A 133,024-nucleotide genomic window follows, 5' to 3' on the forward strand; every position below is an offset into this window, starting at 1 on the left:
GGCATTCCCTGTGGAAGTGCCCCTCTTGGACGCACTCGTAACAAGTGTTAGCTGAGGGGGGGGCTTGTTTTTGCCACCACCTCCCCTTCTGCTGCAGGAGGATTTCCCGCCCACCCCCCATCTCCCAAGGGGGGATTTTCTCAAGGTCTCCCTGTTTTCCAGGCTTCTGCCTTTTCCTTGCTACTCGGTATACTCCTGCCTATTGGGTCCCAGGAGCATAGCCTGATGCCCTCCTTACCTTCTTTTCCGGGCCCTCTCTACCTCCTCACCCTTCCCCCTCCCTCCCCCCCCCATGTCCTCCACTGCTAAATAATCTTCCATTAATGTCACAGCTTCCGTGAGGATGGCAGGACGGTGTCACTTCACCCAGCGGCAAATATGTCAATTCCTAGGTCTGGCCGGGTACCATAGACGTTTCGTGCCCCAGTTCGCCAAAATAGCAGCACCCTTGATGTCTCTGACAAAGAATTCACGACCACAAAAGGTCCGGTGGTAAGAATCCTGCAAAGAGGCCTTCCAGGAACTTCAGAGACGTCTAACTCAGGCGCCCGTCCTCTCACAGCCGGACTTCAATAAACCTTTTGTGTTGCAGATGGACGCTTCTGAGATAGAGTTCAGCGCTGTTCTGTCCCAGGAAATGGACGGGGAAGAACACTCCATTTTGTATGTGAGCCAGAAACTTTTTGACTGAGAGAAGAGAGACTCTACAATTGAGAAGGAGGCGTTAGCAGTGAAGTGGGCAATCGAGACACTACAATATTACTTGTTGGGAACGCATTTTCGGTTGGTCACGGACCATTCCCCTCTTAAATGGCTGAACTCCATGAAGGACACAAACACCAGGATTATGCGCTGGTACCTCTCCTTATAGCCCTAAAGTTTTGACATGGCTCACCGCCCGGGTAAGGCGCCTGCAAATGCAGACTTCTTTTCTCGGGCCGGGAGGGGAGGAAAGGAGGAGATGCAGAGCGAATAAAGAAACTTAGAGACGGGTGTGTGTGACAGAGTGCAGATGCCCCGCCACTGGTCAGGCACTGTGGCGGGGAACCCCGGCCACCTAACCCCACCCCTACGCCCATGTGGCGCATGTTCGTGCCACATGCCGGCCATTTTAAATGCCAGCAGTGTGGCAGGAAGGGGTGGTGAAAGTTCACCTGGCCCGGAGCCCAGGAGCAGCGCGGGCGCGCAGAGGAACGCTCCTCCCCCTGTGAGATGGATAGCCAGGTGAGCCACCCCTCTGGGAGGGAGAGCGGCCATCACAACTGGGGAAAAGCAGCCATCGGCAGCCGGCCAGTCCGGCGACTCTTTGGCAATTGAAGCAGTCGGCGTCCCCAAGAATGACATCCTGGATCAGAGTACATAAGGGTGAGTGCAGGTGCAGCAGGAAGAGGCCCAGGGTGGGCATTAGCCCGAGTGATTGGAGGGCTGTGGCGAGGAACATCCCTCAGCCTTAAGGGTTTGACATCTAGACCCAGAGGGCCTTGGGCTGGGTCCTGGAGGTGAGGACAGGCCCACGTCCCCCTACCCGACTCCAGGTTCTGCCCAATGCTTGCTTGAACTGAAACAAGTTGTGCAGTTCTAAGCAGCAATAAACTTACTGAGGACACAGCTGCTCCTGAGGGCATCGGACTGGAAAGGGGAGCACTGGAGGGACACTCAGGGTGAACTGTAATCCCTGAGGGTTATAGATGGCACGAGGGGTGTGAAGCCTGAAGGGTCAGGACCGAATTAGGTACGCCCAGGGAAGGAGAGCGTTGGGCAAGAAGCACTGGCTTCTCTCGTCCCACGGACGTCCCTCCCACAGGCTAGAGCAAGAGGGCGGCACAACCCAGAAGGTCCCCCCCCCCCGACTCCCCACAGGGGTAGATAAAAGTGTCATTGCGGGCTGCCTCCAACAGGGTCACAGAGCTAAAATGAGGGAACCAGATAGAGAAACAAAGCAGAGAACCCCGGACAGTGCCCGCTGCTCCTCAAAGGTCTCGAGAGAGCCAGTGTCCGCTGCCGAATGCATGAATGGACACAGGAGCGGAAATAGGCCGCACAGTCGCAGCTCCCTCCCTCAGCCAACCTCTGCTTCCTGGTCTTGTAAACTGCCATCTTGGCCAGAGCCAGGAGGAGGTTGATGAGGAAGTCCCGCAACTTGATGGGGTGTGCATAAATTAATAAATGAGGGGAGAAGTGCAGCCAGAACCTCAACAAGAGGTTCTGGAGAAGCAGAAAGCGGGGCTATAACCTGGCGCACAAGATAAATGTGCACCAGGGTCTCTCTCACGCCACAGAAGGGGCAAGTGTCAGGAACAGGGGTGAACCGTGCCAAGTACATGCCCGTGCTCACAGCGCCATGGAGGATTCTCCAGCTGATGTCCCTGGCAGGTGGAACCAAGGTGGAGTAGAGACTGGCCCACCAAGGCTCCCAACCCTCTATTGATAGTAAGAGGTCCTGTCACTTGCTGTCTGGGCGGGATACAAAGGTGAGGAAGTGAAGACTGTGAAGCAGAGTGAGTACAGATGACTCTTTGCTGAGGTTTGAAAGGGGACCGGCTGCAACACATGGAGCCAGCTCGGATCATGAGGGGAGAGTGGTTGGGAAGGCTCACCAGGCCGGTGCTCACCCAAGCTCCAGCACATATTCCCACCAGTGAACAGCTTTCCCTTTCCTGAGTTTAAAAAAAAAAAGCCTAAATCCAGCATAATCAGGCAGGCACCTACGGTCAATTAGAATTTTCTCAAAGCTACAGGCAGATTAAACACCTGCAGCCAGTTAAGGCCTTTGAAAGGTCTCCCTGCCAGGCAAGGAAGGAAAAGCATGAAGGACAGGAAGGAGGAAGTGTTGTGTGAGTGGAGGACTGATGAGCAGGTACCAAAGGAAAGGTACTGGGAGGGACTGTTTGAGGAAGTGGCTCAGGCCAGGGAAAAAGCTTCCAGATTGAGAGTGGCAGTAACCCTGTCTGTTGCTACTGCATAGGGTCCGTGGGCCAGAATCTGGAGTCGTGGGCAGGCTCAGGTTCCCCCCAAATTCCCCACAACATCTTAATCTCTGTCTCAAGATGAGAGATTGGGGTAAAATCCCCTCTGGAGTCCCAAATTTATGAACTAGCCTGTGGTGAATAATTCAGCAGTCTGTGGCTCCGTCCTCAAGTAAAGAGAAAGATGCCATGTAGAGGGCCCCAGTGAACCTCTGATGCTAACACTATCTGCCCGTTGCATGAGCCCCATTGGGGAATAGCTGGAGCATTGCCACACCATCTTACAGGCTGCATATCCTGCTTAATACCTTGGATTATCATTTTCCCACTTGAGCTTTGTCATTAGCGTTAATTTTTCCCCCTGAAATATACACCGCATTAAAAACAGACCACCACCAGACAAATTGTCAGTAGTAGTATTTCTGGTGTCTTACAGTACTAAATTTATTAAGCAAGAAAATAATAAGTTCATATCAGACTGAAAGTGGTGGCATCACACAGTAAATTTACCAAATGTCTAGCATTTCTACAGTGCAAAGTGTCTTGCTGTCAAAAATTTAAAGGCAGTTGGAGGAAAAAGAGCAGAAACAGGTTTCACAGGAAAACAGCTTTGTTAGATTTGTTTACTCCATATATTTTTTATTTGTAATCTTTCATATCAAATATTCATTTCCAGATATGTCAACAAAAAACCCAGGAGTGATGGGAGTTTCCCCTGCCTCCCCAATACAATGGAATTATAATAGAGCAAAATATTAAGGGAAAGCATGACTTGTGAGGTACAGATAATAATCAGCCTACTTCTGACTTTAGAAGCACCCTGTGGGAGAGTAGATTAGGTTTTATTTGACTTTGACTTCAAGCAGGATATAAATCAGTCATCTGGCTTCATAGTTGTTCCATGGTGTCAGTGTTTCCCACCAAACTGATTTTTGTTTTACAAACTTCCTAAGACTTAATCACATACTTGTAAGGGAGGAGATTGCAACAGGGAAGAAAAGTAACTTGTCACACTGAAAATTTCAGTATTCCTGGAAACCACAGGACATTTTTTCAGAATAGCAATACAATAATTAAACTTTATTACTTGCTAAGAGAAAGGTGCAGGTGATCCTTTCATTTTTATTACCTATTTATAGACCATTACCATAGGGCCCAATCTGTTTGGCACAACTCAAATTGCCTTCAAGAAAACAAGCACATGGCATCCAAAGTTCCTTGCTTCAAATACACAATGAGCGGATGCCTATGGAACTCGATAAGGGACCTCGATAAGGCGGATGCCCATGGAACAGGGATGCAGGACCTTTCCAGCATGGCCTCCCTTCTTCTCCTAGATCTTCTGGAAACCCAGCAAATCTGATAGTCAGCGAGCTTGGGGTAGGGACAGGGAGCAGTAACTCTCTGTAGCATTCTCCTATTCTACTCTGTCTAATGGGGATAACGACTCTTACTTATCTACATATGGCCAAAAACATTTCAAATTCTGTATATTTTCCTGTATTTTTGCTGTTTGTGCTTCCCACTGTACACACAATCTTTGGCTGGCTCAACTTCTAGGCCAGTCCCTCAGTACAAATTAGAAAATCCTCAATTCTACTGTAAACTTTGATGGCTACTACTGGCCTCAGACTATTCTAGGACATAGGGACAACTTGTCCATACCCACCTTTTATGATGAGGCAAAATTGCCATAAGTGGTAAACTGAGGATTCCCTCTGTACAAGGGACATTTCCAGCAGTGTAGACTAGTGTGGGGTGTATAGTAGGACTGAGAGATAGGGGCAAGGGATATGGACTCCAGCATTTCCCAGCTACAAGAATAGTCCCATGCATGCAAAGTGGAGGTAAAACACTATCACCAGTGAAACTGAGTGGGGAATATTTATTTTAAAGAAATTTATACCCACTTCAGTCAATTGGCATGAAGAAGCAGCAGCGATAGGGAGGGAATGAGGATAGCATTCCTGGAGGCAGGAAAGCTGTTAATCTCTACTTGGGTATGGATAATTTTTTTTATACAAGGTGCAATTATAAGCAGAGAGAACACTGACAATAAAAATACTTTCCATACATATGGGTCCAGGTGGGGTAAGCCATTTGCAACATTAAAACTCAAATAGGAAAATGTTAAAAACTATTTTAAAGATGCAAGGGCTGCTTATTGAAGTCAACCTATTTCAACAAAAAGAAGTAACCGATCTTGGAGAATCAACTCCCAAGCGGGTTGAAATTCAATAATTTCTCTAGGGATGGATTATAGGAACTGCCTGACAGTGCTGGATTAAATAATGCTTAAAAGTTCTTCCAGAATGAAAGTGGAGCACACTTCATGGTAAGAACAATTGATCAAGGTAGGACTAGCAGATGGAGTGTTTCAACAAGGCAGGTGGAAAATTATATAAAAAAGACAAAAGAAGAATAAGGAATAAAAAAAAGATGGAAAGAGGGATCTGAAGAATATAAGATACATTAGCTCAGACCAATGGGCCATCTAGCCTGATATCTTGTCTTCTGACAATGGGCAATGCCAGGTGACCAAAAGGGAATGAACAGACTAGATAATCTATTGATCCAGCCCCTGTCACCCATTCTTAGCTTCTGGAAAACATGCTAGGGACATCCTCCCTGCCCAGCCTTTGTTGAGCCCCTATCTAGAACTTATCTAGAAGGTTCAAGAATAACGTGCTCATGAAAAAGAGGAGAACGAAGAGGCCCCTTAAGGAAGAAATATAATGATGTAGAAAATAATTGTATTCACGCACAATTATACACAAACCTTTATTATCAGAGCTTAGGTTTTATAGGTAGGGCTGTTAGCACCACATATTATTATGACTGACCCTGTTTTCAGTTGTTTAAAAGTTTAAGCATTTGACCTGAAATTTCCCATGGGAAGTGTCTGCATCAGGCTGATTTATTTATTGGAAAATGTAAGGCCAAAGGGTTCAGACATGCCCAAGAATGAGGCTAGGGAACAAAATATTTTTTGCCTCTGTTCAAGAAAAGGTCAAGATTTTTTTTTTAAACAGAGGCAGTACCCTCATGCTTTGGAAGCAGGACTTTGAAAATTAACAGGGGGCATCTTTGTGTCTAGGATGTGCCTTTAGTTGTTTCCATGAAAATCTGCCCAGATTTGATCAGTTTATAAGATTTTGAAAAACTGTAGTCGGCACATGCCCTCTAAAGTCGTCTTTGATTTTTAGCGTTTAAACTCTCCAAAGATTCTGTCCCCATTGAGCATGCTTCTTCTCCTCATAGTGTCTGCATGTGGCTGGACTGCGCATGTGCCACCCTCACAAAGTGACTGGGAGTTCAGTAGCTCAGGAGTTCCAGGGGATCAGAAGGACGTTCCCTGCAGTGACTGCTACAGGCAAGATCCAGAAACTGGCAGCAGGGAGCCTGTCTCTACTTATGACTCATAGTCACACCTCCCAACTTGTTGGCACTGCAGGTAGCATGAAGGAAGAACCAATCTGATTTGAATGCAGAGAGGACAAAAGATGGACTTGGGATAGAGAGAGAATTAGGTTGAGGGCATGGAGTATGGTGACATTGGAGGTGAATTGGGCAGAGAGTCTGGGACTAGTTGAATAATGGGGTTGGTAGCTGGTGAAGAGGCATGGATTAGGAATTTAAAGGTGGGAGGTTTGGACTGAGACCTAAGCAGGAGAGGATGGAAATTGGAGCCACAAGGGGGAGGGATGGTGGGGCTCATTGGACAAGGAGACTGAAAGCCAAGACTGAGGAACAGGCTGGGACATGTTTCGAACATTGGGATTGGTTAAGGAGCTGGCAGGGCAAGGAGGTGGGCTGGAATTAGATGACAAGGAGACTGGGACTAAGACCAATGTGGTGGGAATGGGAGTTAGGGGAGATGGATCTGACAGGAGCTAGGGCACAGGCTCTCCAATAAGTTTCTGGACTGCATTGGAGACAACTTTCTGTTTCAGAAGGTTGAAAAAGCTACCAGAGGAGAAGCTGTTCTGGATTTGGTTTTAACAAATAGGGAGGAACTAGTTGAGAACTTGAAAGTGGAAGACAGTATAGGGGACAGTGATCACGAAATAATAGAGTTCATGATCTTAAGGAAAGGTAGAAGGGAGACCAGCACAATTGAGGTAATGGATTTCAGGAAGGCAGATTTTGATAAGCTCAGAGAACTTGTAGGTAAGGTCCCATGGGAAGCAAGACTGAAGGGAAAAACAACTGAGGAGAGTTGGAAGTATTTCAAAGGGACGTTGTTAAGGGCCCAAAAGCAAACAATTCCGCTGTGTAGGAAAGATAGAAAATATGGCAAAAGACCAGCTTGGCTTAACAAGGAGATCTTGCATGATCTCAAAATAAAAAAGGAGTCCTATAAAAAATGGAAACTAGGACAAATAACAAAGGATGAATATAGGCAAGCATCACGGGAATGCAGGGGCAAGATTAGAAAGGCAAAGGCACAAAATGAGATCAAACTAGCTACAGGCATAAAGGGAAACAAGACGACCTTTTATAAATACATTAAAAGCAAGAGGAAGACCAAGGACAGGGTAGACCCACTACTTAGTGAGGAGGGAGAAGCAGTAACAGGAAACTTGGAAATGGCAGAGATGCTCAATGATTTCTTTGTTTCGGTCTTCACTGAGAAGTCTGGAGGTGTGCCTAACGTAGTGAATACAAGCAGGGAGAGGGTAAGTTTAGAAGATAGGATACACAAAGAACAAGTTAAAAATCACTTAGGAAACTTAGATGTCAGCAAGTCACCAGGTCCTGATGAAATGCATCCCAGGATACTCAAGGAGCTGATAGAGGAGGTATCTGAGCCTTTAGCTATGATCTTTGAAAAATCATGGCAGATAGGGGAGATTCCAGAAGACTGGAAAAGGGCAAATATTGTGCCCATCTATAAAAAGGGGAATAAGAACAACCCAGGAAACTACAGACCGGTCAGTTTAACGTCTGTCCCAGGGAAGATAATGGAGCAGGTAGTTAAGGAAATCATATGCAAACACTTGGAAGGTAATAAAGTGATAGGGAATAGCCAGCATGGGTTTGTGAAGAACAAGTCATGCCAAACTAATCTGATAGCTTTCTTTGATAGGATAACGAGCCTTGTGGATAAGGGAGAAGTGGTAGATGTCATATACCTAGACTTTCGGAAGGCATTTGATACGGTCTCGCATGATATTCTTATTGATAAACTAGGCAAATATAACTTAGATAGGGCCACGATAAGGTGGGTGCATAATTGGCTGGATAACCGTAGTCAGAGAGTTGTTGTTAACGGTTCTACAACCTGCTGGAAAGGGATAACCAGTGGAGTTCCTCAAGGGTCTGTTTTGGGACCCGTACTGTTCAATATCTTCATCAATTATGTAGATATTGGGATAGCGAGTACGCTTATTAAGTTTGCAGATGATACCAAACTGGGTGGGATTGCAACTTCTTTGGAGGATAGGGACATAATTCAAAATGACCTTAGCAAGTTAGAGAAATGGTCAGAGGTAAACAGGATGAGGTTTAATAAAGAGAAATGCAAAGTGCTCCACTTAGGAAGGAACAATCAGTTCCATACATACAAGATGGGAAGCGACTGTCTAGGAAGGAGCATGGCGGAAAGGGATCTAGGGGTCATAGTGGACCACAAGTTGAATATGAGTCAACAGTGTGATGCTGTTGCAAAAAAAGCAAATATGATTCTAGGTTGTATCAACAGGTGTGTTGTAAGCAAAACTCGTGAAGTCATTCTGCCGCTCTACGCTGCACTAGTTAGGCCTCAGCTGGAGTACTGTGTCCAGTTCTGGGTGCCACATTTCAAGAAAGATGTGGAGAAATTGGAAAGAATACAGAGAAGAGCGACAAGAATGATTAAAGGTTTAGAGAACATGACCTATGAAGCCAGGCTTCATGAACTGGGCTTGTTTAGTTTGGAAAAAAGAAGATTAAGGGGGGACATGATAGCAGTTTTCAAATATCTAAAAGGGTGTCACAAGGAAGAAGGAGAAAATTTGTTCCTCTTGGTTTCTGAGGACAGGACAAGGAGTAATGGGCTTAAAGTGCAGCAGGGGAGGTTTAGATTGGACATTAGGAAAAAATTCCTAACTGTCAGGGATGTCAAATATTGGAATAAATTGCCAAGGGAGGTGGTGGAATCTCCCTCTCTGGAGATATTTAAGAACAGGTTAGATAGACATCTGTCAGGGATGGTGTAGATGGAGCTTGGTCCTGCCTTGAGGGCGGGGGGCTGGACTCGATGACCTCTTGAGGTCCCTTCCAGTCCTATGATTCTATGATTCTATGATAAGGTACAGGGCTAGAATTGGGACTGACTTCTAAGAAACTGGGACAAGTAGCCAGGAAGGTGGGGAGACTGAGACAAGGAGTCAGTGGGTAGGAGGGGAGAGAGTGGGTGGAGAGAACTGGGACTGGATGGGCAGGAGGGGGAAACTGTGACCAGAGAGGCAAAACTCTAGAAATGAACATGGGGGGAGGAGAGAGAGAGACACGGAATAAAGGTGGGGACTGGGACTCAGACAGCTGGCCTGGAGGGAGAGACTCAGATTGGCTAGGACAAGAGAGTGGGACTTGGGTAAGGAGCCAGAGATTGGGAAAAGATAGGACTTGGATGGGGGCAGGGTGGAGGGGATTGGGCAACAAGATCAAGATTGGGAGGAAGAGGCACAGGAGTTTAGGCCCACTAAAGCACACTTCTTCCAGAGCTTGAAATGGAACTCAGGATTTTTTTATTTTATTTTTTATATATAAATAATCACCACACACGAGAGTGCATCTGTCTGTCTTCTGTGTGTCCATTTATTCAAAAACTCTTCCTAAACAATAAGAGCTAGGGCCACCAAATTTGGTATGCAGCATCCTCTTCTCCTAACGTAAAACAATGTCAGTGGTTTGTTGTGCCAGAACAACCGGAAGTCCCAGGAAAAAGACTATTTTCCATAACATGCAGAGGGAGGGGCTGCTGTTTGAAGCTGTAGTACATTGGTTAGATGATAAAGCCACTGGAGATGTTTAGCTTACATGGTGTTAATTGGCACCAGGTAAGCATGTTTAAGCACAGAGGTGGAAATGTGCGGACATGAAAAATGCAGCCTGCTAAGCATCGAAATGTATAAAAAAGTCAAGATGAACTTAAAATTTGTGTTACATTACACAGCATTGCTACAATAACAAGGAGTCTGCGGGCACTTAAAGACTAACAAATTTATCATGAGAAACAACTCACTTCCTCAGATGCTGAAAAGAAAAAAGGAAAATACAGAGATGGGAGTGTGACATCAGCGCTAATTAAATTAAGAGTGGATGTGGCTCATCTCCAACAGTGATGAGAAGGTGAGGGTACCTGAAAGGAAAATTATCTATTGTAATGTGAGAACCACTCCAGGTTTCTATTTAAACTTTTTTATTCAGAGTTTCAAATTTGCCCATGAATTCCAGCTCAGCAATTTCTCCTTACAGAATGGCAACTTGCAAGTCAGAAACTGTGTGTCCAGAGAGGTTAAAGTGCTCCCCAACTGGTTTTTTTGAATCCTGAGAACTGACATGTAAATTAACATCACAATTTTGTTAATTCCCTATGTCTAGTGCTGTCATGTAGTCTTTTCACATTGGAACAGTGTTTATGAAACAGCTGTTAAAGTTCATTACTAATGTACAGCAACCTGACCTAAAGGTATCTCTACGTACCCTAACACTGCAAATACAGCTGTGTTTTTTACAACTAGTTGTGACTAGAGCTAACTGAATTACTCCATTCTAAACACATTTGTTCATTTCTGTAAAATGTCATTTTTAACTACATTTTCATCAAAAAGCCCCAAACTAAAATGTTTTGGTTTTCAGGAGGTAGAAGCTTTCTCAGTTTTCAAATTTCAGAGTATTTTTAATGAAAATCATAAAACAATGTAACACTTCCAGTAAAAATTAAAACTTGTTTTGCTTACATCAGTATCTTTCTTGGAAACAGAATTGAGTTATATGAATGTACTTTTAAAAAACAACATGATCATGTGAAACCAGTGTGTGAATCCACATCTAATAAGCTTTCTAATCATGCTTATATCAATGTATGCTGCAAAAATAAGGGCAGCTATCTCATATTCCCTCATCACAGAGTAAAGTCCCTGGAGGACAGGCATATGGAATAACATCAACTGCTTGTGGGCCAATGTACTCTGGAGCATCACCCACAGGTACCCACCAGGCCCCTAAGGCAGGGGCTATCAGCTATACTGCAAAAATTTGGTGGACTGAACTTGTTACAGAAAGACACCACAGCCTAGCTTAGGCCACCAGCAATGGCAAAACAAGCATTAGGCATGTTGTATGAGGACACAAACCAAGTAAATGGTTTCAAACTCAGTTGAAAGTTACAGGACAGACAGGATTTTAATCTCCAGGACTTTTCTGATTGTTCACATTTCCAGGATATTATACCAGGTTAATGGGGCCTACCTGCACACCTAGCTTGGGGACTAACTTCATTATATTTGCTATTCCTGGAAGAAGCTCAGACCTTAAGAAGTAGAGATACTAGATTTAAAATACATTGACACAAGTTTGTTTGCAGTCTTGTCACAAACTTAAACAGGGAATTAAAAAAATATTGGCATGCAGTTGTGATGCAAGAATATTCAGTAATTATATATGCAGATTATAGTTAATGATTGGCTTTGTGTAACTTTCTTCTCTTTGTGACACTCCCATAAGCCTCAGAAGACAGCGAGGGGACTCTGTTCTCTCTGCAGGGGGAAAAAAAGGAAGAAGCCAGCTAGGGCTACCTTCATTTACATCAGTTAGAAGGTTTCTTACCAGGAATCCCACCTACTGAGGGTTTTTTTTGTTGGAGGGGGTGGATTTAGATGTTTTGTATAAATAATTGTCTATTATTAATACTGTTCTAATGAAAGGGCGTAGGAATTTGTGTTCTGGAGTGAATCTGTTAATAAGACTGGATTTTGGTTTGGCAACACAAATTTCAAGATTGATACAAAAGGGAGAAGGTTCTATCCTAGAGACTGGGGGATCTGTCCCAAGGGCCAGACTCAAAGGGTTCCATTTTGCTCAGACTTCTCCAGCTTGCAATTCTGTGAATATGCAGGAGTAGACTAATAGTGGCAGCAGCCATGCAGAGATGATGGCACAGTGAAGCCTGATAGGGTTAGCAGCAATGCCTAGATGATTATGCAATGACACAACAGATTATGGCAATCCTTAAATTGACTGTGCCCCACCTTTATTCATCAGACTAGTGGAAGCAGAGCTGATATCACAGAACTGGGCCAGGCAGCCTCCATGGTGTGGGACCTGGTAGAGTGTTTCTTTCTGAAATGGAGCAGTCTGGTAGAGATGAGTTACCCCTTAACTACTACTGAGTCTAACTGAACCTATGAGTGTGTTTTGCAGTGGGACTAAATTCTGAATCTCTGTAAACCAGACAATTATTATTGGGATCTGGGGTTCACCTAACTCCTGACGCCCTGATTTGATTTGTTTAGCTTTCTTAATTAAAGAGAAACAGATTTCTCATATCTTTTTATTGATTTTTCCCCCTTTTCTCTAAATAAAAACTACTTGTGGTTCCATGCCTCTAGGGACTCCAAATTATCACAAGTGGGAAAGAATTATTCTTACTACACTTAAAAAGGCAGAGCCGCAGTGGTCTGGGACTCAGCATGAGGCAGGACTGCGAGTCCCAGCTCATCCTGGGTCCCAGACCTACGCCCACTGTGACTCTGAAGTTGAAATGTAGTAGGAGCTGGGCTGTCTGCATGCCTGACTCTTACTGCATAAAACTTCAGGTGTCTACACTGGCCACTTATTCTGGAAAATCAGCCGCTTTTCCGGAATAACTTGCCAGCTGTCTACACTGGCCCCTTGAATTTCCGAAAAAGCACTGATGATCTACTGTAAAATCATCAGTGCTTTTCCGGAAAAACTATGCTGCTCCCGTTCGGGCAAAAGTCCTTTTCCGGAAAACTGTTCCGGAAAAGGGCCAGTGTAGACAGCACAGATTTCTTTTCCGCAAAAAAGCCCCGATCGCGAAAATGACGATCGGGGCTTTTTTGCGGAAAAGTGCGTCTACATTGGCACGGACGCTTTTCCGGAAAAAGTGCTTTTCCGGAAAAGCATCCTGCCAATGTAGACGCGCTTTTTCCAGAAATACTTATAACGGAAAACTGTTCTGTTTTAAGCATTTCCGGAAAAGGGTGCCAGTGTAGACGTAGCCCAGAGCTGCAGCAGTGCCCCTTATTGACTAATTGTGTACTCAATGCACGATTAGTCAGTTACCCACTTTGTAACATTCTAAGAAGGGAGTTAATGTTGATTCTAGCATTTAAGTTTGTAGGTTAGAAATTGAAACATCCAGTATTGTACCCCTGAACTGACAAACTAACTTTGGTAAATGGTGTTGGGGTTTTTAATGACAGCATTAGGTATTGGCTACTGCCAGAGGCAGGATATTGAACCAATGCTCTGATCCAGTAGGCATAAGACTGGTAATTACCATTTATTTTTAGTATAAATGTGTTTGATAGAAGGCCTCATGTCTGAAAAGGAGTAAAATGTCTATTTTTCAATTAATTACATTTGTTCATGCTTGGTTTCACTGAACACATTATATATAGGACATACAAATATATATAAGCAGGGCTCACCAAACCGCAGTGAGCCCCGCTCGCCAGCCACGCTGTCCGGCGATCTGCGCATGCGCAGATTGCCCGAACCTGGCTCTTCTGGGTTGCGATCTACTCGCCCTGGGTGAGTAGATTGCATTATTTGTCAAGCCCTGTATATAAGCATATTATGCTACATTATTGCACTCGGTGGTTCTAAACTACCTAAATCATACAGACTACAATGATGTGAGCTCCCTCTTGTGACAAAGTGGTACTATTGCAACTTTTTAAAGTAATCAAAGCCAGAAGAGTTGCAAAGAATCTTAGAATACTAAAAAGGGAAGGGACCTCAAGAGGTCATCAAGTCCATTCCCCTGCCCTCACAGCAGGACCAAGCACCATCTATCATCCCTGATCGAGGTCTACCTAACCTGCTCTTAAATATGTCCAGTGAGGGAGATTCTACAACCTCCTTAGGCAATTTATTTCAGTGTTTAAACATCCTGACAGGAAGTTTTTCTAATGTCCAACCTAAACCTCCCTGCTGCAATTTAAGCCCATTGCTTCTTACCCTATCATCAGAGGTCAAGGAGAATATTTTTTCTCCTTCCTCCTTGTAACACCCTTGTAGGTACTTGAAAACTGCTTTCATGTCCCCTATCCAGCTTCTCTTTTCTATTCAAGTGGCAATAATTCATTCTTTGGAGAGCAAAGAAACCACATCCCAATTAGTAGGAAATCAGTTAGTTCTGAATTAGTTCACTAAGAACATAAGAACGGCCATACTGGGTCAGACCAAAGGTCCATCTAGCCCAGTAGCCTGTCTGCTGACAGTGGCCAGCACCAGGTGCCCCAGAGAGGGTGGACCGAAGACAATGATCAAGTGATTTGTCTCCTGCCATCTTTCTCCAGCCTCTGACAAACAGAGGCCAGGGACACCATTTCTATCCCCTGGCTAATAGCCTTTTATGGACCTAACCTCCATGAAATTATCTAGCTTCTCTTTAAACTCTGTTATAGTCCTAGCCTTCACAGCCTCCTCTAGCAAGGAGTTCCACAGGTTGACTACACACTGTGTGAAGAACTTTCTTTTATTAGTTTTAAACCTGCTACCCATTAACTTCATTTGGTGTCCTCTAGTTCTTCTATTATGGGAACTAATAAATAACTTTTCTTTATTTGCCCTCTCCACACCACTCCTGATTTTATATACCTCTATCATCTCCCCCCTCAGTCTCCTCTTTTCTAATCTGAAAAGTCCCAGTCGTTTTAACCTCTCTTCATATGGGACCCGTTCCAAACCCCTAATCATTTTAATTGCCCTTTTCTGAACCCTTTCCAAGGCCAAAATATCTTTTTTTGAAGTGAGGAGACCACATCTATACACTGTATTCAAGATGTGGGCATACCATAGTTTTATACAGGGGCAGTAAGATATTCTGTGTCTTATTTTCTATCCCTTTCTTAATAATTCCTAGCATCCTATTTGCCTTTTGGACCACCACTGCACACTGTGTGGAAGTTTTCAGGGAACTATCCACAATAACTCCAAGATCTCTTTCCTGATTTGTCGTAGCCAAATTAGCCCCCATCATACTGTACGTATAGTTGGGGTTATTTTTCCCGATGTGCATTACTTTACACTTATCCACATTTGCCATTTTGTTGCCCAGTCACTCAGTTTGGTGAGATCTTTTTGGAGTCCCTCACAGTCTGATTCTGTCTTGACTATCCTAAACAGTTTGGTATCATCCGCAAACTTTACCAGCTCACTGCTTACCCCTTTCTCCAGATCATTTATGAATAAGTTGAGCAGGATTGGTCCCAGGACTGACCCTTGGGGGACACCACTAGTTACCCCTTTCCATTCTGAAAATTTACCATTTATTCCTACCCTTTGTTTCCTGTCTTTTAACCAGTTCTCAGTTCATGAAAGGACCTTCCCTCTTACCCCATGGCAATGTAATTTACACAAGAGCCTTTGGTTAGGGACCTTTGTCAAAGGCTTTTTGAAAATCTAAATATACTATATCTACTGGATCCCCCTTGTCTGCATGTTTGTTAACCCCTTCAAAGAACTCTAACAGATTAGTAAGACATGATTTCCTTTAACAGAAAACATGTTGACTTTTGTCCAACAAATTTTACTTCTACGTGCCTCACAATTTTATTCTTTACTATTGTTTCGACTAATTTGCCCGGTACTGAAGTTAGACTTACCAGTCTGTAATTGATAGGATTGCCTCTAGAGACCTTTTTAAATATTGGTGTCACGTTAGCTACCTTCCAGTCATTAGGTACGGAAGCCGATTTAAAGGATAGGTTACAAACCACAGATAATAGTTCAGCAATTTCCCATCTGAGTTCTTTTAGAGCCTTTGGATGAATGCCATCCGGTCCCGGAGATTTGTTGACATTAAGTTTTTCTATTTGTTCCAAAACCTCCTCTAATGACACTTCAGTTCAGGACAGTTTCTCAGATTCATCACCCACAAAGGATGGTGCAGATTTGGGAATCTCCCAAACAGTCTCAGCCATTAAGACTGAAGCAAAGAAATCATTTAGTTTCTCCGCAATGGCTTTATCGTCCTTGATTTCTCCTTTTATAGCTCGATCGTCTAGGGGACCCACAGGTTTTTTAGCAGGCTTCCTGCTTCTAATGTACCTAAAAAACATTTTGCTATTTCTTTTTGAGTTTTTGGCTAGCTGTTCCTCAAAATCTTGTTTTGCTTTTCTTATTACATTTTTACACTTGATTTGACAGTGTTTATGTTTCTTTCTATTTATTGCACTAGGATTGGACTTCCACTTCTTAAAAGATGCCTTTTTGTCTCTCAGGGTATGTCTACACTGCCACCCTAGTTCGAACTAGGGTGGCTAATGTAGGCAATCCAAGTTGCAAATGAAGCCCGGGATCTAAATATCCCAGGCTTCATTTGCATCTTGCTGGGTGCTGCCATTTTTAAATCCCCGTTAGTGTGGACTCCGTGCCCATGGCTAAATGCGGCACGGAGTAGGTAGTTCGAATTAGGCTTTCTAATTCGAACTACCGTTACACTTCGCTCCACCTCATTACACCTCGAGGAGTAACGGTAGTTCGAATTAGAGAGTCTAATTCGAACTACCTACTCCATGCCGCGTGTAGCCACGGGCACGGAGTCTTCACTAACAGGTATTTAAAAATGGCGGCGCCTGGCAAGATGCAAATGAAGCCCGGGATATTTAAATCCCGGGCTTCATTTGCAACTTCGATTGCCTACATTAGCCACCCTAGTTCGAAGTAGGGTGGCAGTGTAGACATACCCTCACTGCTTCTTTTACATGGTGGTTAAGCCATGGTGACTCGTTTTTAGGTCTCTTGCTATGCTTTTTAATTTAGGGTATACATTTAAGTTGGGCCTCTATTATGGTGTCTTTAAAAAGTTTCCATGCAGCTTGCAGGGGTTTGGCTCTAGTCACTGTGCCTTTTAATTTCTGTTTAACTAACCTCCTCATTTTTGTATAATCCCCCTTTTTGAAATTAAATGCCAGAGTTCTGGACTGCTGAGGTGTTCTTCCCACCACAGGAATGTTAAATGTTATTATATTATGGTCACTATTCCCAAGCGGTCCTGTAATGGTTATCTCCTGGACCTGATCCTGCGCTCCACTCAGGACTAAATCAAGAATTGCCACTCCCCTTGTGGGTTCCAGTACCAGCTGTTCCAAGAAGCAGTCATTTAATCCGCTGAGAAATTTTATCTCTGCTTCTCTTCCTGAGGTGACATGTATCCAGTCAATATGAGGATAATTAAAATCCCCCATTATTATAGAGTTCTTTATTTTGGCAGCCTCTCTAATCTCCCTCAGCATTTCAATGTCAGTATCACTGTCCTGGTCAGATGGTCGATAATATATCCCTACTGCTAATTTTTTATTATTGGAGCATGGAATTACTACCCATAGCGATTCTATTGAACATGTTGATTCATTTAATATTTGTATTTCATTTGATTCTACGTTATCTTTCACATACAGTGCCACTCCGCCACCCACACGGCCTGCTCTATCCTTCCGATATATTTTATATCTCGGTATGATTGTGTCCCATAGATTTTCTTTTGTGCCAGCCTTGGTGACTGCATTAAAACCATGTCACAAACCACATTAGGGGCCGTACCTGGCCTGACCCCTGGTTTGAGAACTGCTGGCTCAGAGTAAAGACATATGCATTCTTATGAAACAACCAAATTCTATCAAACAACACAAGGACATTGCCACATAGTATATAAAGGCATGATGCTATTTATAATGATGAAATAATTCTTTATGTTGCTAATATCGACTGATACTAGCAAATGCTACTGATACTATTCTGAATATATACAGTGCCAGAACTCATATGTACTTTAAATTGCAACAAGTACTGTACAGTACTAAACGCCTGATTGTTCTTATGGCCTTTCACTTTGTGTGCTCCTTTACACTTGTCATACAAGTGTGTACTCCAGCATACTTGCATGATATTTATATAATATACAATTTTCCATTGCTTTTTTCCTGCTGCAACACAAGGTATCCCTCATATTACACACATTCCTGCCAATGGACTTGCACAAAGAATGAAACTGACCTTCATTGTGTTTTGCTTCCCTCTCCCTCCCCATTAAGAAAATAGAAAGATGTATTATGAAAAATTCAGAGCCATTCAAAAATATTTGCATTTGATAATATCCAAAATAACTGAATGCTTTGGACCATGGATCTATTAACCTACCAGTATGTCAGGGACACAAGAAAGAACACCAGAAATTTTTGCAGGGAGGATGCATTGATATTGGATCCACCTGAGCAAATAAATTGTTCAGATCCTGAGAACAAAGAAATAAAGGGGTAGATTTAATACAAAAAAGAGAAAAATGAGAACAGGAAAGTGTAATATTACAAAAAAACAAGGCTGAAGACAGCTCAGAACACTGCAAATGTTACTCTGCAACAGGTTTAATCTACTCCTAGAAAGGTGATCCTTCCTAATGTCTGGCTCTCTTCCTGCAAGATTTAAAGAATTTATCACAACAAAAAACTAGTCTTTCCGAACTAAAGAACATCTAACCTAGTCTTGTGGAGCTTGGATTCATGGTTATAAATTGATATCGCAACATCATGGCAACTTGTCAATACATTCTAAAATCTAACAGGTTTAAGTGTTACTTCAAGTGACCAAAGATTTTAGCATCCCAATTTCTGAGATTATATGGCTTCTCAATTATGTTCATTCTATGACATTACAAATGTGCAAAATGAGGGTATTGTGGGACAAAAGACTTTGGTCAAAGATTAATTGAAACAGTTTGAGGCAGGTTTGTAGTCTTTTCCACGTGGACTAGTTCTCTGGTCAGAATTAATGAACTGTAGCACACATTTGAGAATATGCTCCATAATACAGTTAAATGGAGGATGAGTCTGATAACACAGATAATAGAATCATAGGACTGGAAGGGACCTCGAGAGGTCATCGAGTCCAGCCCCCCGTCCTCAAGGCAGGACCAAGCTCTGTCTACACCATCCCTGACAGATGTCTATCTAACCTGTTCTTAAATATCTCCAGAGAGGGAGATTCCACCACCTCCCTTGGCAATTTATTCCAATATTTGACCACCCGGACAGTTAGGAATTTTTTCGTAATGGCCAATCTAAACCTCCCTTGCTGCACTTTAAGCCCATTACTCCTTGTCCTGTCCTCAGAAACCAAGAGGAACAATTTTTCTCCTTCCTCCTTGTGACACCCTTTTAGATATTTGAAAACCACTATCATGTCCCCCCTTAATCTTCTTTTTTCCAAACTAAACAAGCCCAGTTCATGAAGCCTGGCTTCATAGGTCATGTTCTCTAGACCTTTAATCATTCTTGTCACTCTTCTCTGTACCCTTTCCAATTTCTCCACATCTTTCTTGAAATGTGGCACCCAGAACTGGACACAGTACTCCAGCTGAGGCCTAACTAGTGCAGAGTAGAGCGGCAGAATGACTTCACGAGTTTTGCTTACAACACACCTGTTGATACAACCTAGAATCATATTTGCTTTTTTTGCAACAGCATCACACTGTTGACTCATATTCAACTTGTGGCCCACTATGACCCCTAGATCCCTTTCCGCCATGCTCCTTCCTAGACAGTCGCTTCCCATCTTGTATGTATGGAACTGATTGTTCCTTCCTAAGTGGAGAACTTTGCATTTCTCTTTATTAAACCTCATCCTGTTTACCTCTGACCATTTCTCTAACTTGCTAAGGTCATTTTGAATTATGTCCCTATCCTCCAAAGAAGTTGCAACCCCATCCAGTTTGGTATCATCTGCAAACTTAATAAGCGTACTCTCTATCCCAATATCTACATCATTGATGAAGATATTGAACAGTACGGGTCCCAAAACAGACCTTTGCGGAACTCCACTTGTTATCCCTTTCCAGCAGGATTTAGCACCGTTAACAACAACTCTCTGACTACGGTTATCCAGCCAATTATGCACCCACCTTATCGTGGCCCTATCTAAGTTATATTTGCCTAGTTTATCAATAAGATAAAGATATAAGTAAAAAAGAAAACTAATGAAAAGAGTCTTTTAAAGTCCTTCTTTTGAGGGTCTGATACTTGGGTCTGGCCAGTGCTTTTTTTGTGTGTGTTTTTTTTAAAAAAAAAAAAAAAGTGCCGGTACTCCAGGGCTGTGTCTACATTGGCACCCCTTTCCGGAAAAGGGATGCTAATGAGATACTTCGGAATTGCAAATTCCGTGGGGGATTTAAATATCCCCCGCAGCATTTGCATGAACACGGCTGCCGCTTTTTTCCGGCTCGGGGTTTTGCTGGAGAAAAGCGCCACTCTAGACGTGATCTTGCGGAAAATAAACCCTTTCAAGTAGGAATAAGAGATCTTCCGGAAAAGGGTTTATTTTCCGCAAGATCGCGTCTAGACTGGTGCTTTTCTCCGGCAAAACCCCGAGCCGGAAAAAAGCGGCAGCCATGTTCATGCAAATGCCGCGTGGGATATTTAAATCCCCCGCGGAATTTGCAATTCCGAAGTATCTCATTAGCATCCCTTTTCCGGAAAGGGGTGCCAATGTAGACACAGCCCAGGGAAAAAGTTGTTGAGGGGGGTGAAAAAAAAAAAAAAAAAGCAAAGCCAGGTGGGGCCAGCATTGCCCTTTTAAGACAGGCAGACCCTTTAAGACACGTGGCCCAGCCAACTGTCAGACATTCGTGTACAAAGGTGCTGGTACATTCCATTCTTTCCAGGTAAGCTATAACTGGAGGTGCCAGTACTAAGTACCGGGCAGTACTGTTACAAAAAAAGCACTGAGTCTGGCCAGCCTGAGGACCATCTTTATAATGACTCACTCTGGAGCTGCTAAGTGCCAGAGTTCAATCCCCAGAATTAGAATTAGAGCAGCCTACATTATTCCAGGCTGTAGTAAATTCACAAGGAGGATTCAAGTATAATCCTCATCTGTCCAGTTAGGCCATCTTTAAATTAGATTTATGAGTATGGAATTGTGCAAAGAAGCGTTTACAGAGGCTAAGATCTGGCCTCTTGAGTGTCTTCTTTACACAGGATTAATCCTTGCAAAGGAGGATTTTGCCATGAATGCCCCCACTTTTTTGTGTTTTCTTGGCTGTGGCAGTGACATCTATTAAAGATGTTAATTGTAGTTTTAAATATATTTGACCTGACTCAGGAGCTATATATGCTTTCACTCTTTAAAGGTGTTAATTAGAATTCAAGTATGTATGAGCCATGTATGTAACTTATCACTTCTAAAGAACATAATTGTTTTTAAAGGTTACAACCATATATTTGACAATATTTTCCCCCAACAGAAAACAACTTCTAACCCTGCTGGCAACTTTGATATGATCATTAGAATATATTTAGTCTTACTAAAAAGTAGCCTACGCCTTGTGGATAGTAAAGAGGGCAGAATAACTTGTTAAAAGTTGGTAATTAAAAATTAATGCATAGAATGATTAACCAGAATTATTAAGAAGGGTAGCTCCTACCTTCCTTTTAGAAACTAAACTACACTGTTATTAAGAGATTTAATACCTTCCATAGAGGATAACAAAGAAATTGAAAATCTAAACGGTATTCCACATCTGATTAAAGCTTGTTTCACCATGTGTACTAACATGTTAGTGTTTTGGCACTTTTATTGCTTATCATTTGTTAAGCATTGAGACTCTGAGGATGCAAAACAGAAACAAACTTTATTTCAAGAGGCTTATGTACATTAGAGTTCCCACCAGTGTTGCCACTGAAGTGATATGATTTACCAGAGGAATGTTCAGTAATCTTTAGTAGAGAAGGAAACAAGGTGTTATTTCGAAAAATCAGATCTGTATGATTTTTCAGAAAAACTAAAAGCTACTAATGTTTTTTCTAGCTGTTTTTTTAACAGGGAAAGTTACAGCAAAAGTTGGTATTTCACTGAGGGTACATCTAGACTGCAAGCTTCTTTTGGAAGAAGCTTTTCCAGAAGAGATCTTCCGAAAAAACGTATTCCAAAAGACAGCATCCACACTGCCAAAGCGCATTGAAAAAGTGATCTTCTTTTTCGATAGCATCCATACTGAATGGATGCTAATCTCGCATTTAAGATGTGATTACTATGGATGGAGTAGCCACCAGAGCACCTGTGCTTTTTTCTCTTCTTCCGAAAAAACTCTCTCTTCCGCATCCACACACGCCTTTTTCTGAAAGAGGTCATTTGGGAAAGGCATTCTTCCTCATAGAATGAGGTTTACCAATGTTGGAAAAACTCCTGCGTTCTTTTGATTTTCTTTTGAAAGAACGCAATAGCAGTGTGGATGTAAGTAAAGTTTTTTGGAAAAACAGTTGTTTTTCCGGAAAAACCCTGCAGTCTAGACACACCCTGAGAGACTTAGTCCTTTGTCTTTTAGTTATTGTCCAGTGAATGCTATTGACTTGTACCTATTATCAGATTTATTTGGAATGCACGTTATCAGTGTCCCACATAATAAATAAATGATTTTTAAATATACCAGCTATTAAAGAATGGTTTGTATGACTGTACTACTTATTTACATTATTTGCTTAGTAAATCATGCATACTGTTATTTATGGAGTCAGTAATTTTAGGAAATGTTGATACATTTTTACAAGCCTCACTGTAGCACTTAAAATATCTGAACATATCAAACCATCACCCTGCTCTTTCTTAGCTATTATAAAGGAAGACCTTTTAAAAAATAACTGTAAATGGTCATGTTTATGTTAAAACTTTGAAAAATTAGTAAAAATATTTTTTTAAAAGCAAACCTGTAAACTTACATGTTTACAAAAGCAGATTTCTTCTTGTCACAGGCCCTTGAAAACAGCTGTTGCCTAGTGGAGTTGCTAGCAAGCCTCCACCAAACATTGACATGCTAACCTACTTTCAGGGTATTATTGTCATTTGCTACTTCAGTGTTTCCCAATTGGTGCTCTGCAGAACCCTGGGGTTCCGCGGAGCACAACGAGGGGTTCCGCGAGGAGCCGGTGCTCCCCCACCCCCTCTGAAAAAGAGAGAGAGAGAGCTGGTGTATAGTCAAAAAGTGAAACTTCTCAGTTTTTGTGGCTAGTCATGCTGCACCGGCCAGCAGAGGCATGGGCGGTGAGTTGTGTGCGTGTGATGGGCCGAGAGCGGCCCGCACTGAGGAGCCCGAAGGGGGACAGAGAGATGGGGGGTCCTCCGCCGCGACGCCCAGCTGGGGGGAGCCGGGGGCTCGGGAGGGGGCAGTGCCACCTCCAGGAAGCCCGGAGCCCCCGACGGGGACTCCCGGAGCCGGGAGTTCGAAGATACCTGCAGCCGCGGGCTGCCGCCAGACCCGGACCCTATGACGGAGAACGGACTCCTCCCGCGCCGAGCGGCCGAACCGGTAGGCCACGGGGACCCCACGGGGTCCGTATGGGGAAGGAAGCAGCCCGGGGCAGGGCCCTTTTGGCACCCGTGTGTGGGCGCGTTTTGGGAAGGCATCCCACGTCCACTGCACTGGGAGCAAGCGGACCCCTGTGCTTAGGGCCCCGGGCTGGGACCCGGTGGAGAGGGTGGGCCCGGGTCCCCCTCCTCCCTCCCTGCCATCGTCAGGGGTGAAAGTTGCTCCAACGCCGGCGAGGGGGAACCTCCAACGGAGACCGTGGGGAGAAGCCCCGCAGAAGGGGACAGGTGACCCCTGGGGTCGCAGCTCTCCCGGACTCGGCCAAGCGGGGTGATCACGCCCAAAGATGCCAATACCGACTAAACTCCGGGACCAACAGACCGAGGGCTGTCGACGGTGTTCGCTGAACCCCCCTCCCGCCCGGGAGGGGGTGATCGCACCCCCGAGGCGGTCACAGTGGGCTTGTGGTGCCCATGATCCCGCAATATTTGGAGCTGGAGCTGGAGCAGGTCCCGACCCCCCCCCCCCCCCACGCGCGTCCTCCCAGCCCGTCCCCAGAGCGTCTCTCCCCCGTCCCCGGACCCATCCCTGCCGTGCGCAACCTTCCCTGAGCTCCCCCTCACTGGCTGCTGCTGCCCTGCGCCGCAGGCTCAAGCCAGTGGGTGGAGAGACGCCCGGACATGACAGATCGTCACAGCCCGGGATTTTAAACTTGCTGGGCGCTGTGTTGCACCGCATGGCTGAGTTGCGGGTTCGGAGTCCGGAGACAGAGCACAGACTCCGGCCCCGCAAAGTGGAAGGCAGAAGGTATGGGGGAGGGAGGGGGAGGGGGAAGGGAAGGGGCTTGTGCAGACGGAAAGGGGAAGGGCTGGGAGAGGAAGGTGCTTGTGCGGAGGCGGAGGGGAAGGCACCAAAGGGACAGGGGTGGAGGAGAGACAAATAGCAGGGGGCCAAGCGCAGACAATGAGGAAAAGGGCAGGAGGAGAGGTGTCAGTGGGAGGGGGACAGGGTGATGCTGGGAGGGGAGAGGGTAAGGGCATTGGGGGCTAGAGGGGTGAGGGGAGGTGCTGGGAGAAGGCTTGAAAGAAGGGGTGGGCATGAGGAAGGCTGGGATGGAGCAAGTCATGTGAGAGGGCACAGGGGCATGAGGGGCAGAGGGTGGTGAGGGGTGGGCATCAGGGAAAAATGGAGCAAAGGGAGCAGGGGAAGTGAGGGAAGGGGGAGGCACCAGGAGGGTGCAGGGGTAAGAGAAGGTGCAGGTGCCAGGGGATTCTGGGCAGGCACCTGCCCAGTGGAGGGACCACCATCAGAGGAGAGACACAAGGCAGGTGTGTAGAGGGAGGTGTTTGATCATGTGAGCTACCCCTCCTCATCCCCTCTTCTGAGTGGGGCTACTGGAGAAGTGGGCACAGGGAGGAGAGAAGGGCTGGTGGAGGGAGGCAGGTTGCAGGAGGGCTGAGGACAGTGAGAAGAGCAGGAATCAGGACAGCAGAGGAGGGTGAGGAGTCAGGGCAGCAGAGGGAAAAAGTAGAGGTTTAAAAATATTTATTAATAACTTGGGTGGCACATCCAAACAATCCACATGAACTCAATACTGGTGCACAACACAAAATTCATTTTGCTCATGTGAGGAAACTCTTAGGCTATGTCTACACTGGTTGTTTCTTGTGCAAGAACACATCCACTCTTCCATGTGCGAGCTGTGCTTTTGCACAAGAGCATCTATGGCAGTGTGGACACTCTCTTGCCCAAGAAAGTGCCGATGGCCATTTTAGCCATAGGGCTTTCTTGCTCAAGAAATTCAGGTTGCCTGTCTACACTGGCCTCTTGCGCAAGAATAGTTGCTCAAAAGGGCTTATTCCTGAGTGGGAGCATCGTAGTTCTTGCGGAAGAAGCCCTGATTTCATACATGAGAACGTTAGTGTACTTGCGCAAGAACACACGGCCAGTGTAGACAGGCAGCAAATTTTTGCGCAAGAGCAGCCGCTTTGGCGCAAGATTGTGCCAGTGTAGACACAGCCAAGGGGAGGGAGGAAGGCAGGGGCAGGGAATCAGCACTGGCTCAGCATGTCTACATGGTTTGGGGGAAGGTGCAGAGAAATTGAGCTCAGCTGGGTTGCAGAGTGGGGAGGTCTGGGGGGCTGGGCTGTGGGGTGGGGTGTGTGTGTGTGTGTGTGTGTAGCTCAGAGCTCGGTTTGACTGCAGGCGGAGGGAGGTGCCGGGAACCGGGGCTAGACTCAAGGGGAGGGAGGGACAGGGCTCTTGGCTCAGCAGTTTTGTGGGGCTTGGAGGAAGTGCAGGGAAACGGGTCTCAGCTGTGCTGTGGGGGAGGCATGCAGGGAACCAGTACAGGGCTCAGCTGGGCTGAGGTGGATGGGGGAGGGCATACAGAACAGACGGGCAGCTCAGCTGGGCTGTGAGGGGCTGCAGGGAAATGGTGCTGCACTCCCTTGGATTGTGAGGGATGGTTTTGGGGGAAGTGCAGGGAACCAGCAGGGGTGGGCAGCTTAGTTCGGTTGCAGGGGATAGAGGTGCAAAGAAGCCTAGTGAGGAAGAAGGGGGGGGGACCAGGAGCCCTGAAATGACCTCCCCTGGTCCAAAAATTCCTCATCTGGGACCAGTCAGGTCTAGAGGGTGCCAGATCAGAGAGGTCCAACTCCTACCCAAGTCCCCTCCTCGCACCCTCCCTCGTAGCCAGACACCCTATATCCAGCCTGCTTCTGCACCCTACCTATCTGGTCTGCACCCTACCCAGACCTTGTCCCCTTCCGCCCCCCAGCTCCCTCCCAGATCCTGCACCCCATCCCCATCCCTATCCCGCTCCTTGGCAGCCCTGCCATCCACCCTAGCACAGCTCTGGCCCCAGCACCTTGCCTCACACCCCAGGACTCAGCACCACCCTGGCCCCGGCCCCAGCACCCTGCCATCCACGCTAGCACCCAGCAGCACCCTGTTCCTTGTCCCAGCACCCTGTCAGTCACCATAGTGCCCAGCAGGACCATGTCCCAGCACCTTGCCCCAGCACCCTGCCACCTGAGCCAGCATCCTTCCACCCAGCAGCACCCTCTCCCCAGCCCCAGCACACACTAGCACTCTGTCCTCTGTACACACTAGCACATTTGGGACCACATTAGTGAGGCTTGGGGGTTTTTGGAGGAGCTTTTTTTGTTTTTTTGCATCTCACTTGTGTGGCCCCAACTGACTTTTCTGTGGGTCAGTGACCTTTGACTCAAAACAGGTTCCTCACCCCTCTCATATATAAAGACAATGCTAAAACCTTTTGAGTTTGACATAATATTTTATTTAAAAATGAAGCCAGGCCAACGAGCCCCCAATTGGGACCAAACCCCCATTTCACTGCAGCATCATAACACTCCTACACCACCTGACCCCAAATCTGAGCCTATCATACACTGGAACCCCCTATCCTGAGCTTCTTACATCCCCACACTCCGGCATCCCCACATCCTCAGTCTTCTGCCACAACATTCCTCCACCATCCATACATCACAAATCTGTATCCTGAGCCCATCATACTCACAGCCTCCTTGCCCTGAGTCCCTCACATATCCAGCCCAAATTCCTGCACCCTCACATCCACAAGCCCTGGCTTGCTCAGCACCCCAAGCTTCCACTTGAACCCAACACTCCCCAGCCTAGAGCCCCCTCCCTGAGTCAACAGCCCCTTCTCCTGCATCCAAATTCCCTCCTAGAGCTTGTACTTCTCACCCCTTCCCACACCCAAATCCCTCATTCCCACCCCACACCTCACTCTCACTAGGTTGAGACAGGTATAAGGGCTGGGTATAGCAAGTGATGGAGAGGAGGGGAACAGAGCGGATGAGGCCTCACAGAAGGGAGATGGGGGGGGGGTCTTGGGGAAGGAATGTGAATTTCATGAATTGGTGGGTCCCTTTCTCCTCCCCCACCCTCCCCTTTTTTTTGCTTGACAAACCTAGGGGTTCCTTGAAATTTTGAAAAGCTGAAAAGGGTTCCTCAGCCAAATAAAATTGGGAAACACTGTGCTACTTCAGTCTCTCTGGTAATTCCCAGCCGTTAGAGTTGCACTGACTAATCATACAATAGTTTCACTATTTTGCTGCAAAGCAAAGGAGGACGACAGAAAATTGATCATTGCATTTACTTGTAAAATACTTCAATATATATCTTCATGAGAGGGACTTATATCTTTGGCCAGCACAACAGGGCCCTAGTTTTGACTGGAGCCTCTGGCCAACATCATCATATAAACATTTCATGATGATAACATTGTTAAATTGACAACCTATGCACCATGAATGTTTATTGGTATTATAATTTAGCAGATTTTTAAGACTGCATGTTTAGTGTGCTTCAGATCTACATTTTTTTATGAAAATAGCACATAGGCAGAAAGTCAAATTCACTCAGGGTCTGGATCAGCTTCTGTCAAGGCAGATGTTACTAGAGATTTTTGTGGAAGTGTGTGCACCAGGGGATAGCTTTCATGTTAATCACCCATGACTTTTCCTATAACAAGGGTCACCAAGTAGCCTGAATACATTTCTTCAGCAGTCCTTTCCTGCAGTCTCTATCAACCAGGTTCCAACTTCCTGTGGATCCCCCTCAGGGACACCGAGTTGAAATTTTCAAAGACATCTAGAGAGTTTAGTCATGCAAATCCCATTCCAATTAATGGGAACTGCACACTTAAATCCCATAGTGACTTTGAAAATCTGTCTAGGCCTAAATCTCTAGCTTTTGCAGTTGTAGAAAAAAAATTCCCAATTTTACCTAAATGAAAACTAATGCATTGGTATGTGCCAAAGTGTGCGGTGCAGAAATCATGAAGCAATAGCTATGAAAGACATGAAATGTTTCCATTAATCTCTGGGGGTTACTGTGAAGCCTAATGATAATTGTGAATGTCATAATGGATCAAAGCACATAAGAGGATTATACTATGAACAACTAAGTGATTTATTTTGAATAACGTTTCATATTTGCATCAAGAAGTTGGTGGAACTTGACTTGTGGCTGGAGTTTGAAAAAGTCCCATCCCTCCACCCTCATGCCGGACCCCTACTATTCTTAAAATACAGCATTTTACAAAACATATTCTGATCCTGCAAACACAAATTTGTCTAAATGTAAAGACAATAAGATTTCTTTGTGTGTAAAGATAAGCACCTATGTTGTTGAAACCTCAGTAGAGGAAAAACATACTTGCTTTTCTGCAGAGGAAGCAGTAAGAAAACCCAAGACAATCTGAATATCAGTTAAGTGAAATCAAACCAGTTCTTCATAGTATTTCACTGACTAATGGCAGTTCACCAAGGACAAGCATATGACTGGTAGATTTGGATGCCTACAATTATAAATCTCCATTCAGCTATGTTTAGAATCTGGTAATTCAATAACAGTTTATGTAAAAAGAAATTACGCATGTGTGTGATTTTTTTTGGGGGGGGGGGGTACATCCAAGAACATACACTGAAAATATCCATGGGTTTGTTCATTCTCTGTGTGTGTGTTTGTGTTGATTATAATGCAGTCAAGAACTTTATAGGTAAGAATATATTTTGTGATTTTTCTATTATAAACTGATGTCTTATTTTTACTAGCAGAAATACCCAGCGTCACCAGGAGAAAATATAGTAAAAGGTCAGTGGGCCCAATTGGGGCCCTGGAGGAACCAATTTTGAGATCTAACAAATCCAGTTATTAAAGTTAGAAAATCAGTAGTATCCGTTCAAAATTTTGTGTCTCTAGCTCTTACCATTTCGGAGATCTTTCCCCCCTTTGAGACTTTTGCTCCTGTGTAATTTGTAAATCTCAGGCTGATTAACCTTTATCTCATTTAAGATATCAAATAAATATTAGGATTCAGTCCTAATTAATTGATATTACATGTTTTCTAGTAGATAAGCATAAGGTCATTTGAATTATGATTGAAAATGTACTTTTCAACAGTATTCTCTTGATATTCTTATGCATGCAATGGTAGGTCTATTTAAAAAGATTCAAGTGTGTCTAGGCCCTAAAGAAAGGTGCCAGCTGCTATTTATGAAAATCTTTCTTCCAAAGGAAGGAGAGACAACTAGAGAAAGAAAGGAAAACGAGGCATTTATTATATATAATTAAATGGACTGCTTTGGCCACTAAAGATTGAAATACCTCTATACCTACATAGGAACTGTGACGCTACCCTCTCAGCTCTTCATGGAAAAGGACGAGGAGAGAGGCCATTCATGAATTCTAAAACTAACTCTATTCCCCACAAAACAGGAAAGGGCCAGGACAACCTCCCCTCTCACTCCTTTCTGCTCCAGGTCCCACCTTTTCCACCCCTACTCCACTCCCACCCCCAAATAATACAGCCCAGGCAACTACCAGGGCAGGGATCCCGCATTTTCTCCCCAGATGCCCAGGGACTCTGGTCCTGCTAGGGTTGCCAGGTGTCCGGTTTTGAACCGGACAGTCCAGAATTTGAGAGTTCTGTCCGTAAAAAAAATTAAGAAAATACCAGACACATAAAATGTCTGGTATCTTCTAATTAGGCTAGTTTTATTATTATTAGGAGTATCAGTACGTATTTGTGTACTTGCCCCCCCCCCATGTCTCCCGGCCAGCCTTGCTGCCCCTGACACTTTCCCGCACCAGACCCTGCTTTCCACAAGCCGGTTTCCCCCATACATACACATCCTCCCAGCCAGCCCCGCCCCCCCGGTCTGAGATCAAGTGTGTCCAGTATTGTTTTTTAAGCCACCTGATAACCCTAGGACCGGCCTGCTCCTGGACAACCCTTTGTCCCCCTGTGACAGAGTGTGTGGGCTTCACTGGGCCCTGCACCCCCAACCACAGCCAGACATGATTCTCATCTAATAAGCAGAACAGGTTCAGGGCTGGCCCAAGCCATTTTCCGTTAAAAGTATTTGCGGAAAATCATGCCAGTCTAGACGTAGCCCAGGGGCTCTCAAACTTGTGATACAGTGACCCCCCCTCTCCATTGCTGCAACCAGCCTCTCAGTTGTTTGCAATTTCCCTCTAAGTTGCTTGCAATCCCCGGGGGGGGAGGAGGTCAGGATCCACAGTGTGAGAACCGCTCACATACAGCATTAACAAAGTAAACAGCGAATGCAAAAACAGAGTGAACACACCCCCACTACTCACACCCCCTGCCTATGGCGCCTGGGGGCATGTGCACCCCCCCAGGTGTCACCCCTGTGTGGGATCACGGGCAGCTTGGAATAAACGTGGTCCAGCCTGGGGCTGCTCTAAGTTACCTCCGAAACCAGCCTGGTCCGGGGTGGAGGGAGCGTAGGTGCAGCCTCCCCACCTCTGCTGCATTATAGGTGAGGAAGGAGGCAATTTATTCTCCCCATTGCTTAGGTGACTATTGCAGGAGGCGTTGGGCTGGCCGTTGGGGAGAGCAGCGTCTGGGCCCCCGGCACTGGGGTAACCCCTCTACGTCCGTCCCCCTCAAGTCGTGCTTGGGGCTGCTGGGGGGGGCGAAAAGCGGGTCTCAGCTCCCTGAGCTGGGCCTGGCAAGGCGGAGAGGGAGCCGTTTTAATCCGTTGCACTGACTAGGCACGGGCGCGTGGGGAGAAGGCGCCTCCGTCCCCTCCCCCCATTCTACGTCACTAGGCCTCACGCCGCCGTCATCCCGCCGAATACGGCGGCTCGAGTCACGCGCTCCGACAGGGAGCGGTGCCTCTACCACGGACTTTCCCGCCGCCTACAGGCGGAAGGATCTCAGCCTCGGTCGGAGGACCGCGCGCGGTCACGGTCTGCGCATGCGCCGCGCGGAACGTGCTCGGCGGGGGAGTTGGTGAAAGAGCTCCTCCCCCCCTCAGGCGCGGCAGCGAACCGTGGCTCTGCTGGCTCCCGGTTGGCCTAGATTCAGGTGCTGAGCTTTTTGGCCCAGTCAGCCGGCGGGGGCATCACGGCCGCAGCGGTGAGTGAGAGGGGACGAGACGGGGGAGCGCGCTGCTGGTCGGCGCGGCGGCCGAGGGGGATTAGCTGCTGCGCAATAGGGCCCTGCCGGGACCTGGGAGAGCGGGCCGCTGGGGGGGGAGGGGGCGGCGGACGCTGTTGCCGTGTTTCGGGCTGCGTTGGGGTCAGGGGTGCTGGGGGCAGCGAACGGGGCTTGGGGCGCACTATGGAGATGGGGGCGGGGCGGCCCAAGGAGGGGCGCACTGGACGGACGGGAGGCGGGGCCCGGGCGAAGGAGGCGGGGTCGGGCCCAAGGAGGGACGTACTGGGAAGATGGGGGCAGGGCGCGGCGCGGCCGAAGGAGGGGCGCACTGGGGAGAAGGGGGCGGGGCGCGGCCGAAGGAGAGGTGAAGGGGGCGGGGCGCGGCCCAAGGAGGGGCGCACTGGGGAGAGGGGGGCGGGGCGCTAGAGCCCTAACCTGTAAAGTCAGGAACTGCCGCGATGCGGGGTAATTGGCCTTTAGCCCTTAATTCACTCTGAGCTCCAAAGCTGCTTCTGTTCCTGACGTCTGTCCGGTTCGCGTGGTGTCTGCCGGGGTTGTTTATAAACAGCGGCCCAGCTGCTGGGGTTATTCTAGTCACCTCCCCTGTGCCGGATGGGCTCTTTCAGACTGGTGTTTGGGACAAAATGCAGGACAATGTAGCACTTTAAAGACTAACAAGATGGTTTATTAGATGATGAGCTTTCGTGGGCCAGACCCACTTCCTCAGATCAAATAGTGGAAGAAAGTAGTCACAACCATATATACCAAAGGATACAATTTAAAAAAATGAACAAATATGAAAAGGACAAATCACATTGCAGAACAGAAGGGGGATGCGGGAGGGGGGGGGGGAAGGGGGAGGAAGGAAGGTAAGTGTCTGTGAATTGCTGATATTAAAGGTAGGGAGAGTGGGATGTTTGTGAGTTAATGGTATTACAGGTGATAATTGGGGAAACTGTCTTGGTAATGGGTGAGAAAGGACACTCTCTAAATGACTTAGCCACCTGCATTCTGCTACAAAGACCTTTTTACATCTGCACTTGAAAGGGAATCCTCTGAACTGTCATTCATGTTAAAATTTGACACTTGCCAACAAGGACTTAACAAGACTTTGAACTTTCTCACCCATTACCAAGACAGTTTCCCCAATTATCACCTGTAATACCATTAACTCACAAACATCCCACTCTCCCTACCTTTAATATCAGCAATTCACAGACACTTACCTTCCTTCCTCCCCCCCCTCCCCCCCTCCCCCTGCATCCCCCTTCTGTTCTGCAATGTGATTTGTCCTTTTCATATTTGTTCATTTTTTTTAATTGTATCCTTTGGTATATATGGTTGGGACTACTTTCTTCCACTATTTGATCTGAGGAAGTGGGTCTGGCCCATGAAAGCTCATCATCTAATAAACCATCTTGTTAGTCTTTAAAGTGCTACATTGTCCTGCATTTTGCTTCAACTACCCCAGACTAACACGGCTACATTTCTATCACTATTCTACATGCTGGTGTTTGGGAGTGAGAGAGATGAAAATGAAATATCCCATGGCCTATCTTCCATCAGACATCAAGTTCAGTGTCTAATACTGGATATCTCTTCTCAAGTGAGAGACTTGGCAGGGTCAGGTATATTGTAGAAGAGAGGTAATACTGAAATACAGCTGAAAGGAGCAAATGTTTCAGTGGTACTTTGTTAGGCATGACTGAGTTGATGTCACCTTTCAGTGTGTAGATGGAGCTGAACTGGGGCAGTGTCACCAAAGACTTCTTATAATTGTTGGTCTGTACAAACTGTAACCAAAGGAGAGTGTCAAGTTAAAAGGGTAGAATGTTTTAAGTTTGATACAATATGCTACTTAATTAGGGTGAAATGCTGCAGGAAAAACTGTAGAGAGCATCTTGATTTCTGTTATTCCATAAAGAATACGTTTATACTTTATAAGTTAAAATATTGAAAGGGGGACTTTTTAAAAGTGTTTCATTGGAACATTGAATAATTACAGAATAAGGGGATTAAAAAGCAGCTTTAACAAAAATTAAAAGGGGACTTCTTTTCAAACAGGAGTTTAACAAGATTTCTGAGTAACAGCTGTTTTAGTATTTGGAAAAACAATTCATAGTCATGGGTAAAAATACAGAACTCAATCACTAGCTTCATTTTTTTTTTCAATTATGTGGGCTAATGGGTGAGAACAATTTTTGTAAGTCTGGAGCCCATCTTCATATTTAAAGTAACTGTGTCATCCCTAGAGATGTAAGCAAGTAGTCCACTAACCGCTAAGCCTAGGTTAATCTAGTTGACTACTTGCATTTCCTCCTCTTCCCCCCCCCCCCCTCCCTTGCTCCATCTGTATGAAGCAGCAAGATGGGAGCAGGAGCCAGTGCTGGGGGGGGGAGCTGGCTTAAATGCTGCAGCAGCCTCCCCCATTCTTCTCACACTCACACACCCCCCACCCCCACTCCACTCCACCCCCCAGCAGTCTTCAAGGACTGCTGCCATCCCTTTATCAGAGACAGCAGGGAGCTGTTTTTTTAATTGGCTTCCCTTGCAGACCAGCTACTGCCTGGCACCCCGCGCTGCTCATTTTGTTAGTGAGGCAGTGGCAGGCGGTGGTGTCAGGAAACTCTCTGGGGATGGGGCTGGACTGCACTTGCTGCCAGTCCCGCTTCCCAGGGGCTATAGAATAGTTGACTAACTGCTACGAATTCAGATGGTTAGTCGACTGTTCTGTTATCCAATAGCTAACATCCCTAGTCATCACCTATACTCTGATATCATACATCAAAGGCAGGAGGAATGACAAACCATTTTTATGAGTTTTTTTACATTTAAATACTGTCCTGAAGCAAGTGTATTCCAGTTGTCAGTAGGGATGTAAAATCCCATTTAATTAGTTAACCGGTTTAATGTTAAGTTTAAATTTTTAAATGCAGGGGGATACTTTGGCCCAGCTGGAGTGCTACTGGGACCACTGCAGAAGGGGGCTGTCCCCTGCCTGTTGCAGGCCATGTGGGGCTGAAGCAGCCTCCCATCTGTGTGGGCAGGAGGCTGCTTCAGCCCGCAGTGGTTAACCATTAACATCCTGGCCTGGATTATGTTTGTCTTAAAAAATGTCTACCTCTGTCTTTCCTTTAGAATAATAGTACAGGCAGTCCCCGGGTTACGTACAAGATAGGGACTGTAGGTTTGTTCTTAAGTTGAATCTGTATGTAAGTCGGAACTGGCGTCCAGATTCAGCCACTGCTGAAACTGATCAGTTTCAACAGCGGCTAAATCTGGACGCCTGTTCTGACTTACATACAGATTCAACTTAAGAACCCCAGGCATCCCAATGTCAGCTGCTGCTGAAACTGATCAGCGGCTGATTCCAGGAAGCCCGGGATAGGGGCTTCCTGTAGTCAGCCACTGGTCAGTTTCAGCAGCGGCTGACTTGGGGACGCTCCTTGGCGTTACTGGACCAACCCATCAGCTCCCAAGCTGCTCTGCCCCAGGCGTCCTGATTCAGCCGCTGCTGAAACTGACCAGCAGTGGCTGAATCAGGATGCCTGGTGCAGAGCAGCTGGGGTGCTGCCGGGTTGGTCCAGTAGCGCCCAGAGCGGCGCTACGGGACCAACCGGCAGCGCCTCAGCTGCTGTACCACAGGCGTCCGGAGCAAAGCCGCGGAGCACGGGGGCAGCGGGACAGCCCAGACGCGCCGTGGCTGTCCTGCTGCCCTCGGGCTCCGTGGCTTTGCTCTGCTTTGCTCCCCGTCCCCCTGGTCTGCAGACCAGGGGGACGGGGAGCAAAGCAGAGCAAAGCCGTGGAGCATGCGGGCAGCCCAGACGCGTCTGGGCTGTCCGCTGCCCGTGTGTTCCGCTGCTTTGCTTCCTCTCCCTGGTCTGCTGGAGACCAGGGAGAGGGAGGGCCCGGTTTGTAACTACGGATCCGACATAAGTCTGATCCACGTAACTCGGGGACTGCCTGTAGTCCCATCTTAGCTGGTGATTATAATCGGTTTCCTGTTACTGCCTTGATTCTTATTTCTTTAAGCTTTGACTTTCCCTTAATTTAGGATTTAGGACCTAGTGGGGAAAAATTGCAGCTCCTGATGGAGCCGGGATGGAACCCGGAACCGCTCAGGTCAGCCACTCTCACGGCCAGGCTACTGTGAGCCGCATGTGCGCTCATGGCCCACGCCATTCCACTCACAGCGCCCAGTGCACTACGTCATATCCTGCACGTGTGGGCCAGGTTGCACACAGCGTCCCAGCCTGCACGTGCTAGCAGCTGCCTGCTGAGGGCTGGCGGTGGCTCTGGGACCTGGGCATAAAGTTAGTGGGGGAGGGGGATTGGGTTAGAGTGGGGAGGGGAGGTGCCTGGCTCTGGGGAAGGAGAGGGGAACAGGGTTGGTAGAGGGTGTGCGCACAGCTCACCGGCCACTCAGCATGCCAGCTGCTCAGCGCATGTGCCCCAGCACCTGGAGGGAGATGCATGGCTCTCGCAGCGGTGGTGGCTCCAGCACCTGAGAATTAGGTTAGACTGGAGGGGGGATTGGTGTAGAGGGGGGCCAGTGCCTGGCTCTGTGGGGATTGGGTTAGGGGTGTGCGTCCTTGGCTCTGGGGAAGGGGACTAGGTTGGGGGGGGGGGGAGGAGGAGAAATGGGGAGGGGAAGAGCATTCAGTGCGCTTCCTGAGATCCGGGATCCCCAGGTACTGGCCCCAGCTGTCTCTGTCCCCTCCTCGTGGCCAGACCCCCCCCCCATGAGCACCCTGTTCTAGCACCCTGTCCCCACCAGCACAGTTGGGTCCACATTAGTGAGGCTTGGAGGGGATTTGGAGCAGTTATTTTTTTAAGCATCTCACTTGTGTGGCCCCGACTGACTTTTCTGTGGATCAGTGACCCCTGACTCAAAACAGTTTCCCCGCCCCCTCCCCCATAAATAAAGACAATGCTGAAACATTTTGTGTTTGACATAATATTTTATTTAAAAATGAATCCTGGCCATCAAGCCCCAAATTGGGACGGAGCCCCTAACTGGCTGCAGCATCATAACACTCTTGCACCACCCTCCTCCCCCGGACCCAAACCTGAACCTATCATACACTGGAACCCCCTGTCCTGAGCCTCTCTCATCCCCAGTCTTCTGCCACAACACTCCTGTACCATCCATACAGTGCACTTAAAGGGCCAGTTTCCTTTGTGTTTGCTTTTTCCCGTGTCAGAAATGTGCTGGTTTCTACAGTTTTCTGGATGCTTAAGTTCCAGATATGTACAGTAAAACCTGTGCTATCTTCTGATTTCTATTTAGAACCCCAGAATATTTCAAATAGATCTATTATCTTTTTGTGGTGATGAGCAATGTTTTGTTATAAAGGATAGGCCACATTATTGTAACTTTTGCACCTTGAAAACTAACTAGCTTGTTAATCTTAGTTGTCTTGAAAGCATGCTAAATCAGACTTGTTGATGAAACCCAAGCATACATCATACATTTTAGCTATTTACAGCTATTTTAATTCAAATATGTACTTTGAGATGCATTTAGCTTAATAAGCCAGTTGAGTTGCACAAAATGCGTTCTTTTGTCTTGCTTTCAACTCTTATTCTGGTTGGATATTTCAAATCTTTCTCACTAGCCTAGGTCACTTTTTTACTTGCCCACATCACCAAGAGGAGGAACCAGGCTACAACACATCAGAAACTGTATAAAACCAGCATTGTTTTGTTCTGCAATTCTTTCCTTCAGAATACAAACATTCTCACAACATGTATTTTGTCTGCACTTGAATTTCTCAAATGTTACCATTCAGTACCAGGATCAAAAACTTCAAGGGGAAGTGTATGGATCTTCTGGCATAGTTATCTTATGCCAGCAAGTTTATGTAAGATGTGTAAGACTTTATCAGTTTGTGCAAAACCTATTGGGACATTGTGGATTGCAAGAGACATTTTATCAAAGCAATCATTGAACACCTGCCCCTTAGGTTTGTTCCCGTCAGCAACATACTTCTCTAGACCACTTCCCTCAGGCCTCTTTTGTGGTGTACCCCTTGGCCAACCTTGCATGGCTCTATATTCTTTCCCAATTTGTGGCTTCCGACACCACTCCAAGTTGCCTAAAGAATGTCTGTTTTAAAGAATGAGTATCTTTATGTAGTTTTTTCACAATCCTTGTTTCCTGTACTTGTTCAGTAGTTTGTGTAGCAATAGAAAGTTATTTGTGTGCTCTAACACCAATAGGATGTTAAGCTAAACAATAAGGCAAAACAGCTATCTGTACCCCGTACAAATACTTAATTATTCCCTTCAGTTTAGTGATGAGGTTGGTAGTATCAATTTTTATGTTAAGATTTGTGTGCAGTTGTCAGTTATAGTCAGATCTTGTAGCTCTTTAGCTCTTACAACATTTGGTTGGATTTACTTTAGACTTTCACTTCACATTGACTTCTCTGCATAAGTGGTTTACTACTTCAATTCCTTATACCTTTTGTTAAAGAAATGTAACAAATATGACTAATTAAAACTAAATGACTAAAGCCCTGCATGGATACAAAATTCCTAGATCGTTTTTGCACATGCAGATATGTGGATATATCCATGAAGTTGGGCTGACACAACAAAATTTGTTTTTGCTGTGCTGGGGGCTGCTATATTTCTCTGTATAAACGTCAATAGGAAAGAAAAAGGCTAATGAGGTGACTAGTTCCTTACTACCACACTCATTCTTATACAAGATGGAGACTCAGCATTAATTTTTGAACTTAAAATCTTTTTGTGGCATTTTTATCTAGACAGGAAGTAAAAGCGGACAGATGCTGGTGAATGCCCCATGGCCGCGGCTATCACAGTTCATTCACCCACTACCCACCGTAACTTGGAAGCTTTCTTTAGGTAAGAAAATTGAATGTCCTGTACAACTTACACAATTGGGCTTTTAGATCTAATTATATTGGTTCTATAGCTTTATAGTTATACAATATGCTCAGATATTTTATGTCATAGTTGCTTTGTTTTATTTGTGTAATTACTAATTAAAGTATTTACTGTCAGAGCTTTCTTGTATACTGTAACAGCTGATACCTTTCTGCAAGAATGTTAATGCATGTGCAGAACTATCAAAAGGGTACAGTCAACTTCAAAAAATCTTCTGTTAGGAATATCATGTAATGGTAGGATGTGCACGGGTAACACAAGATTACTGTAACCGAGACATCAAAGTTAAAAAAAAAAAAAAATTCGGAATGCTATCCACACAGATTCTGTCTTGTGTTTTGGCTTCTTAAAATCAGACAAGTACAGCTCCCCAACTCTGATATTCTTTCTTGTTTGAGCTGAGCAACATTTTGTTCCCCCTGCCAATGCATGGAAGTACGTACCCCTTTAGAGAGTTGCTTGGTCAAGGGGAATGTTGTATTTTTGTGGTGGTTTGATATGGCATTTAAAATGCTTGTAATAGTATAGCTGCTGCTAACAGGTCCCTTCTGAAAGAATAATTTGGCACCAGTTGAGAGCCATGCTCCTTGGAGTTCCCTGTTCTTTTGCAAAACTGCTGGATGAACATGTTGAGACTAGTCTTTCAGTAGTGCTCTTGGTTTAATTAAAATACTTTAAGAATTCTTTAAGAATTCTAATAAAGTCCCTCATGGACTTCTCAGACTTTGCAGGTCAGTTTGTCTTTGGTCAATGACTTTACAGGTCAATTCATCTTCTGGGACTCCTCCCTGCCTTCTGGTTAAGGAATCCTTTCACACACACAGGATGGCTCAGCAATGGTATGGATGTTCAAATACCTGAAAGGTGCTGATGTTAGACAGGAACTTCCACATTCTTTGGAGGTATGTGTGCATGTGCACCTCTGATTGAAGGCTGCCTTGATTATATCACTTGGAAATTAGACTGTAGTTAACTTCAGTAGTAGTCACATCCTATTTTTAAATAATAGTTTACAATATAGTGTCACAAATACAACTATTTTAATTAATACCAGAATAGAACAGAAGGTTCTGTGAATATTTATAAAAGAAAAAAAATTAGAGATCTATTTATCTGGAAACTGTACATGTTATATAGTCAACTTTTTTTCAGTTTGTGGTTCTGCATTTGGTATCACGTAACAGTGTGGTGCAACTTTGCAAGAGTTTTAAAATATTGCAGAAATATATCAAATGCCAAAACTATATCAGACTCAAAACAACTGATTGTTTACCCATATTTTGTTCGTTTTGCAGTCTGCATTTTATGTAGCATGTGTAAGCATTTACAAGGTACTTACTCCGTATTTTGGCCCCTCCCTAGCATTTGAGGTGTGGTCACAGTCATTGCGTTCTCATGATTCTCAGTTGCCAAGACCGTCCTTGGAGACCAATGGCAGCACCCACAGGTTAGACAAGCCTCTGTATGCTACCTCCTTATCTGTGCTGGGTACCAGATGTCCATTTCTGAGCAAATGACCCTTTATATTTAGAGAGTGCATGCACAGGTTTCATAGTTGTATCATTTAGATGATGTACAGATTTAAAATTTTAGCAGTGTTTAATAGTTGTGAAATTTTGAAGTGAATAATAAATAGCATTTATAAAGATTCACTAAAAATATTGCAAAGGGAAGCAATATTTGGAAAAGCTAGAATTAAGGTTACCAAATGTAACCTTAATTCATACACATACACCCCCTGCCCTTATATGACCATTGTAATGGATATGCGCAACATTTTTTCCACACATTCTTATGACAGAGTATTTGAGACTCCAGAGGGGAGTCTCTTGCACAGACTTGTTCCCATTTTCTTTCAATTATGACCTCTTTTGCCCTGTCTCTTCCCCACCCATGATTCCTAGTCCTATTTTCCTTACCTAGCAAACGCCAGTTTCCACTTCTGAGACTTCCTTTCCTAGTTTCTTTGTCTGGGCTTCCAGTATCTGTTAATCATTTACCGCCTGTGTTTCCTATCCCTGTGGTTTCTTTCCTCAGGCTCCACATCTAGTATGTCATGGCTCTCTTTTCCAGGCTACTTGTCCAGCTAGTTTCTCCAACACTTTCTCAGATTTTGTTCTTCCTCACATTGGTGCTCATCTAGTCATAATCTATTCCACCTAATTTTGCTGTTTTCCATCTGTATTTAAATTGAGATCTCCTCCATCTTACCTGAGCCTAGCAGTTATGTAGTTGAGATTGAGACCAACACTCAGGTCTGGTTTCCAGACTGGCATGCAGCATCTATGTGCTACAATTTCAGGCAAAGTCCTGCTCAGCTCCTGGTTGGGGTGTGTGATCAAAATCTTTGGAAAACTTAGCTGTGAAGTGCTAATAAGTCTGAACCATATGTATACTGCAGTTTGTCAAAGGTCGAACTTGGCCTAATTTGGACAGATTTTCATAGAAATATCAAGGTGTACCTTTGACTCCCTTCCAAATGAAAATCCTTCATGTGAAGGGTTTTAGTTGCTTATCAAAGAAGATGCCAGAAGTAACATGGGAAAGCATGTACTCTATTCCTTATTGTTAGAATAGCTGAGCTATTTCGGGTGACTGCATTTTTGTTTAAAAAAAAAAAAATTCAGCCAGAGGAAGACATGTGGCCTGGAAAAATTAATCCCAGGAAGTTTAAAGTTTGCATAGTTACAAAGAACCAAAAACAGAGTTTTATAATGGGAAGCTATCAAATTGCAGAGCCATTTAGTAAATATTTTAACAGGTAAATTGGTCAGACCCTTTTGTCAAAAACTGAATAATGAAGCAACACATTAAGGCTGTGTCTAGACTGGCAAGTTTTTTCCACAAAAGCACCTGCTTTTGTGGAAAAACTTGCTAGCTGTCTACACAGGCCGCTTGAATATCTGCAAGAACACTGACGATCTCATGTAAGAAATCAGTGCTTCTTGCGGAAATACTATGCTGTCTACACTGGCCCTTTTGCGCAAAAGCTTTTACGCAAAAGGACTTTTGCTCGAACAGGAGCAGATCAGATTTGTTTTGTGCAAAAAAGCCCCAATTGTGAAAATGGCGATCGGGGCTTTTTTGCGGAAAAGCGCGTCTAGATTGGCACAGACGCCTTTCCGCAAAAAGTGCTTTTGTGGAAAAGCGTCTGTGTCAATCTAGATGCTCTTTTCTGCAAGTGCTTTTAATGGAAAACTTTTCTGTTAAAAGCATTTGCGGAAAATCATGCCAGTCTTAGACGTAGCCTAAGGGTATATTAACATGAGCTAATATGCTGCTCTTATATTTTTTAAATTAGTAAACATCAAATTCTTGATTTAGTTTTGAAACTTGTCTGTTTGAACAGAATAATTTACCGTATATTCCGGCGTACAAGACGACTTTTTATGTTAAAAAACATCCCCCAAAAATCGGGGGTCGTCTTGTACGCCGGGTATACATCCCAGGCGCGCCTGGGATGCCCCCCCACCCGAGCCCCTCTGCGGCTTTGCAAAGCCTCGGGGGAAGCCAGCGGGAGGGCATCCCAGGCGCGCCTGGGATGCCCCCCCGCCGACTTCCCCTGAGGCTTTGCAAAGCTGCTGCGGCTTTGCTCCCGGTGCCTCTGGTCTGCTGGGGACCGTCTCCAGCAGACCAGGGACACGGGGAGCAAAGGAGGCGGAGGGGCGCTGGGGTATAAGATGAAACCCTATCTTTTAATTAAAAAATTAGGGGGTCGTCTTAAACACCCAGTCGCCCTATACGCCGGAAAATACAGTACAGTTTAATCAGTTAAAGACAAAACTTCAGTTATCTTCTAATGTATTATGGTTTAATCACCATTTCTTTTTAATGTGGTTTTCCTCTCCCTATTTCTGTGTGAAGATTACACAACAAAACTCAAGTACAGCAAAATTGACTAGATAAAGAGCAGAATATTTTTGTGTCTCAGTTACGGTAGTCTAGGTAGTGAAACAATAGATTTTCATACTACTTTTTTCCTATTCTTGGACCTGATTACCTTTCGAGGCGTGTATGTGGGGAAAATACTTCTGAAATAATCATATGCAGTGTCTTAGGAGCTTCATAACCTTCTGTGAATTGACTTGTGTTCTTCGTTTTTTGTTGTTTGTAAATATGATCATACTTCACCATAGTCTTTAAAGTGGATTTATTGCTGGAATAATTTCTCTGGTGAATAAAGTCATCTATCTACAAAATAGACAACAGGGATGCGGATCATAGTGAGCTAGCGTTCTAACTAGTTCTATGAATAGATGTCTTCTCCGCTGGCATTTCTCTGCATTGAACATATTTATTTCCTGTTCTTCCAAGTGATGTAAACCTACAGTCTCGTTCAATTCCTTACTAAGCCCTGCAAAATCAGGTCGCATTAGTAGTGGAAAGTGTCATCTTTCAATTTTCTTGAAAACTGTCATTTCATCTCAGAACATGGATTACTACAGCCAGATCTTTAGTTTCATCATTCTAGATTCCAGAAACTAATTCTGGCATTAAATGTGAAAGCTTTGCATAGCCTCTGCATTGGGGACAATACAGTTGCTATTTTTCTCAGTGGACGAGGATACCATAAAAACATCATTTCTGTGTCATAGTCTTAAAAATGGCTTCAGACTGGCAACAGAAGCATATTGGGAGCAAACTTAATTTTCAAACATCCTCAGTGTAACAAACTGCTTATAACAACATTGACCATATGTCCATCTAAGATTCTTCTTTTATGATGAAGCTCTATCAAATCTAAAGCCTATGTGCTCACTTTGTCTCTGACATCTGCCAAAGTGACTAAAAAGGATTCTAGTTATGATAGAGGCATGTGATCTTCTAAGGTTTAGAACAAACCACTGACTCATTTACAGCCACTTTCCTCAGGGATTGGGGTACCTGGCCCTGCCCACACACCACCCCCAGAATGTCTCCTGTAGGCGTTCTGAGGGTGGGGTGGTGTTGCCCCCAGCGCCTGCCCTCAGTACTCGAGGGTGGCTCAGGCCACGCTGCTGTGTTGCTTCCCAGTGCCCATTGGGCCTGGGAATCTGGATCCATGTGGCCTCCTACCTTCCTACTGCTTCCAGGGATGGGGAGGTTTGGGTTGGCTCAGCTCGGGCTGCACAGCTGCCTCCCTTCCTTCTGCTCCTGGGGATGTGGAGACATGTGCCGGCTCAGGCCATGCAGCTGCCTCTCTTCTGACTACTCTGGGACACGGGGAGGCTGTAGCCATGTGGCAGCCTCTTACTGCTGCTACGAAGGCTTGGACGAGCTGAAGCCATGGCTGCCTCCTTTCCTGCTGATTCTGGGGTTGGGGGCGCTCAGGCTGTATGGCCTCTTCCCTCTGATGCTCTGGGGATGCTGGGGCATGTGTGTGCTCTTCCCCTCCCCGTGGTTTGGGGTGCACACTGCTCCTCCTCCCCTCCCTGTGGTAGGGGCAGTGCCTCAGTGGAGCGGGCAAGGCTGTAAGTGGGGCTGGAGGCCTGCCTACTCCAGCTGCACCGACTCCCCATGTACACAACTTTACTACCCTTTCCCCTGGTTGCCTTCATAAAGGTGCAGCTGGAAGTCTAGGCATTCAACTCCTATTGGCTTGCCTCAACTACCTTCTGTGCCTTGGACAATTTCCCTCTTGGTCTCCAACCCATAGGGATATTAGTGGGACATAAGCAGATCATATCAGGATCCTGCAAGTTCCTGAAAAATATGAAAGTACAACAGTATTTCAAAAAGTAGTTGGATGTTTGAGAGAAATACTGGATTTAGTTTTGATACACCATTAATATATAGAAAGTGAAGGGTTACTGTCCATATTTTAATTGGTAAAAATTTCTTTTAAAGTTCCTGGACTAAAAAGACAAAGGGTTTGTTGGTGCCATGTTTGTTCCAGGATATTTGACAGACAAGGTGGGTTAGGTAATATCTTTTATTAGACCAGTTTATATTGTCCGGTAAAAGATTGCTTCTCTCACCAACAGAATATATTACCTCACCCACTTTGTATCTCAGAAATGGGTTTAGTTTTTTCAGAACTGACCTACAGATACACACAAAGTTAGGCTTTTCATCATTGAGATTAGTTGTCTCAAGCTTCTACAGCTGTGGTCACCAACCTGTCAATCATGATCGACTGGTCGATTGCGAAGCGTTCGGGCAACCCTACCTCCCATTTTTCCCCTACCCCCGAGAAGCCCCACTACCTACCTCTAGTTCCAGAAGTGCACGGGCTGCTCCCCTCCCACAGCTCTGTTGCATGCTGGGGGAGGAGGCATTGGCCCCGGAGGAGGAGTGCGGAGGCTTCCCTGTGCCACCAGCGCTGGAGGGGTGAGTTGAGCGCAGGGGTTTCCTTGTGCCATGGGAGTGGGGGTCGGCCCCGGGGTTTGGCTGGGCTGGGCCGTGCCGTGCTGCGGGAAGGGGGTTTGGCCCGCGGGGGTTGGCCATGCAGCAGGAGGGGGTTGGCCGCCTGCGCTGCGGGAGGGGGGTTTTGGCCCCAGGGCAGGTGCCCGCAGAGGTTGGCCGCGCTGCGGGAGGAGAGGGGATGGGCCAGGCCACGCTGTGGAAGGGGGGTTTGGCTCTAGGGCAGGCGCCCATGGGGGTTTGGCCCCGCCATGGGAGGGGGGGGTTGTCCCCGGGGTAGGCACGCGAGGGGGTTTCCCTGCCCCGCGGGGGGGGGGGGGGGAGGGAGAGGGAGTTGGGCCTGGCCCGGAGGAGGCATGTGCTGGCTTCCCTTTCGGGGGGGGGGGGGGGGGGAATCCTCGGAGGAGGCAGATGCAGGGGACTCTCTGCTACCACTGGCACCCTGTCCCCACTCCCCAGACCCTACTCCCCTGTGCCCAGCTACAGAACTCTGTCCCCATTCCCGTCCCCACTCCCCAAACTCTGTCCCACTGGCATCCTGTCCCCTGCTGCAGAACCCTGTCCTCTGCCCTCCCAGCACCCTGTTCCCTCTCCCCTGCTCCCAGCTGCAGAACTCTGACCCCACAAAATGCATAACTATAAATGCTTCATTTTAGATTTAAATAGCATGAATAAAAAACAGACCATTTATTTCATAACTATAAACACGTTATTTTAATTTTCTATATTGCATAATTTAAAAATAAACTGTTTATCAGAGTGTGTAAGTAAGGGCTGGGGATAGCAAGTGATGGACAGGAGGAGAATAGAGAGGGCGGGTCTTCAAGGAAGAGGCAGGGCGGTAGATCTTCGCCTGTTCTGAGATTTAAAAAGTGATCGTCAGTGTAAAAAGTTTGGAGACCACTGTTCTACAGTATTCTGTAAGTTGTGAAATATTGGGTGAGATTTGTTTAGTTTTCATGGACATTGTTTGTAGAGAAGAGTTGACATTCAGTCAGAACTCTCTTTCTGCAGCATACTGATAAACCCTCTAGAGATTGTATTCATGTCATCTTGGATTAATATACTTTGGTTTGTGTTCAGGTTTAATTTATACATTCCTGTGTGTATCTTAAATTATAATATGTACTGACGTCTGGCCCATAGAGTTCAACATGTAGAGTCTTACCAAATTCATGGTCCGTTTTGCTCCATTTTGAGGTTGTAAGATTTTAAGAATTGTAAATTTGATTTCAGTTGTTTACAATTACAACATTGTGAAATTTCAGAGTTAAAAGAGGTTTGACCCCAATAAAGGTGTTTTGGCAGGGAGAAGTAGCAGGGTTATTTTAGGAAGGTTGCAGTACTGCTACACTTCTGTGTTGCTTCTGGCAGGGCACTGCCTTTAGAGCTGGGTGCCTGGCTAATAGTTGCTGCTCTCCAGCTGCCCAGCTCTGAAGGCAGCATGGAAGTAAAGGATGGCAATATGGTGACCTACTTAAAATACCATACAAAAGCCGTGAGGTGTCCTGTGGCACCTTATAGACTAACTGAAGTGTTGGAGCATAAGCTTTCGTCGGCAAAGACCCACTTCGTCAGATGTGTGTAGTGGAAATTTCCAGAGGCAGGTATTAATATGCAGGGCAGAATCAGGCTAGAGATGAAGAGGTGGATCCAATCAGGGAAGATGAGGCCCACTTCTAGTAGCTAGCTGATCTGGAGGTGTGAATTCCAAGAGAGGAGAAGCTGCTTCTGTAGTTAGCTAGCCATTCACAGTCTTTGTTTAATCAAAGACTAAGGCTAGCTAACTACAAAAGCAGCTTCTCCTCTCTTGGAACTCACCCCTAGTATAGGAGCCAAGTGTCAGATAAATGTCTGTAGCCTAGGTAAATGTATAAATAAAGCATTAGAGTGTTCAACTTTCATCCATTATGTTTTGTCAACTGTGTAATATGAGTTCACATTTTAAAAAAGTGAAGTATTTGAAGAGCACTGAAATTTTAGGTTTAGGATACAAAATCTATACTGCAGGTTCATCTGCTTTGCTTGATCAGTGTCTTGCATTGCTTTTATGTGCAATAATATTGTAGGTATTTGTCTTGCCATAAAAAAGTATATGGATGAAAACAGATATTGAGAGCTTAATTTAATTAGTTTTACCTATACAAGTTGTTAGATGACGTGGGGGTGATCCTTCACAATGCAGTGGCACTTAATCTTATCTACACAGGAGAATTAATTCCAGTTAGCTGTTATGCTTAAAAGAAGCACATGGGATCTTTTTCAGGGCGATAAGGCAACATACCGTATTAACTGAGCATAGATAGATCAATAAATGCTTTATCATATGCATATGATACAGTACATGCATACTCCATCTTGTTACTAATAGTTGCTTCCCCTAACTGCACTGGCCAAGTGAGTTAGATGGGGAGGGAGTGGAGCCGGGCTTCTGCTGAACCAAATCGATGCTCGGATCTTGACAAGACAAAAACCCAGGGTCCCCCTGCAAGATGCCTCATATTTGTCCCTCTAATGCAGCCAGTTAGTCATCACCTACATATGCGGTGAGATATTTGTGGGACCTTTTTTAATGCTGCTTCAGAGGGTCCTTCCAAGGGCATGTACTTAATGCTCGACTCCCAAGGCCATCTATATGTCCAATTTTCTTTTCAATGAGCTCACTTCACAAGTCTTACTGTCCTTGGATCTGGCTCCCAACCCCTCTCCAGCCTTTCAACTGCTGCTAGAGGTACTCACCTTTCACACCCTCTCCATTCACACCTCATTAATTTCAACAGGGCAATCCATGAAAAGGGAGAGATCTATTATACTCCTAGAAAAATATTTTTCTTTACCTTAACTATTCCGAAGGCCTACAACATAAAGGGTTGATACAAAGTTTCTATGGAAAAGACTGGATACAAAGTTTCTCTTAATACAAGGGATTCTCTAAGAAGGCTTAACACAAAGATATATTAATAAAAGACCTATATATATATATATATATATAGGACTTACAAAATTTCTCTTAATACAAAGTTATATGAGAGCAATATGTGGTTACATGGAAATGTTAGAGATTTATCCATATAGCCAGGGCTTGCCAAGCAGCGGCAAGCCCTGCTTGCCAGCCGCGTGGTTCTGCGCATGCGCAGATCACTCTGCGCCGGCTCTTCCGGGATGGAATCTGCTCGCCATGGGTGACTAGATTACATTGTTTGTCAAGCCCTGCATATAGCTAAAGTGGATTGAGTAAGACGCACATTCATTCCATATTTTGACACTGTTATGGAGTTACCTTAGCTTGGTTTAGCTTAATTCATTGAACTACAGGCAGTCCCCGACTTACGCGGATCCGACTTATGTCGGATCCGCACTTACGAACGGGGCTTTCTCGCCCCGGAGGTCGAGGTGGCGGATTGCTACCTGCGAGCTCCGGGGCGAGAGAGCCCCGTTCGTAAGCTGCTCCGGTGCCCTTGGCCCTTTGCCAGATCAAAGCCTCAGAAGCGCAGGAACTGCCGCTGCTGCGGCTTCAGTCCCGGTGCCTGTGGTCTGCTAGGGACCGTCCCCAGCAGACCACAGGCACCGGGACCGAAGCCGCAGCTGCGGCGGAGTCCCGCCTCTGAGACTTTGCCAGAGCAAAGCCTCAGAGGCGCGGCACCCCGCTGCCGCTGCGGCTCTGCTCCCCGTGTCCCTGGTCTGCTGGGGGGGGGGGGCGCAGCTAGTGTGCGCCCCCCCACCCCAGCAGACCAGGCTTTTGTTTTGGACCCTGGGGCAGAGCAGCTGGGGCGCTGCCGATTGGTCCTGCAGCGCCACTCTGGGCACTACTGGACCAACCCGGCAGCACCCCAGCTGCTCTGCCCCAGGTCCTGATTCAGCTGCTGTTGGTCAGTTTCAGCAGTGGCTGAATCAGGACGCCTGGGGCAGAGCAGCTGGGGTGCTGCTGGGTTGGTCCAGTAGCGCCGAGGAGCGAGGAGCGGTGCTACTGGAGCAACCCAGCAGCACCCCAGCTGCTCTGCCCCAGGCATCCCCAAGTCAGCTGCTGCTGAAACTGACCAGCGCTGACTACAGGAAGCCCGAGGCAGAGTTGCTCTGCCCCAGGCTTCCTGGAATCAGCTGCTGATCAGTTTCAGCAGCAGCTGACTTGGGGACGCTTGGGGTTCTTGAGTTGAATCTGGTATGTAAGTCAGAACTGGCGGTCAGTTTCAGCAGCGGCTGAATCTGGACGCCAGTTCCGACTTACATACAGATTCAGCTTAAGAACAAACCTACAGTCCCTATCTTGTACGTAACCTGGGGACTGCCTGTAGTCATTTTAACACTAAACACTGTGGATACTCTTACTCAATGCAGTTTAACTAATCAACTGCACACCTTTAATTAATTTAAATTCACACCTTTAATTTGGATTAATTTTTGCCATAAGTGTCCATATGTAGGTAAGCCCTATTTTGCCATTTTGGCCGCGAAAATAAGACAAGTAGCATGATATTTCACACATCCATCACTTTGGGGGAAAAATACACATGATAGTGAGTCTTAAGAGACAGAAATATACTAAGAAATTACTGATGTACTGTCTAGTTTGAGCCTACTTACTAGCAAATCTTAGTCGGTTTATTTTCAGTTGAAACTTATGCATATGGTTATCTCGCTCGGTTGGTTGGTTGGTTGTTTTGTTTTTGTTTGAAGAAGCAATTGATAGTGTACTTCCATGAAGTACGATCACATGAAACTGCCGTTGGGTAGCTCATCTGGACCTAGAAAACTTGGTTTCATTAATTGTTGTGGAGCATACCATATGTATGGAAATGACAGTACATTATATCTAGTGCAGACATTTTGTATGGTAGTCAGATTTACTTAGGCTAGCGTGTTTTATCTGGTTTCCTGATCTTTTGTACTTTTTTTTTTTAGAGATCTACTGTACTTGAAAACGTACAGAAAGCAGTGTACCTTCATTACATCACACTGCTCTAGTACCTGAAATTGTTTGCTCTGAGAATGAAGAGAATCAGGCAGACTGTTAAAACTGAGAACCCGGTTCTCCAAACACCACAAAGGTCAAAAAAACTGAAGACTTGTTTCTATGGATCAGCATTTGACAAGTCTCACCTGCAAACATTGATGGACTGGGGAACCCTGCCCCTCCATGTAGTTTTACATATTTTTCAGTTCCTGCCTTTAGTTGATCGAGCACGGGCATCTTCTGTTTGCCGAAGATGGAATGAAGTTTTTCATATCCCTGACCTGTGGAGGAAGTTTGAATTTGAGCTTAACCAACCAGCTACTTCTTATTTAAAGTCTACTCACCCTGATCTCATTCAGCAAATTATCAAGAAACATGCTGATCATCTGCAGTATGTCAGCTTCAAGGTAAAGATAGTGGAGGCTTGTTTTGTCTTTTTACTTGACAATTGGGTTTGCATGTCTGTTAATTTTATTACATCTCTCTGTTCAAAAACTTTTTCTAAGAATAAATTGGTATGAATATTTCATTGAATGCATGGATGGTTGCTGCATCAAGCATCTTTGAATACCATATTTTTTCCCAGAAGGAAGCAGTTTCTAAAATTATGTACTTACTATACATGAATAGGATCTATGTCACGTGATTTTCATAGCCTGTTGTAGTTCATTTAGTGTTTTATTTCCAAAGAAACATTAATTTTGTACAGCACTGTTAAAATTGTGACATTAAATAGTAGTTCAGTGGTCACCAACCAGTAGATTCTGGTCTACTGGTAGATCTTGAAGCCTCTGAGAGGTGATCCTGACTGGTTTGGCCAAGAGGCCATCAAGTGTCAGCATTTCAGCTGTCCCTCCCCCCACTGCTGCACAGCTCCTGCCCTCTGCCTTGGAGCTGTCCCCTCACGAATCTCCTGCTTGCTGGGCAGGGGAGGGAGAAGAGGGTGCCGATGTTGGAGTGCCCCCCCCTTCCCCCCCTTCCCTACTCTGTATCCTATCTCCACAGAGCAGAAAGGGGATATAACAGGGCTTGGGATGGAGGGAGTTTGCTGGCTGCTTTTTGGGAATGGTGCAGGGCTGCCTTAGCCCTACTGTACCACCACCTAGGAGCCACCTGAGGTCCGTGAGGCCCAGCCGGAGTGAATGAAACCCTACCCTAGTTATGAACATCACCCCTAGGCCCTTGCCCTAGTACCCCTGTTTCCCAACACCCTCTCCGAGCCTGCTCCTAGATTCCCTCCTGCACCCCAACTGCCTGCTCCAAGGTCAACTTAGAGCCTCTCTCATACTCCAGATCCCTTAATCCAAGACCAGAGTCTGCACCCCAACCATCAGCCCCAGCCTGGTGAAAGTGAGCGGGGAGGGAGGGAGGATGGAATGAGCAAGGATGGGGCCTCGGAGAAGGAGCACAAAGATGGGGGATACGGGTATTTGGGTTTGAGGTAAATCTTCAGTTGCACTTAAATTCAAAAAGTGATCTCATGCTTAAAAAGGTTGAAGACCACTGTAGTAGTTTACCATATTGTATTGAAAAATTATAAAACCAGTATTGTCAGTGGAAGTATACTTTAAGACGGGGCTATTCAACTTTGGAAGCCCTGGCAACCACAGTGATATTCACAGGACATGCCAAGGGCTGAAACTTAAGCATGGTTGCATGAAAATATATGCAAATACACGAAACTGGCTCTCTTCACACTGACAGGCATGAATACAAAGATTAAGGCAAGATTACACAATATGCAGGCCCCATTTAAGTCTGTTCTGCTGATATTAATAAAATGCAATATATAGTGTACCAGATTTCTACTCCGATGACAGCCCAGGAATGTAACTACTAAAAATGTACATCAACAGAAGACTATTGTATTGGCTATTTTTTTTAATTGTTTTGTTTTAGCTCTCACCCGCGGGCTGCAAAGAAACGAGTTGCATGTTGAGTAGCCCTGCTGTAAGATTAGGATGAACATTGTTTACTGAGGTTTTTGTTATAGTGGCAATAAGTGCTGTCTAGATTAATCCTCAACTTTTATTTTGGTGATTTTTTTGTTTAGGTGATTGAGAAATATTAATATCTAAAACAGCACAATAATGTTTATACACATGGTAAAAGTTCATGGTCAGAATGCTGCTTTAATATAGTCTGCCCTTGATTCGGGTGTTAGACCATTCAGATGATGATCTTAATGTAGCTTGTCTTGGACACGTACCATGAAGAGTAGAGAATTTTTTCTGTTGGAAGACTGGTTTTAATTTGGGACTACAGTGTTGTAATCTGGTCCATTTAAATGGGTGGGTTTATAGTAAAAAATAGCACTTTAGTTTATTAACAGCACACAGGGAATGACTTTAACTCTCCCTATGGTGTTCACAAACTAAGGAACTCTGAAGGCAAATAAAGGAAATTAACAGCAGTTGCTAATAATGTCCTTCCTTTCTTGCCTTCAGAGTTCTTGTGATGCAGTTCTGTTAGCAGTCCACAGTTAACTTTTTAATTCGTTTAAGTACAAGTAGCTACTTCACTTAATAAAACTGATTTGCTCCTTAATATATTATCTGATTAGTGATCCAGATGACAATATGGAGGTCATATTTTATAGCTCTTGACAAAGGAAGGTATCACCCCCATTTTACAGATGTGGAAACTGAGATAAAGATGTAAAGAGGCTTGGGGAATCAGGTTCACTAGGTTGCACTGTGTGTACTCTGGATCATTTTTCTGGGTAACTTCTATTTATTTATCTTGTTTTTAGACCAAAATAGACTCTAAAAGTCTGACTGTATTTTCATACTTATCAAGTAGCATCAGATATAGAATTATGGTATACTAGGGGACTCTGCTCTCTGCTTGCTATGCTCGCCAATCCCCCTCTCCCTGGGGTAGTCAGCTCTGGCTCTCTCCCCCCCTACTGCTGCTGAAGAGGTCCAGTCTGAGGCCATGCTAGCCCTGGTGCTCTCTCCCATGAAGTACTTGGAGGGGAGGGCATGCTGCTGAGGGTGGAGGTAGGCAGCGGGACACACTGACATGATGACAGTGTCCTGCAGGAAATTGTTTTTATAGTGAGAGACATTAACTTGAAATTCAATACTAGACATGTGCAAATTGGGATGTTGAAAAGAAATGCAGAGATAAGACAAATCAAAGATGAGTGGATCACCGTAAGATGTTTAGTGTTATCAGGACTATCAGAACAGGATTATCAGAACAGGATAATTACACAGTGTAATAAGTATTGTAGGCAAGTACTTTTCATGAGAGTTTACTGCCTTCAAATTATTAACCACTTACAAGTAAGTTTCACGTTCTTTTCTTTATACCAACTTTTATTTGCTAAAGTGCTATCTTCTGCTTAAAAAACTGATGCTACTCTGTTTTGGCTATTAAAATATATATTTTATCAAGGTGTTGACTTTCTAAGAAGCAATACAAAGTGTTTTTTGGGTTTTAATTTTTTTTAAGGTTGATAGCAGTACTGAGTCTGCAGAAGCTGCCTGTGATATCCTTTCTCAATTGGTGAATTGTTCTATCAAGACATTAGGTTTGATTTCAACAGCGAAACCAAGCTTTATGAATGTCTCTAAGGTAATGTCTTATGGATTCTCAAATTTTACCTTGCTGTACAGTATAACAAATCATGATGCTTAGGTGTTAAATAAGCTATGTAGATCTTGAATTTAAAAAAGTAATTTTTATAAACCCAACCCTTTAAAGTACACAAATGCACAAGAGTTCTATTTCTTGCTAAACATTTATTTTCATAATTGTATTTTAAAGAATGACATGCATTTGACATCACCCTATTCTTAGAACTTTTTGCTCATCTGAGTTTTACAGAAGTCAGTCTATTATGTGTATATCCACAACTCTGATCATGTGACAACTTGATTATGATCTCAGTTGGGAAGGTAGGCATTTGCTTATGTCTAATACATTTCAGTGAGTGCTAAGGCATAGTGCTTAATAGGGATGTGTATGTGCATCCTGGCACACAGTTAAGTGATAAGCCCAGGCTCATCCCAGTGGGCACCAACCAGTCAATTGCAATCAGCCCTGACAGTCAATCTCTATGCAGTCACCAATGCTCCCCTGCAATGAGGCTCCCGTGTTGGCACTACAACCTCCCACCCCTCACAAAATTGGAGCCAGTGCTGGCTTCTTGAGTGGGAAGTCCCAAAGCTCTTGATCCAGCTTGTTAGGAAGTGTGCACTGTTCCTCCACTCCCCACAGTAGCTGGCATGATTCCTTATCCACCCTACCTTCCCCCATGCTCTGGGGAGGAGGATATAACATGATGGCAAAGGATCTGGACTTTGAGCATCTGACTTTCTTAAAGGAGCGGCACATGTGCTTCTTCCATCACTGCCTGTAGATCCTGCCCCAGAGATACTCGTTCCTGGAGACCCCCAGGTACCTGCCTAGCTACTCCTGCCCCCTCTCCCCTGCCCAGGCACCCACCAGCACCCTGCTCTTGCCCCCTTCCTCCTGGCCAGACACCAACCTCCAGTTTGTTCCTGTAGCGTACCTCCTACCCAGGTTCTGCACCCCCATTCCTATCCTGTACACTTAACCCCTCATTTTTGGCCCCACCCCAGAGCTAGGGGGGTCTGCAAAACCCTGGAACCCCTGAAGAGTTGATCTGGCCTGAGACCTTGAATCTAAGTCCTACCTACACTGCCCACCCCACATCAGCCTGGAGTGCCAGGGGAGTGAGGTGTCTCAGTAGGGGCTGTATCAGTGAGGGTTGGGTATTTGTTGCATCTCTCGTGTGGTCCCTGATTGATTTTTTTTTTTTTTTTTTTCCTGTGGGTCAGTGGCCCCTGACCCAAAAAAGGTTCCCCTCTCACACAAATAAAGACAATGTTGAAACCTTCTGTGTTTGCACATATTTTATTTAAAAATGAAGCCTGGCCAGCAAGCCCCCCAGTTGAAGCCAAGCACTCATCTGGCTGCAGCATCATAACACTCCTGCACCCCAACCCTGAGCCCATCACACACTTTAACCTCCTGCCCTGTCACATCCCTAAAGTCCTGCACCCCCCACATCCCCAATCTTGTCACAACACTCCTGTACCACCCACACACTGCAAACCTGTGCCCAAACTCCTGTCCCCCCCACATACCTGCAGCTTGCTCAGCACTCCAACCTTCCACCTGACCCCAACACTCTCTCCAGCCTGGAGCTCCCTCCCTGAGCCAGTATCTCCTCCTCCACCCTTCTGCACTCAAATTTTACCTCTTATCCCTTCCCACACCCAAATCCCTCATTCCCACCCCAGAGCCCGCACCTTCTGTCTCAGCTCAGTGAGAGTGAGTAAGGGCTGGGGACAGCAAGTGATGGAGAGGGTAGGACCCCAAGGAAGGGATGGGGTAGACCTTGGCTTGCCCTGACACTTAAAACGTGATCTTGGGTGTGTAAAGGTTGGAGTTCACTGGCTCATCAGTTAATGTGCAGGGTTACACACAGCCCAGACCATCTTCTCCCTCCTCCTCCGCACACTGCTGCCTCTATAGCATGAGGGGCAGGGGGGCCAGTATGTGCATGTAGCCTGCAAGGGCTCAGTTTCCACTCTATCAAATATTAATTCAGAGAATTTTCTGTTCTGGTCTTGCTGGAAAACAGAATATTTTTTAATTTGTTTTTTTTTATTTACTGGCAATCTGTAGCTAGCTCAAGCTCTTCATCGTGTACACTTTTATCATTGAAAAGAGGGGAAATGAGGAGGAGGGCAGAAATGCTTGTGTTAACTGTGTAAGCATTAAAATAACCCCTATGTTAAGAACAAGTATTTTATTATATAATTTCAGGGATTAAATACTTTTTTTAAAATATGCTAATTTCCCTCTTCAGCACATTTAACAAACTAATGATTCTGCTACGAGACAAAAGTTCACTCAGTTATGCTATGAATATAATAACATTTAATGTCCACTGAAGGATAACTTACACTCTCTTCTCTCTCCTCCCTCAATTTCTTTGAACAGGCTCATTTTGCATCAGCATTGACAGTAGTGTTTGTAAACTCCAAGTCACTATCATCCATCAGAATTGATGACACACCAGTTGATGATCCATCTTTAAAGGTTCTTGTTGCTAACAATAGTGATACTCTAAAACTATTAAAAATGAGTAGCTGTCCTCATGTGTCACCTGCTGGTGAGTAGTAAGTCGATTTAAAAAGGAGGGGGAATAGTAATGCAATAGTTACTGTTGAGGATGTATTTCTGTTAACCTGTTTTCATGTACTTTACATTTGGAATAAGTTATTCTTTCACTTAAAATATTTCATGCAAATTGTCAGCTCAAAGGTGGTACTACAACCTTCCACTTGACTATTTTCAGTTGTCTAGAGGGTGGAAAAATATCATCTTAATATCAAGGATTTTTTTAGAGCAAAGTGAAAGGAAAGCATCAGACTAGTACTGATATTCCTTTCATGTGACTTAAAATTTTTCTGATTTTATTCCTGTTTTGGGGATTCTTCAAAAAGCATTAGAATGCTTTTTTTTTATTTCTGTAAAGATGTAAATAAAATTTTAGATTTAAAGACTCTTGTGCAAGTAGTCCAATATGAGTGCAAGTACTTAATTACATATACTGTAGTAATGTCTCTTTCTGTAGCATAAATATAACGGACAGAGCTTTGTGATGTAATTTTACTTGAAATAATGAAGTTGTTTAAAATTCATGAACTGCTCATAGCTTGCACAGTTATTTTCTAAACTTTAAATTGTTTTTAATAAGGTAAGATGAACAGAAATACATGCTGTATAGTGTTTATTTAACAATTAAGACCCATAAAGCTGTACTTTTTCAACTCAAGTAATGTAGTACAAAAGAAACTAATACAAATTTGTTGTGGGAAATTAAATAATTTTCAATTTCCTGAATTGTGAGGTACTATTGTAAATGTTATATATTTATGTCTGGTCATCACAACTTTAACAGTGATAAACTTTGTGTGTTCTGAGTCTTAAAAAATCTTAATGATTTAAAGAAGTTTGTGAAGATTTTTTTTTCTACACAAATATGAAATGAGTCCAATTGTGTACTGAGGCTTTAGATGTCAGTTTAGTTGCAGTTTTCACAACGAAAATAAAGATGTATTCTTAAATTTTACTAGTTAAAGCTTCTGCAGACCAAATTTCCCTTCGGAAACAGATGCACAACTTCTCTTCAGCTCATGCCTTGTTAGTGCTAGTCTATATTCATTGCACTCAGTGGCTTTTTACAAGTGTAACTGAATGAACAGTTGGTAAGCTGTTCTCTTGATATAACAAATAGACCAGTGTTTCTCAAAGTGGTCTCTGAGAGAGCTGCTACCAAACTGCTGCTGTTTGTTTACTTACTAGCTCCGCAGCCACAGAGCCTTGCTGCTCCAATTAGTTACGGTTCGCCGTTTGCAGTCAAGAGGAGCCATGAGGCTCTGTGTCTGAGTAGCCAGTAAGTAAACCACAACAGTCCGGTATCTGCTCTCTCTGAGTGGGTCCATGGGCCACTTTGAGAAAACACTTGAAATACGCTATAGTTCAGTTCACTTTCTTACAGGTGTCTGGTATCCTAGGACTAAGGAGTAAAAAACACTGTGTGGAATAATCAGTAAAGTAAGCAAATATGAATGCACAAAAGTAGCAGAGCCATTGAATAGGAAAATTCCATATTTAGCCAATTTTCACTTCTCTTTAATCTCTTTATTTAAAAAAGTTTGTATAAAATATGAGAGCTTTTAGGGATGCCATCAAACATGAACTATTGTAAAGTTGATAGCTTTGGACCTTTTCACAACCTACAGAAATCATAGAATCCTAGGGCTGGAAAGAGACCTCTGTAGGTCGTTGAGTCCAGCCCCCTTCCCAGAGCAGGACCAGCGCTAACTAAATCATCGCAACCAGGATTTTTGTCAAGCCGGGACTTAAAAACCTCTAGGGATAGAGATTCAACCATCTCAGGTAATACGTTCCAATGCCTCCCCATCCTCTCGTGAATAGTTTTTCCTAATATCCAACCTAGACCTCTCCCACTGCAACTTGAGACCATTGCTCCTCGCTGTGCTATCCATCACTACTGAGAACAGCCTTTCTCCATCCTCTTTGGAACCTCCCTTCAGGAAGTTGAAGGCTGCTATCGGATATACCCTCTCCTTCTCTTCTGCAGACTAAGCCCAAATCCCTCAGTCTCTCCTTGTAGGTCATGTGCTCCAGCCCCCTAATCATTTTGGTTGCCCTCTGCTGGACCCCCTCTAATGCGTGCACATCCTTTCTATCGTGGGGTACCCAGAACTGGATGCAGTACTCCATATGTGGCCTCATCAATGCCGAATAAAGGGGAATAATAACTTCTCTAAATCTGCTGGAAATACTCTCTTAATGCACCCCATTATGCCATTAGCCTTCCTGGCTACAAGGGCACACTGTTGACTCATATTCAGCTTCTCATCCACTGTAATCCCCAGGTCCTTTTCTGCTGAACTGCTTCTTGGCCTGTCAGTCCCCAGCCTGTAACAATGCTTTGGATTCTTCCATCCCAAGTGCAGGACTGTGCACTTATCCTTGTTGATCCATATCAGATTTCTTTTGGCCCAATTCTCCTTTTTGTCTGTCACTCTGAACCCTATCCCTACCCTCCAATGGGTATCTACTTCTCCTCCTAGCTTAGTGTCATCCGCAAACTTGCTGAGGATGAAATCCCCTAGAACCGATCATTGGGGTGCTCTGTTTGAAATGGACCACCAGCCACACACAAGCTGCTGATCACTTTCCATTGAGTCTGACAATCTGGCCTGCTTTCCAGCTACCTTACAGTCCATTTATCCAATCCATACTTCCTTAACTAGCTGGCAAGAATATTGTGGGAGACAGTCTCAAAAGTATCGAGGTATATTACATCCACCGACTTCGCCATGTTCACAGAGCCTGTTACCTCCTCATAGAAGCTAATCAGGTTGGTCATGCCTGACTTGCCCTTGGTGAATCCATTTTGATTATTCCTGGTCACTTTTCCCTCTTCCAGGTGCTTCAAAATGGATTTTTTGAAGATCCCCTCTATGATTTTTCCAGGGACTGAGGTGAGGCTGACCGTTCTGTCGTTCCCTGGATTGTCCTTCTTCCCTTTTTTAAGGATGGACATACATATGCCTTTTTCCAATCAATTGGGACCTCTCCCAATCTCCGAGTTTTCAAAGATAATGGCCAAAGGCTGCAATGACATCTGCCAAGTCCTTCAGTATCCTCGGATACATGAAATCCAGACTAATAGATTTTTGTGTGTGTAGCTTTTCTAAAATCTATTAATATTACTACAACTTTTCTGGAAATATTAGATGTTCTGGATTATGGGTTTTCTTAAGAATAATACACAGCTTAGTGGCTTGAGAAACTTTTAATGAAAACACAATATATATTTGTATATTTAACTTTGTTAAAGAAATGTACATTATTTATGTATTTCAAATTTTTTGTCTTAGGAATTCTTTGTGTTGCTGATCAGTGTCATGGTCTTAGGGAACTGGCTTTGAATTATTACATACTAAGTGATGAACTGCTGCTGGCTCTTTCAAGTGAGAAACATGTGAACCTTGAACATCTTCGCATAGATGTTGTGAGTGAAAACCCTGGACAAACTGAATTTCATACTATTAAAAAGCAAAGTTGGGATGCACTTGTTAAGCACTCCCCCAAAGTCAATATTGTGATGTACTTCTTTTTATATGAAGAGGAATTTGATGCATTTTTCAGAGAAGAAACTCCTGTCACGCACCTTTACTTTGGTCGGGCAGTAAGCAAAGCCATGCTAGGTCGTATTGGAATGAACTGCCCCAGGTTGATTGAATTGGTGGTGTGCGCTAATGGTCTTCAGCCACTGGATGATGAACTCATTTGTATTGCTGAACGCTGTAAGAACCTAACAGCAATGGGCCTTGGTGAGTGTGAGGTTACCTGCAGAGGTTTTATTGAGTTTGTAAAAATGTGTGGAGGAAGGCTAACTGAGCTTTCTATTATGGAGGAAGTGCTAATTCCAGATAATGATTACAACCTGGATCAAATTCATTCAGAAGTCTCTAAACACCTTGGAAGATTGTGGTTCCCTGATATGATGCCTACATGGTAAACTGGTTAGATCAAGGTTTTTGCTTACTGTTCAAATAAGCAATTATAAAAAGTATCTCAACTACTTAAATGAACTGCATCTAGACAAAATGCTTCAGTAACAGTGCTAGAATTAAAATGGAAAATAGAATCTAGTATACTTAACAGTAGACACATTGAAAAGATGTCTGTGGGATAGAGGGCTTTTCTTTCTCCAACTAAATTAAGCCTGTTGGCTTCTGCTGAATTAAATTTGTTCCATTAAATACTTTTAGTACAAAGTTTTGCAGTTGTTCTAGACTTTCTGATGTGTTGTAAAGGAAGTCTAAAACTTGCCTGCTTGATAGGGAGTTAAATGGAACTTTTGAGTAAACTGTATTTGCAGTGTCTCTTTATCCAATTCACTAACTTTTTTTACACATAGAACAAATACTTTATATCATAGCTATTCTATTTCAGATTGCTGTTAATCTATTTTAATGTGCTTGTATGTGTTTAAATATTGCAAATTAAGGACTTATGCTGCAATAAAAAGCTTTTGATTTTAACTTGCACTCTGTACTCAATTTTCACTCTTAGTAAGTGAACGATAGTGTGTATAGTTCATTGTTTCTCTTCCTATGTACTGACTTACTTATCGGGGGGAGGGGGGAGAGGAGAAACCTTGTTAAAACTAATGTACCTAATAGTTCATGATGATTCAGTTCTTGGCCAAGCAGTGAAGCACTGTGGTAACTGTATATAGGAAATAGTAGCTCTGTCGTTTGGGAGACAGTATGCTATTGTGTTTAAGACCAGTTTCGTTGTGTTAAATGCTAAACTGCTGGGATTCTGGCCCATGCTCCCTTTATGAAGGATCTATTAAGATATGCCAGTATGGTGCTGGTTGTTTTCCTCTGACATATAGGGATTTCTCCGTGATACCAGCACAGAAATATGTAGTGGGGGGAGTATATAATTGGAATGCATCTCCTGCATCCAGTTATTTCCCCACGTGACAAAAAAAATTAAACTATCACAAGCCAAGGCCTCATTTAAGCTTTGGTAATTTGTGGGGCTGATCATTAAATAAGCAAGGATGGCCTGCCTGTGTAAGGACTGTAGGATTGAGGTGTTGCATGCCAGCTCTAAATAATACCTGTGATGAAGGCAATATTTCTTTTATTAGAAATGGGGCAAAAAGCTGTTGGTCCAAAGAAGAGTACATGTGTTTTTATTGATCAGCTTTTGTACATGTAAATTGTAGTGCACAGTGCCATCGTTTTGTGTCATTGCTTGTAGCAACAAATTGGAGATGTGTGCATTTTGTTGATCTGTGTTGGGTTTGTCACATTGAAATGAAAGCCAAGTAGAGTCACTTCCTTAGTTAATCTGACATCTCTATTGTACAATACAAAAGCTTTTCATTAGGTGTTTACTAGCTCCTCCATTCCTTTAACCAGAAGCGTGTGACTCTTCAAACCAAACATAAAATGAGAGATGATTAGATCAAACATATTGACTGTCTTTGAATTGATCAGTAGTGATTTTTTTTGCAAACTATACACGCAATTTTAGAAGACACTGTGTAATAGCACTTGTTAGCCAAGCAAGTTCATAAGTGGTACAGTAAACTTCCAATAATCCGGCACCTTTAGGACCCAGGGGGTGCCAGATTTTCAGATATGTCAAACTATCGAAGCGGGGGCTATGATGGGTCGGGGGTGAAGTGGGGGGATGCGCCCCTCGGTGCTGCAGGATCAACTCGGCAGCACCCCCAGCTGCTCTGCCCCAGACTTCCCCAAGTCAGCAGCTGCTGAAACTGACCAGCAGCTGACTTCGGGAAGCCGGGGACAGAGAAGCTCCAATTGTCTGGCTGCCTGGAGCACTTCCGGGTTCCAGATGATACTGGTCCATCAAGAGTGCTGGACCATTGGATGCCGGACCACTGGAGTTTTACTGTAATTTTATCTAAATTAGTTCCAAATATTATTGATAGGGATTTTTGAAATGTTTCAGCTGTAAATTTTAATAAATTGACCTAAACTGCCCACTGATTTAAAAATTTCTATATTTGTTTTAATGCAAGTAGTTTAAAGGGCAACATTTTAGAATAAGTGTAAGGTAAAGGCAAACACACATAGGAGTATAAATGGAAGGGACTCTTTAAAAAAAAATTGAGGGAGATTAATTGTAGGAGAAGACTGTTACTTTACTAACTCTAAAGAAACTGTTAGCTGAAATGTCAACCTGAGTACAGACTTATAAACAGGTTGTTACTTTTAAGGATTTTCCTCCTCTGTTCATTGTTGTTTGGGGACTAGAAAGAACTGACTTTGTCACAGTGGGGTTTTTAGTCATGTTTTGCTTCCTCCTTCACTTCTAGTACAGCAGCTGGGTTTGCCTCAAATTGTGATACTGAAAATATTTTAAAATGGAGGTTACTCAAACTTGAACCTTTTGATATTTTATGCAGCACAGAAGCACTTATGATTGCACGAATTTTTACTGAAAAGGACTGAGTTACTTACATATTTTTAAGTATTTTCATAACTCACCTGCTTTGGCCCCTCCTCTCCAAAAGTACCTGAAATAGCTCAAGACTTTGCTTTTCCCTAAAACTAAATATTAAACATTGTTTCAACTTTAGGCTGCTCTAAAGGGTTTGTAATTATTACTGTTTTGAATTCTGATTTCAAGGATATGTAACATGACACTGCTCACTGGCCTCAGTCTACTTGGTTAGTCACAACATTTTAAAATAAACATTAATATTAACAAAACTGATTAAGCAGTCTTTAAATTTGCCTCCCCAAAAGAGCTGTTTTATATACCTACATCTTTTTTTAAGAAGGCATTTTTATCTTTGGAATTTCCCAGCAATCCATGAAATAGTCCTGTGACTTTAAAAAAAACCAAACTCTGCCAATACTTGCTTATATCCTAAAGAAACAGGCCTACTTCGTGGATATGGGAACAGTATGATGGACCGAAGTTCTATCCCTGGTGTTCTTGCTGTTACCTTAAGCTAATCACTTCCCATGGACTTCAAGAGGTATAGCTACGGGGGAGTCCTTGCTATAAGTCCAAGATACATTCCAAAAAACTTGGACTTATAGCGAAACAACTTAAAGTGGGGGATTTTTTTCCTGCAGTTGACTTCCATTTAAGCAAATTGGGGAGGAGTGTTTTGCATGACTTACAGGGTGGACTGGGAGGACTTATAACACATCAGTTCCTACAAATGTCAATGACTTTAATGTGGAATGAATGTATTCCAGGGCGACTTAGAGCAGGGACCCCCTGTAGCCAGAAAAAAGCCCATGTCAGCCACCTTGGGCTTCTGGGGCTCAGGCTACAGGACTGTTTCATGGCTGTGGAGAGTTCTAGTCTGGGTTCTGAGACCCTTCCACCTTTACAACATCCTGGGCCTGAGCCCAGAAGCCTCCACAGCAGGGAAACAGTACTATGCACCCAGGCTGGCATGGGCCAACTGGGGTTTTTTCTTTGCTGTGTAGACATACACTAGGATATTATTTCTCTATTTGTCAAATGAGCACGGCTCAACAAATAATACAATCTACTTGCCCGGGATGAGTAGATTGTAACCCAGAAGAGCCGGGTTCGGGCGTTCTGTGCATGCGCAGAACAATCTGTGCATGCGCAGATCGCCGGACAGCGCGTCTGGCGAGCGGGGTTCGCCGCAGGTTCTGCGAGCCCTGCAAATGAGGATAGTGAAACTGCAAAGAAGGCACCAGTGCTTTTAGATTTGTGTATAACAGTATCAAAGGAAGTGTTAGGAGACTTCTTCTCAAATGTTAAATGAATTCTATCACTCGAATTAGAAACAAAACCAGAGGTAACACTTTTGTTTAAAAGTTCATATTGAAGTAGTTTATGCAGGGAGTAAAGAGAATACTTCCTGTTTTATGTATTAGACTAAGATGAAATACAACCTTTTTGATATCAAAGTTTGTAACTGGGCAAGTGGATGTGAGTCTGATACAATGATGTCTTGGTCAAATACCTATTGGTATGCTAAACTGATGGGTGCAATATGTCTACTGTGCAGATTGTGATGCTGGTAGAGCAGGTGCCAGCTGATGCCAATGTCCCCATGTCTAAATTGAACACTGACAAATACATAGCTGGAATCAATCTGGCTTCCTGTTTGTTAGTATTGCTAACACAGGTATTTGAATTTTAAGAATGGATTTAGTGATAAGACTTTATTGAATGCATGCATATATTAATCTCAATCTTTATATTCTATATCAGTGGTCTCCAACCTTTTTATGTGTGAGATCGCTTTTTTAATTTAAGTGCAATCCAAGATCTACTTGAAACCTAAATAGCCTTGCCCTGCCTTCTTTGTGCCCCTTCTCTGAAGCCCCGCCACTGCTCAATCCATCCCCCATCCTCCCTCACTTTCACCAGACTGGGGCAGAGGGTTGGGGTGCAGGCTCTGGCCTTGGATTAGAGGATCAGGAGTGTGAGAAGGGCTCTGAGCTGAGCTTGGGGCAGATAGTTGGGAGTACAGGAGGGGGTTCATGACTGGAGTAGGTTTTTTGGGATGTGGGCTCCTGCTGGACCCTGCTTACCTCATGTGGCTCCTGGGTAGTGGTGAAGTGGGGCTAAGGCAGGCTCATCCCTGCCCTGGCCCTGCACCACTCCCAAAAGCAGCCTGCAAACTCCATCCCCAGTCCTGCTGTGTCCCCTCTCTGCTCTGTGGAGATAGGATACAAAGTGGGAGAGGAGGCACCTTGACATCAGCACCCCTCTTCTTCCTCTCCTGACCTGCACAGAAAGCAGGAGGCTCCCGAGGTGACAGCTCCAAGGAAGATGTGTAGCAGTGGGGGGAAGGGCAGTTGAAGTGCCAGCACTTGATAAGTCTCTTGGCCAAACCAGTTAGGATCACCTGTCAGAAACACCAAGATCTACCAGTAGATCCCAATCTACTGGTTGGTGATCACTGTCCTATATTGTAAAGTAATATGTGAGAGGTGGTATTGTGAGCTTCTTAGAGTTTATAAATCAACAAACAGGTGAGGGGCATTAGAATGGAGTACTGATATGCAGCTTTCCTGTTGGTCCTGCCCAACAGGAAAGATCCATTGGCACCAGATATTTTGGGGCATTTAAATAGGACAAATGATGTATGTACTAACCCTTCCCCATGAAGATGAGTCATGAAATGGGTTCCTTTTGTCAGAGTAGTTTTTAGCTCTGGGTACATGGAAAGAGAGGAATAAATACCCTAATGTGAAGGGTATTCCCTATGCTCGGACTTGGGGAGAGGGAAGAAGATTTTCTAGAGGCTTCTATTGCCTTTTGAAACTTAAATTGTAACTCATTTGTGAACTTATGTTTACCTGTTTTAACCTTGAAAATAATGCTCTAATTTCCTTTTCCTATCTCATAAATCTTTACTAGAGGATTGGCTATAAGCATTGTCTTTGAGATCTAAGGTCCAGTTGACCTGGGGTAAGTCACTAGTCCTTTGGAGCTAAGAATAACCTGAATATCTACGTGTTTTGTTAGTCTATAAAGTGCTACCAGACCATTTGCTTTCTGCCTTTTTTCTGAATATTATTGTGATTTTTTTGCTATTAGTGACCATGTGTCACATATGTTCCCCTGTGTAGTGAGAGATTGGCATACCCAAGCAAACTGTCTGTGACTCCATGGTTAGATTATTACAATGCCTGGAGTGTTTCCACATAAGTGTTGGGTGAAATAAAGTATAGAACTCTCAACCAGTTCAGGATTTCTGCTCTCCTTTTTTTTTTTTTAAGTCTGCCTGAGGTTGCTACATTCCTGAGTCATTGGGATCATGTTATACATATTAGGTACACTTATACTAGTGCACACAGCAGAACACATTTTTTCCTTCCCATGGGCTATGTTTTTAGATAAGTTCCTGTGAGGAAATGTGGGGGTGGGAAAAAAACTCACTCTTGGTTGCTCAGATATTTTTATTTGGGATTTTGAACATTTCCATTTATAAGTTGCCAGTAGGATTTGAATGATCACAGTTCTGGATGTGAACATGAGATGATATACCAGGATACACTCTCTGCATTGGCAGCATTACTCCAATTTTAGATCCCTTACTGATCCAGCCTCTGCTTCTCAAAGGACTGATAAAGGCCAATTTTATGCAAGAACCTTTAGGGAAGGATAAAGGAGAGAGATTAAGGAAGAATAATAGATACCAACATTCTTCTATATGCAGCCAACAGCATCTGATGCCTACTCTGGCAGGTTTCAAGAAAAAGCACTAGCACTGATGCAGTCCAGAAAACAGCATAATTTGTGGAGTCAGGGAAAAGGAATATACTCGTGTCCTGTGGGTGGAGAAGTTGGACTGTTTTAAGAGTTAATGAGTTGTATATAGATTTGAATAGAGGAACGGATAGCTCTGTGTGAAACGTGGGCATTGGTCTATTCCATACAGTTATGCATTGATTAATTTTTAACTTTTTTGTATAGATTGTTCTTCTTCCATAGGTATACAATTGTCTAGGAAGGTAACATTATTTAATGACCAATATTTAAAGTTTATCGAATACTTTTATCTGAGGTAGCCTAGTTACCTGTTCTTGTTTCACGGAGTAAGATTCCATCATCAATGGCATTATTATTTCCAAAGGGTTTAATCCGTCTCACAATCAGACCACTAAAAGGAGCATACACTGTTGATCCATCCTTGCATACGACATCCACTCCTAGGTTCTTTCTGCCATTTCTGAAAATATGGACGTATGTAAATAATGATGTTACTTATTGACCTGTTCTTCAGCCATAAAGCTTTTTACCATGTAGATTTTTTTTAAAGCAAAATGGATTGTCTTAGCTTATTTGCATTTAACATTTTTATTTCTTGAATGGAAATAGAAGTGTGAGATTTCTGTCCAGTTTTGTTTTCTGGAACTCTTTAACTGCTCAGCAGAGATGGTCAAAATGGATTTTATTGCGACTTTAAAAAAAATTCAGTTAATTTTTGTGTGGGGAACTTTCCCATCTTTCTAAACAAACAACCAAACTCTCAAATTAAAATATTTTCCTTGGTTGAAAATGGGAGGAAAACTCACGTGTTAGAGATTTTTGTTTGTTTCTCAATGAAATTCCAGAAATATGTAAACTTTCTCTTATTAATGTTAAGGGATGGAGTAAAGACACCTTTCATAAAATATTTTTGTTTGTTTTATTCGAAAGTTGATCTCTCTGCTGTAGTACCTTGGAAATTGGAGATATTAACTGTCTGCTCACATAAGACTAAAGAGAACTCTTGAAGCAAGATATTTCACTGGTGTAAGTTCAACCAGGAACTTCATTGAAGCTATTCTGACTTAACGTTGTCTGTGCATTTCAACTAGGAGATTGAGATGACTCTGCTGGCTGGAGGTGAATTTAGACCAGGGTGGCCAACCTGTTACACACACAAAGCCAAAATAGTGGTGGATACAGCACAAAGAGCCGAGGGGAACAGGGGGAAGGGAGTTGTTGAGCGCAAAAAAAAAAAAGCCCCAAAGCCCCGGCCTCCGCATTTGGTCGGGGGGTGGGAGGGAAACCATGGCCACTGCCCTTTCAAGAACAGAGCAGGCATTGCCCTTTTAAGGTGGCCATTTTGAAGGCAGCCATTTTGAACTTTTCAGGGGATGCCATGACTCCGACTCTGTCTCCTTCAGAGCCGTGGGTGCAGGACCTGCAAATTTTTCTTTGAAGAGCCACATGAAGCTTGCAAGCCACAGGTTGGCCACCCCTGGTTTAGATAGTATCTTTGTTACTAACAGGTTCTTATCTGCTCCGGATCTACAGCAGCAGTCAACAGGAAAGTGAAATCAGCTGGTGGTTCCAGACCAGTTGGCAAGTGTCCTGTCTCTTACAAAAATAAACTGAAGTGGCACTGAAGTACTTTGGGACAATTGTTTGGTAGCCTCTTCAGTGAAAGCCAAGGCATGAGTGACAATTTCTACTCCCATTTTATCAGATGAGCTTCTGCACATTGGAAAGATATTCACGTTATTCGTGTTGAGTCAGTTGTTTTGCAGTGTTTTGATGCACATTACAAGCTTAATTGCTTGATTGCTTTGAAAAGTTGGCTAAAATGACTAGAATATTTTGTTCTATATTAGCATTCTTATTATTTAAGGTACAATGAACAACTGAAAAATCCAAAATCCCTGTGTCCAAATTATATTACCTTGGTGCTCCATAATATCCACAGCCATACTTATCACAGCCTCTTACGCTGTTCAGAGCGTTCCCATCGCAGATTTGTGCCCATCGTGCTGCAACTTAAGAAATGGGAAGGAAAAGTATATTTTTCTATTTTTGTCCAGAACCTAATGTATGTTAAATATTTTTGTGCAAATAATTGATTAAAAATAAGAATTTTGAAGTTTAGTATCACTTTTCAATACCGACTGTCTTGCACAAAACCGTCGTTCGTTCTTTTCTTTAGCAGAAGCAGAGTGATATATTTGTCAATATTGGAAATAGATTGGACTTCTCTGCTCTGGCACTTTCGGGGCCTAACCGGTCCTGAATGAGGGGATTTGCTGGACCAGGGGAGGCCCTCCCTTCTTATCCCAAGCTGCCCTGCTTCCCCTAGGTTAGGGCTCCAGCCCAGCGCCATTACAACCAGGCTTCAGCCACAGGCCCCCTGCTGTCTGCTTAGCTGGTGCTGTCTCAGGCTAGAGGTTTCTAGCTGCTGCTCACCCCACTGCTGCCAGGGCCAGCGCTCCCTGCCTGCTGCCAGGGCAGCTATTGCTGAGCTGGAGAATTGTCATACAACTATATCTATAAAGGTCAGATGCCTTCATTGAAAATGTATTGACATTAATCGAGGATGTAAGGACCTAATTTTACCTCTGAACCAGAAGAATATACAAAGGGGGTTGGGACTATAGATGTTAGCTTCATCCTGCTGCACTTTCAAAGAGTGCTTCACAAACCATATTATGGCTGTTTATGAAAACTGGAGTTGAGAGCAATGACTAGATTTTTATTAATTTCCCAATTAATATCACTGGTGGAAACAGCAAAGCAGCTACTCAAGATTGATTGCTGATGTTCTAATCAACCTGCCATCTGACTTTGCCAAGGGCTGCTCTAGACAACAGTATGATTAAAATGCAATGTAGATGCTCTTGCACTGTCTGAAGTAACACTCCCCCTGATTCTACTACAAGTAGGACCTCCCTGATCTGGCACCATCGGGACCTGATTAGTCCCAAAGGAGAGAATTTGCCAAACCAGGAGAAGTTTCCTGCCACTAGCCCCCAAACCCATTGTCTGTTTTGGGCAGGCTGCTTCAGCAGGCAGCACCCTGCCTTGCTCCTTCTCTTCCCCCCCCCCCCCCCCCCAGTAATCTGGCTTGGCTGCTTGCCCAGCTGCTGACACTTCCCTGAGCAGCACAGGCTCAGTCTCCTGCTGCAGGGTTCTGGCCAGGACCACATGCTCCTGGTGGCTGCTGCATGGCTTTGACCCCACCCTCCAGGAAGCTGCCGGGGGTCTCCGGCTCTATGCTGCCACAGGGCTCCAACTCTAGCCTCCCCTTCCCATGGGCTGCTACAGTGCCCCGGCCTGCTCTAGAGAACTGCCAGGAGACTCCAGGCCCCAGTCCTGCACTTCTGGGGATTGCCAGGAGACCCTGGCTTCGTGCTGCTGCAGAGCTTTGGCCTCAGCCTTGCACTCCTGGGGGCTGCCACAGGATTCCAGCTCCACACAGGCCCTGGTGGGACTATGGCCTGATCCTGCGCTGCCACAGCCAGGCTGCCAACTCTGTTGCCCTGGCCTTGCCTTGCCCTCCTTCCCTTAGACTCCTGGGATTTCTGGTCTAGGAGCATCCGTGGTCCTGCCAAACCATGGATGTTGCCAGACTAAAGAGTGGTAGTTTTTGGAGGTACAGCTTGTATTGCTGTTTGTTATGGGTTCACCAGTAGGAATTTACAGAAAGGCCTTCTGTGGGCTAAACTCGAGAGCATGGGCCTAATTCTGATCTTTCTGGTTATAAATCAATGGCATGAAATCAGAACAGAGTCACTTCTCTAAATCTGAAGATATTTTTCTCCAACAAAGTAGCTGTTACGTTGCAAAAAAGCATTAATAATGTCAAAGCTAAGCTAATAACTTGGCTAGTTGTATACATCAGTGTTCTTAGGTCTCAAACTATTTTACAACTACCTTAGCTTTTCAATTCTTTAAACCACTTCTTGTCAAATCAGTAACGCATATCACTAAAACATTTTTCTCCAAATAGATAGACATACTATTTTTACAATAACTTGTCATAAAATAAATACTTCAGGATAGATTTTCCTACGGGAATATTTAGTTATCAGTAAATTCTGATGCATTTCAACTATATAAAGTGTTTTTTAAAATAAAAGCGTAAAAAAATGTACGACAGAGTACATTTCTTAACTTACCGTTAGAAACCAAACCAGCAAAAACAATCAGTTTGAGTGTGAGCATTTTGTACCTCTTTCATCAGAGTTCTCTATCAAATCCAGGTTAGAATGTACACGCTCTTTGCTATTTGTGTATCCTAAAAAGGCAGTTTGTCTTCCCAGCCAATCAGATTTAGTGGAGCATTGAAACAATGTAAGACAGTATTATCAGATTAGGCAATTAGGATGTTAACAGAAAATGCAACTGTTGAAAGTAAAGTGCAATAGTTACCTACTTGCTGCCCACAATCAGCCAAATGAAACAGCCTAAGAAATTGCATCGTTTTTGATGAGGGGCAGTAATTTTGCGAAGAGAGGTGGGAAAAAGAGGAGCGGAACTTAAGAAATAACTGCCTGAGCCATGAGGGTCCATGAGAAATAAAACAGATGAGCCAAGGCCAATTAATTACTTAAGATATTACATGCATATCCAGTGTCTTTATTGCTTCTATACGTGCTGTTGTCTTTGCTTGAAAATGTGTGTTCATGACAAATATTTCAAATAGGGTCACAAATAATATAGCAGGAAAAATTAATAAAGTGTGGGTTAGTATAAACTTACAGTTAAATGCCATAAAAATTTTGCCGCTTCCCTGCAATTGATAGGGAACCATACCAGTTGTAGTGGTAGCAGCTCCTCATCCCACTCAGCCAGCTGCTCCTGCTCTCTAGTGGTGTAGTGGGGTTTTTTTAATGTAAACTATGTGGAGCAGCTTGTGGTGCATACATGCTGTTATGGGGTAATTACCTTCCCCTTCATATCTCTAGCCATTGTGCATTCTGTACGGTGCAACATGTCCACATGTTACAATGAACACAAGCTTGTCACTCTTAGTGAGAAGTATCACAAGTATATCTGTGCCTGAAAAAGTGATGGACAGAAGTTGTGGACCTTTCCTTGGAAAAGGCATTATTGGTCAGAATTCAGGAATGTTGGTGACTTCATACCTACTGTTTTTGGTGTCTATAGGGAACTACATTGATAGTGATTCCTTCAGATACACTAGTGCTGCGTAAGCCTTTCATTGTGCTGCATACTTTCTCTGTTCACTTCATGGGATTGGAGCGGGTTGTTACTTGTGTGGTAAGATGTCATGCTCAAACTCTTGTTTTTACCTCATTCTGTGGCAGCTGTAATAGTAGCCCAAATGTGGTGGTAGCTTCTCTGATAAACTGAGATTCTTGGATTCCCTAGTGCCAAGGATGTAAGTGAAAGAGAATTAATATATCGTGCTTTCATACTCTGAGCTTTGTTTAATTATGAGGTAAAGGTACTGCATTTATTTACAGCACTGTGTCTATTTAGCAGTCACTTGGAGACAATTAGTAGCTGAGGTAAAATTAAGGTAAAATGTATTGTACAGAAGTTCAGTAAATTCTCCATCTGTATGAAACAAAACTGTCACACTGAATGGTCTAGCTTGACTTCATTTGGCAGTGAAATCCAAAATATTATCCACCGTGTTTCATCTGAGACCCAACCAAAGAAAAATGGGGAAGTGAGCTGGGTGCAGATCCTTACACTATTTACATCTGGAGCTCTCACAGATTTGAGTGGGAGTTGGGTACCTAAATACATTTGAGGATTCAACCCATAGTGCAATGAAGGCAAATATAGTTGCTCAGTTTGCATACCCTTGAATATAAAGAGGCAAATGGAAGGCATGTGGATACAGGCTCTGACCTCTGAATGCTATGTTCAGCTGCTTTACTAATTTAGGACGCTTAAACTCCTTTTTAAGTGTTTTAGGCACTTAGACTGGCAATGAGATTTTGGCTCCTATTGGAGTCTCATGAAAGTGTATAGTGTGAAAGCAGCTACTATCCTTAGTATTTACTTAGTAGGAACCAAATTGAGTGATTTGCGTAGAAGGGTATGAATCCCCTTTGTGCATAGAGCATAATGTAGTTTTTAGTTCTGTACCTGAAAAAAGTGTTGGCTAACCATAGTAGAGCAAGTAACTAGGGTTAGTGTGCAATTGTATATGATCACTAGAACAAGTCTGTGATTTATTCTGTACATTAGGATTTACTAAAATGATAAAAATTGCAGGAAGAGATGACAAAAATAAACTAGATATGTTTAGGTACAAGTCAGGGTTTAATAAGCTTTATCTGAAAAAGCTTATCTGAAGCTTGTATAGTTTTACTGACAATTCCTTGTAGTCTCACTATAAACCAGCAGGCTGTGCTAATTGACAGATTTGGTTGCCTGTCACGGTTGGCAGTTCTATAGCCTAGATCTTCAAAGTAGCTTTCTAGTCATTACGCTGTTAACACACATGGATAAGCAGAAGCCAAGGCCCTATTCTTCTTCTGAATACTGATTTAAAATGGCTTCCTCTGAAAATTTGTTAGCCTTTTTAGATGATACTTTCAGGGACTGAGCTCTGCTTGTGTAGCGTGGGGGTGGAAGATGAAATAGACGTTCCAGCACCACTCTTTCAACAGAGGACAGTTCAGCATTCTGGAAACAATTTTAAACACAGAGGAATATGGGGTACAAACAGGTGGCTTTGAGATGGCAGTGCCAAAGATTTTTAACTGTGTCCTCCATGCTCCCACAGAGATTCAAAAGCCCCTAACCCATTTTCTGGCTTGCCTCAGCAGTTTGCTGGATACTTAGATGAAAATACAGGTTGCTGCTCAAAAACTTGCAGTTTGACACACAACATGCAAATAAAGGAGTGATGGGGAGGAAAGAGCCCTGCAAAAGTATGCCATTGAACAGCAATGTTAAACACAACTGCTGGAGCTTAAGGCAGTACCTGTACCTGTTTCATGGACCATGTATTAATGCAATATATAGTACTGTTAAATTTATGCAGCTTCTAAGTCTACAAACACCATAATAAAGTGACTTAAAGTTTGTGGGGCTCCATATTTTTGTGAACTTCAACACTAAATTTACTTAGTTGTGAAAGGTGTTTCATGTCCCCGGATCATTTTCCATTTGCATAGTTGAAAATTATCCTGTATTCTTAAGTATCACCAATTACATCTGCAGTACAAATTCTTCCCGAAGTAGCAACCATGCATTTTGTTGCTTCCAGATTACACCTCAGTAGTATTTGTCCATTTTCATGGCTTTCAGTGGGCTTAAGAGTCAATGAAACTCAGCAAAATCTGTTCTATTATTAGTATAGTCTAGAATTCAATTCACTGTCGTCTAGGTGTCTGGCATTCTAGGGCTAACAGGACTAAAAAGCAGTAGGAGAAAATAATTGCTAAAATAAGCAGATAAAAACAAAAATTGCAGAACTGTGCAAGAAGGTTCCATATTTCCTTAGCCACTTTTTAAGGTAGAAAACTGTGCTTCATATTTTGTGCTAAATTCTATAATGAAGAGATTGGTTCAACAGCATTTAAGTGTGTCTTCAAATATTAACTGTTACGTAGTTGACATCTTTGGCCCTTATTGCAGCCCCCCAGAACAACCCTTGCTAACGTTAAGCCTGTGCCTTGAAGCCCTATAGTGTGGGAATCTCCTTATTGATCTCTGAGGGTGACTAAGGAGAATTGCAGATCAGAGTTAGTTGAGAGTGGCAAATGGGTAGAGGCTCCCTACTCGAGGGAGTTCTTGGCTTGCATCTGTTACATTTGTTCATTGAATGGCTGAATGGGGCATTTTTGTTTGCATTTGGGGAAAATAAAATGCTGCAGTTCCTGTTGGAAAATGAAAACTGGAAGTGCATCAATATACTTGTTGTAATAACTGTGCCTACAAATTTACCCTACCTGGGAGCCCAGCTGTAGAAAGTGATTGTGTCATCTTATGAATTTTTTCAATCTCCTATATCAAATACTGATGGAAAAAGTTTTAAAAAGAGATTGAATTAGATCAATAGGCCTTTTGATTTATACTAACTCAAGGCCACTGCAGAGTAAATGAGAAGTGTTGGACCAGAAAATCAATGAGCCAAGTGTGTTGGAAATAAATTAAGTTTATTTAGTAGACAAATTAATGAGGGCTATTCTGTCCTCCATTCCACTTTTGAGTTCTTGAAAAGAGTATGGGGAGAGATGGTGAAAGGGATTAAAACAAGCTTTCTACATCACTGCAATGCTGGCAAGCTAAAAGATGGTGGAGTAGGGGAGGAGAAACAAGTTTCACCGTCTGACAACTGTCCCTGTTGTCTTCTAGGACCTTGGAATCCACCATGACACTGCTATGCCTTTTTTCCCCTTACTGCTGAGAAATGTCCTGGCCACACTGGCCCAAAGAGAAGGATCCAGATGACATTCCCGAATTCTCAACACCACCTGACAAGTTCTCTCTCCTTGTGTGTCATTTTTCTTTTTCGTTTTCCTGTCCTCCTCCTTTTTCCTTCTCTGTAATAGGTGTCTGGTTTAGCTGGACAAAACTAAATTTTTAACACTACTGTAAGCGTATGACTAGAAAGAGGCAACTAAATTGAATATCCTAAACAGCCTGTCTCTAGTATAAGTTCACCATGTCACGGAGTGGCCTATAAGTGTGTTGCTCTGGCAGTGAGATTGCAAGTGAGAGCTAACTCCAGAGTCAAAAGCTGCATTTTTTTGTCTTTGCTGTTCTTTTTTTTCCTCTTGTGTGCACCTTTTACACCAGTAGCAAGGAAGCTCCGGTCTATCACAACCACAGGTGAAAGTACCGTAAATTAGCATATATAACCACACTCATGTACAACCCGCAGTTTTTCCTAAATGTGTTTTTAAACAAAACAAAACAAAGTCTTAGAATAACCCATGCACGGGTATAGCCCGCGGGTTATATACGATACTTTATGGTGCCTGGTAATTGCACAGACCAGCTGCAGCCTCTGGGATGAGGAAACGGAGAGCGCAGTGCAGGTGAGCTGGCCAGCCTGCAGAAGGGGAGCCGCACTCACGCCCAGGCAAGTAAAAATACACTTGTTTACCCCACGGAAATGTATATCTCGTGATGGGGTTTCAGGGTTTGTAAAACTTTGTATAACCTGCGGGTTATATGCTCTGAAATACGGTAAGCCAGTGTGCTCCTGAGGTAAGGAGGAGCCATCCCATTGGGGTACTCGGCTGAGGGAGGTGAACTAATCAGCAATTAGCGAGGCAAGAAAGCGGCTACCTGGGATGCATCCCTTCCCCTCTCATCGGTCCAGGATTGCATTCCCCCCCCCCCCCAATACTCACCCTCATCCCCCTGCCTTGAGCCCCCTACACCTTCAACCCTGAATCCTGCACCCCTCACATCCTCCCATGCCTTGAGACCTTCCTCACACCCCAACCCTGATTCCTGCAGCCCCCTACCTCAAGCTGCTCCTTACACCCCCCATACTTACCCCTTGTTCTGAGCCCTTACACTCCCAAGCTCCTGGCCCCCCACATCTTCAACCCCTGTTCTGAGCTCTCCACATACCACAACTGCCTGCCCTGAGCCCCGCACACTCCACGTCACACAACAGCACCTGTAAGAAATTTATTACAAACCTCCAACCTTCCGCCCTTAGGGCACCCTCTCTGGGGCTGGTGCGATATAACAGCATCTGTACGTGTTATTCACCTCTGATCTAACCTTTTCCCTTTCTCCCCAAAAGGGCAGTTATTGCCATCTTTTAAACTACCATAAGAGGAGTGGGCAATAATTTTTAGTGGGGTAAGGGGGCATTCCAAGATTTTGGTAAGTGGTCAAGGGCAGCACTTTTTTATGGGGGCTGGGATAGAGGTTGGGTGGAGAAGGGAGCTTGGTGTAGGGGATTGGGGTTCAGGGAAGGGTGTGGGGTGGAGGGGAGTCTGGGTGAAGGGGGTTGTGACCTAGAACAGGGTCCAGGAAGGGGTATGGGTTTGGGGGAGGATTCCGACCTGGACAAGGGGTGTAGAAGGAAGTGCAGGGTCTGGAAGGGAGTTGTGACCTATGGAAGGGTGGTGCAGAGAGTTTGGGTGGTGACCTAGGGCAAGGGAGGGTGATGACCTGAGGCAGGAGTTGGGGTGTGGGAGAGGGTGGGGTGCAAGTTGCAGGCTGTGGTGGGAGGCTTATCTAAGTGGCTCCCCGCCAACAAACCCAGTGGGGTTCATAGGCAGGCTCTGCCACAAGTTTAGAAAAGTTCATGGCGAATATCCGATTTTCATTATCGCAAAACTCTTAATTGTTTATCAAAGTGGCTCAAAAATGGATTTTATTTTCCATGTAAAGCTTTCAAAATTCCAAATGTCCATGAAATGGGTTTTAATTCTTCCTCAAATATTTCTGGGATTTGTCAAAAACAAGCCCATCACATTTTGGGTTCTTGTTTGTCAGGTGAAAGCCCATTTCACTTCTATTCATTGGGTCTGTTCTGTTCCAGATCTATAGTAAAAGCCAATAGCACCAGATAAGTACATGTGGTATCAGCTGGTCATGTCAGTCCAATTTCCATAACACAAATCAATAGTAACACACAACTTCTTACGGACCCTAGTTGACAGCCTCACCGAAGAGAGCCAAAGATTAAATGGTTGTGGAGACAACTTGTATCAGCTGTGCTCATTGGAAGGCCACTGCCACCATTCTTGAGTGAATTGCTTTGCAAAGTTGTCACACTTTGCAAGCCTTAGATGCTTTAAACAATGACTTTTTATCTATAAAAACAATTTTAAGCAAAAATGAGTAAACAAAAACAATTATAAGAAAGTGTTTAAAATACACAATCTGGGAACTCCATAATAGCCACAGCCATAATTAAAGCCCCTTATTTTGTGTGTGTAGACAAAACAACAAAACTATATACCAAAAGTATAACAATGTTTCATGTTGTGCTAAAACCCCCTCTTCCACAGGAGCTGTTCTGCTTTTTTCCCCAGAAGAATGGCTCTTGCGCAAGAGGAGGTTTTTGCACAAAAAAGAGCAGTGTAGATGGCTCCTTTTAGTGCAAAAACTGGTGCTCCTTAATTATGCAAATGAGGCATGGGGATATTCTATACTTAGCCTCATTTGCATATGCTTTTCCGCAAAAAGGCTCAAAGTTGCCCTTTTAGCAACTTCGTTATGTAGACAACCTTATTCAGGAAAAAGGTGGATTCTGCAGCAGAATTATCTCTGGAGTGCCTATGTGCTACATGGAGTCAGGTTAAGTCATGACTGTATTCCAAAGCTGGACATTGTGAGAACTGGTACAGCTCAGGGCAGTAACAGTAGCCTCAGAATTTCAATTTCAGTGGGAGAGAGGTGTCTGAGGGAGAAACTGGAATGGATTCATGCTACTCTTGTCAGAGTGAGTCCAAATATTATGTTAAACTCCTGCAAAGGTTTTTTCACCATGTGTATTTTGTAGTTGATTAACCAATAAGCAAAAGCTTATCGGTTAATTCCTTCCCCTCCCCCACACCACTACATTTTTTAGCAGGCTGGTCAGCAGCTGGGCTCAGTCCTGGCTTGTGATGAGTTTGGGACCTACCCCTGCTGCGGCTCTGCATTTAAAGTGTATTATGTGCTGGGCGGGGAGGCCTCCCCACTCAGTTCCAATTTGCACCAAGTCTAGGAGCTCAGACCCCCGTCCCCAGATAGGGGCTGCTGCCACGCTGCTCTGCTGCCTCTTTATCAGGACAGGGCGACAGGCAGCCAGTCTGAATAGGGAGCTGGTTTTTAAATGCGCTCCCCTTGTGGACCAGCTCCTGCCTGGCACCCTGCACTGCTGCCTCTAGTAAAGAGGCAGCAGTGTAGAGCAGCAGGGGGCTCCTTGAGAGTGAGGCCGGATGCACTGGTTGCCAGCCCCGCCCCTGAGAACTAAAGAATAGTCGACTAACCAATAAGAATTAATGAGGTTACTCGACTATTCAATTATTAGGGATGTTAAATATCAGTTATTTTGGGAGAGGGGGGGCTATTTGTCCTGCTCTCTGAGTTTGGTGTATACATCTGCATCTAATGAAAACTGGTTTGTGGGGGTTTTAGAATTTCATAGGGCCTAGACATCAAAACATTACACAATTTGAAATATATGTTTTGTCTAGCTTGAGAGAATTTTTTAAAATCTGGAAACAATCCTTGAGTGCATTAAAAAAACGTTTATACGTCTGGTTTCTCCCAGCACCAGTTTTCACAGAGGTACCATCTGTTAGCAGCTGTGGAATATAATTAAGCAAAAGCTCTCTCTCAGTAGCAGGAGTACAGATCAGATAGCACAGCCCAGTCTCTAGTGCTTTTCCCATCCTGTTTTCCAACTTGCCCAGGGTGGATTTTAGATGAGAGGGTGGTTAGTTCAGACCAGGCATCCGCTGCTATTAACACTCCTTCAGTCTACCTGGGTTGGTGTTGCTGCAGTACCATGAGATACCTTGAGCAGAAAAAAAACTAGAGCAAACAAAACCAGAGACTGGGCCTCTCATTCCGGTTGTAATGTATGAAACCACACTTAAGTAAGGGTGGTCATAATTGGGTCATCCCTCCAAACCTTCAAAGTTAGCTACTCAAAAGGACACTTTTAAATACAGGCAGTCCCCGGGTTACGTGGATCCGACTTATGTCGGATCCCTACATACGAACGGGACTTTTCTCGCCGCGGAGGACGCGGGCGGGGGGACCGCCCAGACGCGCCGTGGTCCCGCCGCCCGCGTCCTCTGCGGCGAGAAAAGCTGCTCCGCGTCTCCCTGGTCTGCTGGAGGGCGCCCCCAGCAGAGCAGGGAGACGCGGAGCAAAGCTGCGGAGGACGCGGGCGGTGGGACCGCGGCACGTCTGGGCGGTCCCGCCGCCTGCGTCTCCCTAGTCTTCTGGGGGGGGGGGGCGCAGCTAGTGTACCCCCCCCCAGAAAACCAGGCTTTTCTCACCACAGAGGACGCGGGCAGTCCCCCCACCCACGTCCTCCGCGGCGAGAAAAGCCACTCCGCATCTCCCTGGCCTGCTGGGGGGTGCCCCCAGCAGACCAGGGGGACGCGGGCGGCGGAACCGCCAAGACCCACTGCGGTCCCGCCGCCCGCGTCCTCCGCGGCTTTGCTCTGCGTCTCCCTGGTCTGCTGGGGGGGGGGAGCGCAGCTAGTGCGCACACCCCCAGAAGACCAGGCTTTTCTCATCGACGCCTGGGGTAGAGCAGCTGGGGTGCTGCCGGGTTGGTCCCGCAGCGCTGAGGTGCGGCACTGCGGGGACCTACCCGGCAGCGCCCCAGCTGCTCTGTCCAGATTCAGCTGCTGTTCAAACTGATCAGCAGCTGATTCCAGGAAGTCCGGAGCAGAGCTGCTCTGCCTGGGGCTTCCTGGAATCAGCCGCTGATCAGTTTCAGCAGCGGCTGACTTGGGAACACCTGGGGTAGAGCAGCTGGGGTGCTGCCGGTTTGGTCCCCACAGCGCAGTTCGGCGCTGCAGAGACCTACCCAGCAGCGCCCCAGCTGCTCTGTCCCAGGCATCCAGATTCAGCCGTTGTTGAAACTGATCAACGGCTGATTCCAGGAAGCCCGGGGCAGAGCAGCTCTGCCTCGGGCTTCCTGTAGTCAGCCGCTGGTCAGTTTCAACAGCGGCTGAATCTGGATGCCAGTTCCAACTTACATACAAATTCAACTTAAGAACAAACCTACAGTCCCTATCTTGTACGTAACCCAGGGACTGCCTGTACAATAGCTATTGTCTTACCAAGATATGGTAAATGATACATTCCTCTGGAAACAAGTAAAGCTAGTAACTTTTGGCTATATGTACTCTAATTTTGAAACTTAAGAATAATTTAAAACCGCCTTACCTTTGCAGTTCCTTTGGGATTTCTTTAAATCAGATAGTGTGTTCTAGTAGAGTAGACATTCCAAATACTTAAAGAATCCATGTGCATATATTTTATTATTTTTTGTCAGTTAATAGCGCTTTTAAAATATTATATTTTACATTAACTCTTCATAAATATATCAGGGTGGATTTTGCTCTAAGTATATTTAGCTGATATTCAAGCTTCTGCCAAAAAAGTCTATTAAAGCCTCATAAAAATACCTGAAATAATAATTAACTCACCAATGGGAACCTACCCTAAAAAGTCAGTTTGTATGTGAATATTTTGCAACTGTTTTACCAGAATTCTCTCAAAAAATCAGTGTAATAATGTTGTTTCGTTTGCTCTTCTATGTTCTAGAAAATTTTAATCTGTCTGCTCAGTCACACATGAGTAGAGCTTTGAAACTATATCGAGCAGTATTCTTAAATTGAGAAATTGGGATGTTAAGAAATATAACCGTTGCTGAGTCCAGTTGTGAAAGAAAAATGCAAAAAGTGCCTTGCAATATAAACAGACAGAAATAGAACAGGCTTAAAAATTGCACAGTTCTTGAGCAGCTGCAATTGCGACATGTGCTTGAAGCATAGGGGTCACTTATCTGTTGTTGTTTGGAGAGCAGGGCTCAAGCTATATTTCTGTTATTCCATGGCAGTGGCTTTCAGAACCCCACATTTTTTTCCTCTCTGTCACTGTTAGCTTTTCTTTTTCATTTGAATTCTTGTTACTAGGACAATCAAATAGGTTGTGAGTTTTGTAATTATGGGATGAAGAAATATATTGTTTGTTTGTAGTGTTGTCTTTGTTTTCTTTTCAGAGATTAATTGCAATTATCAGCTGTGGGAAATTTAAATATACTTGATCTGCATGAAGCACTGGCAGAATGGCAATGTAGTTACAGAGGCGCTGTGCTAGTCTGTAACTTTTAAAAAGAGTTTTCAAATGAAGTGAGTTTTGCCCACGAAAGTTCATGACCCTGTACATTTTTGTTAATCTGTAAGGTGCCACAAGACTAATTTTTGGTTTTTATGTTACACAAAATGATCTAGTGCAGCTTCATTGGCAATAAAGTGCAAAATATGGTCTGGTCTGTTATCTTGGAGACCACCAAAGAGAGTGGTGTGATAGTGAAATGGTGTAATGACATTTGCTTTTCATAACAGAAATGAGTAAAACAGGAGCAGGTAAGAGGCATATATATGCACACTGTCAGGCACAGTTTTTATTAGTTATCGGGTAGTCACTCTGCAGGTATACATTAGAATATCTCAACAAAGTCTAAGCAGCCAATCTACACATGGGGAATTTTTTGAGATCCTTCTTTATGTACATTAATAGTCAGTAGATTGGCAACAATTTACAGCATCTAAGCATCTGGCCAATAAAGTCCCTCTTCACTGCCATTCATAATACTTTACCTTAGCCTCTACTAGATGCAACATAACTTTCGAAGACCTACTCACCCACTTCATTGAAGACCTTTGATTTGGTTTCCTAGTAACATGCTTATACTGTTTGTGAGGTTGTTAAACAAATTACATCTGTTTGTAGACGTTTAAAATTTTTGCAGAGTGTATTGTTTAACTCCATAAGTCAAATGTATTTGGTGTGGCAGAGTGATTCTGAGCACTATTTTTCCTCTGAGCTCTATTTCCTAATTTGGTTTAAAAATAAAAAAAAACTGATTCTGATAAAAGGGTGAAGGCTGCTTCTTTCTTTAGGAGTTACTCACTAGGAACCTAATTATTGTTAACAATAGATTCTATAGATGGATGGAATGCACTCAAGGACAGATTACACAGTGTATATTTTTAATTCTGTAAATTAAAAGTGATCAGGTGAATTATTTAAACACAAAAAAGTTAGGGCTTAGTATCTAGCCATATGTGTGAGTGCTAGAACAAGATTTAAGGATTTTTTTTCCTATATTAGGATTTATCAGATTGATAAAATACAGGGGAAACAACAGAGAGAAAAACCTAACAAAAATAAAAACAAATGAAAGGAAATTCAACTCCAAGATAGGAAGTTATTTAAGAGTAGGTTAGATACTGTCTAGACCATCCCAGATAGACATTTATTTGGTCCTGCCATGAGGGCAGGGGACTGGACTCAATGACCTCTCGAGGTCCCTTCCAGTCCTAGTATTCTATGATTTAACCTTCAAGAATTGAAGAGATAGGACCTAGTTCTGTCGTCCCTCACACCAGGGTAACTGTGAGGGTAACTCTTAAATATCTCCAGAGATGGGGATTCCACAACCTCCCTGGGCAATTTATTCCAGTGTTTGACCACCCTGACAGTTAGGAACTTTTTCCTAATATACAACCTAAACCTCCCTTGCTGCAGTTTAAGCCCATTGCTTCTTGTTCTATCTTCAGAGGCCAAGATGAACAAGTTTTCTTCCTCCTCCTTATGACACCCTTTTAGATATCTGAAAACTGCTATCATGTCCCCCCTCAATCTTCTCTTTTCTAAACTAAACAAACCTAATTCCTTCAGCCTTCCCTCATAGGTCATGTTCTCTAGACCTTTAATCATTCTCGTTGCTCTTCTCTGGACCTTCTCCAGTTTCTCCACATTTTTCTTGAAATGTGGTGCCCAAGAACTGGACACAATACTCCAATTGAGGCCTAACCAATGCAGAGTAGAGTGGAAAGAATGACTTCTCGTGTCTTGCTTACAACACACTTGTTAATACATCCCAGAATCATGTTTGCTTTCTTAGCAACAGCATCACACTGCTGACTCATATTCAACTTGTGGTCCACTATAACCTCTAGATCCCTTTCTGCCGTACTCCTTCATAGACAGTCACATCCCATTCTGTATGTATGAAACTGATTGATTGTTCCTTCCTAAGTGGAGCACTTTGCATTTGTCTTTATTAAACTTCATCCTATTTACCTCAGACCATTTTTCCAATTTGTCCAGGTCATTTTGAATTATGACCCTATCCTCCAGATTAGTCGCAACCCCTCCCAGCTTGGTATCATCTGCAAACTTAATAAGCGTACTTTCTATACCAATATCTAAATCATTGATGAAGATATTGAACAGAGCTGGTCCCAAAACAGACCCCTGTGGAACCCCACTTGTTATGCCTTTCCAGTACCAGGAAAAATGCTCAATGGGACTTTTTCCAGTACCATAGCAATTGCTTTACAAAGACACACAGCACATGGTAAGTTCCTCTAGATAGCTAGCAAAGTTAGTAACTTGGTTGGCTCTGGTTTCTCCCATCCCCAGTTTTCACATGTCTGTGAAGTCTGTAGTTTCAGCTTTGGTTTTCAGATCTATTTAAGAGTAATTTTAAAATCACCTTAACTTTGTAGTTCTCATGGTATTTCAATGAGTTATATGAATAATGCCAAAGAGCTAATAAACTAGATGCATATTAGTGCTTATATGCTGCCAGTTACTATTTTATTAAATTATTGTGTTATATTAACTCTTCAGGAAATGAATACATCAGGATGGATTTTGATGCAAGAATATGTAGCTGATATCGAAGCTTTTGCTAACAAGTCTGTTTGCAAAAAAAAAAAAAAAGCCAAAAAACCCACAGCCCTCAAGACTCTGTATGAAATAGTAATCTTAACTTACTAATGGAAACCAAGGAAATGAAAACAATCAACTTGACTAGGAACATGTAGCGGCTCTTTCACCAGAGTTCATGGCCCGAGTTGAAGTTACCACGTTCAGCATCTCTTGTATGTATGTGTTCCAGAGAGGGTGAGTCTGCCTGCCTAGCAAATCAGAGTTGAAAACTACGGAGAGCAATATTCCCGGGCTAGGCAACACTGATTAAGAAAATAAAAATATTTGTTGATATATCAAGTTATAAAATGTAATAATGAGCTTCTTGCCACTTAAAAACAGGTGGAACTAAAAGAACAGCCTGAAAAATTACACCGCTCTTAAGCACCTAGTATGACTTATGTCCACTCAGAGGGAAAGATACCAATAACATGTTACCTAGTAGAGCCACAAGGAGAGCAGATGAGCCACACCTCAAAATTATCCTGGGGTGTTTTATGCAGAACTAGCATGTGTTTCCTACTTTGCTGCTCCTATACTCCCTGCAGGTTGAACCGCTCTAGTCTGGCACCCTCAGGCCCTGATGGGTGCCAAACCAGAGAATTTGTCAAACCACGGGAGGTCAATATTGTCTAGCAGTATTGCCAACACTTCCACTGCTTATTGGGCTCTTAGAACACATTTTGGGGTAAATGAGAGCTAAATAACAGTGCAGAACACTGATAGCCAGGACTAGTGGCTGTAAACAAACTTTATGGGATCATGGGAAATTTGACCACACCCATGATAAATGGACAGCCAGATAACTAAAATCAGGCCAGGCCATGGCTGTTACTGGACTAGACAGTGCTGGACTAGAGGTTCAACATGTGTTGCCTTTCCTTGATGTGCGCTCATTATAACTCTACCGGGATCACAGAGAATATAACAGGCAAAGTTTAAATGCTGGATGGATTAATATAAATATACACTTCAAAAGCCCATAGGTAATCTACTGCTTTCAGAAGGAAAATGCCATTATCCCAGTCTGCCAGCTGTTCATGCTTTCCAGAAATGCACTGGCATGTAAATTATGTGGAGCTGCTGGTGGTGGCTGCATGGAACATAAGGTAATTAATTAGCTTTCTCTCTTGCCAGTGTTGTGCTTAAATTATAGGGATCCTTTTTATATAGTAGGTTGAAGCTATTTTCTGTTGTATTCTATGACATCTCTTATCAGCTAATGGTTTTCAAAAAGTAGCTGTAATTATTTTCAGTGTCTGTGGCTTTATTAACTTCTCTGAAAGCCAGTTTCTGTTTTTATTTACATTCTCATTACTAGCATGATCAAATAGATTGTTCTTGTGACCCAATGTAATTTGACTAGAGTGTAGGCTCTAGCATGGGGCTGAGGATGAGCGCTTTGGGATTTAGGAGGGGGCTTTGACTTTGCGGGGGGCCAGGGATGAGGCAGCAGGAATGACTCCCAGCCAGCAGTGCAGCGGGGTTGCTAAGGAAGGATTCCTGCCTCTCTTGGCACTGCAGACCATGCTGCCTCCCAAAAGCAGCCAGCAGTGTGTTCCCAGCCAATGGGAATGTGGAGCTAGTGCTCGGGGCCGGGGCAGTGCATGAAGCCCTGTGTGCTCTGCCCACCCTCACTCGACCAAGGAGCTGAGCCTGTTGCGACTGCTTCTGAGGCACAGTGCAGTCTGTGATATCAGGACAAGCAGGTAGCTGCCTTAGCACCCCCACTGATCATCTGGTCCCCCTGCAGCAATGAGACCCGTTGCCTGACATTCCACAGCCCAGTAGTGGGTCATGACCCATAGTTTGAAAACCTCCAGTGTAGGGTATTAAGGAAGAGATCAGCTAAGAAAAAGGAAGGAGGCAGAATGTTACCTACCAGCCCTGTGCTCTTGGAGAGCCAGGGAGTGACATTCAAGGAAAACTATTCCCCCCCCTTCCCCTAGGCCTCTGCTAGAATCAGACAAAGCAAGGAAAAGGCAGGGGAAGACACACCTAAACTAATTAAGGAAACACCCCAGTCTCATCTGCATTAAAGATAGAACAGAGTTACATCTCATTAGCATACAGAATGGAGACCAGCTCTTGCAAGGAGGAACCACAGTGAACTATGGGATACTGAAAGCCGAGAAGCACTGCCTGATGGAAAATCTCTACTCCAGATGCTAATGAACCTAGGCCTACTCTCACCCAAATTAGTCATTATCAGACCAATTCTAGTAACGATCCTATTGACATCCAAAATACTGAAACTGCTTAGTTGCATTGTGAGCTCGTTCAAGGAACATCCCCCATAACCAGGGGTGATCAGTCTCTATTGTCTCGCCTCTTTCTCTTTGAAGTATTGTCCTATCTCTATAAAAACTCCTATCTTTGCCCCAAGAAAAACTGTTCTGATACCTAGATTAAAACTGCATCAGTTCCACTGAGATTTCTTCATCTCCTGTCTGATTGTACTGGGGGCTTTGCTCTGCTTGTCTCCTGCCCTCTGGACCCCCGGCTACCATCATCATCTGGGAACCCCGATCAGTTCAAGTTCCACAGAGTGGTGAGGTCTCTCTCTCTCTCTCTCTCCCCTTCCCCCCATCCCCCCCACCAACTACCTGTCTCTAAGCCTAGCCTCCTGACTGCCCTATATAAACTGTTACATGGTTAGCTAGACCTAACATTTGTAATCAGTTGCAATTTAGATTTAATATTGTAACTGTTTTGTGTGTTCGGCTTCCTATATGTATAATTAACTTTCATTGTGAAGCTGGTTGCTTCTCTCTTTTGTTCACTCTTCCTTCAGGGGTGGTGTTTTGGCTTCCCCATTCACTCTGCAACAACACTTCTTGTACCCAAGCTAAAGATCCCTGTAGTGCCCAAAATCCTGTGGGGTTTGTTCATCGTGTGGTTTACTAGTGAATGATTGTGGTGTGAAAGTGGGGATTAGGAGGTGCTGAACCTGGGGGCATATGAGGATGGTAGCTTAAAAGTGCTGTTTAATTCAGCCCACTGAATGCAAAGGCACATGAGGGTGCAGTGTGGCATTGCTGTTAAACCCAGCCTGCAGAGTCCAGGGACATAGGACTGGGTAATCAGCACTCATACGCTGACCCCTCATCTTAGACATGCTCTGTTAATGGGTGTGAGTGTCTCTGTGTTGCTAAGGTGGGAAGAACCCCATCCTGAGGAACCTAGTTCCCGTAGGAGAGCTCCAGTGGGAGGGGGAATTGGCAGCAGAGAGAATTCAGCTCCATATGAGAGCACAAATAAGCAGAAGCAGCAAACTGATAGAATTGGTAACCTCCCCCCAGTCCCATAAGAGTAACCCTAATAAATGAGCACATCCCAGAGTATTGGGCAAATCTGGTAACAAATAGGACAAGGCAGAAGAGGAGAAGGGGGATGACTGTGCAGAGTGACGGTAAAGTGAGAAAGTGGCGAGGAGTCCTGTGGCACCTTATAGACTAACCGAAGTGTTGGAGCATAAGCTTTCATGGGCAAAGACCCACTTCGTCAGATGCATGGTAAGGTGAGAAGACTGTGGCTATGTCTGTGCTGCAATTGGGAAGTGTAACTGTAGCATGTGTCGACAGATCTCACCGTGATCTAATTAATTTAAAAGGGAGCCCAAGTATCAGTAGCAGAGACATTGCTGCAACATGTCTGGAAGCTGCTGGAGTTTTTACTCCGAGTCCTGGGCAGGTGTCTAGCCCATGCAGTTACCAGGCTAGATCAGAACTAGTCTGGGCGTGTGTCCATGTGCCGTAATCACATCTCCTGGTTGCAGTGCTTGACATACGTGGTGAGTCAGGGGTGATGGACGGGGGGTGGCTGCCGCTAACTGTCGCAAGGCAGAGAATTTACAGCAGTTTCTCCTGAAATGTCCAAAGGTCCCTGCTTTGGTTGGTCTTGGTAACTGCTGGAGTTGACGACTGACTGCTCCTTGTGGTTTTCTACCAAGGCCTCGTGGTAGGAGAAGAGGAGGCATTGCTGGGCTCCTAATGTGGGGTGGGTGTGTGGGGGTGTGTGTGGTGGGGGAGGTTCTTTCCAGCACTGTTGGTTCTAGGTCCAAGGGATCCTTGGGGGGTGGGGAGATGGCTCTCACTGGACCACACTTTAATACCCCGCCCCCACAGCTGCTTTGGCTCCCATTCCTGTTTTCATTCATCCTCTTTAAAAAGTGCTTCCACAACATCATGCTGCCACGAGTGAGACTAACTCCCCTATGTTATTGGCCCAGTCCTGAGGATTACAGTGTGTAGTGTCCTGAAACTGCCAGCCAGAGCCTGTTGAACACAATGTTGTAGGAGGGCAAGGGATGTGGCGGATGCTCCCAAGTCTTAGAGCTATTGGGTGCTTATCTGAATGGAACTTCAGATCCCTCGTATTTTTCCCTTCTCCCCCAAGCGTCTGCTATCATTGCTAGGCATGGAGAAAAGGCTCTTCAATATGCCCATGCTTGGTTTTGTACAGTGCTTTTTGGATTTAGGAGGTTCTTTGAAAAGAGTTTTTTTCCCTAATGAAAAAAACCTATGAACAGCCCTTCCTCCTCGCATCCTTGCTTCTTGAAACACGGAAATCTCCAGAACCTTTTTGTTTTCTTTGTGTATAAGTTGCAAGGTGATCTGTGGCCCAAATGTAACATGTAAACTTGTGAAGTTGATTATTAATGAAAATGGGGCTAGTGAAATTTCACTGACCTGTTCGTGTGGAATTTGAAATCTGGCTAAAGCAGACGTACACCTTGAAACACAAGTTGGTGCACTTAAGGCACCATCGATGGCTCTGCTCTTCCTTTTTAAAAGCCAGCCATTGTTGGACGGCTGAATTGTGAGGTTGGACCTAGTAGAGGAAACACCTTGATAGCTGCTTGCTCCCCACTATCCACCTGTCCCTTTGTACTCGCTTCTTTGGAGGGTAAGACACCAGTCCTGTGCCAGTTCCTAACCACTGTATATTTGGTCATGGTGTTAGGCTGCTATGTGATCTGCTTTCTTGTGAGACAACATTCTCAAAAGTCTGTCACTGCAATTCATCAAGTTAGGTGAAGATGCAGTAAAATGCATCCTTTTAAAGCACAGTGAGAAGTACTAGAACACACAGGAGAGAAATTCTGCCTGCCTGGTATGAAATGTAAATGATTCTACTGCCTGTGCTATAAACTTCAGTTACAACAAGATAATAGAAATAATACCTTTGTGTTCCTATGATGGATAAACTGTTCTTTAGGACTCTACCATTCTTTCTGAGTTGCCCTGCTTCTCTTATTACCTGGATTCATTCAGAAATGCAAAAAGAGAGAGCACTTTTCTTCTTTAAGAGTTCACACCAAGCATCCATGCGTGTAATGAAAAAATCCTAATTTATGTATTAGACAAAGATACAATATTAATGCAAGTATTGATATAAAAAGGTTGCAATTGGACTTGTTATTTCTGGAATACTTTATTGCTAAGCATGAGATTATAATGTCATAGACAAATAAGCACCAGCATGCAAAGCTGATATGGCTAGCTACTGGGGCTGACACACATTTTTGTTTTGCTATTTGTGTAAAATGTCTTTTTCCTTTCTCAAAGTGGATATTTTTTAAAAATCTAGCCCATTTGGAGTGGAGGGCAAGAGATGCGTTTGTATCCTTATATTTCCTCAGATATTTTTGTTTGGGATTTTGTACATTTCTATTTAATGTACAGTCTTATTTTATAAATTGTGAGTGGGATTTGAGAGGTCACAGTTCTGGACGTGAACATGAGATGTTATACCACGATACACGCTTTGCATGGGCAGCATAACTCCAATTTTTTCTCCCTTGTTGATACGACCACTGTATTTCATTGGCTTGATGTAGAACATCTGGATGCAGAAAGCTTGAGGGTAGAAGAGGGTGGGGGCGAAAGAACACATCAAAGATAATCATCTCTTTCAGATCGTCTCCTAATGTCATCCTACTATTAGTGCAAACAATGCTGACCACACTAGTGCAATCTAGACATCAAGAAACTCCTTCATGAAATTGGGCTTACTTGGTCTTTTGGGGCAAGGTAGGGGGAAGAATTTTTGTATATATACGCAAACTACAGGATATTTCAAGCTCCTTCTTTTAATACTCCCTCTCCCCCCATTTTCCTCTTTGTTTTCTTCACTTTGCCTTCTCATTTCTCTTCCATTGTCTAAGTGGAAGGGAAGAGGAGTGTTTCTTTTGATGGACAACTTGGCCTGTTCTGGTTTTTTAAGAGTTAATGAATTGTAATTGGACCCCTGGCTCTTCTGAGTGAAATGTGGGTCTTGGCAATACAGTTCTGTTTTGCCTAACTTTTATTTAGGTCCTGCTTCTTCCAGAGCTCTCTGATTGGTTAAGAATGGAGGGTGAACTTATTCGATTACCAATACTTAAAGTTTATAAAAAATGTATCTCTGGTAGCTTCCGTTACCTCCTCCACGAAGTTGGAGACCATTATTAATGGCATTATTCTTTTTATAGGGGTTAACCCGTCTCTCGATTGTTCCACTGAAGGGAGCGTACACTGTTGATCCATCACTGCATATTACATCCACCCCGCGGTGCTTTCTTCCACCGCTCCTGAAAACATGTAAATGTGGAAGTCATGAGACAGTGCTGATTTACATATTCATTAGCCTTACATCCCAATACTAAATATGCCATTTAGATCATTTAACGCCAGCCAGAGTGATTGCGGAATCTGGCCTGGGACTCTGGGGGCCACTAACAGACAGCCCCTGAACTCCTCCACTCCCTCCTCCCCACCCCCATCACTCCACCTCTCTTCCCCATGGCTCCGCACCCCCGAGCATGCAGCTCTGGGGATCGCTGGAGGGACCTGTGATCATTGATTGGGCCTCCCTTATTTTCCCCACAGTTGCAGGAGCACAATGGAGCGAGTGCACCCACCCAGTGTGCTCTGCTTCCCCCACGGCTCCTGCTGCAGAGAGGCACAACTGCTTCTGTGTGGCACCAGGCCCTCTCCCTTCCAGTGATCTCCAAAGCTACATGCTCAGGGATGGTGTGTCATGGGGGGAGAAGGTGGGCCAGTGAGAAGGGGTGGGGCTTTGAGGCTGGTAACAGCCCCCTACCCAGGCCCACTGGGAGTCTCGGGCCCTATAACACAATCGCTCTGGCCCATGGGTGGAAGAGTTTGAGAGATGTCATGTAAAGCAATACAGGGGCTATTGTGGTTATTGCTCATTTAGTTCAGTTTCTGATGTGTGTCTGTAATGGAGATAGCCAACGCTGAGGTTTCCATCCAGATGTAATTTCAAATCTCTCTCACTCTTGGTCAGAGTTGGTGTAAAAGTTCATTTCATTTTTCAAGAACATTGTAGGGGAAAGATACAATTTTCACTTTTAAGCCTTTTAAGTTTTCTTGAAATATAATAGGGTTGCAAACTAAGGAAATAAAATAGTCCTCCACCTCCTTCACACCACCACCACCTGGAAACCTGGAATGTTTTCACTCTGGTGTAAGTAAACGAAGTTTTTCCTGATACAAAGGGGATAGGGAGAGGAGACACCAGCTGAAGGGGAGCATGTGACCCCTCCATGAGATTCCTCTCCTCCTGGGGCCCCCATGCCCTCCCCATCCCATGTTACCGCGGGGGGAGGGCTTGCGGTGGTACGACAGCCAGGGAAGCTGCTGGCTGTTCTGCTGCTTTCCCTACTCTTCCCCTGCCACCTGGGAAAGGAACAGAAGCTCTACCTGCTACTTTTCCAGGCAGCAGCATCCGCTCTCCACACAGCAGCAGCCTTGCTGGAGAACGGGCCTGGGAGTTCACTCCTTTCCCTGCTGAGTGGGGCAGTGGGGAAAGGCCCCGAATGCCATCAGCTCCTCCAGCTGCTGTACTGCTCCCAGCCTCAACTCCTATAGGGCTCTACGCAGTGAGAGGCAGCTCTGTGGAGGGGCTAGGGACGGGACGGTACCTTTCTGGTACATTGTACCAGCTAGAAATGTCTTATTGGCACAGCAAATCAGACTAGCCTACTTGCACTGCTGGTTGGAAATAAAAAATAAAGAATTTCAGAATTCGAGGTGTTTCATTATTCAAACCAAATGGGGAATTTTCTCAGGAGGATATGGGAGGAAAGTCTTTTCTATTAAAAATAAATACATATAATAGAATGTTCTGACCAGCTCTACTCTTAATATTTTTCACTGATTTCATGGTGCTGAAAGCTGTCACTTCACTTAGGAGGCACAAAAAACACAGACCCTCCACTGGTGAAAAGCAGCCTAGCTCCGGTGACTTCATTGTAGCTATGCTGACATGCATGGGTCGAGCATCTGACCTATGTGCTGGGAGCCATTTCAGGGTTATTCCTTAACTATTTGTCCTGCCTGTGTCTACAGCTGTGAATAGCCATAGGCTAAATCTACACTGCATGCTTATTCCAGAATAGCTTATTTTGAAATAACATGTCTACACTGCAGGGAAGCCTCAAAATTAGTCTGAGGCAGGCTTCCCTAATGTAGACGAGCTATCTCGATTTAAAACCACAAGGCTGTGTCTAGACTGGCAAGTTTTTCCGCAAAATCATCTGCTTTTGCGGAAAAGCTTGCCAGCTGTCTACACTGGCTGCTTGAATTTCCACAAAAGCACTGATGATTTAATGTAAGATTGTCAGTGCTTTTGCGGAAAAACTATGCTGCTCCCGTTCGGGCAAAAGTCTTTTTCCGAAATACTTTTGCGCCAAAGGGCCAGTGTAGACAGCAGAGATTTCTTTTCCACCAAAAAAAACCCCGATCGCGAAAATGGCGATCGGGGCTTTTTTGCGGAAAAGCGTGTCTAGATTGGCCACGGACGCTTTTCCGCAAAAAGTGATTTTGCGGAAAAGCGTCCTGCCAATCTAGACGTGATTTTCCGAAAATGCTTTTAATGGAAAACGTTTCCATTAAAAGCATTTCTGGAAAATCATGCCAGTGTAGATGTAGCCCAAGAGGCACTGGGAAGAGGAATAACTTAGAATGGTCCTGGTGACGGGATTTTTCAAAATAGCAGCAGTGGAGCATCTACACACACTTTATTTCGAAATAGCTATTTTGGAATAGGCAGTATTCCTCGTTGAATGAGGTTTACAGATTTCGGAATAAGCCGTCCATTATTTCAAAATTATTTCAAAGTAATGGAATGGCCGTGTAGACGCTCACATTGTTATTTCAGAATAATGCTAGTTATCTTGAATAACGGTGCAGTGTAGATGCACCCTCAGAGAGCTGCATGTGAAATCATCTGGTGCTCTGAGTGCAATTCTTAGTAGGCAAATGTCCTGTCCTCATCACAAACGTTCTTAAAAGTACCGCTAAAACACTTAAGGACTCTTCTTGACAGCCTCAACAATGAGACCGAAGAACTGAATAGGTCTTGGAAACAACGCTCTCCATTCTTAGGCCAGGTCTACACTAGGGGCGAAAGTTGGCTTAATATATGCAACTCTAGGTACATGAATTGTGTAGTTGGAGTCCATGTTCTTTAGGTTGAATTTTTGTGGTGTCCCCACTGTGGGAGGTTGATGCGAGAAACTCTCCTGTAGAATTCCTTTACTCCTTGCGACCTAATGGCATACCAAAGTTGATGGGGGTGCCATCAGCAGTCTATTACTAGACCCACTAAATCAAATCCTGAGAGATCTCTCTCTCTAATGTTGATCTCCCAGTAGTGGAGACAAACCCTAAAGTGTGGGATTAATACACATTGGTACAAGGGATTTTAATGTACTTTGGAAGGGTATTGTCATGGTTCTTGTTTAGCTAAATTGCTTAACAGAGGTGTAATTCTTACATTTCAGAAGCCCTCAGTGCTATAAATGTCTAAACTCAGATTTTTTTTTGTTCTTTGTAAATATTTCATCATTGTAGCAACAACAATGAGCAAAAAACATTCTCTTCTTCATAAAATGTGGTCTCGATATACTACCTTGAAGCTCCATACACTCCCGAGCCAAAGTTGTCACGGCCCCTTACTCTGTTTCCAGAATTCCCGGCACATATCTGTCCCCATGGTCCTGCAGCAACTTGTAAAGAAATGGAATATATGAAAGTGAAGCAAAATTTCTAGTCTAAAATAGCATAGAAAGGAGTTATGTAAAATATTGGCATGTAATGCATGCAGTTAATATAGGAGGAAATTCTTATAATGTATCATTTTCCAATCCATGTTCCTTGGGTGCCTCCCACAAACTAACTATTCATGTTTCTTAGCTTTAACGTAAGCAGAATGGTGATTCTTTCCCCCTTTTAATTAGAATACATGGTTTAGAAGACAAGATTTTTGAAATTTTTTTTAGACTTAGGAATCACTGATCCTATGAACAAGTTTATCTTACAGAACTCTAATGGAATCCTCATGCTTCGCCTAGATCACAAATTGTTTAGAGCAGGGACTTTCTCTCTCTCATGTTTGTACAGCCCCTGGTACAATGGGATCCCATGACTAGGCTAACTAAGTGCTACTGCAATACAAAGAGCTCAGTCATCATCATGTTCCAAAGCTGAACTTTCTGAGAACTGGTGTAGCTCTAAAAGGTAACAGCAACCTCAGAACTTCATCTTCAGTGGGAGATAAGATGACCAGGTGCTTGCTAAACTTGTAAGAGAGTCCAGATGATATGCTGAACACCAGGAAAGGTTTCCTTTTCCTGTGTATTGTTAATTTTTGGAATGGAAGGGCTACTCTACCTGTCTGAATTGAGCATATAAAAGTACATGCAGTATAAACTAAGGAGTTTTTTAGACCAGGATGGGCAATATTTTTTATGGGGAGGGGCGTTCCAAGATTTTGGTAAGTGGTCAAGGGATGCACTTTTCTATGGAGGAGGTGCAGGGTCCTGGGATGGATGTTGGGTGCAGAAGGGAGCTCAGAGTAGGGAACTGTGGGTGCAGGAAAGACTATAGGTTCTGAGAAGGAGTTTGAGTAAAGAAGGGGGTTGTGCATTGGGGTAGGGGATTGGGGTGCAGGTGAGGATTCTGACCTGGGGGGCATAGGAAGGGGTGCTGGTGAGGTGTTGTGACCTGGGGTGGGAGGGGGAGGAGGGTACAGGGGATGTGGGTGGTAACCTGGGGCAGGGAATTGGGGGCAGGTTCCAGGAGAGGATTCTGGTTGGGGTTCGGGGTCTGGGAATGAGTTGGGGTTTGGAGCGGGGCAGAGGCAGGTTCTGGTTAGGAGGTGCTTATCTAAACAGCTTTCAGGCAGGAGTCCCTGCCTGATAGCAGCCCCAGACCATTCAAAGCTGCTGGCTGTTCCATGTGAGAGGATACCAGCAAAATCTCTCCAGCTCCTATTGGCCAGTCTAAATTCTCATTCTCCCGAGTCCACTACGGGTGAGCTGCTCGGGGGGACTCAATGCTTGGAAATCTTAAGAAGAAAAAACCTGGTGCAGACAAGGCCAGAGATTCTGAGCCAGATTCTGATTTCATTCTGGTTGTAATACTGGAAGTCACACTGTTGTAAGAGAGGACAGAATTAGGTCATGTCTCTCCAATGTAAATAACTTGGTTGTATGTCATTCTAGTTTCCAGACCTGTTAAGAATGTAAAACCACCTGAACTTTGCAATTCTTATAGCATTTCTTTAAACAGGGAGTTATCATAGTCATGCCAAAGAGTTGATAAAATAGATGCACATGCTTTTATCTATTGCCAGTTAGTAGTTCTTTATAACTGGGTCGGTCACATTAACTCTTCAGAAACTAAATGCCTCAGGTTGGATTTTGAGGCAAGAATATTTAGCTAACATTTTCCTTCTTCTAAAAAGTCTGTTAGTAAAAACAAAGTGTGAAATAGTAATCTTTACTTACCAGTGGAAACCAAGGCAACCAAAATGATCAATCTGAGCGAGAACATGTTACCAGAATTCACACTTTATAATGGTGAAGTTATAGTGTCTCTTTGCTATTTATGTGTAAAGAAAGGCTGAGGCTGTCTGCGTAGCAAATCAGAGGTTAGAACTACGGAAGGCAGTAATCCCAAATTGAGCAACTCTGGTGTTAAGAAAAACACATGACTGTTGGTAGGTCCATTTGTGAAAAGCAAATGTAACCATCAGCCTCTTGCCACACATAAACAGTAAACAGAAAAACAGCCTGAAAAACTTCACAGTTGCGACATGTTCTCCCAGCTATATTAGAGGAGACCAAGAGCTGTACGGAAAAGGGGAGCAGGTTACAAGAATACATTACCTTAGCCCTGTGGATCCACAAGGTGATAGCAGATTATTATATTTCCCTTTCCCAATGCAGTGCTTGAAGGATTGGGATCACCAGTTTCTGGTTGTTTTGAAGAGCAAGCTCAAACTATTTCTCTATTATTCTATGTGGCAGCAATCATCTGTTAGAGATTTTTAAAAGTAGTCCCAAGCTTTTATTTCACAGCCTCTGTCAATTGGTTAGCTTCTCTGCTGAACTCAAATTCTTTGTCTTTTTCATTTACATGTTATGTGAGCAAACAAATAGGTTGATCTTGTGCTTTGTGTCATTATGGGATTAAGCAAGAAATGTGCAGTATTCATTAGTAGTTGCCTCCTTGTCATCTTTCTAGAGATCAATTGTAATTAGTAACTGAGGGGAAACTATATACCCTCGAAGCCATAAAACCATTTTTAAAGTAGGAACTAATAATGACACGCAACTGGAAGGATGGCAACTTAGGTTCACTAACTGGCCTAGCTTGGCATCATTGGCGATGAAGCTCAAAATATGGTCTGTGATATTTCATTTTAGAGACCACCAAAGAGGGATGGGCAGTAGCGTGTGAGATGGTGTAATGCAAGCACAGACATCTGCTCAGTATGAATAAAAGGCATAGAAGAGAGTCCAAATATTTTATGTTGAACTCCCAGAAAAAGTTTCTTTTTCCTGTGAATTATATTCATTTATTTAAAAAAGGGCTTGTCTGAATTGAGCATGTAAATCAGGCCTGGGCAAAATCTGGCCAGTGAGTTGAATCTGGCCTGCCAAGCCACAAGATCCAGCCCGCAGAGGCAGCAGGGAGCCCCAGGTAGGCTCCCTTGCTTGTCCTGCAGCACTGCACGCTGTACAGAAATGTGGCTGCAGGGCTCCATTTCTGTTTTAAAACTGGAGGGGGAGGGATTTAGGGGCTGCCCCGCCCCCAGCACATTTCCATTGGCTGGTTTCTGGCCAGAAACCAGTCAATGGGAGCTGCTTGTTAGAATAACAGGCAGCTGAGAAGAATCACACCCCCTCTCCTAGGCTCACTGGAAGCACATGGTCAAGCAGGCTGGCTGGCTGGGGCCCATTTTAAGTCTGCAGGTAGGCAGGCTTGTTTGGCAGCTGGCAATTAGTCTCTTGACCACAGCCTGCTTCTGACACCCCAGCCCTTTCCTGCCCCAATTCACCCCTCTTCTCTCACCCCCACCCCAACATACCCAAACCCTCTGATGCCCTCTTACACCCGTACACCCTTCCCGATCCGGCACCCCGATCTCCAGCCCCAGATCACAATCCCCTCCTACCCTAGGTCACATCCCAACCCCCTGCACTCCAGTCCCCTGCCCTAGGCCACAACCACCTGCTTCATCCCAACTCCTTCCCAGACTCCAGTCTCCCTCCTGCACCCCGGGAGGTTGGGGGAGTTGGCTCCTCCCACAGAGTCATAGAATCATAGAATAATAGGACTGGAAGGGACCTCGAGAGGTCATCGAGTCCAGCCCCCCGCCCTCAAGGCAGGATCAAGCTCCGTCTACACCATCCCTGACAGATGTCTATCTAACCTGTTCTTAAATATCTCCAGAGAGGGAGATTCCACCACCTCCCTTGGCAATTTATTCCAATATTTGACCACCCTGACAGTTAGGAATTTTTTCCTAATGTCCAATCTAAACCTCCCCTGCTGCACTTTAAGCCCATTACTCCTTGTCCTGTCCTCAGAAACCAAGAGGAACAAATTTTCGCCTTCCTCCTTGTGACACCCTTTTAGATATTTGAAAACTGCTATCATGTCCCCCCCTTAATCTTCTTTTTTCCAAACTAAACAAGCCCAGTTCATGAAGCCTGGCTTCATAGGTCATGTTCTCTAGACCTTTAATCATTCTTGTCGCTCTTCCTTGTCACCATGTTATCCTCTGCCCTGCTTGGTTATGTTCCTGGCTCTGCAGAAGGGATGTGGCATTGGGTTGGAGCAGGAGACTGGGGGTGCCTGGCTCTGAGGAGGGGTGGATTAGAGTGGGGGAGTTGAAGCGGGACTGGCTCTGGGGCAGGGGTGGATTAGAGTGGGGGAGTTGAAGGGGGACTGGGTTAGAGCAGAGAACCGGGCATTAGAACTTCTGGCTTCTTTCCCGTAGGTGGGCAGTGGGTCTGTCAGTAGATTTGGGGGTTCCTGTCTCAGCTCTGTGAGGACTGTGGGAGCTGGAGCTTGGTGGGGTGGGCAGGGGGAAGGATGGGATTCTGGAAAGCAGGATTCCTGGGTTCCTTTTCCAGCCATGCCACTTCTCCCCTCGGTGCCTTTAACTTCATGCCCCAGGCCAGGCCCCAGTCAGCAGCCTCCCTGGCCCCCCGCTCTCTCCTCCTGGCCCCGCAGCAGCCCTGGTTGCCGGCTGGTTGGTGGCGCCCCTGAAGCCCACGCTGCTGCACGTCTTGGGGCAGTGTGGTAGGAAACCAGGAACCCAGCATGCGGCATCCACTCGAGCCACGAGAGCCAGTGGGGGGCAGCGGCAGCCCTGGCAGCAGCGAGGTGGTGGCCAGCGCCCTGAGATTGGTGTGCACAGGGACAAGTCTGCCGGCTCCCAAGCCCGGCCTCCTGTGCGAGTAGAGCAGCTTCTGCAGCACCGTCAGGCACCAGGTGTCCTCTTTTTTGAAAGTTCAAATATGGTAACCCCATGAGAACTTGCTTATCTAATATGTATTTGAGAGAGTTTGTCTGTGAGCTAGTGAGTGAGTCAGTCTGTTAAAAAATTCCTTCTGAATGGTAAGAGTGAAGACCACCAAATTTGGTATGCAGCTTCCTCTTATCATAATTTAAAGCAAGGTATGGGTTAGGTTTTGGAGGACAAGGCTGAAAATCCCATGCATATGGGGACAAACAAAACCATACAGAAGAGAGAGACAATCACCAGGCAGGTGAAAGGGACTGGTTGAGGGTGTGCTCCTTGTCCAGGATGGTCACAGCCCTAAGCATACCAACCCCATGGTGCTCTTTAGATGGGGGGCGGGGGGACTGCTCCTCCCATTTATATAGGAACATTGCTGACTGTTCCCCTTTGTCAGGGAGCGAGGGGAAAGTTCACGGTTTGGAGCCCAGGGGCAGATGAACCTGCCCCAGTCAGGGCATGTGCACCCCTCCCCCAGCTATGACTGCTGGAGCTGCAGTAACCATGGGGAGGTGCTTCTCACCTGGCCCCAACCTGCTGCAGTGAGAGAGGACTGGGGCTGTTCTCTCTTCTTGGTGCAGCCTGCCTACTGAACCCCTCATCCTCACCCCAGAGCAATGATTTAAATAAAAAAAAAATTGAATGAAGGACCTGAACAATGCTGGTTAAATCTAGTTAATCAAGATGAGGCTAATAACGTTCTGCTGAAGTTGAAGTTTTAAATGTCAACATTGGAACACGGGTTCATGCACCTCTGGAATCAGCTATTGTATGGCTGAAAGCAGGCCAGTGTTGGACTGATGAGTGCTGAGGTGTGTCATACAAGAATCATCTTGATGGAAGCCTGCTCCCTCTCCCTACCAAAGAGTCCTTCAGTGCCCCTGACTTGGGAGGGAGAGATACCACGCCTGTGCATGCTCACAACTACTGCATACTTGGTGATGGCATGGGCTGCTGTAGTATCTGCCTCTTTACAAGAGAAACTGTTCTCAAAAGTCTGTCAGCGTTTCCTCCCACTATAACATTCAAATCCAGTTTGCTGTAGGTGAAGTAACTTATATTCTTTTGAAACGCAGAGGTGCTCCACTAGAACACCCAGGATATAACTCCTGTCTGTCTTGTAAGAGGTATAAGAAATTTTACTGGCTAGTCTATAAACTTCAGATCAAATGAAAACTAATAGAGATATTACTTCCTGTTCCCTGTTTGCACTAGCTGTTCTCTTAGTCCCTCCTCTCTCTCTCTCTTTCAACTGGAATAAAGAGGTTGTCCCGCTTCTCTTGTAACGTGGACTCATTTTGAGATGCAAAAAGAGAGAGCGTGAGAGAGCACTTTTTTCTTTAAGAGTTCACATCAAGAATTCACATGTGTAATGAAGAAATCCTAATTTACATATTAGACAAAGATACAATATTAATATTTAAAGAAAGGCTGCAGCTGGACAACTCAGTATTTCTGGCATGGTTTATTGCGGCGCATGAGATTACAATGTCTTGGTAAATAAGCTCCAGGATGCTGATCTGATAGTGAGGCATTTAGATACAGTGGCTGACACATGCATTTCTGTGTTGCTGTATGTGTAAAACCTCTTTTCATTTCCCAGGGACTACATTTTTTTTTAATCTAGCCTATTTGAGGTGAAGTGGCAGAAGCTTGCTTTTGTTTGCATGCGTAATTTTTTTAACTGGGATTTTATACCTTTCCGTTTATAAATTGCGAGTGGGATCGGAGAGGTTACAATTCTGAACGTGAACATGAGAGGTTATACCACGATATACTCTTTGCATTGGGAGCATTACTCCAATTTTTTGTCCCTTCCTGATCCGACCTCTGTATTTAACTGGCCTGATGTAGAAAATATGGATGCAGAAACCTGGAGGAAAGGAGAAGAAGAAAAGATTTAGGGAGGATAAAAGACAACTCAAAGATCATCATCATCATCTGATCTTCTTGGGGGTTGTTCTATGGCAATTTTCAGATTCTCTTTCAGGCTACGTCTACACTGCTGGCTTTGCTGGCAGTGCCTATGCAAATAAAGCATGGATTAGCATTTTGCTGTGTTTAATTTGGGTAATTTAGTCAAGCCGTTTCCACGCAAGAGGCTTTTATGCAAAAACAAGCAGTGTGGATGGGTTTTTTTTGTGTGTGCGCAAAAACCTCGTTTTGCTCAAGAATTTTGTGCAAAATGGGGTTTTTGCACAAAAAAACCCCTGTCCACACTGCTTGTTTTTGTGCAAAAATGGCTTGAATAAATTATGCAAATGAAGCACGGCAAAATGCTAAATCTGTACTTCATTTGCATAGGCACTGCTGACAAAGCAGTAGCCTCAGTGTTGTGCTGCTATGGCTGTTAGCAGTGCCTGCAGTGGTAGTGTGGTCCAGCCAACAGTATTCATGAAATTGAGGTTACCAGAGCTTTTAGCAGGGTGAGAAAAAGATGAAGGATTTTTTCTTATAGACCCATGGTACAGTAAATTTTAAACTCACTCTTTTAATACTTCCCCTCCTTAGTTTATAGCTGTATTGCTATCCCATTCTAGCTCTGCACACACTCTGATACAGAAAAAAGTGTGTGTTGCTGGCCCTGGTAATGGAGAACTTGGTCTGTTATGCTTTTGGAAGTGAAATAGATGAGTTGTACTGTACTTGGATTCGAACAGATGACCAGACCCTTTGAGTGAACCTGGGTCTGGACAATACAGTTATGTTTTGCTTTAATTCATTTAGACTGGGCTTCTTCCATAGCTCTCCAGTTGTTTAAGAATGGAAGGTGCAGGGCTGGCCTTACCATGAGGCGAACTGAGGCGACCACCTCAGCTGCCAGACTGTGGGGGGAGAGGGGAGCTACTAGGACCCAGAGCGTAGAAAATTGTGTCTGCTGCTGGTGCGTATATATTCTCTCTGCTCTAGATGCACAGAGATGGTGGAGTGCTGTGCTGGAGGAAGGAGGGCACAAGAGACATAACAAGCAGGCAGGAGAAAAGGGGGCATGAGGGTGTCATTTGAGCTCCCCACCTCAGCTGCCAAAATGTTGTGGGCCGTCCCTGGGAAGGTGAATGTATTTAACATTTAAAGTTTGCGAAAGATAGCTTTAATTACCTGATCCTCGGAGGAGAAGACCATTATTAATGGCATTATTCTTTCTGTAGGGTTTAACTTGTCCCCCAATTGTGCCACTGAAGGGTGCATATACCGTTGATCCATCTCTGCAAATTACATCCACACCACGGTGCTTTCTTCCTCCAAGTCTGAAAATGTGCAAGTAATGAGACAAATGCAGCTTGCATATCTGTTAGCCTGAAAGCCTACTACAAGATACACCATGTAAATGAATAAGCAACACAAGTATTAGGGATGCCATTGGTAGCCTCGTTGGGTTTCAGAGCTGTATTTCACAAAGCAGTTGGAAGGGTCTGAAGTTTCAGTCCGGTTGTAATAATGGCTCTTTCTCCATTGTTAATCCGAGTTGGTCAAACATACACTTCATTTTCCAAGAAAATACTTTCACGTTTTAAAACCTTGTTCTTGGAACGTACTTGCCTTTTTTGGCACAGAAAAAGAAAATATTCCCCTCCTCCTTCCTCATACGACAACATAAATCTCAGAAACTTCATTTTTGTGTGTTTTGATATTTCAGTGAAACCCTGGAATCATTCCTTGAACAAAAGGTAAAATGGCAAGAAGACCAGGCAATAAAGTCTTTTTTTTTAAACTAAAAATAAATAAATAAATTTGATAGAAGTGTTTTGACTAAATATCTCTCATAGTGCTGCAGGCTTTTCAATTACAAGGCTCAAAAGAACAACGGACTTTCCACCAGCATAACGTGGCATCAGTCCAGTAACTTCATTGCTTCTATGCTGACATACGCTAGCTGAATTTCTGACCTATGAGCTGGGGCCTCAGATCACTCATGCACTTGAAGTGAGACTATTTCAATGCTACTTCTTAACTAGTTCTGTCCTGCCCCTGTCTAGGGACACAATGTGAACAGCTTGAGAGAGCTGCACGTGGTCTGAGTCAAGTTTCTAGTGGGCAAACGTTCTGTTCCCATCACAAACAGCATTAGGAGTGCCACTCAAAGACTTTTTTTTGGCAGCCTCAGCAATGAGAGGCCAAGGACAGCATGGAGACGTGTGTCTGCCATTCTCGGTGTGGTCTATCATATGAGGGCTTAATGCACATTGGGAGGATGTTGTGATGGTTCTTCTTCGGCAACTTGCTTTGCAGAGGTGTTATTCTGACACACTTCAGAAGCCCTGAGTGCTATCACGGATGGCTAAACTCAGACTTTTTTGTTCTTAGTGAACATTTTATTTATCAGCAACAATGAACAAACACAACAATTCCACACACAAAATAGTCTCAGCCTACCACCTTGGAGCTCCATAATGTCCACAGCCTAGCCTGTCACAGCGCCTTGGTTTGTTCTTTGGATTCCCAGCACATATCATTCCCCATGGTCCTGCAGCAACTGAAGAAAACATGGAAGATACAAAAACAAAGCAAATGTCCTAACGTTAAATGGGAGAAAAATGTGTTCTACAAAATGTCTGCTGTGCAGCTAATGGAGTTAGTATAAACAGATGCTAGAATTTCATTAGTAGTCTGTGTTGTGTCACTTTCCAATGCATGTGGCTTGGGTGCGTCCCACAAACTAATGGCTCTGTGCTGCTTTGCTTTAATGTAGGGCTTTTTCTTTAGCTGGCATGTTTTAGAAGACACAATTCTATTTTTTTTTTTTTTTTTTTTACATGGGAGTAACTGATCTTATGAACAAGTTTCCTGGATGGAATTGTAAAAGGATCCCCATGCTTCCCTTAGAGCATAAATTGTTTGGAGAGAGGATTCTCTTTTTCTTCTATTTGCACAGCACCTGACAGAGTGAGGTCCTGGCCCATAATTGGGGCATCTCAGTGCTACTGCAGTACAAATAATGTGTAGCCAATGAGTCTAAGGATCAGACACTCACATCTACCTTCAGTGCAAATATATTGATGGTAATCAAGGGTCTGAGGGTATCATTTCACTGGGAAGTACAAAAGTGTATGGTCACACAACACCATGGATGTTGGCTTGCTGTCAGGTGTCTTATTAAAGTATCAGCTCACTGAAGGATTCAGAAAACATCTCTAGATGCAAGTTGACAAGCTGCCTGAAGGCTGCGTGATAGCACACAGCAATAACCATTCTGCTTTTCTGCCTTTCCTAGCCCTGATTCTGAACAGAGTTGAACCACGGAGTTGGAGATTAGCAGCATGCAAGTGGTCCTTTAATGCTCAGAGAAAAGGGCGCACTTCCAAGTTCCTGTTTCTATACAGCCCTCATCTGAACTCCGCTGCAGCCTATTCATGGACTTCAATGGACCCTAGATCAGATTCTGTACCAGGCTAAAAAGAAAAATAAACCACTTGGGTGTGTTGAGAAAAAGGGAACCAGAGGACTTTGCTCATAAAACTGATTAATCTAGAAAAGCGCTATATTCACTAGGCGATACTTACGTCTAGTGTGTTTCCACTGCTATTATACCAGCCTTACTCAGTTATCTATTTTGAGATGGAAACCCCAGAATCCATAATTCAGCAGATGATGGAGTGTCACTTGGAAGCCACAATTATGTAACAGATGGATTTCTCACTCCCTTAACCTGTGTGAAGGTGGGTTCTGCAAGCCGATTATCCTTTATACAAGCTCATGTCTCATGCACCTATGTGGTGTCAGGTGCAGCTGGCACCAGTGTTTGAAAGCTGGGGGTGCTGGGAATGCTCTAAAAGAGAACAGCGAGTTCAGAAGCCTAACTTCAGTGGAAATTAGGATGCCCTGTTGACAGCCTGGAATTGATACTTGCTCAGCTTGTAATAGCGAGTCCAAGTATTAGGTTCAGCTCCAGCAAAGGCTTTTTTCTTCATGTATATTATGTTAATTTTGAGGAAGGAAGGGCTACTCAGTCTGCTTCCATCTGAATTTAGCATATCAATCTATATCCAGTGTAAACAGGAGTTTTTAGACTTTGATTAGCTCTCGGTATCAAAGCACTGTAGAACTTGGAATATATGTTTTGTCTGGCTAGAGGAAAAAATTTCTTTCACTGCAAACACAATACTTAGAACAAACCCTTCAGTGCTTCACTAAACCACCACTGACTCAGTTCTTACACCCCAGTTTTCACAAAGAGGCTCTGTCTGTGCTAGATTTTACTTTATATTTCCCATGGTTATTTCCACCAGTAGTAGAAACAGCAGACCAGAGAGTGTATAGATCAGTCACTGGTACTTTTTCCATCCTTTTTTATCCATCTCTCACCCAGGGTTGAGACAGATGGCAGGATGGTTAAAATGGCAATAGCAGCTGTTTTCTGATTTAAACTCTCATTTCCCACATATACTGCTGATTGAGCTGCCCCAGTGGAATCAATGCTTGGAAGTCTTCAGAAGAAAAAGCCTAGTTTGGACAAGGCCAGAAACTCTGAGTCTGATTCTGATCACATTCTGGTGATATTGTGTGAAATTACAACCCCCACCAGTGTAAGGGAGATCAGAAATCTGTCTCTCCAAATCTTAAAGGTTAAATGTTCAATGTGACTTCTTCCAATACAGTAGCAATCGTATTACAAAGGCATAACAAATAGTAAATTCTTTTAGAAATGAACCAAAGTTAGTAACTTGGATGGCTGTGTATATTCTAATTTCCAGACCTATTAAGAATAAATTAAAATTTTATGCAATTCTCATAGCATTTCTTTGAACTACCTAGTGAATTATCATAGTCATGCCAAAGAGTTGATAAAATAGATGCACATAGATGCTTTAATATATTGTCAGTTAATAGTTCTTTAAAATCTTGCATGTTACATTAACTCTTCAGAAACTAAATTCTAGCAGGATGGAAGGTGATGCATTAATATTTAGCTGATATTATCCTTCTGCTAAAAATCCATTTGAAGAAAGCTCTGACAAGGCATGAAATAGTAATCTTTAACTTACCAATGGAGACCAAAGCAACAAAAACAATCAGCTTGAGTGGGAACATGTCGCAGATGGTTGGCCAGAGTTTTCTGCCCAAGTTGAAGTTATAATGTCCAGTGTCTTTCCTATTTATGTGTTCTAGAAAGGCTGTGTCTGTCTGCCTATCAAATCAGAGTTGAGAACTCTGGAAGGCAGTATTCCCAGGTTAGGCAACACAGACTTTTAGAAATAAAATAACCGTTGATATAGCCAGTTGTGAAAGGCAAATGTAGATCCTTGCTACATAAAAACAGATGATGCTAGGTCAACCACCTGAAAAATTGCACAACTCTTGAGCAGCTACAGTTGTGACATGTCTTCCCTCATATAGTGGCTGGGACCCAGAGAGGCAGCAAAAAGAGAAGAATACCAAGAGTACATTGCCTAAGCCCAGAAGGTCTACAAGAAGTAGGGCAATTGAGCCTAACCCAATGATATGTATTGCATCTTTTATGTACAACCAATATGTCTCTTACTTTGCTGTTCCTATATCCATCGTTGCCTTCCCTGGATGTGTGTGCTTATTAAAACTTCATGAATGATATCAGAGAGAATTTAACAGGCTAAGCTAAATGGCGGTTAGATTAGTATAAACATGCACTTTAAAATCCATACATACGCTTTTGTTTTCAGTGGGAAAACGCCATTATCCCAGGAGGAGCATTGCCAGCAGATCTAGAGAAGTGATTATTCCCGTTTATTCAGCTCTGGTGAGGCTACATCTGGAGTATTGTGTTTAGTTCTGGGCCCCCCACTATAGAAAGGATGTGGACACATTGGAGAGGGTCCAGCGGAGGGTGACCAAAATGATTAGGGGGCTGGAGCACATGACCTATGAGAAGAGACTGACGGGTTTGGGCTTATTTAGTCTGCAGAAGAGAAGAGTGAGGGGGGATTTGAGAGCATCCTTCAACTTCCTGAAGGGAGGTTCCAAAGAGGAAGGAGAGAGGCTGTTCGCAGTAGTGACAGATGGCAGAACGAGGAGCAATGGTCTCAAGTTACAGTGGGAGAGGTCTAGGTTGGATATTAGGAAAAACTATTTCACTAGGAGGGTGATGAAGCACTGGGATGGGTTACCTAGGGAGGTGGTGGAATCTCCATCCCTAGAGGTTTTTAAGTCTCAGCTTGACAAAGCCCTGGCTGGGTTGATTTAGTTGGGATTGGTCCTACCTTGGGCGGGGGGCTGGACTTGGTGGCCTCTTGAGGTTTCTTTCAGCTCTGATTCTATGATTCTTTATTCCATGGTAGCGGTCATCAGCCAGTGCTCTTGTAAAATAGTTCTAAAGAAATTTTATTTCCCAAAGTTTGTCACTTTTTATTTTTAGTATCTCGGATAAACCTCAAATTCCTTGATTGTTTTTCACTTACATTCTTGTTTACTAGGAGCATGAAAGAGATTGTTCTTCAAGTCTATATAGTTATGGGAGTAAGAAAGAAACATGCTCCATTCTTTTGCAGTGTGGTCTTTCTTTTTTATCTCTTTTGAGGTCGGTTGTAACTGGTAGCTAAGGGGTAAATGAAACATTTTGTGGCTTCGAGTTTATTTAGAGAAAAAACTCATCAAAATAAATCCTGCTACATGAAACAAAGCTAAGAGGAGAGCAATGTAGTTTCACTAAATGGAATAGCCTGGCTTTATTGGCATTGATGTGCAAAATATGGTTTGTGCTGTTTCATTTTAGAGCAGGGATGGGCAATAATTTTTGATGGGAGCCACTCCAATGTCGAGGGCCACATTCTTCCATGATATTAATGGAGATGTGGGGTCTGGAATGGAGGTTGGGTGCAGAAGGGAGCTTGGGATAAGGGACTGGGGTGCAAGACGGAAACTAGAGCCTGGGAGGGAGCTGGGATGAAGCAGGCGGTTATGACCTCGGACAAGGGACTGAGTGCAGGGGTTTGGGATGTGATCTGGGGCAGGAGATTGGGGTGCCAGATCTGGAAGGATGTGTGGGTGTAAAAGGGCACCAGAGGGTTTAGGTATGTTGGGGAGGGGAGAGAATTGGGGCAAGAAAGGGTTGGGGTGTCAGAAGCAGGTTGTGGCAAACAGACTTACTTGTCAGCTGCCAAATTAACCTGCCTGTTGGCCAACTTAAAATGTTTCCTTGACAGCCTGGCCATGTACTTCAACTGAGCCCTGGAGAGGGGGCATGATTCTTCTTAGCTGCCTGTTATTCTAAAAAGCAGCTCCCATTGTCCCGTTTCTGGTGAGAAACTGGCCAATGGGAATGTGCTGGGGGCAGGGTGGCTCCTAAAACTTCCCCCCTCCCCTCCAGTTTCAAAACAGAAATGGGGCCCTGCAGCCGCTTTTCTGCACAGTGTGCCTGCCTGACACTCCCCCTGCCACCGCGGGCTGGATGCAGCCCATGGGCCGTATTTTGCCCAGGCTTGTTTTAGAGACTACCAAAGAGATCAATGGGATAGTTTATTATTTAGCATGTGCATAGTTATCTAGCCAAGCAATGGCCTCTGCAGTGGCGTGGTGCACCTCTTCTCAGCGACCATTGAACCTAGTCAGCAGGCGTTCGACAATGTGCGTCATCATCTGTGGTGCACCACAACAGCACAAAGTGCTGTCCTGAGAGCCCCAGTGATACTGGTTGGCTGCACAGTACCTTTGCCCAGGTCAGAACCTGTTCAACGGGGACCATTGGAGGTTAGGGAGTTCAAAACCCAGCGTGTAGATTGTGGGGTCGGCATTATAGGACTGATTGGGGATCATAACAAAGATCCTTTCCTCTTGCCAGAGTATTTCCATCCTAACTTCCTGGTGTGGTGGAGGGAACCATAATGGGTGATGTGATGGCAAACGTGTGGCTGGTGATTTAAACAGGTCTCTGCGCAGTACGAGGCTTGGGTTGGCATGCACTTCCTTCAGTAACTTGCCAGTGGCAACCTCTTATTTGATAGGAGGAGCAATATTGTCCAGAACCAGGAGCCATGGGGGTGGAGCTGGAGCAGGGTGCTGGAGATGATACACACGGTGGCATGTAACTGGGTGTGTGACGATTGACTCCATACTGGTGTGTAGTACTCCACCACCGAATACAAGGTGGCAAGAGCTGACATCCTTTCCCCCTTCCACCTCCCGTATCTCCCCGGATTGGTGGGCCTGTCTATATCCTCACTGGCCTCATCCAGTCAGAGTTGGTCACCTCACACTAAATTTTAGCTCAACATTAACAAGCTAGTTGAGCAGTTTTCTCCTTTGCCTCCTTAGAAGAGCTCTTGTATGGACCTGCATTTTCTGAAAGTCTTTATATTTTGACTTTGCAATCTGTTCAGTGTAATGATTGTCCTGTGAGTTTAAACAAAGTGCCCGTGTTTCCTTGCACCATCAGGAGTAGCATGTTCCTGTGAAGACCGGACTAACCCAATGGTCCTGAGCTTTACCCCTGGCACTCCCTCACGAGATGTTACCTGGTAAATCATTTCACTGTTCTAGGCTGCGTGTCACCTGCCAGTGGAATGGGGATAGTAAAACTGCAAAGAAAGCTCAAGTGTTTTGAGCTCAATGAATGACAAATCTAAAAGCAAGCAGAAGAGAACTCTCTCTTATCTTCCCCTTGTATATTCAATGCAAAAGGTGGTTGTTGCTTTTCAGCAGCTGAACAAATGAAGGAAAGTGACTGAAGAATTTCACTCAACTGTCAATGTAAAGTTTTAAATAGTTAGAAAGTAAAAGTGAACCTTGAAACACAAGTTGGTGCATTTATGGCATGAGCAATAGTTCTGCTGTTCCACTAAAAGCAGGCTGGTGTTGGACTGACACAGGCTGAGGTTTGACATACAATGAGAACACCTTAAAAGCTGCCTGCTCCACTCCTCTACCTGCCAATCTTCCAATACTCACTTCTTTGGAGGGAGCCAGCCCCATGCCTGCTCAAAAAAACATGGCATTCTTGGCCATAGTATGGGCCACTATGGGATCTGCTTTTTTGCAGGAGAACAGTCTCAAAAGTCTCCATGGTTTTTCCCCTGGCTGCCATTCAGATCCAGTCAGGGAAGGTGAAATAAAATGTGTCCTTTTAAAGCCCAGGAGTACATGAAGGATATGAACTCTGGCTGCCTGGTATGGGATGTAAGTAATTTCATGGGCTATTCTATAAACTTCATTAACAGTGAAAGGTTACTTGGATCCATGGTTCTCTTAAACTCTACCACTGACTCTGCCTTTCAGCTGAAGGATGAGCATGTCCTGCTTCTCTTTATAATCTGGGCTCTTTTAGAAATGCAAAAAGAGAAAGCACTCTTCTTTTTTAACAGGTCACACCATGATTCCAAGCATGTACTGAAAGATTTCCAATTCATATGTTTGGCAGGGATACAATATTAAAACAAGTATTGACGCCAAAAAAAGGTAGCAGTTGGACAGGTTTATTGCTGAGCTTGAGATTACAATTCTGTAGGCAAATAAGCACTGGGATGTGAAATTTATAGGGAGTTACTTGGCTATTGTGGCTGACATGCATTTATGTGTTGCTGTATGAGCAACACTTTTTGTTTCCTATACGCTGTTTTTTTAAACTATGCCTGACTGGGATGGAGAGGAAGAATCTTTCTTGTTTTCGCTCAGAGGATTTTATTTGGGACTTTGTACATTTCCATGTATTGCCTATTTCCATTTATAAGTTGTGAGTGGGATCAGAGCGGTCACAGTTCTGGACATGAACAAGAGATGTTATACCAGGATAAACGCTTTGCATTGGCAGCAGAACTCCAATTTTTTGTCTCTTGAAAATCCGACCTCTGTATTTAACAGGCCTGATGAAGAACATTTGGATGCAGAAACCTGGAGGCAAGAGGGGGAAAGTGAAGATTTAGAGAGGATAAAGAAACATCAAACTTTGAAGAACATAAGAATGGTTCAGAGCAAAGGTCCACCTAGCCCAGTAATCCTGTGTTCTGACAGTGGCCAGTACCAGGTGACCCAGAGGGAATGAATGCAACAGGTAACCATCAAGTGATCCCTCCAGTCATCCATTCCCAGGTTCTGACAGAGGGTAGGGACACTAATATCTGAGCTCCTTGGCTGTCTGTACTATGGCAATTTTTGGCTTGTCTGCCTATTTTGTACTGCCAGTGGTGCTAGCAGTCCTGGCAACTGGTTCAGTCCAGCCAACCAGGAGACCGACAGAATTTCTGGGGCTTGGGCAAAGTGAGGAGAGCTGACTCCATGCTCCTATAAGGAATGGGGCCTCAGGACGAAGGGGTTGGACTGGAGCTAACTTCTTCTCCCCTCCCATGCTCCTCCCATCCCTTCAGCAGCCAGAAGCCTCAGGCCCTTTTGAATTGTTCCTGGGGGGAGTTGTTCCTTTTGGCCAACCCTCCTCTCTTCCCCCTTCTCTACCCATTGCTGGGGCTGCAGCAAAAAGGTTGTGAAACTGGGGTTTTGATGGCATGGAGGGGGAGGGGGCAGAAAAAGTGAAGGATATTTTTCTTCTAGACTTGAACAGCAGCATATTTTCAAGCTCTTTCTTATATTTCCTATCCCCACTATGTTCTTCTCTTTGATTTGCTCACTTTAGATGAGCTGAGAAAAAAATGAGGATCTAAGTTGGGGGGAAAAGGAGTGTGTTCCTGGTCCCACTGTTGCAGAACTCAGCCTGTTATGTTTTTAAGAGTGAATAAATTGCATTTCGATGCAAATATAAGAACAGTTCGCTCTGAGTGAAATGTAGGCCTTGGGCTTCTTAATACAGTTATTTTTTCTATAACTTCATGTTGGTTGTGCATCTTTGCTAGCTCTCCAGTTGGTAAAAAATGGAAGGTAAACCTAATTACTAAAATTAAAGTTTATAGAAGATTTCTATATTATAGCTTGTTTACCAGAACCACGAAGTTGGATGCCATTATTAATGGGTTTATTCTTTCCAGGGCTGAAGGGGTTAACTCGTCTGTCAATCATGACGCTGAAAGGAGCATACACTGTTGATCCATCGCTGCATACGACGTCCACCCCTTTGTGCCTTACATGTCTATCTCTGAAAATGTGTAAGTAATGATTTTACATATTCATTAGCCTTATAGCCTAATACTAAATACACCATGTAGATTATTTAAAACAATACAAGGACCATGGCTACCATTGTTAGCTTAATCGTTTCAGAATTTTATTTCCGCAATGGAGATAGAAGGGTTTGAAGTTTCAGTCCAGTTCTAAAAATTGCAAGTGTCTCTCAACTGTAAATCAGAGCTGGTCACAAATGGATTCCATTTCCCATGAAAATTTTTGAAAATGCTAAAAATGTACTTTTTTAAAACCTTTTCAGTGATCATGGAATATAACGCAGTTTCAAACAAACAAAAATAACACAGTTCTGCCTTGCCCCTGCAACAACAATCTCAGAAGTTAAAATGTGTTCCTTTACTGAAAATGAAAAAATAAAACAAGTTCAAAATATGAGGATTTTGATATTTTTCCATGAAAACTAAGTAAATTTCCTGGAACAAAAAGGAAATGTTCTCAAGAAGGCACGGAAAGAAAAAGCTATTTTTCCACTAAAAATTAATTCAATTTGCTGGAAATGTTTTGACCAGCTCTACTTTGAATATCTCTGAATATTTAATTTGATGGTGCTTCAGACAGTCCATTCACACGCAAGATTCAAATTACACTGTACCTTCCAATGATAAGAATCAATACAACTCCAGTGACTTTATTGCAGCTGTGCAGACTTCCATTTGCTGAGCATCTAACCTATGAGCTAGGGACCTGGATCATGCAAGTGTTTGCAAGTGAGACCATTTTAATGTTGTTTTGTAACTAGTTCTGCCCTGCCTATGTCTAGAGCCACAAAGAAAAATAGCCTTGGAGAACTTAATGTGGAATAGTCTTGTGGTCTGAGTGGAGTTCCTAGTGGGCATACGTCCTGTCCTCATCACACAAATCCTTAGAAATAGCACTACAGTACAGTACCCAAGGACACTTTGGTTTTTGTTTGGTGAACTACACTGCAGTGGTGTGATGCTGCTGCTAATAATAATAAAATGGCTCAATATACAACCTTGAAGCATTATAATGTCCACAGCCAAGTTTGTCACAGCCCCTTAATGCATTGTTAGGATTCCCAGCACATATCCGTTCCCATGGTCCTGCAGCAACTTCAAAAGAAATGACATATAAAAAGTGAAGCAAATGTTATAACCTTTCACAGTGGAGAATATTACACATATTGGCAACATCTACACTACGAGGTTTCTTGGCAAAAAATATGCTAATGAGGGGCTCATTTGCATGAATCATGATATAATTTGCATGTTTTCTGCCGCTTCGTTTTTGCTCTGGGGTTTTTGCACAAAAACAAGCAGTGCAGATGTTTCCTTTTTGTGCAGAAACCCCTTTTCCCACAAGATCGGTATACTTCCTTTTTTGGGGCATAAGGATCTTGCGGAAAGAGGGGGTTTTGCGCAAAAAGGAAATGTCCACTCTGCTTGTTTTTGTGCAAAAATCCCAGGGCAAAAACTGATTGGCAGAAAATATGCATATGAGATCACGACTCATGCAAATGAGTTCCTCATAAGCATATTTTTTTCAGAGAAAACTCGTAGTGTAGACATAGCCATAATGTTTGCTGTGCAACTAATGAAGTTAATGAGGAAGGACACCAGAATTTCATTACTAATCTGTGTTATAATGTGTCACTTTCCAGTGGTACTTGTTGCTTGTGTGAGTCCCATAAGCTAATGGCTCTAAATTTCTTTGCTTTAATAGAAGTAGGATTCTGGTGGAGGGGGTGTTTCTGTTAATTAAAAGGCACCACTAAGAAGACAAGATTGATATTTTTTTAACATAGGTATAACTGAACCTACCAACAAGTTGCTAGAGCTGTAAAGGGAGTCCCATGCTTCACTTGGATCATAAACTCTTTATAAGAGGATACTCTTTTCCTCATGTTTGTACAGTGCTTGGCTCAGTGGGTTCTGACCCATGACTAGAATACTTAGATGCTACTGCAGTACCAATCATGTATAACAACTGTGCATTATGTGAAGAGAAACTTCCTTTTGAAACCTGCTGCCCATTCATTTCATTTGGTGACCTCTGGTTTGCTAGGTCCATGCTCTCTCTCGTCTTTCCAGTTTTGCCCCATAACCTAGATCGGCCCCAAACTGTACTCAGCCTAAAGCTCCCCGGCATTGTCCAGGCAGTTTTATATCTAACAAGGTTCAGCGCATCTCATAACATTTTATTCTAGATATACTTCATTTATTTTTATGGATGCTTTGTGGGATAATATATTTTTCAATGTCCTGTCAAAATAAATACAGGGAAAAACCTACAGACATTTTCTTCTGCTGAATAGGTATTTGCAGTAGAAGACAAGAGTTAGAATATCTGATACCCACTCCAAGACATGAATCATGTATGCCATGTCTTTTTATGAGTTCAGCTAGTAATCATAGCCAATGTACAGAAAGGATATCACACTTTTATCTACATGCAGGACAGGATAGTTTTATGATTTCACACTTTAATAGTATTTTTAATCCTCTACAATTCTTCAAAGAGTCCAGTTGAACTCCGAAGAGCATTTTTTATTTCCTGATAGTGATTGGCTGTAGAGAGAGAGTGTAGATGTAGCTGTTGTTGTATTTAATACAAGTATGTAAGCGGTTAAATGAAATATATGGCTTACTGTTAGCAATCATAGGAAAACATTGAGAAATGGTGTGCTTGATTAGAAATACTGGAATGCAGCTTAATTGGAAAAAAATTAGATCTAAAAAGGTAACGAAAACATAGGAGGAAAAGTCCTTGGAAAAAGCCCTGATTATATGGGATGGTTGTAACAATAAAATGCGGTTGTGCACAATGAACCAGTGATGATCCCAAACAGTTCAAAGCTTGGTTTTTTTTTCACTAGGCTAATAACATTTATGATATCACTTGTTTGTTGCAGTCTATAAAAGAGCCAGGCTTGCTAAGCATGTTTATCAGATCCTACCCAATCATGCTGAAATAAGCCAGGATTGAAGGATTGTCCTTTCGTGGGTGTTCTGATAGTCTTATGGATGTTACTGCTAATTGTTTAAGCTTTTAGACATGCTGGGAGGAATTGCAAAAATACAATTTGTCCTTTAGATTGAATAAAGGTATTTATGGTGTAAGAGGTGTTGTGGTGGCATCCTGCCAAAAAAAAAAAAAAAAAGATTATAACAGCTCTACAGAAGTGGATACAAATACCACATCACTAGTGAAAAATATATCTGAGTTAGTAGTTCCACAAAGGCTTTCACAATGGACATAGAGTAAATTTAGGTCCAAAAAATGTTTATTTCACTCAAACCTGTTTCTTCCTATAGAACTTCATCATTTAGAGGAAAGGTCTTTTATATAGCAGTAACTAGAAAAATGTAAGTTTATAGCATCTAACAAATTTACATTGAATGATAGCAATTCACTGAAAAATAGAATGTTTCCTCCTTTGTGCTTCTGGTCCTTTTATTAGAAGATCACAGATAAAGTCTAAAATGGTATAACCCTTTTCATCATGGCCATGGTTTAAAACCATTTACAGGCTTTTGGGACAAACCTCAAATTGCTGATGGAGATAATATACTGTTACCCGCCAATAGTCTTTGTTATGCAATAGACATGAACCAATATTTAACTGGAATCTTTGTCTGTAACTTTTATGGATTTTGCTCATAAGGTATTTACAAAATTTAGATGTGATGTTTCAAAAACACAAGTTGCAGCTGAACCCAGATCTGCTCCTGTTTCCTAAAGATGATTTTCCAGCAAAAAAATGTCACTTAAATCTCAGGAACATTACAAAATGATTTTGACATACCAGATGAAATCAAGGAAGCAGCTCAAAATTTTGCTTTCGAGTCAAGGGTCTAAAATACTTGGCTTTCTATTTATACATGCCAAGAGAGGTTATGTCTTGGTTCCGAGCCAATCAGGCATTATCTGAGAAATTTGAGAGGAGTCAGTTTTCCTGCCTGAGAACTTAATTTGTAAGGCCAAATACCAATCAGAATAGGCTTTCTATTGAGGATGTCTTACTAGGGCAGATAAGAAAAAAAGTGTGTTAATGCCAAACCCTTTGGCAAAAGTAATTATGTGGCTTTGGAGAATGCAATGCAATTGATTTATTTGGAGCTTTTTAAACAAATGAACAATGTGTTTAAAATTTTAAAAGGGGAGAATTCAAGAACCAATTGCCGATATCTTTCTCTTCATTCCTCTTCATTCTCTAGCTGAATGACTTATTTCAGAAAGATAACAGGATGGAAGGTAGGAAGAGAATTCAAAGTAATCTGTAAAGCTACTTGGGCAGGCATGTGGACAAGCACACACCACACTTTTGGGAAGGAATTCAGCTAATTGGACACTTCAGTACTTGACAAGGTGAACACTGAGTAATCCACCTTATTTTGGGAAAGCTGTGGGCAGAGAGAACCTTATTAGAATGTTCCAGGAAATGTTCTTTTATGTCTCACCAGAAAATGGGACATCTCCTACTCAGTTACATAAGGCTATTTTATCATACATCTTAGATTTGATACACCTTCAGAGTAAACATCAGGAAATGCCACAGGGCTACTATCTGGAGCATGGCTGAATGTAAAACCAAGAAATCGTATGATAATGTGGGTAAACCAGATTACAAGAATTCCAAGAAAAGGAAAGTGCTAAAGCATGAATAAGGCAAACTGAAGTTGTTTTGGGGTAAGGGAGGGAATGTGATCTGTTGGTGATATCCAAAGACTAAGAGTTGACTTGATATTCTTGGCTCTTCCTCTGCCAGTTGGATATGTTTAGGGAGTTGTCATTTCCCAGACGGCTTAACTGTAAAAAAATGAAATCCAAGTTGAACCTATAAAATCTGGGAGACTCTGGTCAGGCAACATCTGTGGTCTGTCAGGACCATGGATGTTCCTGGGCCAGAGAGCCCAGGCCTCCAGCAGACGGACGGCAATAGGACCTGTGAGCTGGAGCCTTACTAGGCCCAGGAGTCTGGTAGGTGGGCGGGCAGCCCAGTGGGTCACCGGGACTGGGGGGATCAGCTGTGGGGATGGCAGCTGAAACCAGGGATGGAGTGGAGGAGACTGACTTTGCTTGGTCCGGAGAACTCCCTCGTTTGGGATCAGTCTGGTCCTGAGGGTGCTGGACCAGGAAAGTCCAACCTGTTGCTTATAATTACATATAATTTTATTTTGGGACTTTCAGATGTGGTTAAAAACCCTTCTTCTTTTCATGCCCCTGCTCCTTTTAAAGTGGAATACAGGCAGTCCCCGGGTTACGTACAAGATAGGGACTATAGGTTTGTTCTTAAGTTGAATTTGTATGTAAGTTGGAACTGGCTCCAGATTCAGTCGCTGCTGAAACTGATCAGCGGCTGACTACAGGAAGCCTGAGGCAGAGTTGCTCTGCCCCCGGCTTCCTGGAATCAGCCGCTGATCAGTTTCAACAGCGGCTGAATCTGGACTCCTGGGACAGAACAGCTGGGGCGCTGCTGGGTAGGTCCCCGCAGGACCAACCCGGCAGCACCCCAGCTGCTCTACCCCAGGCGTCCCGCAACAAAAGCCTGGTCTGCTGGGGGGGGGGGGCGCACTAGCTGCGCCCCCTCCACCCCCAGCAGACCAGGGAGACCTGAGAAAAGCGGCGGAGGCGCAGAGGTCCCTCAGAGGAGGTATCTGAGCCTTTAGCTATGATTTTTGAAAAATCATGGCAGACAGGGGAGATTCCAAAAGACTGGAAAAGGGCAAATATTGTGCCCATCTATAAAAAGGGGAATAAGAACAACCCAGGAAACTACAGACCGGTCAGTTTAACGTCTGTCCCAGGGAAGATAATGGAGCAGGTAATCAAGGAAATCATAGGCAAACACTTGGAAGGTAATAAAGTGATAGGGAATAGCCAGCATGGGTTTGTGAAGAACAAGTCATGCCAAACTAATCTGATAGCTTTCTTTGATAGGATAACGAGCCTTGTGGATAAGGGAGAAGCGGTCGATGTCATATACCTAGACTTTAGTAAGGCATTTGATACGGTCTCGCATGATATTCTTATTGATAAACTAGGCAAATATAACTTAGATAGGGCCACGATAAGGTGGGTGCATAATTGGCTGGATAACCGTAGTCAGAGAGTGGTTGTTAACGGTTCTAAATCCTGCTGGAAAGGGATAACAAGTGGAGTTCCGCAAGGGTCTGTTTTGGGACCCGTACTGTTCAATATCTTCATCAATGATGTAGATATTGGGATAGAGAGTACGCTTATTAAGTTTGCAGATGATACCAAACTGGATGGGGTTGCAACTTCTTTGGAGGATAGGGACATAATTCAAAATGACCTTAGCAAGTTAGAGAAATGGTCAGAGCTAAACAGGATGAGGTTTAATAAAGAGAAATGCAAAGTGCTCCACTTAGGAAGGAACAATCAGTTCCATACATACAAGATGGGAAGCGACTGTCTAGGAAGGAGCATGGCGGAAAGGGATCTAGGGGTCATAGTGGGCCACAAGTTGAATATGAGTCAACAGTGTGATGCTGTTGCAAAAAAAGCAAATATGATTCTAGGTTGTATCAACAGGTGTGTTGTAAGCAAAACTCGTGAAGTCATTCTGCTGCTCTACTCTGCACTAGTTAGGCCTCAGCTGGAGTACTGTGTCCAGTTCTGGGTGCCACATTTCAAGAAAGATGTGGAGAAATTGGAAAGGGTACAGAGAAGAGCGACAAGAATGATTAAAGGTCTAGAGAACATGACCTACGAAGCCAGGCTTCATGAACTGGGCTTGTTTAGTTTGGAAAAAAGAAGATTAAGGGGGGACATGATAGCGGTTTTCAAATATCTAAAAGGGTGTCACAAGGAGGAAGGAGAAAATTTGTTCCTCTTGGTTTCTGAGGACAGGACAAGGAGTAATGGGCTTAAAGTGCAGCAGGGAGGTTTAGATTGGACATTAGGAAAAAGTTCCTAACTGTCAGGGTGGTCAAATATTGGAATAAATTGCCAAGGGAGGTGGTGGAATCTCCCTCTCTGGAGATATTTAAGAACAGGTTAGATAGACATCTGTCAGGGATGGTGTAGACGGAGCTTGGTCCTGCCTTGAGGACGGGGGGCTGGACTCGATGACCTCTCGAGGTCCCTTCCAGTCCTATTATTCTATGATTCTATGATTCACGTCCTCTCCCTCTCAGGCGCGTCTCACTCCTCAATGGGTAGAGACCTGCCACTGCCTCAGCCCCAGCACCACCGCTGGGCAAAATCGGCCGTTGCCGGAGCTGAGCCTCTGCAAACAGCCAGCTTCAGCTCTGGCATCCGCTGCGGCCCAGCAGCAAGTGGTTCGCAGATTGGCACTGGTCCATGGACCAGCTGGTGTAATCCACCAAACCAGGAAAGAAGTCTTAATTGATGGACATGCTGGTCCATATGAGCCCATATGAGTCTTAGTTGACTGTCCCCTTCTCCACCTTCCCCCACTCACGAAGAAGACTGAATAAGCGGTGTTCAGAACGGTTATATACTTTCACCAGCAGTGGGTTGTATCTTAGAACCAGTTTTCCAGTCACTAAATTCAGTCACTAGTCCCTTTTGAAACAATAAGATTCTGTGGAACTGCTAATTATTGGGCTTTATTGTGACCTCCCTGTTCTCAGGGAAGTATAATCAGAAAATCAGGCCCTATTCAGATGCAAATACTGAATTAAACTGCTCCATTTTGGGTTTCTTTAGGTCCTTAAGGTTACACTGTGTGTGGCTGAGCTCTGCTTGGCAGAGTTGAAGAGGGTGAAATGGCTTTTTTATGCCACTTTTCTCTCAGCATTGTTTGCTTTTAACCCTCTGGTAACTACTATGTGTGGAGGAAATGGAGGGCAGGAAGGAGTGGCGAGCAGGTGGCAATAGTGTGTGCTGGCAACAGGAAGCCACAACTAGCAGGAGCAGCACAAAGCTGTGGCAAAGAGCCAGCCAAGAAGCGGTAGCAGGGGCAGAGAGATGGTGGCAGCAGCTCTAAACCAGGTTTTGGGGGCAGGGTTGGTAGCTGTTAGTGTCTATTTCAGCAAAAACAAAGAGTCTGGTGGCACTTTAAAGATGAACAAATTGATTAGGGCACAAGCTTTCCTGAGATACAGTTCACTTCTTCAGATGCTTGAAGAGAAAAGAAAAAAAAAAAGAGGAGGAACAGAGATGGGGATATGATGTGAGCACTAATTAAATCAGAGTGGATGTGTCTCACCTCCAACAGTGATGAGAAGGTGAGAGTGCCAGACAGGGAATTACCTATTATAATGAAAGCCTCTTTTGATGATGTCAAATTTGCCTGTGAATTCCAACTCAGCAGTTTCTTGTTGCAATCTGTTTTTGAAGTATTTTTTCCTGACAGTGGCAATTAGCGAGTAACTATGTGTCCAGGGAGGTTAAAGTGCTCCCTCACTGGTTTTTATGTTGCCATTCTTGATGTCTGATTTGTGTCCATTTATTCTTTTGCATAGAGACAGTCCAGTTTGTCCAATGCATATGGCAGAGAGGCATTGCTGGCACATGATGGCTTTTGTTACGTTAGTATATGAGCATGCAAATGAGCCTTTGATGGTATAACTGATGTGGACAGGCCCTGTGATGGAGTCCCTAGGGTAGATGTATGGACAGAGTTCACAACAGGGTCTGTTGCAGGGATAGGTTCCTGGGCATTAATTTTTAATCCGGATTTAGCCTTTTTTTGTATATTTTTAAGCATTTTCATGAACAACCCAATAAAGTGACAAAGTATCTCAAGAGTTTGTTGTTCCCTAAAACTAAAGATGAAAGCCCATTCCAGTTCTAGGCTGTGTTAAAAATAGGTTTGGAATTATTACTCTTCAGAACTCTGATTTTCAAGGTTTTATAATATGGAAACCCCTTTTTACACCAGTGGCCTAAACCCATCAGATGCAGAATGAAGGGAAAATGAGGAGTTGGTAGTTACATCTGAGCTGGGGGGGAGAGGTGATGCAGATGATAGGGAGTGTGGGCTGGTGCAAACAGACACAGGACAGAGAAAGAGAAATTGCAGTAGTTTTGCCTGAAATGTTCAAATGTGAGCATTGGGCCCAAGAATACCTTGGGGAATGGGATGGTTGCAGCTGGACTTCATTTTATCTCCAGTTGCTTTAGTTCACAGTCCTAGGGTTTTGGAGCATATATACAAACTGCTCCCAAAGCATCATGTTGTCATGGAAACTAATTCATATGTGTTAGTTGGCCCTGTGCAGAAGATGGCAATAAGGTAGCTCTCAATGAAAATGATGAAATCAGGACATGCAGCAAAAAAGAGAGCAGATTTTTCCAAAACTGCTGCGTAACTGCCATTAGCTTCACCACCCAGTTACAAACTGTGCTCATCATCCTCACGTTGGTTATTAAGAAATTAAAAAACAAACCACACAGCCCCTTTCTTTCCATTCCAGTCTCTTGTTTCTAATCAACACACAGCTCAGAAAAGTGAGAAGTTATTTATAGCTCTGCTCACTATATAAAATGTTCTTCTGATCCCCAAAGCACCAGCTACAGTACCAGATCAATACGCGTCTGGCTCTTACCAAAAATATCACGCGTCCAGCCAGTCTTTTAGCATCTAAAATGAAAGGGATTATTACACAAGGAAAGGAAAGGAGAGTTGTTAAATGTTATAAGCAATCAACCACATCCCTAAATATTTGGAGTCCAAATATCAGCAGCATTGGTGAGTTTAGTGGTCCCTTTGGAACTCATCCAAAGATTGGATGAGTCATTCAGTCCTTTGTTCAGAGCTTCAGTTTGAAGAGTAGTTATTCAAGTGGTTAAAAGCAGGATTAAAGGCAACATTAAGGAGAAGATGCAGTTGCCTTTTATATCCTTTGCCATGTGTCTTGTGCATCCTCTGTCCCAAACACAAACTTACAACACGTCAAGCATGGAGTCCTTTGACCACAGGCATGTGTCTACAATATGTTATACTGATTCATTGGTACGGCCCCTTGCTTCTCTCAGTCAAGGTCAGGTTAATTGTATGACTAATTGCCCTTGATAGGCCATCTAGTAGATGTTGTGCTAATGCCATTCTATCTGGGGGCAACACAGCACAAGTTTGAAATACAAATATACCACAAAACTCATAACTCACAATTCAAAGATGATGGCTACATATAAACCTCGTGGAATGAGGTTTAACAGTTAATTTGAACTAAGGGGTTTATCTCGGAATCCTGCTTCTCTGCCTCATGTAGACGGCAGATATTTCGGGCTAGTCAGTTTCCAAAATGGCAACCAGCCGGGAAGATGCTAATGAAGCATGGGATATTTAAATCCCTCGCTTCATTAGCAATTTCGGTCACACTCATTAGCCTCCCTAGTTCGAACTAGGGGCCTAGTGTAGACGTACCTTGAGAGAGGCTGGAGAGACAGTTTGGGGCAAAGGGAATACCATGCTGAGCGAGCAATGGAATGGTGGCAAATGTCACTTTAATCACATGATTTGTGTGTGTGTGTGGGGGGGGGGGCATTCTTAGGAAGGGAGCAGGGAAAGAAAGGGAGCTGACAAGAGGAGCGCAGGGGAGGAGAGGTAGTATGAGGCAGGTAGGAAGGGAAGGTGAAGAGACTGGATATGTCTGTGTTGCAGCTTGGAGGTGTACTTGCAGGATGTGTAGACAGTCCTGACCTCGTGTTGATCTAATTAGATCAATGGTGTTTCAGTATCAACAGCACTGAAGCATGTCCAAGAGCCACTGAAGTTTTTACCTGATGTCATCAGCAGGAGAATCTAGCCCATGCAGCTACCATGCTAGATAAAAGCGAACTTGGATAGGTCTCCACAGTCACAGCTCCTCACTGCATTGCAGACTTACCCCATGAGCTGGAGAGATGAGGATGGGTGGGGAGAAGAAAGGCTGGAACTAAGAGCCACAAGACAGAAAGTTAGTGAAATGGCAGCAGATTGGCCTGCAATGTCCAAGGATGGGTGTTCTTCTTGGCAATAGCTAGAGTCGCTAGCTGGCTGTTCTCTGCAATCCTCCAGCAAGGCCGGGTGGTGGAAGGAGAAGGGAGGCATTGCCTGGGGCTTAATGGCCACCCCCCAAGTGACAGAGTGGATTGGGAGTTCATGTTGGGTCAAAGAGTTCCTTGCAGGAGAGGGCTGGCCTCAGCCGGACCCTATTTTTCCCCCTCCTCCACTTGCGTTAGCAGCTGTTTATTGAGCATCTAGGCAAAGTGCTCCCAAAACAGCATGTTCTCATTAATGAAATTAAGTGCCATATGGGAGCTAGCCCTGTCTTGAAGAGTATAGCTTCTAGGATACCAAGAATGTCAGACAGAGCCTGCTCTAAAGAAAGCTGTAGGAGGGCGAGGAATGTGGGGAATGCACCCAAGATCCAGAATTGGAGAAGCTATTCTATAAAATGTAGTTACAAAAGGCAATATTTCTATGATCTTTTCTGTTCCCATTGTGGATAAACTGTTCTCTTGGACTCTGCTACTGTCTCTGCCGTTCAGCGGAAGAATGAAGTTGTCCTGCCTCGCTTCTAACCTGGACTCCATTTACAAATGCGAAATAAGAGAGCATGAACACTTTTCTTCGTTGGGTCACACCAAGTTTCCATGCATGTACTGAAAGGTTCCGGGCTGATATGTTTGACAGAGATACAATATTAAAATGTAGGATGGACACCAAAAAAGTTGCCATTTGACAAGTTGGTATTCATGGCGCTGTTTATTGTTGAGTTTGAAATTACAGTGTCATAGGCAAATAAGCAGCAGGATGCTAAGCTGATAGGGCGACATTGGCTAATTTTGCTGACATGCATTTCTGTGTTGTTGTATTTATAAAATTATTTTGTTTCTTATCTGCTACATTTTAAACAAAATCATGCATGCTTGGGGTGGGAAGGATGGCATGTTTGGTTTTGCTCAGAGGATTTTATTTGCGGTTTTGAATATTTCCATTTAGTGCATATTTCAATTTACATTTTTATATAGGTCTGGGCAAAATATGATCTGCGGGCTGGATCTGGCCTGCCAAACCATGGGATCCAGCATCCGAGAGCCTCAGCCAGCTCTCTGCTTGCCCTGTCTCTGCTTGGCAATCAATAAAACCAGCTGTGGACCATGTGCTTTTGTGAATGCTGAGAGCTCAGGGGAGGGGTCAGAGGCTTTTCACGCTGCGGTAGCCCCATTGACTGGTTTCCAGCCAATAGCAGCTGCCTGTTTGCAGGACAGGCAGTATGTAAAGTGCCCCTTTTCCCTCATTCCCTGGGCCCACAGTGTTTGCAGCAGCAAACAGGGCTCTTGTAGCTATGTGAGCAGTATAGGGGCATAGAAGACAGGGATTCTGGTTAGGAAACTGCTGGGCTGCTGGCTGGGAGCTACCTAGGTAAGGTCTCGCAGCCCGAGCCTCCCTCTGGTACCCCTGCTCCTTCCCCTCCTGCACCCCTTGCCCATGTAACCCAAACCTTCTGCACCCCTGCTCCAGCCCCCATACACCTTCCCAGAGATTGCATCCCTTCCTATGCCCCTCCTCAGGTCACAACTCCCTCCCAGACCCTGCACCCCAATCCCCTGTCCCAGGTCACAACCCAAACCCCTGCACCCTGCCCTAAGTCACACTCCCCTCCAGAACCTGCCCCCCTCCTTTACCCCAGTTTGCTGCCCCAAGTCAGAATCATCTCCTTCATCCAAACTCCCTCCCAGATCCCACACCCCAGTACCTTACCCCAACCTCCCTTCTGCACCCAACCTCCATCCCAGACCTCTGTACCTCCTTTGTTAATATCATGGAAGAGTGTGGCTCTCAACCACTTTCCAAATTCTTGAAGTGGCCCCCATCAACAATTATTGCGCACCTGTGATATAGGGAGTGGGATCTGAGAGGTCACAGTTCTGGATGTGAATATGAGATGTTATATGAGGAAATTCTCTTTGCATTGACATCATTCTTCCCAGGATGTCTCCCTTGTTGAACCAACCGTAGGTGCTTTGAGGATTCATAAAGAATAGTCGTATGCAGAAACCTTGAGGTGAGAGAGCGGGGAAAGGAAAGGAAAGATTTAGAGAGGATAAAGGAAACATCATATTTTGATCATAAGAACAGCTATCCTGGGTCAGACTAAAGGTCCCTCTATCCTAGTGTCCTGTCTGCCAACACTAGCCAATGCCAGGTGCCCCAGAGGAAATGACCAGAACAGGTGATCATCAAGGCTACGTCTAGACTACCATCGGCTTCCGAAATAAGATATGCAAATTAGGTGTGAATTTGCATATCTTCTTCCGATCCCTTTTTTGGAAGAGGGTTTTTTTCGGAAAAAATAAAAAAAGCAGGCTAGACAGGGTTTTTCGTACAAAACCCCCCTTTTTCGAAAGAACCCTTCTTTCTCTAAAAATGAGGTTTAGGAAAGTGAAGGAATGTTTTCAGCTAGATTTGAACAGCATATTTCAAACTCTCTCTTCCCTTCCCCTCCACTTTCTCCACTTTGTTTTCCTCACTTTTTTAGATCCTCATTTTTTTTCTGTGATCGTTTATGTTGGTCAAGAACAGGAGGAGGGGAAAAGGAGTCTGTTCCTGGGCCTGTAGATACAGAACTTGGCCTGTTTTGTTTTTAAGAGGGGGTTGTATTTGGGTGCAAAGACAGGGACAGACCATTCTGAGTGAAAACTGGCTTTGGCCTACTCGATAAAGTTATGTTTTCCATAACTTCATATAGGTTGTGCATCTTCCAGAAGCTCTCCAGTTGGCTAAGCATGGAAGGTAAATCTATTCCATTACTAATATTTAAAATGTATCAAAGATATGTGTATATATAGATATATTTAGTAGCTCAGTTACCTGATCCACGAAATTGGATGCCATTATTAATCATCGGGTGCCTTCCATGATGGAAGGGAAGAGTTCTTCCCTCAGACTTGCCACTGAAAGGAGCCAACACTTTTACTCCATCTCTGCACACAACATCCACACCTTTGTGTATTCTATGTGTATATCTGAAAATGTATATATGTGTAAGTAATGAGATTTGTTTAGTAGCCTGAAAAGCCTCACACTAGATACACCATGTAGATTATTTCAAATAACACAGGGGCTATGGCTAACATTGTTATCTAAGTTATATTTCAGAAGTTTATTTCTGCAATGGAGAGAGAAGAGTTTTAGTCCAGAGAGGTTTCAGTCCAGTTCTAAGAATTACAAATTTCTCTCCATTGTTAATGAGAGCTGGTCAAAAATCAATTAAATTTTCCATGAAAATATTTGAAAAAATTAAAAACTTACTTTTTAAAACCTTTTCTATGTTATGGTGCATACCCACAATTTTTCATAAATATGTGGAAAAAATACCACCATCCTGCCTCATCTCTGCAACAACAATTCCAAAGTGAAAATGTTTTCCTTTATTGGAAATGGAAAATAAAATCAAAATTTGTGTGTGGGGCTGGGTCCCTGGAGGCTTTGTAGCTTAGTGGCTAGGTCGCTGAGTAGGTGGGTGAAAAAGGGGGGAGCCTGCCCCCCGCCCCTTCGTTCCCGGCCCAGGAACTCCAAGCCACTCCCTATTTAAGTCATTAAGTTTGGGGCATGGCCCCAAGAGTCCCCTTAGTTAGGGCTTCCCAATAGGTTACCCCCTTTTCCCAGAGGGGTAGGGTGGGGACTTATTTGCTCCCATAGCTACCAGGTGAGCAGCCTTTGCTTTGTGCCCTCATACTACAGAGCCGAGCTCCTGCCTTCTTGCTAGTCAGCCCCAAACTGAGTCAGCCTCTTTTTTTCTTTCCTCTCCAGTCCTGGCATTGGTTGTCGTTAAAGTAGGATGGGGCTAGCTAGGTCCAGTAGCTTTCTTTAACCTCTATGATGCTGGGCCCTCCTTTCTCTACTCCCTCACAGTGGGTATTGATATTTTTCATTAAAAACTCAGTAAATTTCCTGGAATGGAAAGGAAATTTTCTTAAGGCGGCATGGGAAGAAAAAGCCATTTTTCAATTGCAAATTAATTCAATTTTCTGGAAATATTTTGAGCAGCTCTGTTCTGAATCTCTCTCATTAATGTGCTGCTGATGCAGACAGTCCATTCACACATGATGCTCAAATTACACTGCACCTTCTACTGATGTAAATCAGTACAACTCCAGTGACTTCATTGCAGTATGCTGATTTCCACCAGCTGAGCATCTAACTTATGAGCTGGGAATTGGGATCACACAAGTGTTTGGAAGTGAAACCATTTCAATGTTATTTCTTAATTAGTTCTGCTCTGCCTGTGTCTAGAGCCACAAGGAAAAATAGCCTCGAAGAGCTTGATGTGGAATGGTCTTGTGGTCTGAGTGGAGTTTCTACTGGGCAAACATCCTGTCCTCATTACAAAAATCCTTAGAAACAGCACTAAGATCTAAGGACCCTTCTTGGCAACCTCACCAGTGAGGTGCTAACGACTGAATGGATCATGGAGATGGCTCGCTCCCATTCTCAGTATGATGCTGTCATATGAGGGATTACTGCCCAGCACAAGGACTGCTACCCCAGTTCTTGTTCAGCGAACTGCTCTGCAGTGTCTCCCTGTGACACACTGCAGAAGCTCTGTGTGGTTTAACTAATGGCTAAACTTAGAATTTTTTATTCTGCATGAACATTTCATTCTTTCAGCAACAATGAGAAAACAAAAAACAAATACTCAGTATACGACCTTTGAGCCATATAATGTCCACAGCCGTATCTGTCACAGCCCCTTATTTTGTTGGTGTAATTCCTAGCACATATCTGTCCCCATCGTTCCGCAGCAGCTAAAGAAATGAAATATAGAAAGTGAAGGAAATGGTATGAGATTTCACAGTACAGAATGTTACATCTGTAACGTTTGCTGTGCAGCTATGGAAGTTAATGAGAGAGGATGTTGGACTTCATTTCTAATCTGTTTTATAATACATCAATTCTAGTTGTACATGTTGCTTATGTGAGTCTCACAAACTAATGGGTCTGCATTTTTTTTGTTTCAATATAAGCCAAATGTTTGCGCCCCCCCCCCCCGCCTTTCGCTATAATACACTGTTCAGAAGACAAGATTTTTTTTTTTTTACATAGGAGTAACTGATCTTAATAACAAATATCCCTGACAGAGCTCTAAAAACTCCCATGCTTCGCTTGAATCATAAACTTTTTGGAAGAGGATAGTCTTTTTCCTATGTTTGTACGGCAGGTGCTACTGCAATACAAATAACCTATAACATCTGAAGTTACAAATCAAACACTAGTCTTACCTTGAGTGTAAATTTATTGATGATAGTGCATGATTTGAGAGCTTTATTTCAGTCTGAAGTAGAAAAGTACACATATGGAATCATATGCAGGCTTTCTCTCAAGCTGACCTATTCAGAGGAAAGTTTATCTCAATGAGGAAGCCCCTTTTTCTCTACAGCCATCATTAAACATCTTTTGAAGCTTATTCATAGACTTCTGTGGATTCTAGAACTTGTCATATGCCAGGTTCAAAAGGAAAAGAAATTTACTTGAGTGTATTGAGGAAATGTGAGCCTGTTGCTTACTTTACTTGTGTTTGTATGTTGACAATGGTAAAATTACCAAAGGGTGGTGAGAATTTGACAGACTTGCAGCAAACAGAGGGCTCTGCTCCTAAAATCTCCTATTCTGGAAAAAAAATCGATATTTATTTGTCGATATTTGTATCAGCTCTATTGTTTCTATATTCTCTGGTTTTATACCAGCCTTATTCAACTCTGTATAGAGATGGGGAAACCCAGATTCTGTAATCAAGAAGATTATGGAATTCCAGGTAGAAGTATTAACAATGATGCATTCCACAGAGCACTTTGTACTGTCTTCCCCTGTGTGAAGGTAGGTTCTGCCATAGAAATGTCTCTATACCAGACAGTCTATCATGCACCTGTGTGTTGTGTGGAGTCGGTTTCAACCATCACTCTGTTCCAAAGCTGGGCATTCTGAGAACTGGTGCAGCTCTGAAAGGTAGCCACAGCTCAGAAGTTTAACTTCAGTGGGGGACAGGATGACTGGTTGGCAGACAGGATTCAATACTTAGTAAATTTGTCTGATTAAGTCCAAATATTATGCTGAATGTTGGCAAAGATTTTTTTTCCATGTGTGTGATGGTAAATATTCTTGAAGGAAGGCTACTCAACCTGCTGCAGTCTAAATTCAGGGTGTATACCTGTGTCCAATGGAAACAGGGTTTTTTATGACTTTCATAGCATCTAGCTTGTCTACCATTCTACAACTTGAAATAGGTCTCTTTCTATCTAGAGGAAGAAATTTCTTTCATTGGAAACAATCCTTAGAAGAAACCCTGGAGAGCTTCACCAAACTTTCTTCCATTCTAAATTCTCCCGACCTCAGTTGTTACAGAGGCCCTAACTGCACTACATTTTTCTTTATATTTCCCATGGTTATTTCCACTAGTGCAAGGAACAGCATGCCAGTTAGTGTAGACCAGTCACCGATTCATCTCCCAGCTTGTGATCTAACTCGCTCCTGTTGGAGCCAGTTGACAGGATGGCTAACATACTGATGACAGCTGTTGTCTACCTTAAAGTTTCATTCCCCTGATCTACCACTGACTGAGCTGCCACGGTAGATGCAACTCTAGGATGTCTTGAGAGAAAAGCCCAGTGCTGATTAGACTAAAGACTCTGGATCTGATTCTGATCTCACTCATCTCTCTCCAAACCTTGAAGGCTATTGGCTCGGTACGATTTTTTGCCCCAATACAGTAACAATTGTTTTACAAAGCTACCTAAAATGCTAAATGCCTCTAGAAACCAAGCAAAGCCAATAACTTAGTTGTTTGTATACTCTAGTTTTTAGAACAATGAAGAACAATTCAAAATCTCATTAACTTTGCAATTCCCATGGCATTTCTCCAAATCACATAGTTTTACAGTATCCGTCATGCCAAAGGGTTGCTAAAAGAGATTCACAAAGATGCTTTGATATATTGTCAGCTAAAAGTTCTTTACAGGGTTATGTGAATGTTATGTGCACTTTTTGAAACTAAATACATCAGGATGGATTTTGCTCTGAGTATTTAGATATGGAACCTTCTGCTAAAATGTCTGTAAAAAAAGTTTCAAGACAAGCCATGAAATAGTAATCTTAACTTACCAATTGAAACCAAGGCAACACAGACAATCCATGTGAGTGAGAACATGTGGCAGCTTTTTCACTCTGATTCTCTGCCCAAGCTGAAGTTCTAATGCAGAGCAGTGATACTCATTCTGCGGCTTGTGAGCTGAATGTGGCACTTTCAGGTGAAGCTTATGTCTCTTCCCCCTCCCTTTTGGTGTGCCACAAAGAGCTGATTGCTGGCCAGTTATTATAGTTGCTAGCCAATGAGAGAGTAGAACTGATGCTCGGGGTAGAGATAGTGCAGGGAGCCAGATACCTGGGATCCCTATTTATCCCTGCAGGACAAGTGTTCGGTGGGTTCTGCTGACTTCCTGTGGTCAATTACTTATCCCACCTCCAGAGAAGAGATGTGGGCATAGGGCTGTCTAGGGAAAGCAATCCCAAGGGAGGAATCAGAAGAAGATTTATGCTGATCCTTACTATTTTTTTTCTTAAGGAAAGAAGAGCCCAGCAAGGAACTGAGTTAGGATTCATATATATATCTAATGTTTGTGCCAGTAGGGAAAGGCACCTACTAACCGCATCAAAGAAGGTAAATACAGTAGGTGCCTCTATTATTTGTTCCTTCTTGGTTTTACAAGAATCCCAATGCATGTACTCTCTTTGGAAACAGGATCCCACTCCTAACATCATTCTCTTTTGACCCAAGCAGCTAGTCAAAGTTTTGTGAAGATACTCCAATTGGAAATAGAAATGGAGTCCCAAGTCAGCCAAAAAAAACTTTCTCCAATTTTTTTCAAGAGTCAGACACTGTAGTTTACATATGAACAGCCAGAGTGGGTCAGACCAAAAGTCTATCTAGCCCTGTATCCTGTCTTCTAATGGTGGCCAATGCTAGGTGCCCAGAAGGAATGAACATCAGCAACAGTACAAAATGATTTTGACTTATCAGATGAAATCAATGTAGCAACTTGTCTGGGGTGTTTTAACAAACAAACAATGACTTAGAAAATTAAAAAGGGGAGAATTTAGGCACAAATTGCCAATAACTTTCTCTTCATTCCTCATCAGCCTGTAGCTAAACTCCTGATTTCAGGAAGATAACTGGATGGAAGGTGAGAAGAGAATTCAAAGTAATCTGTAAAGCTACTTGGGCAGGCATGCAGACAAACACATACCTCGCTTTAGAGAAGGAATTCAGCTAGTTGTACACTTCCATACTTCACAAGGTGAGCACTAGGTAATCCATTTTATTTTGGAAAAGTTGTGGGCAAATAGAACCTCCTCAGAGTGTTCCAGGAAATGTTATTTTAGGTCTTACCAGAAAATGGGATACCTCCTACTCAGTTACAGATGTCTATTTTTATCAGACATCTTAGATAAGATACAGCTTCAGAACTAATATCAGGAAAAGCCAGAGAGCTACTGGCTAGAGCAGGGGTCAGCATCCTTTCAAACCAAGGAGCCAAACTACATCAACATTCAGAACAAGTGTTCAACAAAGAGCTGTATAACAATGAGCATTTGCGTGACTGAAAATATAGAACTTTATATTTTTGATAATTCACATAATGATTAATAATAGCACAAATGAAATATTGTACTCACAGACTTTATTTAATGGGACTTCTGCTGCTCCATCTTTTCACACATTTATTTGAAGTTTATATCATAACAGGTCAAATCCAGCTTCATGAACGTATTCAGGCTGTCTTCTGTCAATCTTATGGCATGGGGTTGGGGACATGAGGGTGCAGGAGTCTGGGTTGGGGTGTATGAAGGGCTCAAGGCAGAGGGTTTGGGCATATGATTGGCTCAAGGTTGGTGTGGGGGTGGGGTCAGGAGTGTTATGATGCTGTGGAGAGATGGGGGCTGAGCCCCAACTGGGAGCTTGTTGGCCAGGCTTCATTTTTAAATAAAGTGAAATATTATGTCCAACACAAGTTTTCAACATTGTCTTTATTTATGGCAAGGGTGTGGAGCCTTTTTAGATTAGGGGCACTGAGTTTGGGTGAAGGAGGAAGTTGTGACCCGAGGCATGGGATTGGGGAGTAGGAGTTTGGATTGTGATCTACGGCAGGGGACTGGGGTGCAGGGTCTGGGAGGGGATATCGACTCAGGAGGGGGGCAGAGGGTTTGGGTTGTGTGTGGCAGGAGGACAGAGGGCTGGGGGCAGGAAGAAGGGACTTGGGTGCCAGAGGCAGGCTCTGGCTGGGAGACTTACCTGAGAGACTCCCAGCCAGCAGCCCAGCTTATTTCTCAGGCAGGAGACTGCCCAGTGCCCCCAAAGGCTGCAGGACCATGCACTCTGTGAATAAGAGCCTGAGGGGTGGGGGAATTAGTGCTTCGTGCACTGCCTGTTCTTGAAACAGCTTCCATTGGCCAGAAACCGGCCAATGGGATTGTGCCGGGGACAGGAGCAGCCATGAAGCACTACTCCCTCCTCCCAGCTCACAGTTTGTGAAAAACAAATGGCCCCGCATCCGCTTTTCTGCACGCGGTGTGGGGGCAGGGCAAACAGGGGAGTCTGCCGGGGGGGCTCCCTGCTGCATCCGCAGGCTGGGTTGTTTTGCTGCTGTGCCAGTGCAGGCTCCCTTCTGCAGGGGGAACAAGCGGGGGCTGGACTTGAGCTTCAGAAGAGCCATATCTGGCTCCCTAGTGAGCGATAGGTGACCGACCCCTGGCTTAGTCTGTAAAATCTTAGGAGCAGGGAATCTTTCTGTTGTTGTCTCCAGCACAAAGCAATCCTGGCCCAAGTCTGGGACTCCTACATGCTATTGTAATATAAATCATGAATAACAATGGAGGGCCAGGCTCAGATTCTAGCCTTCTCTTTGGTGGGGCAAATTTATTGATGGCCATAAAACATTTGAGGATTTTATTTAACTCTGACGTGGAAGTAGAAAAGTACGCATGCATGGTGCTAGGAGAGTGCAGTGACATGATTTTCATGACAGTCCTCTTCCTAACTGGATTCCGAAGCTCCACTTAGACTGGAAACTGTGTGGAGCTGGGACTCTTATTTTTTTATGCTGCTGGCACAATGGGTTCCTAGCTCATGAATGGGGCATGTAGGTGCCACAGCAATACATACGGGCTGTGTCTAGACTGGCATGATTTTCCGGAAATGCTTTTAACGGAAAAGTTTTCTGTTAAAAGCATTTTCAGAACAGAGCGTCTAGATTGGCACGGACGCTTTTCCGCAAAAGCACTTTTTGCGGAAAAACGTCCGTGCCAATCTAGACGCGCTTTTCCGCAAAGCTGGCCGCTTGAATTTCCGGAAAAGCACTGACGATCTAATGTAAAATCATCAGTGCTTTTCCGGAAAAACTGTGCTGCTCCTGTTCAGGCAAAAGTCTTTTTCTGGAAAACTGTTCCGGAAAAGGGCCAGTGTAGACAGCACAGTAGTGTTTTCCGCAAAAAAGCCCCGATCACAAAAATGACGATCGGGGCTTTTTTGCGGAAAAGCGCGTCTAGATTGGCCACGGACGCTTTTCCGCAAAAAGTGCTTTTCCGGAAAAGCGTCCTGCCAATCTAAACGCGCTTTTCTGAAAAAGCTTTTAACAGAAAACTTTTCTGTTAAAAGTATTTTTGGAAATTCATGCCAGTGTAGACATAGCCCAAGAGTTCGCATCTGTAATGAAAAAATTCTAGTTTAAATATCAGAGCAGTAGCTGTGTTAGTCTGAATCTGCAAAAGCGACGAGGAGTCCTGTGGCACCTTATAGACTAACTGAAGTGTTGGAGCATAAGCTTTC

The 133,024-nt window shown here is 44.0% G+C and overlaps 3 protein-coding genes and 1 long non-coding RNA gene across 10 annotated transcripts; 1 reads left to right on the forward strand and 3 right to left on the reverse strand.

Annotated features, from left to right (window-relative positions):
- Positions 1 to 10,985: 10,985 nt before the first annotated feature.
- LOC112544648 (uncharacterized) lies at positions 10,986 to 31,258 on the reverse strand. Its single transcript, XR_012896373.1, has 3 exons — positions 30,765 to 31,258; positions 18,345 to 18,438; positions 10,986 to 11,484 (listed from the first exon to the last, which is right to left on the reverse strand). It is a non-coding gene; the product is annotated as an uncharacterized LOC112544648 (long non-coding RNA).
- Positions 31,259 to 31,269: 11 nt separating this feature from the next.
- On the forward strand, positions 31,270 to 60,295 carry LOC102459928 (F-box/LRR-repeat protein 21). 7 transcript variants are annotated; one of them, XM_006116028.4, is made up of 8 exons: positions 31,270 to 31,435; positions 38,230 to 38,329; positions 39,134 to 39,273; positions 39,734 to 39,818; positions 49,613 to 50,071; positions 53,124 to 53,246; positions 55,647 to 55,818; positions 59,126 to 60,295. In XM_006116028.4, the coding sequence occupies exons 5-8, from the start codon at positions 49,700 to 49,702 to the stop codon at positions 59,767 to 59,769; spliced, it is 1,311 nt and encodes a 436-aa protein (XP_006116090.1). In that variant the 5' UTR covers positions 31,270 to 31,435; positions 38,230 to 38,329; positions 39,134 to 39,273; positions 39,734 to 39,818; positions 49,613 to 49,699; the 3' UTR covers positions 59,770 to 60,295. The 7 variants fall into 7 exon arrangements, with proteins under 7 accessions (XP_006116090.1, XP_075756548.1, XP_006116089.1 ...); XM_075900433.1 differs by having other exon boundaries at positions 39,196 to 39,273; XM_006116027.4 differs by lacking the exon at positions 39,734 to 39,818.
- A 5,392-nt stretch (positions 60,296 to 65,687) lies between these two features.
- On the reverse strand, positions 65,688 to 95,358 carry LOC102459454 (myeloid protein 1). Its single transcript, XM_075900732.1, has 8 exons — positions 95,203 to 95,358; positions 93,324 to 93,420; positions 89,828 to 89,976; positions 89,100 to 89,263; positions 70,163 to 70,217; positions 67,933 to 68,026; positions 66,323 to 66,474; positions 65,688 to 65,894 (listed from the first exon to the last, which is right to left on the reverse strand). Exons 1-8 carry the CDS (start codon positions 95,246 to 95,248, stop codon positions 65,728 to 65,730), a joined length of 924 nt encoding a protein of 307 aa, XP_075756847.1. The 5' UTR covers positions 95,249 to 95,358; the 3' UTR covers positions 65,688 to 65,727.
- A 4,570-nt stretch (positions 95,359 to 99,928) lies between these two features.
- LOC112544644 (leukocyte cell-derived chemotaxin-2-like) lies at positions 99,929 to 105,339 on the reverse strand. Its single transcript, XM_075900434.1, has 4 exons — positions 105,212 to 105,339; positions 102,606 to 102,702; positions 101,328 to 101,476; positions 99,929 to 100,101 (listed from the first exon to the last, which is right to left on the reverse strand). The coding sequence occupies exons 1-4, from the start codon at positions 105,255 to 105,257 to the stop codon at positions 99,935 to 99,937; spliced, it is 459 nt and encodes a 152-aa protein (XP_075756549.1). The 5' UTR covers positions 105,258 to 105,339; the 3' UTR covers positions 99,929 to 99,934.
- Between the last annotated feature and the right edge of the window lie 27,685 nt (positions 105,340 to 133,024).

Source organism: Pelodiscus sinensis, chromosome 17 (assembly GCF_049634645.1).
Source record: "Pelodiscus sinensis isolate JC-2024 chromosome 17, ASM4963464v1, whole genome shotgun sequence".
Taxonomy (NCBI): domain Eukaryota; kingdom Metazoa; phylum Chordata; order Testudines; family Trionychidae; genus Pelodiscus; species Pelodiscus sinensis.

Excerpts from the sequence above, each read along its gene's own strand:
- LOC102459928 (XM_006116028.4), top strand. The coding sequence starts at position 49,700 with ATGAAGAGAATCAGGCAGACTGTTAAAACTGAGAACCCGGTTCTCCAA. Across the intron at positions 50,072-53,123 it reads TGCAGTATGTCAGCTTCAAG|GTTGATAGCAGTACTGAGTC; the intron begins GTAAAGATAGTG and ends ATTTTTTTTAAG. Across the intron at positions 55,819-59,125 it reads TCCTCATGTGTCACCTGCTG|GAATTCTTTGTGTTGCTGAT; the intron begins GTGAGTAGTAAG and ends TTTTTGTCTTAG.
- LOC102459454 (XM_075900732.1), bottom strand. The coding sequence starts at position 95,248 with ATGTTCTCGCTCAGATTGATCATTTTGGTTGCCTTGGTTTCCACTG. Across the intron at positions 89,264-89,827 it reads TCTCCAACTTCGTGGAGGAG|CTTTCTGCATCCAGATGTTC; the intron begins GTAACGGAAGCT and ends TCTACCCTCAAG. Across the intron at positions 66,475-67,932 it reads GGATATTATGGAGCACCAAG|AAATGGCAGAAAGAACCTAG; the intron begins GTAATATAATTT and ends CCATATTTTCAG.
- LOC112544644 (XM_075900434.1), bottom strand. The coding sequence starts at position 105,257 with ATGTTCCCACTCAAGCTGATTGTTTTTGTTGCTTTGGTCTCCATTG. Across the intron at positions 101,477-102,605 it reads GGACATTATGGAGCTCCAAG|ACTTGGAGGAAGAAAGCACC; the intron begins GTGGTAGGCTGA and ends GCACATTTTCAG. Across the intron at positions 100,102-101,327 it reads TCTTCTCCTCCGAGGATCAG|GTTTCTGCATCCATATTTTC; the intron begins GTAATTAAAGCT and ends CCTTTCCTCCAG.